Here is a 143,777-nt window from a genome sequence, read left to right on the forward strand (position 1 = left end):
GCGATTACTATATTTTTATTGTTAATATGTGATATGTTATATATTATATGACTTCATTCTCAAAAAGAAACAACTGAATTTTTTCAAGTAGATGTTCTTGAATTAAAAGCAGCAAAACCACTAGATGTACAAGTAGAAACAGAGACCATGGTTTCTTTGCCCAGTATATAACCTTTATTAAGAAACATCAGAAGACACAGTGCCACAGATATAATTGAAATAGCCAACAGGCAAGATCATTATGATCCAAAAAAACAAGGGAGAGGTCTCATGCTGAACTGTAGAAAGGTTCAGCTGACTTCTTAGAAGCTGGATGTTGGGTGAAGACCTTCCTTTCTCTCTGATGACATCTTAGGAATGTCTCTTGGCTATACTCTGGTGCCTTGGCATTGTAAAATAATTGCAGGCAAACAAGATAAATAGAGATCATAAAGCAAGGTGGGAAAATAAGCATTGTAGACAGTTCTCAAGGAAAAATTCCAGAATATGGTGGTCGTTTTCAGTCTTGCAAGAGGATCAGAAATATCATCGTGCAATTTGATGAACTGAAGATGGGTTCACAGCATTTTTCTGTCCACAGTGAAGATCGATGTATTCATTATAGAATGGAATCAGAATGGTGATTCTCAGACCCTTGATAGCCCACATAAGAGAAAATGAAATAGAGGTCTAAGAACATCTTAGTGGTTCAGAGATGGTCAAGAGGATGAATAGTTCAGAGATGCTGCATCCTGGGCAATCAAAAATCAGCAGGCTGGCTCTTAACAGGTGGGCTCACAGCAGGAGGGTGGTGGGCAGCTGTAGCAGCAGCAGGCTGGGCGGCAGCAGGACTGTCCACAGTAGGATGGGCGGCAGCAGGAGGCCTGGGCATGGTGCAGCTGGCAGCAGGTGGGGGGTGTGCAGCTCACCACGCAGCAGGGTGGCAGGAAGGTGCCCTCCACGCGGCAGTCTGGGCGGCACCACCTAATGCGGTAGCTCATGGCTCCGAAGCCACCCTCCTGGCCAAAGCCGCCTCCGATGCCGCCCCCAATGCCACAGCTGGACTCGAAGCAGCTGGGCTGGCAGCAGCTGGAGCCACAGTTCCCACTGGTGGAGCAGCTGGGGAATCCGCAGAAGCCGGTGGAGCAGCAGGCCATGGTGTCAGGAGTTGGGTTGAGAGCTGGGAGTTGGGTTGAGACCTGGGTTGGTTGGAGGAGTTTCTGAGTTTGAGAGGTGACTGCCACATGGGGCCTTTATATATCTGAACCAGCAGCTGTTTATAAAATTCTTAACATATTTTTCTTGTTTTTTGTTTAAATTTGTTCCTTAGTGGTCCTCTGATTGGCTTGCATTGAAATACTTAGGACATATTATGGGCAGCAGTTTGGAAATTACTCTGTTTTATAAGGTTTTGGGGACTCGTCATATCAGTCTTTTGCTCTTTAGAATATGTTTGTGGTTTCCTGTGTTCAAAGACTCCTCCCACTTTAGACCAGTCAGTCGACACCCTCATTTTGACAGTCGTCATTCCACGTGACTGTCTGTCCAGACTTCTAAAGCTTAGGGTAATTGTCTTATTTTTAAGTATTATTTTTTTTCACTCCAGGATATATAGAATGAATTCTATTGAGTTTAGAACCAGGATATTTGCTGAAATGAAGTAGTACTTTGGTCACGTATAGTTAAAACTTCCACCACAAATACTCCAACATCATATCAAATTACCATTACAGTTCCTTTGATTTCTACTAATTTGAAATGAGTAAATACTATTTGTGTTCCAGGCCAGAAAACTATTTATTTTATTTTACTTTTGTGAACCAAGCAGCTTACTGAAAAGAAGGTATCCAGCTTAGCTTCTGGTAGCATCTTAATAAATGTTTTTTTGAATTTATTATTGATTCAATAAATGTTTATTGAGTGGGTGGAGTAAAAGGCATGATTCATGAATGCCCTGCACAACTCATAAATTATTAAACAGAACTTTCAAGTTGTAACACCTGTGAAGGAGACTTGTTATTTCCTGTGAGAAGAGACCGGGAAATGTTGAATTATTTTTATCTGAATTCAATAGTTGAACTGACATTCAGGGGAAAAAAAATGTCTAGGAGTTATGATCTTTTGAAGAATGTACCATCATCTGCTTTATATTTCCTGCAATGCATCTTCTGTATGATACATCACTGCCATCTATTAAATGATAGAGGTAAGTGCTAGGAGCTTATAAAAATAACTTTGAAAAAATTTTTAATGTTTTTCCTGGATGTGTGTGTTATTGTATTTTTTACTATTACACTCAAAAGCTTAGAGAAGAATTCAAAAATTAAATGGTAAAAGCTATTTCTTTTTGTTCGAAGTTTGTGTTCGCTTCTTAAGAGAACAATATTTGCTTGGGTTACAAATTATGCATCATGACATAGCTGTTTCAGGTTTCTAATGCAGCTGTCTGACATGGTGATGGTAGAACTCACTAGGTATGCTGCTGAGCTACTTGTTCTGTCATTTAGACCACAGATACCTCTTATACGTACAGTAAATGAAGGTGAAAATTGGGAGTTGAAGTTTGGAGACCAATTTGAGAGTCTGAGGAATGAATGAGATAGGCTAAGGCATAGGAATTAAACCTAAATGCTCTTAGAAAATGGATAGTATCTGATAGATATTTTCAGACCTATTTAGTAGGTAATACCATTTCTTTATGTTGGGCATGAATGAAGGAAAACACATGGTTTGTTAAATGGGAGAGATTAGAGAAGGTTAGACATTAGAGAGATTAGATATACAGGTAGGAACTCAAAAGCTTTTATCAACCCGAAAATTTCAGTGGAAAATGGCTCTCTTGGTCTAGACCCAATCTTGGTAGAGTACAGCATGAAAAAAATTTGAATAACTTTGAAGAGTAATGAATGGAAAATTTTAGTAGTAGATGGATTTAAGCATAATTTAACTTGCATTTAATATTTCTAGCTTAGCCTATGTGTTTATCCCCAAGGATTATTATTGAAATGCAAAAGGAGAGTGGTCCCCTTGAATTCCAGTTGTAGGTGAACATGCTTAAAGGTAGAAGAAGGACATAAGTCTGTTTGCTTTGGACATTACAACATTTTATTAGAAGTCACAGTGGAAAGCAGGTCTGAAGATGTGTGGGGATAGAGAAACGGGGAGGAGTGCAGAGATGTCGTTGGATGAGGAGCTTCCCCATCCTGGAGACCTGTTCAAGCCAGGCAGGGTCTCCAGAGCATGATGATCCATATGTGGTTTCCTTAGGGGTCCTGACCAAGAGTTCCATTATTTAGGAGTAGCTGAGCAACATCATGATACTTAGCATCCAACAAATGGTATACTTCTGCAGAGAAGAACATAGTTTTCCCTTGTTTCCCCTTCCATTTTTAAGAAATCAGCAGGTTGGCTCTTAACAGGTGGGCTCACAGCAGTTGGGTGGTGGGCAGCTGTAGCAGCAGCAGGCTGGGCGGCAGCAGGACTGTCCACAGTAGGATGGGCGGCAGCAGGAGGCCTGGGCATGGTGCAGCTGGCAGCAGGTGGGGGGTGTGCAGCTCGCAGGGTGGCAGGAAAGTGCCCTCCACGCGGCAGTCTGGGCGGCACCACCTGATGCGGTAGCTCATGGCTCCACCCTGGCCACCTCCAATTCCACTCCCAGAGCCATAGCCGGAGCCACAGCAGCTGGTCTGGCAGCAGCTGGGTTGGCAGCGGCTGGTCTGGCAGCAGCTGGGCTGAGCAGCTATCCTGGCAGCGCTGGCTGGCAGCAGCCGGTCTGGCAGCAGTTGGGGCGGCAGCAGCTGGCGCCACAGTTCCCACTGGTGGAGCAGCTGGGGAATCCGCAGAAGCTGGTGGAGCAGCAGGCCATGGTGTCAGGAGTCTGTCTGAGAGCTAAACTGCTAAGTGATTTTTCTGAGTTTTGGTTGTACCTACCTTCTAAACCCAGCCTTTTATATAGTCCCCTGAGCTGCATGTTTACCTAACATTTAGCATCTTTCCTTGATGCCAATTGAATTGTCAGTGTTTGATTGGCTCATGCTTGAGTTGTTTAGAAAATTATAAATAGCATTTCAATTGTCCAATTGTCCGCTCTGGGCAATGTTCAATTAAGTCTCATTATGTGTCTTTTTTGCCCTCTGAACTAAGAGAAGGTGCTTCACAGAAGCCAATCCCAGCAGCACCTCTTTCTGTAATTCACATGGCAGACTAAACTTGGGGCACACACTGCCGTGGCTCACTTTGTCATACCTGTCCTTCTATAACCTTTAGACACAGTTTATCTGAACTGAAATTTTCTTCCTAAGTTGACACTCAATCCTGATTATGACTTCATCAACAAATTGTTCAGGTTCGAGAAGACTGATGATATTATTGCCATCAAAACATGAGCAATCTCTTAATTCATCAGCATCCAAACCAAGTTTGCCTTTCTGTGATCAGCTGCAAGTTACAGGGTCCTAGAACTGTATTTTTGTATTCTTGCCTTCAGTCACCAACACGCATATTACCAACTGAAGCCTTTAATGACTTTTACCTGAAAATTGTTTACTGGTTGTTCAATTAAAAATATATGCTACATGCTAATGATAGATACATATTGAAACAAGTCAAACTTTACAGATTAAAGACCAATTAATATTATTTCCCCCACCCCACACAACACCTTTTCCAAAACTAATACATTAAGATAATCAATATTGGCACTTGGTTGTATATTGTTCTTTAACACCTTTACCTCTGCTTCTGCAATACACGTATACATATACACACAAACATCTTCTATTTCAGTGAAGTTTGGGTCTAATACACACTTAAATTAGAAAATTTTAAAAACTATCCATAGTGAAAATCTTTTGACCATTTATCTGACAGTTTATTTCTGAGTACTATATTGCACTGGTCCATATGTATGTCTTTATATAGTTCTACAATGTTTTAATCACTGCAGCTTTATAATAAATTTTAAAATCAGGAAGCTTGAGACTAACCTTATTCTTCTTTTTCAAAACTGTTTTTAGTATTTTGGATCCCTCATGATTATATATGAATTTTTGAATGGAGTGTTCTATTTGTGCAAATCACCACTGAGATTTTTTAAAAATATATTTTTTAGTTATACATGGATATAATATCTTTATTTTGTTTATTTATTTTTATGTGGTGCTGAGACTGGAACTCAGTGCCTCACATATTCGAGATCAGTGCTCTGCCACTGAGACACAACTCCAGCCCACCACTGAGATTTTGATAGAGATTTCATTATGTCTGTAGATTTCGTTGATATTTTTATCTTAATAATAAAGGGAAATTGCATGGAAATGAAGGGAGACCCTCATTGCTTTACAAAATTACATATAAGAGGTTGTGAGGGGAATGGGAAAATAAACAAGGAGAGAAATGAATTACAGTAGATGGGGTAGAGAGAGAAGATGTGAGGGAAGGGGAGGGGGATAGTAGGGGATAGGAAAGGTAGCAGAATACAACAGTTACTAATAGGGCATTATGTAAAATTGTGGATGTGTAACCGACGAGATTCTGCAATCTGCATTTGGGGTAAAAATTGGGAGTTCATAACCCACTTCAATCTAATGTATGAAATATGATATGTCAAGAGCTTTGTAATGTTGTGAACAACCAATTAAAAAAAAACGAAAAAAAACAGAGATAACCATAAAAAAAAACCCAATATTATCTTCCAATCAATGAACACAGGAAATCTTTCATTTGCATCTTTTGAAATTTATTTCAGTTGATATTTTGAAGTTTCTGGTGTACAATTATTTCCCCTGGGTTAATTTATTCCTAAGTGTTTTATTTATTTTTTTTTGATGCTATTGTAAATGGAATTGCTTTCTTACTTTCCTTTTCAGATTGTTCATTGCTAATGTATAGAAATTAATGATATTTTGTGTGCTGATTTTGTATTTGTAACTTTGCTACATTCACTTATTGGTTGTAGTGTGCGTGTATAAAATCTTTAGGGGTTTCTACATCAAGGATTATATTGTCTCTGAACAGAGACAATTTGCTTTTTCCTTTTTAATTGCTTTGGCTGGAACACCCTGGACTCTGATAAATCAAATGGATGAAAGTTGGCATTCTTATCTTGTTCCTAATCTTAGGGGAAAGAAGGATTTTAGTCTTTCATTATTGAGTATAAGGGAAGTATATTATTTTCATATGTGGCACTTATTACATTGAGTAGTTTGCTTCCATTCTTAGTTTATTGATTGTTTTTTAAATTATGAAAGGGTTTTGAATTTTTTCAAATGCTTCCTTTGGATCAGTTGAGATGATTGTGTATTCTCTCTTCAATTCTGTTAAAGCAGTGTGTTACATTGATTGATTTGTGTATGTTGAACCATTTTTGCATTCTAGGATAAAGTCCTATTTGGTAGTGATTTTTCAATCCTTCTAATGTGCCATTGAACATTGTTTGTTACTACTAAGTTAATGCTTTTTCTATGATTATTCATAAGGGATATTTTTTCCTTAGAGTGTACTTACTTGACTTTGGTATAGTAAGGCTGATTTAACAGAATGACTTTGGAAGTGTTCTCTCCTCTTCAATTTTTTGGAGGATTTTGAGGATTGGTGTTAATTTTTCTTTGGTAGAATTCAACAGATCTGGTTCTTGGATTTTCTTTCTTGGGAAGTTTTGATTACTGATTCAATCTCCTTGTTAGTTATATGTCTGTCCAGATTTTCTCCTTTTTTCACGGTAGGTTGTGTTTTTCTAAGAATTCATATATAGATTTGTGGACCTATGGATAAGATTTATCTATGTTATTCAAATTCTTAATATATCCTATGTTTGTAACTCATTTTAATAGCTATACAATTTTCCAGAGGCTGATCATACCAGAATTTATTGAATCATTCCCCAACCAATAAGACATCAATCATTTTTAGTTGGTGAGTTTGAATTTTAAAATAATAATAGAATTTGAAGCTGAAAGAGACATTAAATGGGCCAAGCTTTAGGTGATTAGGGGACTGAGATCTTCACTGAGAAATCATTTAATTAAACCAAGTGAACTTTGCAAACTGGTTCTACAACTATGTGACTGTGTGAGCCCAGAAAAGTCACTTAATCTCTCTGAACAATGATTTACTCATCTATAAAATGAGATGATCTCTAAGACGCCTTCCAGGGCTAAAAATGTGTAATTGTTCTACTAAGTCATCCATTCCTTAAGGGCATGATCCCTAAGGCCATGTCAGATTCACCTTGGTTGTCTACATGGTGCCTCTATACTACCTTGCTTGTAGATGTTCAATAATTGCTTGTGGAATGCAGACTGAAGGAATGATTAGCAGTTCATGGTCATAATGAAAAGCTGAAAAAAGTTGGCTATGATCTACATACTGTGGGGTCGGGCTCCAAATTCCTCAATAGGACACCCATAGCACAAGAGTTAATAAGTAGAATCAACAAATGGGACTTACTCAAACTAAAAAGTTTTTTCTCAGCAAAAGAAACAATAAGAGAGGTAAATAGGGAGCCTACATCATGGGAACAAATCTTTACTCCTCACACTTCAGATAAAGCCCTAATATCCAGAGTATACAAAGAACTCAAAAAAATTAAACAATAAGAAAACAAATAACCCAATCAACAAATGGGTCAAGGACCTGAACAAACACTTCTCAGAGGAGGACATACAATCAATCAACAAGTACATGAAAAAATGCTCACCATTGCTAGCAGTCAGAGAAATGCAAATCAAAACCACCCTAAGATACCATCTCACTCCAGTAAGATTGGCAGCCATTATGAAGTCAAACAACAACAAGTGCTGGCGAGGATGTGGGGAAAAGGGTACACTTGTACATTGCTGGTAGGACTGCAAATTGGTGCGGCCAATTTGGAAAGCAGTATGGAGATTTCTTGGAAAGCTGGGAATGGAACCACCATTTGACCCAGCTATTCCCCTTCTCGGTCTATTCCCTAAAGACCTAAAAAGAGCATACTACAGGGACACTGCTACATCGATGTTCATAGCAGCACAATTCACAATAGCAAGACTGTGGAACCAACCTAGATGCCCTTCAATAGACGAATGGATAAAAAAAAATGTGGCATTTATACACAATGAAGTATTACTCTGCATTAAAGAATGACAAAATCATAGAATTTGCAGGGAAATGGATGGCATTAGAGCAGATGAAGTGAAGCTAGCCAACCCCTAAAAAACAAATGCCAAATGTCTTCTTTGATATAAGGAGAGTAACTAAGAACAGAGTAGGGAGGAAGAGCATGAGAAGAAGATTAAAATTAAACAGGGATGAGAGATGGGAGGGAAAGGGAGAGAGAAGGGAAATTGCATGGAAATGGAAGGAGACCCTCAGGGTTATACAAAATTACATGCAAGAGGAAGTGAGGGGAAAGGGAAAAAAAAACAAGGGGGAGAAATGAGTTACAGTAGATGGGGTAGAGAGAGAAGAGGGGAGGGGAGGGGAGGGGAGGGGGGATAGTAGAGTATAGGAAAGGCAGCAGAATACAACAGACACTAGTATAGCAATATGTAAATCAGTGGATGTGTAACTGATGTGATTCTGCAATCTGTATACGGGGTAAAAATGGGAGTTCATAACCCACTTGAATCAAAATGTGAAATATGATATATCAAGAACTATGTAATGTTTTGAACAACCAACAATAAAAATTAAAAAAAAGAAAAGCTGAATTTGCATTTTACCAAAGTCACTTGTAATTTTATTTTATTTATTTTTTCTCAGCAAGAACTATTTAGGTTGTAATATTGAAAAGTGGTCAGTAGTTAGAATCAAGGGGGAAAGAGGATAGAATGTGTCTCTGCTACTGTTTTGTCATTCAGAGGTTTTTCTTTGGATTGGTTGATTCTTTAACTATTTGTTACCTTTATTTATGCTTTCTAATTTTCCAGTTCTCATTCACATTGAAATGAATGAAGTGTTGTGAATTTAACCAAAGTGCTATTCTTTATATTAAAAAAAATACTTTCAGTACCCTCTAGTTTAAGTCCAGGGAACTGTGAATTAATCCTAAACCTTGTCTAAAAAACCATCTAAACACATGAAGCATTTCCTGACACTTAGGTTGAAAAGTGTATAAATATGTTGTGTATGTGTATGATATACAAATGTGTTTACATATAATAAATATGCATATATGTGTATATATGTGCATATATACATAATATATTTTCATATACATAATATATATTTTTTATATATATATATATTTTTTTGGAGTAAAAAACTCCATCTCATTGGGACTGTATTTTTTTCAGTTTTCTCCTCCTTATATTTCTCTTGCTCTAACTTGTGAGATTCCATACAAACAGAAAAATGTGCTTTATTAGCACATATTACCACTGTTTGAAGATGGTCTGAAATTTCATACCTCTTGTAGTGGCTCCACAGAAAATTAAGCTTCATTTTCTTGACTAAGCTTCTCCAGAAATCTTCACCATAATTGATCTTAGGACTATCAGCAGAAGAGTCTCTATAGAAGAGTTCGATAAGGTAAACTTTCTATTCCCTGTTGCTCTATCTTACTTGGCCTCTGGCCTGGAAGAGATCAGCACTCCAGGTTTTTCACAAACATTTATCCGGTATTGTAGTCTGTAGAAGTGTGTTTGCAAATGCAAAGTGTGATAAAAAAAAAAAAAAGACAGATCCTTTAACAATTACTAATTGGGTAACTCTATGGTAGCAACTGGCAGGAGGAGAGAAGAAAGGTTGACTTGCCCAGAACAGTGAAAGAAAAAGCTGCTTTGGGGTAAGTTCTGCAGACTGTGAACTTCTGAGCCCCTCCCCTTACACACTGGGTATAAAGTTCTAAACTGCCTCTCCTCAGGGTGCAGGAAGATTGATTGATTACAGTGAAAGCTTTGCCCTCTGAACCTGACTATAGCTAAGTAAGCCTACCTTCAGTTTTCTATTTGGTGTCCTGCCTCGCCTGTCCCCTGCAACACTGTGATTGAAGAATAAGTCACGTTTAGGCTCTAGATTCTATACCATTCTTATTTGTAAAAGCACTGTGAGAAGTCAATGTGTGGTGACAGAACCTAGGACATTTCCGAGACTCTAGGGTAATTGACTTTACTGCGTATTTTTATGGGGCTTAACATCCACCATACTTCATCACATTTCCTAACAAGAAGAATAGTGTGGGATAAAAAAACGGATTGAAATCTTCCATGTGACTTTGTGTGAAATATCTATCACAAACACAATAAAGAAAAGAGATTTTTTTGCTGCACCATTAGATATAATTTACTAGATATTGGCATATTCTTCTTCTTCCATAAGAGTTACAATTTGCAGGATGGTGAAGTGGCAGAGGGGAAAGTATCTGAAAAGAAGAGATAGTTCTTCCATGGGCTCCGCCTCAATGAGCTTTGGAGAGTGTGGTCAAATATCTGCAGAAGATCACAAATGCTTTTCTCATTTCTTCAGTCAAATCTGTGTTTTCCTCAGAGGAGAGATCCAAGTCTTTCCGGTGCTGAGTGGAAACATAGTTCTGTGAGCCCCAACTATTTGGTAACCCCCATAACAAAAGCCAAATAAAGGGTCAAGGATTTGTTAGTGTTCCAGGAGTGGTTGAAGAGATAATTAGTTCCTGGTCTGAGTGCAAACTTGAAACTTCAAGTTGAGATTCAGCAGGTTGGCTCTTAACAGGTGGGCTCACAGCAAGAGGGTGGTGGGCAGCTGTAGCAGCAGCAGGCTGGACGGCAGCAGGACTGTCCACAGTAGGATGGGCGGCAGCAGGAGGCCTGGGCATGGTGCAGCTGGCAGCAGGTGGGGGGTGTGCAGCTCGCCACGCAGCAGGGTGGCAGGAAGGTGCCCTCCACGCGGCAGTCTGGGCGGCACCACCTGATGCGGTAGCTCATGGCTCCACCCTGGCCACCTCCAATTCCACTCCCAGAGCCACAGCCAGAGCCACAGCCAGATCCACAGCAGCTAGTCTGGCAGCAGCTGGGCTGACAGCAGCTGGTCTGGCAGCAGCTGGGCTGGCTGCAGCTGGTCTGGCAGCAGCTGGGTTGGCAGCAGCTGGTCTGGCAGCAGCTGGGCTGACAGCAGCTGGTCTGGCAGCAGCTGGGTTGGCAGCAGCTGGTCTGGCAGCAGCTGGGCTGGGAGCAGCTGGGCTGGGAGCAGCTATCCTGGCAGCCGCTGGGCTGGCAGCAGCCGGTCTGGCAGCAGTTGGGGCGGCAGCAGCTGGCGCCACAGTTCCCACTGGTGGAGCAGCTGGGGAATCCGCAGAAGCTGGTGGAGCAGCAGGCCATGGTGTCAGGGGTTGGCTTGAGGATTGTGTGGCTTAGAGAAGTTCTTGAATTTTAGCAGTGACTGCCACATGGGGCCTTTTATAATCCTTGGTCAGCTTCTCTTTTCCTTATTCCCAAAGTCTTTTCCTTGTTTGTGTTTAGATAATTTGCCTCTGAATGCTAATTGTCCTGTTCCTGAGTTATTTGGTCAACCTTTTTAAAGCCTTTAAAAGTTGATTTTATTTGGCTTTCAATTAGGATTCTGTATCATGGTGCAGTAGTCACTAGCGTTCGTTGAGAGCATAACCCCTAATCCCGCATGTTTGTTAAAGTTTTTCCATTGCCCAAAGGATAATTGACTAATGCTGCTCACCTTTAAGGAGTGTCAATGTTACTCAAGTTTGACCCTTATAACTGGATACTAGGGTCTCCCACGGGAGTTCAATTCCTAGCCCATGGCCCCCAATATTAATGGCTGCTCCTTCTCTTTCTCATCTTCACTTTAGCTGTGAAGCAAGACTAGATTAAACTGGTCAGAAAAGGGATGCTTTCTTTCATACTGGTAAATGTGAATGGGTTGTCATTTGTAACATTTTGGGAGTGCTTGTTATATACCTCAATGTTCCAAATACCTTACATGTATCAATTCACTTAATTTTCTCAGCAATCTTATGGGGTGGGTATCACTGCTACTCTGATAATCCAGGTGAGGAAAATGAGCCACAGACAGATTTAATTAACTGGTCCAAGGTCACACCAAGGTCACAATGTGAAGCTGGAATCTGACCCTCCACTCTCTGACTCCAGACTAAATTGTGAACCACAATAGCTAGTTCCCGGTTCCCCCTCCCCCCTCAAGTAAGCAGTTGTTCTAAGGAAAATCGAAGATGTGAAAACTTGCCCTCTTTCTTCCAGACAGTTTTGAGAGTGAAGAGGTATAGCTTAGCATAAATAATAACAATGCTAATTAGAGACTTTGCTAGAGATTTTGTTTATTTTTTAATAGCTTCATGAACATGTGCCAAAAGTGTGAACTTAATTGTGACTTTGCCTAATCTTTTATCTCAAGATATTCTATAAATTTAAATGTTTTTAGTTGCATAAAGTTATATTCAATATATTTACAATGGAGTATGGGTCAGTAGTTTGTTAGAACTACAGTATGCGGATCGTTGTAGATGTTAAAGACTAGTCTACCTTCGTCTGTTGCCGCATTCAAATCATATAATTTTTCCAGCCCATTAAGGATGAAGGTTTCATTAGGGCATTAAAGGTGACCAGGCCTCCATGGAGCATGGGCTGTACTGCAGAGAAAGGGAAGTTCAAATGCCAGCCAGGGGCTTTGAACCAGAATACCGAGTGCTGTTCTGTTTGTCCAGAAATGAAGGTTTTGAGCAGAAGTCATAAACTATTCCCAAGTCAGAATTAAGACATATTTGAAAATCTCGCATCCTATTTGAAATAGAAGATCATGTTCCTTGTGAATTTCTGGCTGCTTCTTGAGTTCCTTTGACGTGCTAATCTTTCCTTGGATGCTTAAAATGGGCATTAGTCATTGTCACGCTTGTAGGAGCTATTGAATTTATATCTATACTTGGCAGAATCTTTGATATTCAAGAAGATTTTACCAGCTCCATGAAGATGATAGAAAAACCCAGAGGGAGGGGGTTGGAAGGGGAGTGGAGAGGGACAGGAAAAGGGAGGATCAGTGGAATGAGTTTGACCAAATTACACTGTGTGCCTGTACCACAGTGAATTCCACCTTTATAGACCCTATAAAGTACCAGTTTATAAAGATAATTATATAGGGGGAAGGCCAAAGAAGTAGAGAAGGGGAAATAGGGAGGGGAAGAACAGGAGGGAGGGAGAAGGTACTGGGGACTAAAATGGATCAAATTATATTCCGTGCATGTATGGTTATGTAGGAATGAACCCCACCATTATGTATAGCTATAATACACTAATTAAAAAATCTTTGCTTGCAAAAAGTTTAGATATTTGAGGAGTTGACATACTTTATTGATAATAGCACTGTAGATAGTAGTGTTGCACTTTGGATTTCAATTTCTGGGCTTTTCCACCACGGTAATGCTTTCAACATCTTCTTCAATTTAACTCAGTTTCCATGTTCTGATCTTGAATTGCCCTTAGGGAATTATTATGTTTTTCTTTTTTAGTACCAGGCATTGAACCCAGGGGCACTTAACCACCGAGCCACATTCCTAGCCATTTTTATTCATTTTTTTTTTTTATTTAGAGACATGGTCTTGCTAAATTACTTAGGGCCTTGCTGAGTTACCGAGCCTGGCTTGGAAGTCCCAATCCTCCTGCCTCAGCCTCCTGAGCCACTGGCATTACAGTGAGAATTCTATTCCTCAGCAACAGAATGAAAACTAATCTGAACATTCCCTTACTTCCCCTCAATCAATCAAGAAAATGAGAATTAAGCGGCATCTTTTCTTCTACCGTTTGAACCCAAGTCTTCTTGATTGGGTCCACGGAAATAGAGGAACAAGTCACAAGCATTCATGGTGTTACAACTCTATTGTTTTTTGGGGGTAACATGCCAGTACCTTGACATAAAAGATTTTAAAAAATTACTGTGCTTATTCTCTTTGGTTTTTCACTACTTCTTTCAGGTTGAGGGGGCTCAGGCCATTCCAGTGCCATAAGAAGAAAGGACATGTTTGGGGCTATTATTTTTGACCATTTGACCTCTATTTAGGAGAGACACTAATGTTTTGAGTTGTCTTTTCTTTGTGTCTTTCTTTATGTCAGCTTGGGAGCCTGAGGCAGAAGGACTGCGGGTTCCAAGCCAGCCTCAGCAACTTAGGGAAGCCCTTAGCAACTTACTGGGACCTTGTCTCAAAATAAAAAATAAAAAGGGCTGGGGATGTAGCTCAGTGTTTAAGTGCCCTGGTTCAGTCTGTGATACCAAACCAAAAAGGTAACGAAACAAATTAAAAAAAAGAAGTTAGGAATAATGTTTTCTAGTTACAAATTTTGGGGGTTCTTCCAAATCCTTCACTTCCATTTTACTAGTTTTCTAATCCAGTTGCATCTGCCTCACTTAGACTTCCAAGGAATAAGAACTGGTGAATGCATCAACCAAGGGAGCACACCAAGGGCATCCTTGCTCCTGTTCTGGTGACCTGGACTGGACAGCAAATACACTTCAAGGATCTCCTCTCACCTACAACTTTTTATTACAAGCCAAGTATTAGGATCTTTCTCAGTTTACCTGAATGCCAACCCAGCTCTTTTTGGTGCTTCTGAGCTAAAGCCCTTCTAAGTGAAAGGTACATCAATACTAAACCTTTTTATCCTAATGAGAGACAAGGAATCTGTGTATGAGGGGAATAGAATGTTGACCATGCCCTAGAGCCACTAAGTGCAGAAATGCAGGCTGTGCCCTGATGTGGGGTTCTGTCCATTCTGAGGAAGGAGCACATTGTTCTTCATACCAAGATGCTGTAGGCTCCATAAGCTGCATGCCCAGGTATGACGTGGCACCTTCATACCTTCATACTAGATAAAAATGGCACCTTTATCTAGTTCTGGTAAAATTGTATGAGTGGAGGTCACGTTCCTTCAGTTACTGTAAATTGAGGTGAAATTCACATAACATCAATTAATCATGTTGAAGTATATAATTGAGAGACATTCAGTGCCTTAATCTACAACCACCACCTCTCCAGTTTTAAAACTTTTTCATCATCCCAGAAGAATACCCCATGATCTTTAAAGTAATCACCTCCCATGTCCCTTGACTCCCATGGTGGCTTGCCATGTTGATTTTATGACCAAAGATTGTATCCTATGGAATGGAAATATTGTGTATCTTTCATTTTATCTTTGCTTTATTTCAGAACACTTTCTGGAAATTAGAAAAAGAGTGATATCGACAGTGCATGGTCCAACATCATATTTTCTGTTTCACAATACATGAGAGGATTGTATACATATTGTGAAAATATCAGTTGGTACTCCCTCTCATCATTTCCCAAAGCATGCTTGGAATAGCATTAGAGAGACAGGATATTAACAAGCAAAATATGAACAGAGGATTTTTTGGCTAAATCAATTTGAGAGTGATGGCTATAGAGGTTTCTTTATTGCAGGTCACCTCGTCCCTTTAATGACACTTGGTTTTCTAAAGTGCTACATATGTATATGTTAAACATATTATGTATATATTATTATATTTCATATATTATATATGTATTGTATGTGTTAAATGTATTAATACTTATAAATTTGTATTAAATATGTATTAATGTATTAAATATATATAAAACTTTATAATATGGTATATATTACATACAATACAGTCTAATATGCTTTGTGTATATTAAATATATATACTATATAGTTTAATGTGCTTTATAAAGCTCAAAGATGGTGATGAAGCATGGAATATTGTTTGATCATTGAACATTTTTTTCCCCTTGGGACATCTGAAGGGATTGACGATATGCCACCTGTTTAGGAAGTTATCTATTTGTGTATGAACATGCTAAGTTGAAATAAGTCAGACTCAGAAAAACAAGTGTCATGTGTTTCCTCTCATTTGGAATCTATAAGGAAAAAGAAAAGAAATGATGTGAAAGCGGAAGGTAGATCACGGGGGTAGAGAAAGGGGTGAGAGGGAGAGAATTCATGGAGGTCACAGGAAGTTCAACTAATTGAATTATTATATATATATATATATATATATATATATATATATATATACACACACATACACACACACACACATATATGTACAAATATGCCACAATGAGACTCATTATTCTGTATAATTAATATATACCCATAAGAGATAAAAAATAAAAAAGAAGTGGAAGAAGTGGTTGTCCTGGTAAGTGGAGTGATTTGCCCAAGAAGTCATGAATTGAACTGGGGGCAGGGACAGCACACCTGTAATCCCAGCTACTCAGGAGGCTGAGGCAGGATGATAAAAAGTTCAAGGCCAGCCTGGACACTTTTGCAAGACTCTTTCTCAAAATAAAGCTTAAAAAAGATATGGCTCAGCGGTATAGTGTCCCTGATTCTAATCCCCCGTACCAAAACGAATGAACAACAAAGAAAAAGAAAGTCAGGGATTTAGTTACAATGCTGGGACTAGAAATCAGGATGCCTCTACATCTTATGGTGATGTTTTACAACATTGTGTTTATGATCTTCCTCAGTTTGCATTTGCTTTTGTATACCTTTGATATTGAAAGAATTATACACCAACTCAAATAGATGCATGGATGGGTTTAGCAGCACCTCAAAAAGCTGAATCACAAGAACTTCCTTTTTTGAAAAACTGATATTTTCTAATACTGAGCCCACCACTTTGTACATGTAAGGGTGTTGGGAAACAGTTGCTGACTACTATTGTGTACTTATTTATTTATTTATTTATTCTACATAAATGCATTGGGTTCTATTAACTGTGTACTTTGGCTGAAGAATATTGGGCCATTTACTAGCAAAACAAAATAAAACAAAAACCACTTTCAAAGATCGTTATGAAAAGAATAAAAATAAAGAAAAACTATAGAGCTTTGTAGAGATTTTGAAAAAACCCATATTTAACAGATTCCAAAGAAAATAAAATTCTAACAACGACTCATCATTGAAAAGATGGCTTTTATTAAATTCTAGTCCCAAGAAGCTGTTGAAACAATTTAAATGACATTTATAGTAAAATATCACACATCCCTTTTCAGATTGTAGGACTTCTGTTGATGCTAAGGTCTATGAAAAGTTTTTGATCTTCCACCAAAAATGATTCTACCTCCTAGGGAAATCATGTACCTGTGTGACAAGGAGTTGTGAGCTGGGTTATGGGTATTGGAGTTCAGAAATTTGTTGGAACTCTACATTGGTTAGTTTGAAGTGCCGTCTTCTTGATATTCTTCTCAGAAGGAAGTTTTAACAGGTGGGCTCACAGCAGTTGGGTGGTGGGCAGCTGTAGCAGCAGCAGGCTGGGCGGCAGCAGGACTGTCCACAGTAGGATGGGCGGCAGCAGGAGGCCTGGGCATGGTGCAGCTGGCAGCAGGTGGGGGGTGTGCAGCTCGCCACGCAGCAGGGTGGCAGGCAGGTGCCCTCCACGCGGCAGTCTGGGCGGCACCACCTGGTGCGGCAGCTCAGGGCTCCACCCTGGCCACCTCCAATTCCACTCCCAGAGCCACAGCCGGAGCCACAGCAGCTGGTCTGGCAGCAGCTGGGTTGGCAGCGGCTGGTCTGGCAGCAGCTGGTCTGGGAGCAGCTGGTCTGGCAGCAGCTGGGCTGGGAGCAGCTATCCTGGCAGCCGCTGGGCTGGCAGCAGCCGGTCTGGCAGCAGTTGGGGCGGCAGCAGCTGGCGCCACAGTTCCCACTGGTGGAGCAGCTGGGGAATCCGCAGAAGCTGGTGGAGCAGCAGGCCATGGTGTCAGGAGTCAGGTTGAGAGTTGTGTTGCAAAAGATGTTTCTGAGTTATGGCTTCTTAATCCACCTCGGGCTTTTTATAAGCCTTAGCCAGTCCTCCGTTTGTGACGGCATTTTTATCTTATTAGTCTTTAAACCAGTTTTTTAAGGGCCCTCTGATTATTCAAATGCTGAGTTGCTTTAAACATAACTCCAAATAGGTTTTTCCTTGTTGCTCAGCTAATGCTCACTAAATGTGTTCGTCCTTGGTGGCAATGTTGATGTTTCATTTTCAAACAATGCCGTAATTTCCATTCAAACCTCAGAATTGGTTTTGTGCTTGTGGTTGTGGCATCTGACAAGGTGACTCTTACCTATACGATGTTGTGACTTTGAGATCATATTCACCAGAACTAAAATTTCCAGAAAAGAACTATTAATCAAGGAGTGCCTTCATGTCAGGCCACTTAGATGAAGGCTATATTTATATTTTTAGATTGGTAAGATTATAGTTTCTACAATAAGCTAGGCAGAAACTCTGATCAACTCCACATTCATAGAAATTCATAGATCACTTTAGATATTGCATCCTTTCAATTTCTGTGATCTCTCCTAAACTTCAGACAGTCATACTTGAGAAAACATCTATAACTCAAGAGGGTGGATGGAACAAAGCTATTCCATTCCAATTTAATAAGAAATAGGATAAAATTAATATTGAATAACTGTGAAAAATCACCAAATATTTGTAGAGAAGTTTATTAAAAGCTCCACAAAAGGTGAACATCATTGCTATATGGATTGTTTAGATGCATTTATTTCTCAAAGGCAGGATTTACTTTCAGTTTAGGTCACTTTATGTTACTACACATGTGTTTTATAAAATGATATTGGACCAAAGAGCATGACAGTTGGACTTATGAAAAGGAAACAAAGAAAGAAAAAAGTTTTTTCTTTTCTTTTTTTCTAGATCACAACAGAAGGCGGTTTAGGAAATGAATGATCAATCGTACTTAAATAGTTTATAAATTCAAAAGCTTTAGAACAAATTTCAGCTGCTTTATAGTTTCTTATGGTAGACTTTATTATTTGGTAACTGTTAAAAAACAAAAAGGCAAATTTTAGCAAAAGTTTAAGCAACTCCTGGTAGTTGCCAAAAAAAGAACATGGCTTTTCACTGTTTAGGGTTACATGAAAAAAAGTGTTGACCAAGAAAACATGTTGCTACCTGTGATACGTTTATTCTTTCCTTCCAATAATAAGTAGAAGAACACAAGTTTTTATGAGATATCAGTTTGTATATTAAATAGAATTTCAGTGGAATATGATTCATGCCAGTTCATATTATGGTAACCATGTCAGTAGGTATGATTACATGTAATCATTGAATAGTGGAGGTTAAAGATAAATAAATCATCATTTCTAACCTCTTAATATTGTAGGTATAGAAACTGACATCTGTTTTATTTGTTTGGGGGAAGACCAGGGATTGAACTCAGGGGCACTTGACCACTGAGTCACACCCCCAGCCCCAGCCCTATTTTGTATTTTATTTAGAGACAGGGTCTCACTGAGCTGCTCAGTGCCTCGCCATTGCTGAGGCTTTGAACTCATGATCTTCCTTCCTCAGCCTTCTGAGCCGATGGGATTATAGGCATGTATTACCATGCCCAGCCTGACATCATTCTTAATATAAATAGCATGTTTGTTTAATTTTACTATTCACAGAGCACTAAGGATTTGCAAAGAACACAAGATCTTATTTGTCTGTCTCATAACTTGCTCTAGTGCACAAATCAGTGTGGTATCAATAGGAAGCATTAATCAAGAAAATGTGTCAATCATATGGCATCAGAGTTCTAAATTGGAACACTGCTGTTGTGGTATGGACCACTTCTACTTTATTTTTTAGTTTATGCTAGAATACTGTTGAGTCTGGGAATAAATACATTTTGGAAAAGTTGAATGACTTTCTGCATTGCTACAGCCTGTAGCCAGAAGAGTTGGGTATAAAATTCCTACCCGCTCTTTCTTAGACCACTTCTTTTTTCTTTATGCCATGCTGATTTCCAGGATTAATGAGCATTAGTAAAACTCCGTGTCTCCTGCTTTTATTTTGAATATTTTAGAATAGCTCAAGAAGAGAAATATAGGATGGTGGGAAGAATATATTGTGGAGCAGTGATTTTAAATTCATAGTAAATAAATGCAAATATGTTAAAATTCTTTTGTTTGCAGACCAGAAGAGTTTCCCTCAGAAATGCAACATATCACATTTGGTTGCCTAATTGTTCCATGTTTCCTGTATCCAACTTAGTGAATTTGCTTTCTGGGCTTCCAATCTGTCATATTCATCATGTGTTCTTAATTCACAGCCATCATCTTAATTCAGCTTACGTCACTTGTGCCAAGGCAACAGCCTCCTGATTAGTTTCTGTATGTTTTTTTAAATCTGTGGACTTGACCTCTGTCATTTTAAGGAGCTTCCATAGACATCATACTATCATGTCAATTCCTGCCCCAAAGCTTTCAACAGCCCCTTAGTGTTTGCTTACCCACTCCTTTGACTAATATGTAAATCATACACATTTTTTCAAATTTTTCTTATACTATCACTCTACATATATCCAGTGCTCCTAGCCTGACTTTCCTCTGCACAACTCTATGGTACCTCCCTCTGTAATTTTGCCCATAATTTTGGTGCCCTTCCTGGATGCCAGAACCTTAACTCATAGAAAATTCTAGCTTCTTTCAATCTTTCTTTTTCTCTCCAATCAACAGTGACTTATCTGGTGATATTGTGTAGTATCTTTTACTTTTATTTTTTCATGCTATACTCTTTTGTCAAATTATGGTGGATTTCACTCATCCCCATAGAAATGTTTTAAAGAGAGGGGAACATTTTTAGGTCAGTTTTAATGTCTTTGGTATACCATGCAGATGGTAGGCAACCAGCACAGTTTTCACTGAGTTGAAATTTAATGTAACATTTAGCATTAGTAAATAAAACCAAAGCCAGCATTTGTGAGGCCAAAGAAGTCGAGTTTATTAGAAAATAAACATCCCCCAAGACCTTAGATCCAAGATGGAAATAAGGACATTACTTCTATTCAGAGACTTGAGACCATTCCAAGTCTTAAGAGATGAATTCAGGTCTCCTTTCGCAGGCAGGTTGGTTTAGGATCTTGGTGGCTCAGGTCAGGAGTTTGTTAGAAAGAAATGGAAATTCAAGTTTCAGAAGGTTGATGGCTTGCTTGGGAGTCAGCTCACTTCTTAGCAGCAGGGGTTGCAGTGGGAGGTCCTGCAGGTGGTGCGGCAGGGAGCAGGCTGGCAGCAGTGGGGGCGGCAGCAGGGCGCCTGCACACTGATGGGCTGGCAGCTGGTGGAGGTCCAGCAGCAGGGTCTGCAGACCACGGATGTGCAGGATGTTGGGCAGCAGGTGATGGGGCGGCAGCAGCCTTCCTGCAGGCCACAGGGGTCGCAGCAGATGGGGCGGCCAGAGGGCTCACAGATGGGGCGCGTGTGGCGGGGCACACAGGTCACGGGGCGGCACACGGTGGTCTGGCAGGACACGGGGCGGCAGCAGCAGGGGTCGCGGAAGCAGCAGGGCTGGCAGCAGCCTCCACAGCTCTGGGAGGAGAAGGAGCCACAGCAGGAGCCGGTCATGGTGGAGTGTGGGCTGGAGTGGTGTTGAGGACTTGAGAGGAGTTGGAGGTTCTCAGGTGTGATGGCTTCTTCCTTCTCTGGGCCCTTTATATACCCTGCCAGGTGCTGATGACCCTCTTGTTTGTCTTTTGACCAATTAAGTGGACATTTTTTTGACTAATGGTTCCTTGTGACATACTCATGATCTCATTGAAGAATTCTTGTTGCATCTCTAAATATGAATGCATTCACACTGTTCATCATGAAAACCTAAGCATTCATAGCCATTTGGGATGATGGCCACTCCCTTTTAATTGATAGATGATTGTGTATTCTTTATGGGGAGCATAGTATGATGCTTTGGTACATTTTTACATTGTGTATTGATCAATCCAGAAGACAGGCTATTCGTATCTCAGACATTCACCATTTCTTTGTGATGAGAAATTCAAAATCCTCTCTTCCAACTATTTTTAATCACATAATGCAATACTATTAACTATATCTATCTTCAGTCGAATGGAGTACCAGAACTTAATTTTCTTCTCAGGCTGTGACTTTATACATTTTAACCAACATCTTTCCTTATCTCCCTCTCTTGATTGTTGCTTATTGTGAGGAGGTAGGACCCAATGAAACCTGGATAAAATGGTCCCAAGGAACCACATTTTATTAAAATAAATGGAATAGAGGAATACACAGAACATTGACTAGATACCTGTTCTCCAGCAGGTTATCTGAAAACACTTGTCTGTGAATCAGACAGATGTTAGACACATCCTTCCAAGCAATTCCTTGGGGGATATATTTGTTTATCATTTTATATAGAAGAATATGTATAGGATGGGAGCTCCTATACAGAAAAGCAAATGTTTATTTATTGAAATAAGAGATCTGAAACTTATGTATTTTTTTTTCTTTTCTTCAGTGTAGGCTATGTGTAGTTCTGGTTTTTCTGTCACAGGTATTGATTTTTATCTCTACAACATGACATTGTTTATTGATTTTTATCTCCACCATATGACATTTTTAAAAAATATTTGCTTTGTACAACATAAGAGTTGTATCACGGGAAGGTTTTGCTTCTTACACCTTGACATGGGTGTTATGACTACCAAGTAACATTTTGGAGGTTTTCTCATCCTACTTTGCAAACATATTATACAATACACTATTGAGGGGAGGCAGGTGGGATGTTGCCACCCAGTCATTCCGCTGTGGCCCTGCTCGAAATGTGATGGCCATACTTCTTTAGGAAACATCATCAGGGGCAGTGTAAGGAGTGCATGACAGGGCAATCTCTACTTTCCAGCTTGAACCTTCCTATAATTTGCCAGATAGCATTTGGATCACTTTAGGAGTATTTCCACCATTCAAAAGAATGTAGCTTGGGCCCCAGGATCTAAAGTTTCCCAAATGGAATTTCATATTTTTTAAAGGAATGTAAGTTGACCGAACACATTCCACAATTGAGGAGAAGGAGGAGGGAGAAATCAGGCAGTCTCATTGCTAATGACCTTTGAAGCTCACACTTCACATTCTTGCCTTCATTCATGAACTTTTTAATATTTTTTGAAATAGTAACCTAAGTTAAAAGTTATATATTCTGTTCTTTTCAGGACATGATACCTCATAATCAGTTTTCATGTTGCTCTGGAGTTTTTATGAAGACCAACCCCCCACCCCCCACCCCATGGGAGCCTCTTCAGACAACACATCAAGTTAACAGGGCTAATTTCTCTATTGCAAATAATTCTCATCTAAAGTCGTTACAAAGAGATTTTTCTTTCCCAAATATGAAGATCCACAAGGATCGAGAATCTGAGAGTCACTCAGTAAACAGTCCCAGTGTTTACTCCCTTAACACATTTTTCCCACTGAGGACCAAGATTCATTTTCAGGCAGAGAACATGGGGCTCATGTTCCCAGTGTCCACACTGTAGGGTGGTGGGCATTGTGAGGGAGGTGGGCATTGTGCTTTGACACTGGCGGCAAGTCTTTCTGAGACCACTACAACCAGGCAACACTCATTTGAACCGTGCCACATGCTGGCTGTGTGTTCTTGGGTCATATAATAATGACCCAAGTACATGTCAGGATTGTCATGAGGATTAAATGAGCTAATACTTGCCAAGAACTAAGAAGTGACTGACAGTGTCTTATATTTATCAAATTAAAAAAGTAATTTAAAAGGTCACACCCTTTTTGTGCCTGATAAACTCTAAATTTTGCATTTAGAACAAAACCCAACGTGCTTAATATGGCAAATGACCAGTTGTCTTCTCAGTCACTATAGAAATACACATTCAATAAGATTATTCACTGACAAGTTTCATTACTAGCACCAAGTAAAACTAAAATACCTGAAAGGCAGATATCAATCTCTGCTAAGTGGAATCAGGTTGTTATTTTGATAACAGGAAACACAGATATCAGAACCATGGATAGAATAACGAACTCTAGATAGGGCAGAGGTGTGGGAGTGGAAGAGAGGGGGCAGGGGGGATTAGCAAGGATGGTGGAATATGATGGACATCATTATCCAAAGTACATGTATGAAGACACACCAGAAATATGAAAAATTGTGCTGTATATGTGTAATAAGAATTGTAATATATTCTGCTGTCATTTATTTTTTAAAAAAAATCAATTAAAAAAAAAAGAATATAAGCTTTACTGAAAACTCCACAGCCCAGCAATGGAGGGTGACATCTTAGGGACAAAAATCTTTTTTTTTTTTTTTTTTTTTTTTTTTTAAAAAGCAAAACAAATTTAGACAGATTGCTGGTGGTAGTAGAAGATATTTTTGTCATAACAAATCATAGGGCTTTGTTAATTAACTATAACATTATGAATACATTTTAATGTGCAAAATGTTATCTTGTGTTCTAGATTTGAAGAGATTTTTGTCATAACAAATCCTAGGGATTTTTAAATAATTATATCCAACAATAACATTAAAATAAATTTTAATTTGAAAAATATCATCTAGTGATCTAGATTCTTGGTTGCCTGTACAAATAGATAAAAACAATTGTATATTTAAGGTGAATAGTTAGCAACTTTTAAAAATACTTATTTTGGAGCACAACAAAAGAGCATTGTGATTTCTATAGTGGAGATGATCATAAAATGATAAAAGATATACTCAAGATTTAATAATTTGGTCACATTTTTAAGACATCAGAGAAGTCTACTACAAATAACATAGTGATATGCCTTTCTGTTAAACAAAGAAAATTTATTAGTAATGAATGCAAACAATAGCTGTCTAATTTATCTCCTTTAAGTCCATTTAGATTTTGATAGGTAAGTTTTTCAAAGTAAAGCAGAGTCAAGGGAAATGTTTAAAAATTTTTCCCCAAATAGTTATAGCTGTTAGGCAATATATTCCATTAAAAATAAAATATATGTGCATTTAAAAATTATATAATTAAGAAAAATCTAAAAAAGAAAATGAGTGCTATCATAAACTATGGTTAGATTTTGTTATATAATGCCACAATTTTTTTTTTCAGTACTGAGGATTAAATCTCAGCTGCTCTACTACTGAACTAAATTCCCAGCCCTTTTTATTTTTTGAAACAGGGTCTCAATAAGTTGCCCTGGCTGGCTTCAAACTTATGATTCTCCTGTCTCAGCCTCCTGAGTAGCTGGGACTATAGGCATGTGCCACCACACCTGGCTGTTACAGGTAATTTTTCCTGCATACACACATATAGACCTGCAACAAAAATTTCCTTCACAATGTGGTTTTATACTTTATAGCTTGTTTATTTTTTCACTTAAATATATATGTGAGAAGCAATTGCATGATATTTCCTAATATGTTTATAATCTTCAACTTTTTTTTACTATTTTTTATTTATAAAAATATTTTTATTTATAACTATTTTTATTTAATTGTTTATATTATACATTATTTGATGTTTTTCTTATTTATACCTCATCTCTCCAAATAGACTATAACATCTTTGAATCTGGGACACCATTTTATTCCTTTGTGTCCCCTCAGGGTGGTGAACTTAGTGCCACATTCATAAAAGATATTCAATAAACATGTGTAGATGGACATCCTTGATTAATTTTCTTGGAAAATACCACTTATGTGGAATTTCTGAACATAAAGTGAACATAAAGCCCCAGACAGCATGTGCAGACATAGTATTCACAAGAGTCTTGGTGTTGTCAATGACATTCTCAAATCTCAAACACACAAAAGGAGATTCTTTATCCAGGATACCGTTTACACTTGGGCACAAAGAAAAAAGAATATCAAGATTCCTTCCTTCTCTAAGCTGCTGGGCCTTTGTGGTGTACCAACAGGGATCAGTTCAGTAAACAAACCCTCAGGCCAGAAATTAAGTGTCAACCCAGATTTGGCCTCCTAATGTCCTCCAATGGAGGACAATTCTCAGGTGGCTGATCCTGGAATACTGGTCACTTCAAACTTCCTCATCAGCTACAATGCTCTGTACTTGCCATGTACCATAATTATGAAAAAACTACTCAGACTGTTTCAGAAAACAAATTAAGAGAATTATTCTGCATGGTGCCTTGAAAATCTCTGGATGATGACAATCTAGCAGAAGGAAGTATTACAAAGACCATGATTCTATGCTGAAAGTATTCAGTTTATTAGAAACAGACAACGTGATATAGGAGTTAGGTGAGGGTCCAAAGAGGACAGAGGAGTCTTCATCAGTAATTGGTCTGAAAAGTGTCTTCCGGGCATAGCGGAAAAGAGGAGGGATGGGCTTCTCAGGAAAATGCAGAGTGGTCTCTCACGATGCCCCAAAGGGCTACAGGATAGACCCACCCATCCCCGAGGCTCCCTTAGTTTTCATAGGCTCTCAGCAGCAGGGGTTGCAGTGGGAAGTCCTGCAGGTGGTGCGGCAGGGAGCAGGCTGGCAGCAGTGGGGGCGGCAGCAGGGCGCCTGCACACTGATGGGCTGGCAGCTGGTGGAGGTCCAGCAGCAGGGTCTGCAGACCACGGATGTGCAGGACGATGGGCAGCAGGTGATGGGGCGGCAGCAGCCTTCCTGCAGGCCACAGGGGTCGCAGCAGATGGGGCGGCCAGAGGGCTCACAGATGGGGCGCGTGTGGCGGGGCACACAGGTCACGGGGCGGCACACGGTGGTCTGGCAGGACACGGGGCGGCAGCAGCAGGGGTCGCGGAAGCAGCAGGGCTGGCAGCAGCCTCCACAGCTCTGGGAGGAGAAGGAGCCACAGCAGGAGCCGGTCATGGTGGAGTGTGGGCTGGAGTGGTGTTGAGGACTTGAGAGGAGTTGGAGGTTCTCAGGTGTGATGTCTCCTTCCTTCTCTGGGCCCTTTATATACCCGGCCAGGTGCTGATGACCCCAGGGCACATGATCATTTCTTTGTTTTTGTGTATTTCTTCTGAATAAGTTCTCTAGACATCTTTTAGGTGTTTGGGTAGTCATAAAATTCTATTTGTTTCCCTTCTTTAATGGAGATTCATTATATTTTGCTATTTATAGTTCATATAGGAACTTAATGACTGTAACTTCAAAGTCTCCAATTATCTTTAGAATTTGATGATGCTTTTGCCCGTTGATGTTTTGATAGTACGAAGTAGCTGTCATACCCTTAGGGTTACTAACAGTGGAAGTTAATGAATTAAGTTTTGAACATTCTTTTCTACTGCAAGCTTTCTGGGGAAACAAGTTGAGAATAATACTATAGAAATATTTTAAAAGCCAAGTTTTTTTTTTTTTTTTTTCCCAGTAAGAGAAGAATTTTTCTATCTACTTTTGGAGCATTAGTCCTGTGTCATCAGTGGTTTTTGTCTTAGAAACATGCTCACTGATTTCTGGGGCTTAAATCTTTCCAAAGCAAGGTGAATTTCTTTTTTTTTCACCCCACCCCAGGTTATCAAATGATAGATTCAATTTATTTATTGCATATTAGATATTCTGTCTTTGTTTCTTTTTTTCCTGTCAGTTTTGGAAAGTTGCATTTTTTTTCAAGGAATTTGTTCATTTCATCCAAATTATCAAAAATAATTTTTAAGGTCTCAATGTGAATTTTATTATTTACAATCTTCATTGAATATCATTGAGTTTTAACTATGTTTCAAGCACCATGCTTCATGAAACACATGTGTTAGTTTATTCTTCATAACATTCCTTTTAGGCTGGCATTATTTCCCATCTCAGGAATTACATAAGTGACTTGCATGTATCCTGTTAGTGTTTGAGCCAATGCTTATTCCAGAGATATCTACAGGATCATTGTAAGCCCACAGAGCTGAATAGTAAGAGGTGGGAACCACATTCCCAGATGTTAAGAAATGTCTGATTTATTTAAGAATTTTAATAGTGTATTTATTTTAATGCAGTTGTTATTTGTGATATATGACTAATTTTTAGAGTCATCTGAAAAGACTATGTGTTACTGATATCCTCAGGAATTGGAAGAATTATCTGCTGCTCAGCCTTCTGAAAATTCTAAAACACGCCCTAATGAGATAGTATAGTAGGACATAATTTAAATAGTCATGGGGCACTAATAGCAAAGCCACCAATATAAAGCCAAAATCAAAGAACCTGAGTTAATTCAGATGCAGGTTGCCATCTTCCAATGTGAGAAAACGCCTGGGTAGTGACCCCAGGTGAAAGTGATCTCAGCCCCCATCTTGTCTATACCCAGTGTCTCCAATACCTCCTTGGGTGTGAGGCTTGAGCTCATTTCTGCTTACAAAACCAGCTATGATTTTCTATTGTTTCAAACTGTCAGGACTTGTAGGAAAATATTCCATGAACCACTTTGTAGACTTTACATCTTGATTTGTTTGGATCTGACATTTTTTTTCTCTATAGCTAGATACGGGCTTGGAGGTTCATGTTTTTTCCTTCTTCAGGACCATGTTGCTTTCACAGTCCCTGACAGGCTTACTGGGACTTCCACCAGACACTGTGGTTGACCAGGGCATGGGGTTATCACGGAAAACAATTCAATAATAATGATGAGTTTGGGAGAAAACAAAGCATTGTCTGAGAAAGCACTCTAAGGTAAGGAAGTCTCTAAAAGCCCAAGAAGGAAAAATCTGAGAGGAGAAAAACAAGTATAGTTAGAGAATTTTAAAAACGCTGATCAAGAACATGTAGAAAGAAATTTGATTTGTAAGCCTATCCATTGGTGAACTATTAGACCCTTAATAAAGAGAAAACACCATACTAAAAATGTAAATATTTTGAGTATAGTAGGCTTCTCATTGATAAACTTTTACCACATTAAAAAAAAAACAACTTTCTACATGAGGTGACTTACTATATAATTGTAAGAATGCCTATGTCCAAAATGAGACAAGAGTTGGCATGGGGTGTCATGCCTTTTACCCCTCTGACACCCTTAATATGTATTTCTTCAACAAATAATCCCCAAATAACTTTTATGTGCCAAATATTGTGCAGGTCAGTGGAATCTGGTAGCAGACAAATTCAATCAAGATCCCTGGTCACAGAGCTTACTCACTCGAGTCTTCAACAGGCAGGATGTTTGCCTAAGCGTACGAACAGCACATTCTCCAAACTCTTTCAGATTAGATGTGGGGAGCTCAAAACATTGATCTCAGGGGAACAATCGTGATTAGTTGTCCTTGCCAAGCTAAACGTGTCTAACAACAAAACCGTATCCAATGTGGATTAATACCTTCACAGTGCTATTTTTTAAAGGGTAAAATGTATGTCAAGTTCATAATCAGGATGGTTCCATCCAAAGCTATATAGGTCCCTCTTTTCTCAGCAGCAGCAATTTACTGGAAGCAGAGTTGGCCGTGGAGGTGCTGTGAGAGCCATGGAGAGAATGGGAGAGTGGGTGCTTCAGCGTAGGGCATTCAGGGGTAGGGGTTTCCAAGTACTATTTGGCATCCATCACTACACAATTTTCTATACTGGGGAAGCAAATGGAACTGTACCTTAAGCTTCCTTCCCCTTATCATGTGTATAAATCATTTATGAGTCACATTCACCATCAGAGACCTGCTGTAGTCCCATGGTTTCCACAAAATTTGTTGTATTGGAAGATGGAGGTACAGCACATGAAATGATCTGAATTACTCGATTTACTATTATCATTACAGACTTTGCCCCTGAACTGTTCCTATGTTGTATATAGCACAAAATCCTTTCTTTTTCAAAAGGAGCTTTTGAAGATTAAGAACAATAAAAACAAACATATTTGCTTCCCCAGAAATAAAATTTTATTTATTTTGAACCATGCAAAATTCACAGCATAAAGATAATATCCTGGAAAAAAAAATACCCCGTCTGAGACCCTTGAGATAGTGGAAAAAAGATGATGAGTCAGTGGGTTAGAGCTTCATTCAAGAGAAACTTTGATCTTTGTTTATGCATTTTAAAAAAATATCCAGGAATTCAAATGTTGACAGCTGAGATTTTTCCAAAGCTTGTGAAGAGGGCCAGGATTTGCTGCATAATTATGTAGGAAACTAGGCAGTTACTGTTGAGCTAGGGGTTGAAGAACAGATGGTTGGGAAGGCTGCATCTCTCCTCTGATCCTGCAGGAGTGGCGAGAGTTGGTGCATTTTTCTTCACACCTGTTGACGTTATGTGTTGGGCAGCTCAGCAGCAGGAGTTGCAGCAGGGGTTGCAGCTGGAGGTCCTGCAGATGGTGCGGCAGGGAGCAGGCTGGCAGCAGGGGGGGCGGCAGCAGGGCGCCTGCACACTGATGATCTGGCAGCTGGTGGAGGCCCAGCAGCAGGGTCTGCAGACCACGGATGTGCAGGACGTTGGGCAGCAGGTGATGGGGCGGCAGCAGCCTTCCTGCAGGCCACAGGGGTCGCAGCAGATGGGGCGGCCAGAGGGCTCACAGATGGTGCGCGTGTAGCGGGGCACACAGGTCACGGGGCGGCACACGGTGGTCTGGCAGGACACAGGGCGGCAGCAGCAGGGGTCGCGGCAGCAGCAGGGCTGGCAGCAGCCTCCGCAGCTTTGGGAGGAGCAGGAGCCACAGCAGGAGTCACAGCAAGAGCCGGTCATGGTGGAGTGGGGATTGGAGTGGAGCTGAGTACTTGAGAGGAGTTGGGTGTTCTCAGGTGTGATGTCTTCCTCCCACTTTTGTGTCCTTTATATACCCTGGCCAGGTGCTGATGGCCCTCGGGATACAAGGACGTTTCCTGGAGTTGTGGTTGCACACTGAAACAAGAACTCTGGATTCAGTTCCTGAAGCAGCAGTTCCTGAAGCAGCAGTTCCAGCCTGGGGTAGGATGATTTTCTTTCCACCTGCCTGCCTTTTTCCTTGAAATGAATATTTAATGATTTGTATCATCAGAAAAATTGCTTAGCCATCAGCCAATCCTTCCAGACCAGGTCATGTGACTGGTTGAAAGTTTGAAGGACCTAGTGCTGTCACACCACACTTTCCTCTTGTTCACCATCTGTGATGAGGCTGTTCATGAATCACAGGCCTGTTTTCTGGTTGACTCTGAGACAAGGGGCAATTTTCTAAAAGGCAGAATGACTCATAAAAGGAGATGTGTATTTGTTCTCCTATGGGAAAAAATGATCCTGTGTTTTTGTCAAGGAACATATTACTTCTTGTTTATAAGGAAACAATCACCAAAAATACTAGTGTGATTTGAAAAACAAATAATGTGAGTAGGTCTCTAATTCATAATCAACTTATGTAAACGGTGCTAAACTCTTTCCGGGTAGAGAAAGAGAAATAGAGTGAATTCTGAAGAGTTTCCTATCATATACTAATCACAAATATTAAAAAGGCAATACAAAAGTAGATAAAGTAAATAGAGGAGAAGAACTTTTCATGGATCAATAAGGTCAAATGAAATGAAGATTTTATTTATACTGTCTTTTGAATGCCATTTCCTGATTGTAGTCTTAGATATACAATTAAAATTGGAGTTATTCTTGCTTTACAGATGGGACATAAGCCCTCTCCACTAACTTATTCATGAATTTATTATCTTTCTGTAGTAGACACTCGCTGTTGGCTGAGGTTTTGGTTGCATATGAGGTATGACGATATGGTTATAAAAAAAGACAAAAAAAAAAGACAAGGGGAATTAAGTGGGCTCTTGGCTGATAAACAGCGTTGTCTTTTAAAGGCATAGCTAAGAAGAATGAGGATCTAGAAAATAAAGGAGATAAAAGATAGCATTGTCCCAATTTGGCTGATAGTCTTCAGGCTAAATTTGCCTCTGAGGTGTGTTTTGTTTTATGTGCTTATTTTCAATACACTTTTTCATTCACCATATCCCTGATTCTTGAGGTCTCTGAGTTTATGATCCTTCACATTTTTTGGAAGACCAGGTTGGTTAAATGATTTCTCCAAAGATCTTTGCAACAAAGAGTGGTTCTTTGAAAATATAAGTAAGCTTGACAAACTCTTAGCCAAACTAACCAAAAGAAAAAGAAGATCCAAATTAACAAAATTAGAGATGAAAAGAAAGATATCATCACAGACATTTTTGAAATCCAGAGGTAATTAGGAACTATTTGAAAACATATTCCAATAAATTGGAAAGTCTAGAAGATATTGACAAATTTCTGGATACACGTGATCTATCTACATTGAACCAAGAAGATATGGAAAAGCTAAGCAGACAAATATCAAGCAATAAGATTGAAACAATAATTAAAAGCCTTCTAACAGAGAAAAATCTGGGACTAGATGAATTCTCAGCAGAGTTCTACCAGTTCTTTAAATAATAACTACTGCCAATCCTCCTCAAATTATTCCATGAAGTGAAAAGAGAGGGAACATTCTCAAATTCATTCTATGATGCCAGTGATATCACCCTATATCAAACAAGATAAAGATATATCCAGGAAAGAAAACATCAGACCAGTATCCATAATGAACATTGATGTGAAATTTCTTAAGAAAATATTAGCAATCAGCATTCAAAAAAACATTAAAAACAATTACTTAAGCAAATTGTTTTCATCCCATGAGTGCAAGGTTGGTTCAATATACACAAATCAATCAATGTCATCTACCACATAAATAGAATTAAGGAGAAAAATTACATGAACATTTCAATAGATTGCATATACAATCTTCAACCAAATTCAACACCCATTCATGTTAAAAAACAGTGGAGAAATTAGGGAAAGAAAACTTATCTCAACATAATAAGGACTATATATGATAAATCCAAAGCCAACATCATACTGAATGGAGAAAAACTGAAAGCATTTCCTCTAAACTGAGGAACAAGACCAGAATGTCCACTCTCACCACTACTATTCAATATACTTCTTGAAACTCTATCCAGAGCAATCAGGCAAAAGAAGGACATTATAGGGAATGCAAATAGGTAAAAAAGAAGGCGAATCATCTCTGCTGAAGAATGATCCTGCAGACAGAAGACCCCAGAATTCTAGAGCTATTAAATTAAGCAAAGTAACATGATACATGATCAACATATAAAAAATCAATAGCTTTTCTATACACTAATAATGAATCTGCTGAGAAAGAAAACAGGAAAACAATTCCATTCCCAATAGCCTCAAAAAAATACTTGGGAATAAATCTAATCCACGAGGCGAAAGACCTCTACACTGATAATGATAGAAAACTGAAGAAAGAAATTGAAGAATATCTTAGAAGATGGAAAGACCTACCAGGTTTTTTGGATAGGCATAATTAACATTGTCAAAGTGGCCATATTACCAAAAGTGATCTATCTATTCAGTGCCATCCCCTTCAAAATATTAATGATATTCTTCACAGAATTAGAAAATAAAAATTGTCCTAAAATTCATTTGGAAGAATACAAGACCCAGACTAATCAAAGAAATACTGAGCAGGAAAGCAAGTCTGGAGGCATCACAATACCTGACCTCAAACTATACTACAGAGCTATAGTAACAAAGCAGCATGTCATTGACACCAAAACAGGATATGAAGACCAGTGGAATAAAATGGAAGACACAGAGACAAATTCACATACAGTCTTCTAATCCTTGACAAAGATGCCCAAAATACACATTGAAGAGAAGATAGTCTGTTTAACAAATGGTGTTGGGAAAACTGGCTACCAACATGTAGAAAAAAATGAAACTAGATTTCTCTCTCTCGTTGTATACAAAAATCAACTCAAAGTGGATCAAAGACCTAGGGATTACAGTAGTGTCATAGTCTGGCTGGGCACAAATCACGAGCCACTGAAGCAGGAACAAACTTTATTTCTGAACTCCACCAGCACACTACACACACACTCCCCCAGAACCCTCCTGAACGCCACCCACGCCGGCTCCTCCAGGAACCACCAACCGGAAATCCCTCCTCCGGCACTTCCTCAACCAATGGGAACTCTCCGGGAATCCCCGCGAGAACTCCGAAGTAGCAGGCCAAAGCAGGGGTCTACTATACACAGCTTAACATAACCATTATCATCTCAATGGCTTGCTGGCGTCACCTCTCAACCACTCCGTTCTGGCAAAAATAGCATGCGTCATTTGGACTCGGCTATGGCTCTCAGCACAGTAGAAACACTGTAACTGCTAAAAGAAAGTATAGACTAATATTCCAACATATTGGCACAGGCATAGACTTCTTTAAGAAGACCCCTAAAACTCGAGAAATCAAACCAAGAGTCAATAAGTAGGATCAAATTTTAAAAAGCTCTATACAACAAAGGAAACTATTAAGAGCATGAAGAGAGATCCTATAGCATGTGAGAAAATATTTCCCAGTTACTCTTCCAACAGGGAATTAATATCTAGATTGTATAAAGAACTAAAAAAAAAAAAACCCTTCATAGCCATGAAACAAAATTTCCCAACAATAAAGGAGCAAATGATCGATGCAGACATTTCTCAAAAGAAACATAGATGGCCAACAAATGTATTAAAAAATGTTCAGAATCATTAGCAATCAGGTCAATGCAAATCAAAACTATCCTGAGAGATCATCTCACTCCAGTCACACTGGCAATCATCAAGAACACAAATAGCAGCCAGGTGTGGTGGTGCCTGCCTGTGATCCCAGTGGCTCTGGAGGCTGAGGCAGGAGGATTGAGGATTCAAATCCAGCCTCAACAATTTAGCAAGATCCTAAGCAACTTAGCAAGACCCTGTACCTAAATAAAGTATAAAAAGGGACTGGGGACATAGCTCAGTGTTAAGTGCCCCTTGGGTTCAATCCCCAGTACCAAAAAGGGGGGAAAAAAAGTACAAAACAAATACCAATAGTTGCTGGTGAGGATGTGGGTGTGTGTGGGGTGATGGGAAGGAATATTTACATATTGTTGATGAGACTGTGAATTAGTACAACCACTTTGGAAAGCCTTTGAAAATTCCTCAAAAGGTTAAAATGAAGCCACAATATGACCTTGCTATCCCACTCCTTGTATTTATCTCAAAGTACTAAAATCAGTGTACTACAGTGGTCCATGCATACCAATGTTTATAGCAGTGTACTGTACAAAAGCCGACTTTTGGAACCAGGCTAGGTGCCCATCAAGAGATGAATGGGTAAAGAAAATGGGACGGACACATACATGCACACGAGTCTTATTCAGCCATAGGGAAGAATGAAATTATATCATTTGCTGGCAAATGGAAAGAACTTGAGAATGTTGTGTCAAGTGAAATAAACCAGACCCAGAAAGTCCAAGGCTGAATGTCATCTCTCATATATGAACCTGGAAAGAAATAAGGGGAAAAATGTTGCGGGTAATATCATGAAAATTAAATGGGGAACAGTGGAGTGGAGGGAGGGTGTCAAGAGAAAGGGAGGAGGGGAAGGTAGAAGAGCCACTGTGGAATGAAATTTGACCAACACTTGCTTTATGCATGTAAAAGTATCACAATGAATTCCACTTTTTATGTATATCTCTAACGATCAATTAAAAAAGAGTAAATAAATAGAAGGAAGACCAGTGGAGTAGAGGAAGGGAAGCAGGATGAAGGTAGGGAAAGGGGAAGTTCTGGGGATTGAGGATGAGCCAACTGTACTATATGCATTTATGTTTATGTCAAAATGAACCCCACTATTTGTCTAATTATGATGCACTAATAAAAACATAAAGAATCCCATAATGACGTTTCTCTTCCCATGGTTCTCTGCTGTGTAGATTCCCTTGCTGTCACAATTAAGATCTACGTGTATTGGACAAGAGGTGTGTCCCTGGTCCTTATGGCATGGAATTTTTTTAGTCATATTACTCCAGCTCCACACATTTTGCAAGAGCATTATCACCAGTGGGAGTAATTAAACTTTAACAGCAGTAATAGTTATTGTGGAATTTTTGTGTTTGATTGAAAAAGAATGTAGTGATGGTGACTTTGACAGTGAGACATGCCAACTTAATAGTCTCAGGAGTTTTGTTGTGTCTGGAAGTTGCTGGAGGTTGCTGGATGTCAGGGAACTTCTAAATTGTTGAAATAGAACGAACGTGCAATCCCTGGGGAATTTGCTCTCAGAAATAATCATAGAAGTATTTCCTAATCATAAGAGTCAGAGATGGGGATGAGGAAGAGGGGAGGGAAAGAACAGAAAGACAAGAAAAGAAAAAGGTCTCAAATTCTTCTCACCATTTAGCAATTTTCTAACTTAGAACAAATGACATATATCCTCCTAGCCTCATCTGTAAAGTGGGCATAGTCTTCAGGGCCTGGTGTTCTTCATGAGCTGGTTTATTATAAAATCCACACAAACATGGAAGACAGAGAGATGGGTAGCTCTGACTGAAAGAGAGAAACTATTTTAGTTGGAAAATACAGAAAAACAATCCTTAGGGAAGTGGTGGAATTTGTGGATTTTTTTCCCCCTGGAATTAAAATATATTTATCTTTTTTCAGTGGTTTTGGTGTTCATCTGCCTAAAGTCAGGGAAGACTAAAACAGGTCATCTTTTGTGATCTCTTTCTCCTTTTTGTTGTTTCATTCCCTTGGATGGTTCAGTATGAAAGAAAAAAAAAATCTGTCTATTAGATTCACGTATTACATCCAGTTCTTGTTTTTTTTTTTTTCCCTGCTGCTAAGCTCTTGCTAAAAAACTTATAATGTAGGACTCATTCTTATGGATTTATGGAGTCAATACTTAAAGACCGCTTTCCTCCTGAGACAACCTTAACCTGATACCTAGTCAGATTTTTTTTTTTGCCTCTTTTGCTGTATTTATTGGAAAAATCTATTTCTAACAGTGGATGTGGACTATAATGAAAAAAAAAAAAAAGATTGTTGAAATGTGGTTGGTAAAATCTTTCCCCTAATTCTTTCTGACTCTCAGAAAGATTGAATGTATAATGGTTACATATTTTTTTTATCCAGTTTGATACAGTGATGTGCAGATGTACTTCGAGAACTAAACATGAATGGTACTGGGCACTTAGGATGCCCCAGGTGCTTTATGTGCATAAATTCAGTTAACTTTTTCCAGCAATATATACATTGATTAAGTATTAATTTTCCCATTTTTCAGATAGAAAACCTGAGGGTCAGAGAAGTTAATTTATATGACTGCTGAAGTTTTTGCTTAAAGAAATGTACCTTTTGGAATTCTTTTTGTGAAGACAATTCCCTTCCAATTTAGTTTGATTCAACGAATAGAAATCAAGTACCAGCTGTGTACTGAACTCTGAGCTCAGTACTAAACACCCAAATCAACAAACCACAGTCCTTTCCTTGAAGGCAGAGAAATAATTTAGATACAGTGCTTTGCTCAAGATCTACTGGAACGTGCGAGGAGCTCCTAACCTAGCCGATGTTTGTACAAGGGTGTGTGTGCACATGTGTGTGTGTGCACATGTGTGTGTGCGTGTTTGTGTGTGTGCACACATGTATTCATGTGTTTTTGCGGTAGGAGGTTTAAGACATGTCTGCTGGAGATAACTGATCTGAATCTTGGAAATGAATCGGAGTTAGGTAAGTAAAGAAGGTGGAGGGAACAGGTAGATGAAAGAATATTTGAGATAAATGAAAGAACATGAAAAAGAACATGAAAAAACCAAAATCAAAATCAAAATCAAAACCCCAGGGAATGTCAGATGCCCAGGAACTATGAGAAGTTTAGTGTTGCTTGAGGCAAAGCTTGGTGGGGAGTGAACGGTGAGACATGGATCTCAGAGGTGAGCAATGGACAGGCCACAGAGGCACAGAGGTCCTACCTATGTGAGCTGTCAGAGACTAGCTTGGGGTCCCTGTGTGCCCTTCAGATCCTGGCACTGGGATCTGCAGCACCTGCCTGTCCTCCTCACCATCTCTGTCTCCTCTGCTTCTTCCTCTTCTCTTGCTTCCTCGTCCTTGCTTTCCCTCCCCATCTCCCATCTGTTCTTAAGCCCCTCTCTTCTTTCTTCCTTCAAGTCTCCTTTTTATTCCATCCAGAGGAGGCTCTAGACGCCATCCTTTCGCACTTTTATTTAGAGGCATTTCTCCTCCAAACTGATCCTTGGGATTTCAGCCTAGTAGTGCTGCTTCAATCTCATGTCTGCATTTTTTTTTTTCTTAACTCAGAGTGTGTTCATTATTTCTTGTTCTGGCAGAAGTTTTTGGATGACTTCTAGGGCTATGCTTTATTAAACCCTCAAAGTAGCTCAAATCTAGATCTTCCTCTGAGTGAATCACGGTCCTGAAATTCTAATGTGTATGAGAATCACGTGGAAATAATAGTAAAAGAGGAACACTAGTGGGTTTCAGCCCCAGAGATTTTGATTCAGTGGTTTAGTTTGGAGCCTAAGAATATGCATTTTAATAAGTGACCCAGGAGATTCTGGTTTGGGTGATTTCAAAGAGCGTAGACTGTGCTTTGAAAACCACTGTTCCAGGAGCTGTGGTAAGGAGCTGAGAGGAGCCATGCTGGTCAGCTTGCTGCCAATGGCCACGGTGGGCTTGGCATAGTCTATTTCCACTCCTTCCACCCCTCTTTATTAACTCTGGGTTTACTTAATTGTCTATTGGAGTGTAGGGGATGTGGCTAACTAATCACTAATGGGGCAGTCCCTGGCCGTTGAAGAAGGTCCTCTGTAGCAGTGAATGACTGACTGACCAAGTGGATCTGTATGGATAAAGTTTCGATTAGGTTGAGCTTTGCCACAGTCCGGCTGCAGCAAAATAACCGTGGGGGGGGGGGGGACGAACAACTTGTGTACATTGATGCAGCAGGAGTGGGAGCCCTTTATTGTAGGACAGGAGGGGTATATATACATTCCACACAGCTTATCTTAATTAACATAAACTAGATACAGCAGTCAACCAATAAGAAATCTCCACACTTAATGGCTCGCTGGCGCCACCTCACCAACCACTCCCCCTGGCAAAATGCCAGGCACCATCCTGACTTGTTTACAGACTCTAACAGAGCTTTAGTTTCCTTATGCAGATTCTAAAGTCCTGTCCATCTGTGTGCACTCACTCATCAGCATGCATTAGTGAATGAATCAGGGAGCAGAGTGGTTTGCTATGCCAGGAAAAATTAAGTTTATTGACAACAGTGAGCAATGCATTACAGAGGATGATGGCGAGGGTTTAGGTAGCCCAAACCATCAGGTTCAGGATGGGTTTGCAGAGTCCATTTTGGGGACATTTAAAGGTTGACTGATCACCTATGGTGTCGTTGGCTGAGGTAGATGCCTGGGAATTGGGCAGAGGGTGTGATGAAAATCCGATTACATGAGACTGCCTCCAGATGGTAGGATGTAAAACTAACCGTTGTCACCTTTGAAAAAAGTTTTATTTTCTTGCAACTCAATAAAATGTCCAATAGGTGGTTAGGCTCTGGTGCTCTGTGGAGACAGCAGGGGCTCAGAAGCAGGAGTTGCAGCAGGGGTTGCAGTGGGAGGTCCTGCAGGTGGTGCGGCAGGGAGCAGGCTGGCAGCAGTGGGGGCGGCAGCAGGGCGCCTGCACACTGATGGGCTGGCAGCTGGTGGAGGTCCAGCAGCAGGGTCTGCAGACCACAGCCGTGCAGGATGTTGGGCAGCAGGTGATGGGGCGGCAGCAGCCTTCCTGCAGGCCACAGGGGTCGCAGCAGATGGGGCGGCCAGAGGGCTCACAGATGGGGCGCGTGTAGCGGGGCACACAGGTCACGGGGCGGCACACGGTGGTCTGGCAGGACACGGGGCGGCAGCAGCAGGGGTCGCGGAAGCAGCAGGGCTGGCAGCAGCCTCCACAGCTCTGGGAGGAGAAGGAGCCACAGCAGGAGCCGGTCATGGTGGAGTGTGGGCTGGAGTGGTGTTGAGGACTTGAGAGGAGGTGGAGGTTCTCAGTGTGATGTCTCCTTCCTTCTCTGGGCCCTTTATATACCCTGCCAGGTGCTGTGGGGCTTCTGGACACATGAACATTCCTTATTCATCTTCTGGCCAATGAAGTGAGGAGTTAGCATTGACTAATTTTTTTTTTTTTTTGGTCACCCCTACCTCATACATATTCATGCATATATACCACAAATATTCCTTTCTTTTGTTTGTTTTTAGCAAATTTAGATAATGAATTCAATCCTGATGAATTTGCCCTTGAAATATTTCTAACCCATTAAAGAGAAAAGAATGTGTTTTCTAAACTAGATAATACCTAATCACTCTGTCTCTTGGCCCTGAGGCCAGCAATTTATTTCTTCCCTTCAAAGACGCTCAGGATTATCACCCAAGCAGTGACTTGCTTATTATTACACAGAGACACGACAGTAACAGGTTAATAGCATCATTCCAGTGCAGACCAATAGGCATCTGCTTTCCAGATGTCTCCTTCCACAAGTCACCTAAAGGCAGGCCTGCGGTTTTCCATGTGAGGACGGACCACATGCAATCCTGCCACACTGGTTTTGTCACTCTCCCCTGAATGGGATCTGGGCTTCCCTACCCTCGTTGTTGATGTCTCCTCATTCACCTGGAATGCCCTCCTCCTCCTTTTAATCTGAACTCAATGTCTACCCTGTTTGTAAAACCTGCTGCAAAGATTCATTGCAATTTTTATCTTTGTCGTTTATTTGGGATTAATCCTGGGAAGGGGCTGTAGCGGGTGTATAGGTCTATCCCCCCCCCCCCCATTTTAGAGTGGAGGTTGTAAGGGTTGACTAAGGTCACACCTGAGCTTGCATTATGAAGACTGAGCTCCAAGACTCCTCATTCATCAGTAAGTGGCCTTGACATTGAATTTTTTTTTTTGCTTACCAGGCTCAGTGAACCAGGGTTTTTATTAAAGCAAGTAGTAAACATCTTCCTTTATTTAAGCAGCATCACTAGAAGTGGTACTGGCAGAGGATAAAAGGAGCATTTGTCTCCATTGACGGGGAACCAGAAAGCATCTCAGGACTTCTAGGTGGGGTCAGCCCTGGGCTCTGGCTCTCTGGAAGGTCAATAGAGAGTTGCTGGACTACTAGTTTCCCTAATGTCAGTCTCAAAGTGTGCGGCTGTGAAACATGCCCTTGTCTAATTCCTTTTAAGTTATTGATACCTTCACCATGTACATTATACTTTTTGATGGATTCCATCTATGAGTTTCTTGTTTCTGAAGTAGATCTATATTTTTCCTTTGGGGGATCTAAAAAAAAGAGAATACTTTCTAATCAACCCCACTTAAATTCTACAACCCCAAAGAGAAAAAAAATAACAGCAGAAATCTTGCAAAACCTCATTCAAATGCTTTTTAAATGTCATTAGTCCAAAATCACCCCTTCTCAAGATTCAAGGGTTTTTGTTTTATTTTGTCATCATGAGGGAATCTGTCCCATTTTGCACTTCAGATACCCTGGAAGACATCTAGATGTGAACTATATCAAATTCATTCTCCATCTTTCCTCAGGCCAAGATTTCCTCCTGACTCCTTCATGACATTAGTTGATTTTTACTATAGACAGATAATTATCCGAGATACCGTGTCTAGAATTAAAGACACTGTTCTTGGCAAAATGCTATGATAGAAGGATAATATTTTCCTGATTTATTTACACACAGCATTTTTATTAATGCCCAACTTTCTGTGGTCATTTTTGGTCCAGCAATCCTTTGAGCCTTATGTTTTATAACACAGTTTTATGAGAATTCTATTTTTCTTTTAAGCTAGTCTCTTCCTGTAAAAGCAGTTTATCTCATCTCCCCTGGATGGTGGTTTCATTTGTCAGTGATGGATTTCAGCTACCATTTTCCTGCCTACTATGCAAGAACTTCAAGTTATCTTTTATTGAGTACTTCGTATGTCCCAGGGATGGTCACAGATGATTCAAATATCTTATCTGATTAATGATCCTAATAATCAATAGAGATAGGTATTATTATCTCCATTCTATAGATGAGGAGTCTGGAGCTTAAAGAGATTAATTAATTTGCCCAAGGTCACACAGCTCTAAACACAGTCTAGATTCAAATCAAAGCATGTCTGACCCAGAACCCTGTGGTTTAACAAACGTGCTTACAAATAAATGGTATTATCCTTCAATTTAACATGAATAAGCCAGTTTATACTCTTCATATTAGCTTCATTTTATGTATTAATCTACAATTTATTAACCTGAACTCTCCAGAAAATTTGTCAAACATTAAAATATAACTAACCATGGCACATACTCTTGGACATTTACTCTATTTTTATTTTCTTTGTAGAAAACAATCTGCTTATTTTTGCATACTGACTGATGTATTAAGCTAGTTTCTCATTGCTAACAAGGTTTAATGAGCCAGCTCTTGCTTCATGACAAACAACCACAAACTCTCATCACACACAATAATAAGTCTTTATTTCTTGGTCATGTGTCTGCAGGTCAGCTGAGATTGGCTGATTAAGGCTGGCCTTCAGGCTGCAGGTCGGTTTGGAACTTTTTTTTTTTTAATTTGAGTTTCCTTACTTAGCAAATAAAAATACAGGTTCTCAGTTAAGTTTGGATTTCAGATAAACAGTAGATAATTTTTTATAACTATGTCCCAGTGTAGATGGAGCATACTTACATTTAAAAAGTATTTGTTGTTTATCTGAAATTCACATTTAATGAGGTGTCCTGTTTGAGGTATCCTCCTCTTCTTCTTTCTTCTGTGTTAGGTACTAATGGCAGAAAAACAGCACAGAAATACCAGTCACGTGGGCATGTTTCAAGTCTCTGCTTGAGCTGAAAAGGATATTTCTCTTGGCAAAAAGGAAGAGAGAGAGACAGAAAAAAAAATATTAAAGCCTTATCTAGTTTACTGAAGTGGAGAATCAATTATTTTAGTGATCTCTATTGTGAAGTTTGAAAATGTCAAATCAGATCATGTCCAGGGTCTCTATCCATGTGGGTCACTTTTATTCCTCTTCCCTCCTCTCTTTCTGGTCAGTAAGAAATGTCATTGACTTAACAAGAACCACCTGATTTCTCTATAAGAAGTTCATATTGTTTCTCTCCTACGAATTTATATTTGATTGGGCATTCAATAGAGGGGAAAAAAATATACCTATTAAGATTAACACTAATTTTATGAGAGAAAATATTGACTTATTCAAATATTTCATTAGCAATATTATTTCATTGCTTAAAATAAAAATAGATTATTTAATGATTGACAAGTGAAATTTTCCCTCAAGAGAAATATGATTTTGGGACTTGCATTAATATGGACCTCTCCTCTGACTACACAGATGTAAGGATTCTGATATACATATAAAATTTTATTTATTTATTTATTTTTGATACTGGGGACTGAACTCAGGGGCACTCAGCCACTGAACCACATCCCCAGCCCTATTTTATATTTGACTTAGAGACAGGATGTCACTGAATTGCTTAGCACCTCACTTTTGTTGAGGTTGGCTTCGAACTCTTGATCCTCCTGCTTCAGCCTCCTGAGATGCTGGAATTATAGGCATGTGCCACCGCGCCCCGCTAGGATTCTGATTTTAAAGTAATAAAATTTTTAGCTAAAAGAAAGAAATTCTCAGATTCCCGAATGAAGATGATATCAGCTGCCACTTTGTTCAGTCTGTAATGGACTCAAAACCAGATTCTTCACTCTGAGGGCTGGTAATGCAACTTTAGATTAAGAGTCAGTGATGCAGGGCTGGGATCTTAATGTCCTCTCACAGAGACTAATAATATTAAAAAGCTGAGACTTGGGAGGACCTTCTGGCTGAGATAGGAGAACTGGAAACAGAGTTCACTGATCCAGAGAAGTCTAATGAATCTTGAGAGAAATATGATTTCTCTCAAGTTGCTGGAAGAAGAAAATAATCTATATCAATACTAAAAATTATAGCTAACATGGTTTGGGAATCCAATTTTAGACTTGTCTATGTATGAAAATATCAACTTAAGATATCCATTTGTTTCAGGTTAGAGACATCTCTGGAGCTTCTTGCAATAGCCAATTTGAAACCATTGTGAGGGAGAGCTGGTAGTAATCCATTTGCTCACACGGTGTGTCATTATTTATCATGAGTTAATATTCTACAGGAATTTCTTTTTATTATGGGTTTTGAATGTTCCTTGTGTGTGGGAGTGTCCCTATAACATTTACCAATAAATCACTAAAAATTAATTATTGGCCTCAGTTATGTGTGAATAGTATGGCTTCCACTCTGGTTAGTTTGGTGTTACAGTGACAGACATGATTTTCCTCTATATTTTCATCCATATAATTGTCTACCACTAGAAACTACATGGTTTGTCTGAATGATAGTGAAAATGATGAGGCTGAAAGCCTCTGCCTGGATATTCCTTAGTGAAATCGCGTTTTTGAAAGGGAGAGGGACATTGGATGTACTTATTCCATTAGCCCATAGGAAAAGATGAAAAGTTTCATTCTATTTCATGTGCTTTCCCTGATTGCTGTTATTGCATTGTATGAATCAATGTGTCATACTTTAAATATCCACTCTCAACATTTTTGAAAATCTAAAAGTGGACATTTGATTGAACATGACTTTGAATATGTTGCCCTCCCTAATGTGGATGGGCCTTAGACAATCCATAGAAGACCTGAATAGAATAAGTAGCTGCCTAACAAGGAATTCCTTCTTCCCACTGCCTTGATATCAGTCTTTTCTGCCTTTTTTAGATGAACTCTGAAACCTTGGCTCTTCGTGGGCCTGGAGACTTACCCACATGTGGACTGGAACTACATTGATTCCCCTGGGTTTCCAGTTTGCTAACTGCAGATCTTGGGACTTTTCATACTCCACAATCATGTGAGCCATCTGGTGAGATCATCCTGTACTTTTCTGTTAATGTACTAACATAAAGTTCAATTAAATATTTTCTTTTTGCAGGGAGTGGGTACTGGAGATTGAGACTAGAGGCCCTCACCACTAAACCACATCCCCAAGCCCTTTCTTATTTCTTATTTTGAAACAATGTCTCCCTAAATTGCTGAATCTGTCCTTGAACCTTCAATCCTCCTACCTCAGCCTCCTGAACCACTGGGATTACAGACATGCTCCACTTTACCCAGCTAAATATTTTCTAATTTTGAAGCATTTCTAAATTTCTAGAACCAACTCTAGTTGGCTATGATGTATTACTCTTTTTGCATATTGATATTTCATTTATTAGTATTTATTTGGTTTCTGCATCTGTGATCTTCAATAATACAAGCCTATGATTTTTCTTTATCACACTATGCTTGTCTGGTTTTGAAATTATGTTTGTACTTACCTTATAAAAGTGAGTTGAGAAGATTTTTCTTTTTTTCTTTTTATTTTTTTTTCCAGTTTGAATGGAATTGAACTTCCTTTAAGATTTAGTAAACTTGGGGCTGGGGTTGTGGCTCAAGCAGTAGCGCGCTCGCCTGGCATGCGTGCGGCCCGGGTTCGATCCTCAGCACCACATACAAACAAAGATGTTGTGTCCGCTGAAAACTAAAACATAAATATTAAAATTCTCTCTCTCTCTCTCTCTCTCTCTCTCTCTCTCTCTCTCTCTCAAAAAAAAAAAAAAAAAAAAAAGATTTAGTAAACTTACTTCTAAATCAATACGAGACTGGTGCCTACCCGCCACACACACATATCAACATATGTAGAGGGTAAGTTTTGAATCATATATATAGTTTATTTAATGATTATTGTTTTTATGTTTTCTATAAAATTAATTAATTTTGTTAATCTATACTTTTATAGAAATAGTCAATCTAATCATAAAATTTGAACATATTAAAGTAAATTTATGTATAAATTTTTATTTTTTTTAATTTTTATTTATTTATTTTAAATAAAAATTTATTTTATATTTGGAGTTTAGGGTCTAGATGTGTAAGGAAAAATCAAGTAGTTAAAATTATCTCTAACAGTACTTTTTATTTTCTGTTACTTGAATTTCATCAGTAAGTCCAATAAAACCAGTTTTTCTTTTTTTTTTTATTGATTGTTCAAAACATTACAGAGCTCATGATATATCATCTTTCATATATTTGACTCAATTGGGTTTTGAACTCCCTTTTTTACCCCAAATACAGATTGCAGAATCACATCTGTTACATACTCACATTTTTACATAATGGCATATTAGTGACTGTTGTATTCTGCTACCTTTCCTATCCCCTACTATCCCCCCTCCCCTCCCCTCCCCTCCCATCTTCCCTCTCTACCTCCTCTGCTGTTGTTCAATTCTCTCCCTTTTTTTCCCCCTCCCCCTTGCCCCTCATAACCTCTTACAATTTTGTGTGTCATTGAAGGTCTCCTACCATTTCCATATGCTTTCCCTTCTCTCTCCCTTTCTCTCCCCCCATTTGTCTTTGTTTACTGTTAATCTTTTCCTCATGCTCTTCCTTCCTGTTCTGTTCTTAGTGGCTCTCTTTATATCAAAGAGGACATTTGGCATTTGTTTTTTAGGGCTTGGCTAGCTTCACTTAGCATAATCTGCTCTAATGCCATTCATTTCCCTGCAAATTCTATGATTTTGTCATTTCTTAGTGCTGCATAATACTCCATTGTGTATAGATGCCACATTTTTTTATCCATTCATCTATTGAAGGGCATCTAGGTTGGTTTCACAGTCTAACTATTGTGAATTGTGCCGCTATAATCATTGATGTGGCCGTATCCCTATAGTGCGCTCTTTTAAGGTCTTCAGGGAATAGTCCGAGAAGGGCTATAGCTGGGTCAAATGGTGGATCCATTCCCAGCTTTCCCAGGAATCTCCATACTGCTTTCCAAATTGGCCTCACCATTTTGCAGTCCCACCAGCAGTGTACAAGTGTACCCTTTTCCCCACATCCTCGCCAACACTTATTGTTGTTTGACTTCATAATGGCTGCCAATCTTACTGGAGTGAGATGGTATCTTAGGGTGGTTTTGATTTGCATTTCTCTGACTGCTAGAGATGGTGAGCATTTTTTCATGTACTTGTTGATTGCTTGTATGTCCTCCTCTGAGAAGTGTCTGTTCAGGTCCTTGGCCCATTTGTTGATTGGGTTATTTGTTATCTTATTGTTGAATTTTTTAAGTTCTTTGTACATTCTGGATATTAGGGCTCTATCTGAGGTGTGAGGGGTAAAAATTTGTTCCCAGGATGTAGGCTCTCTATTTACCTCTTTTATTGTTTCTCTTACTGAGAAAAAACTTTTTAGTTTAAGTAAGTCCCATTTGTTTATTCTTGATATTAACTCTTGGGCTATGGGCGTCCTATTAAGGAATTTGGAGCCCGACCCCACAATATGTAGATCGTAGCCAAATTTTTCTTCTATCAGACGCAGTGTCTCTGATTTGATATCTAGCTCCTTGATCCATTTTGAGTTAACTTTTGTGGCTGGCGAGAGAAAGGGATTCAATTTCATTTTGTTGCATATGGATTTCCAATTTTCCCAGCACCATTTGTTGAAGATGCTATCCTTTCTCCATTGCATGTTTTTAGCCCCTTTATCAAATATAAGATAGTTGTAACTTTGTGGATTAGTCTCTGTGTCCTCTATTCTGTACCATTGGTCCACCTGCCTGTTTTGGTACCAGTACCATGCTGTTTTTGTTACTATTGCTTTGTAGTACAGTTTGAACTCAGGTATTGCTATACCTCCAGAGTCACACTTCCTGCTTAGAATTGCTTTTGCTATTCTGGGTCTTTTGTTTTTCCATATGAATTTCATGGTTGCTTTATCTATTTCTACAAGAAATGCCATTGGAATTTTGATTGGCATCGCATTAAACCTGTAGAGAACTTTGGATAATATCGCCATTTTGATGATGTTAGTTCTGCCTATCCATGAACAGGGTACATTTTTCCATCTTCTGAGATCTTCTTCTATCTCTCTCTTTAGGGTTCTGTAGTTTTCATTGTATAAATCTTTCACCTCTTTTGTTAGGTTGATTCCCAGATTTTAGGGGGAATGCCTTCAGTTTTTCTCCGTTTAGGATGATGCTAGCCTGAGGTTTAGCATATATTGCTTTTACAAAGTTGAGGTAGGTTCCTGTTATCCCTAGTTTTTCTAGTGTTTTGAACATAAAGGGATGCTGTACCTTGTCAAATGCTTTTTCTGCATCTATCGAGATGATCATATGGTTCTTGTCTTTAAGTCTATTGATGGGGTGAATAGCATTTATTGATTTCCGTATATTGAACCAGCCTTGCATCCCAGGGATGAATCCTACTTGATCATGGTGCACAAGTTTTCTGGTATGTTTTTGTATTCAATTTGCCAGAATTTTATTGAGAATTTTTGCATCCAAGTTCATTAGAGATATTGGTCTGTAGTTTTCTTTCTTTGAAGTGTCTTTGTCTGGTTTTGGGATCAGAGTGATGTTGGCCTCATAGAATGAATTTGGAAGAGCTCCTTCTTTTTCTATTTCTTGAAATAGCTTGAAAAGTATTGGTATTAATTCTTCTTTGAAGGTTTTGTAGAACTCCGCTGTATACCCATCCGGTCCAGGGCTTTTCTTGGTTGATAGTCTTTTGATGGCTTCTTCTATTTCTTCCTTTGTTATTGGTCTGTTTAAATTGTGTGTGTCTTCCTGTCTCAATCTGGGCAAATCATATGCCTTAAGAAATTTATCGATATCTTCACTATCTTCTATTTTATTGGAATATAGGGTTTCAAAATACTTTCTAATTATTTTCTGTATTTCTGTAGTGTCTGTTGTGATATTGCCTTTTTCATCCCGTATGTTAGTAATTTGAGTTCTCTCTCTTCTTCTTTTCGTTAGCATGGCTAAGGGCTTGTCTATCTTATTTATTTTTTCAAAGAACCAACTTTTAGTTTTATCAATTTTTTCAATGGTTTCTTTTGTTTCAATTTTGTTGATTTCTGCTCTAATTTTAATTATTTCTTGTCTTCTACTACATTTACTGTTGTTTTGCTCTTCCTTTTCTAGGTTTTTGAGGTATAGTGTGAGTTCATTTATTTGTTGTTTTTTTCTTTTTTTGAGGAAAGAGCTCCAAGAAATGAATTTCCCTCTTAAAACTGCTTTCATTGTGTCCCATAAATTCTGGTATGTTGTGTCTGTGTTATCATTTGACTCTAAGAATTTTTTCATCTCCTCCTTTATGTCTTCTGTAACCCATTGATCATTCAATAACTTATTGTTCATTTTCCATGTGATGTAGGATTTTTCCTTCCTTCTTTTATCATTGATTTCCAATTTCATTCCATTATGATCAGATATGGTGCATGGTATTATCTCCACACCTTTATATTTGCTAAGAGTTGCCTTATGGCATAATATATGGTCTATCTTTGAGTAGGATCCATGTGCTGCTGAGAAGAACGTGTATCCACTTGATGATGGTTGATATATTCTATATATGTCGGTATGTAGAGAGTAAGTTTTGAATCATATATATAGTTTATTTAATGATTATTGTTTTTATTTTTTCTATAAAATTAATTAATTTTGTTAATCTATACTTTTATAGAAATAGTCAATCTAATCATAAAATTTGAACATATTAAAGTAAATTTATGTATAAATTTTTAGTTTGTTTTTAAAAACGCTCTCCTGGTGGCTGATTATACCTCCTATCAAACGTATTATTTACCCATTAGCCCTTTAGTTACTATTTACTTTCTCTCTGATCAGTTTTGCCAGACTTTTCTTATTTTACGGATTATTTAGTTGTTTATGAAATTGATTTTATTGAACTTTCCATTTAAACATTTCATTATTGCTTTTTACATGTTTTGTGATAACCTTCCTTTTTCATGGGGTTTACTGATGGACAAGAGTGTGGTGGAAATGCAAAGAGGAGGGAATTTCAAAGCATCATTTCAGGGTTAACTCCTAATGCCAGCCTGCTCCAATGTCACAGATAAAATAAAATAATTCAAGTTTTTTATTTTTACCTTTGATGTACTGAAAAGTTTTGGATATGTAAAACCCCAATATTATATTTTATAATTTCATCTGTGATTTCAGAACTTAGGGTTTCATAACAACACTCCTAACTCTTCTGTGTAAAATTTAAAATATATTTCATCCTATTTATTTCTTCTTTTTTGATTGGTTCTTTTTTTAGTTATACCTGACAATAGAATGTACTATGACATAATTATAAAAGCATGGAATATAATTTGTTTTAATTCAACCCCTGGTATTTGCCCTTCCTCTCCCTCCCACCTCCTGTTTCCTCCCCTCTACATTCCTTCTTTATTCCAAACAGCTAAGGCAGATTCCAAATGAGTTGTGAAATGGGGAAATTTTCTTCTTTCATGAGGGTGTCTTAATTCTATGATTAAAATCTTGGAAGCCTTTTTCTAATGGCATCTGAAGAGACACGAAGCTTACCAGTGATGTCTACACAAATCATCTTCAACCCTGTTGTTTCAATAGTCTAAATCCATTTCAGTGCATGGTCATGGGCTCATTTTGATATCAGTAGCAATCACTGAAGCAGTCCTCCTGGAGAGTCATGTCAAAACACTGTTGTCTTTCAAATTCAGGTGCAGCCACCATTCCTGGACATTTTATCTCCAATGTGCATCCCAGCTGAGAACTACTAGGAACTACTTATAATTTTTAAAATCCTTAGATAGAGAAGATGAGTTTTGAAATTCTAGACTTCTAGGGCCATGTATGGTAGAATGTGAAGTGTAGAGATGTTTGAATTGTAAGGAAAACCCTGAAATACCACAATCAGAAACATACCTCGTCATCCAGGTGAAATGTTGTTTCTTAAAAATGTAGAGAAATCTGCATTTCTTCTCATCAGAACTCAATGGGAAATACAACCCTCTTTGTGAACACACTTTGAAATGTTGTTTATTGAATGAATGAATAGGGTACATTATCTTCTTTGTAGGAGATTTTCCTGCTTTCATTGGCATGAACTGTTTTTCCCCAGAAATTTGGTTGTACATTTTTTCCAAAACAAAACCAATGGTATTAAGAGGTATAATGTACTAACAATGTAATGATTTTTAAGTCCTAATTCAGGATATGGAGACACACAGGCCACATGTATGTGCATGCATGGGCACACACCACACACCACTTTTTACACTTACAAATGCACCACTTTTGTGTTAATATCCTAAGTTGTCTATATTTGACTTAGCACTTATTTTCAAAATTATTTCAACATGAACTTTTCTGTGTCTTTGTATAAAATATAATTGCCTGGTTACTGAGTAAATGACTCTGAAAATAATAGAGAACAACATCAAAGAATTCTTTTGGGCAGAAAAATTTTATTTCAAAGCAGAAGAGCAACAAAACATAAGAAAATTACTCTAGGAGAGAATCTATGATATAACTAGACCCCCCCCCCCCAGGACTGAGGGAATAAAATTCGTGCCTACATTGGGGCTAAAGTTAATGTTTAACTTTTTGAGAAAAATAATGTAGCCCCTTCAAGTAGTAAGGAAAATGAGTAATCTGGAAGATCAAGGTAATTTCTTTGCTAGTAGATTACAAATTAATTTTTATTTGATGACAGCATTGGAAAGAAGAGAGTTTAAAATGAACTATAAAGTGCTTCTGTGGGACAGTGTTGGGCTCATTGGAATCATGAAACCCATTCTGTGGAATGACATTAACCAGATTCCATGTGTCCTAATGGTGGGCCCAAAAGAAGTTCTGCATCTGTGGGGAGAGAGGAGATAAGCATGTGGTGTTCAAAGACAAGATTCAGCAGTCAGGGATGGCACAGCACATGGGGCGGGGGCAGGTGGAGATGACACAGGTGGGGCGATAGCAGGTGGTGTGGCAGGAGACATTGCCACAGACTGGACGCAGGCGGCAGCAGGTCTGGCAGCAGCAGGAGTCACAGGAGGGGCGGCAGCAGCTGGAGATGCAGCAGCAGGGCCTGCAGCAGCTGGAGCCACAGCAGCTGGACCCACCAGAGCAAGAGGGGCGGCAGCAGCTGGACACACAGCAGGGCCTGCAGCAGCTGGAGCCACAGCAGCTGGACCCACCAGAGCAAGAGGGGCGGCAGCAGCTGGACACACAGCAGAGCCTGCAGCAGCTGGGGCGGCAGCAGGTGGTCCTGCAGCAGGTGGTCTGGCAGCACCTGGGCTGGCAGCAGCCATAGCCCTGGTTAGAGCAGCAGGAGCCACAAGAGGAGTTGCACATGGTGTCAGAGACTGGAGGTTCTGGGTGGGTTTCCAGGAGAGTGAATTCTTGGGTTTGAAAGTCTTCTTGGACCACACCCCCTTTTATATCCCACCGAACTTCTCTTTCACCATGTCATTATTTCCTTGTTGTTATTTACCTTCCTGGAAAACTTAATTATTTAATTACATAATAGAATATTTCTAATTAAGTACTCCAAAGAAAGAAAATAGCATATCTCCTTTTCCTGTTGTGCTCCTGTGTTTCCCACTGAAACATTTTTGACATTTTTTCCTTAGTGGGTGTCACATTTGACCTTGACCTATGCAGTGGTCTTTTATGAAGTACTCAAGAATGGACATTCTGACATTTTTTTTCAGATGTAATATTTCCTCCTATCTGTATGCAAATCATAGAGGATGTTTTTCATAATTCAAATGTATCTTTTGTTGTTGAAGAATTTTCCGGTCAGGTGAAATGTTGGAAAGGAACTAGAAGAAAAGGCCCATTTGGGAGGAGGATGTCCCATCTGTCATGAGGATGATGGTGATTTTTTGTGTGGCCACCTTAGAAGGTCAGGGTCAGACCTGAGGAAGTTCCAAGCTCTGTGTCAGGTCTCATTCCAGGGTCTTCAGCTGAAGCATTTGGCAATGACTCATGGTTTTGACATAATCAAAACACATTTTTGCTGTATGTCTTCCAGAATAGCGGTTGGAGCAGGGAGGTTTTTTTTATTGCTAAAATTGCACAATGGATTTTTCTTTCACAGGAGCATTTGTTGATTTCTAGAATCAGTAAGTTTTCAATAAATATGTATTCAAGATATCCTATTGGCTCCTCTGAAAACAGAACAGATAACCCCTCATGTCTTTTCTGGGGGTACTTGTATAAGATCCACACCAGAAAACAGTGTGGCAAAAATTAAAGAATTACACTTACTTTAATTTCACAGCTTAAATAAAAATATACAGTTTGTGGATGCGTTCCATGCATCCTGGGTGTGTGCGCATCATAGTGACATGTTCACTGTTTCAGGCTTTGTGCTGAACATTTTTTAATCCATATTGTTTTTAATCTTTATTGCAGCCCTATGAAATAGTGTCCTTACTCTTTTAGTGGAAGAGTCAAAAGACACACAGAAAGGTTAAAACAAACTTAAAAGTTGTTCAAGATTAAACAAAAACTTGTATGTCTCCAAGTGGTCAGTGAAGGGGTGAAGAATAAAACTTGCAAGCCTTTGCTGAAGCTGTTGAATTTCCGGGAATTTTTTTTTGTTTCTTGTCAGCTCTGCAAACCTACTCATCTGTCATGACCCAGCTGAAATGCTTCCTTCTCAATATCTTTCCTGATAAGCTACTCTCCTAATAAGACCTCTATCATTATTCTTTGTCTTGTGTTTCTAATTCATTACTGACTTCTGCCATTCTCCCAGGTGCAATCCTAATAGCCTGAAGTCCTGGGCTATGGCATTTATTTCTGATACCATAAGGTGGAGAGAGAACACTGGCCATAAGTGTTTTGGAGCGAATGAAGTATCTTTTGACTGCTGGAGCAAAGAAAAGGAATATTCCAGACAAACAGATTGCAGTTCCATCTAAGGAAAACTGCATTTTTGTGGTAACATGTCACCTGATAAATGACATGTGAAAAGTTGTGGAAGTTAAGACTCTGTTTGCATTGAGACTTGTTTATAGACATCCATGAATACTGTGCTTCACTGAAATGCCCATATCCACACAGAAGAAGCCAAGAAGGCGGGAAACACCAAATGATAGCACCAGTCCTTCACCTCCTGACTTCCCTGTTTTACTCTTATTGCTAGGAAAAAAAAAAGTCATCATTACCAGTTTGATATCAGTCAACCAAATTTATTTGTGGAACATCTATTGTCTTCATTTTTATTTTATACAAAAGTGCAGAACTTGGGACAGAGACTTGAGTGCAAATAGAATACTTGAGGGGTGATTTTAGGAGACGCAAGTGAGGAATTATGGAAAGTTAGAGGAGGAATAAAAATCCCCCAAATGTTTGTGTTAATGATGGGGTCACCACCTGGGCAACTTGGGTACAAGCCGAGGGTACATGCCTGAGGCTGGAAGCATTTCGCTGCCATGATTTTATGCTCAGAATGTTCTAGAAAATCAACTAAGAAGTGGCATTAATCATGAGTTCATTAAAATATGAACTTTTAAAAATCAACAGATTTCTTATGCACTAGCAATAATCCTCCACAAAAAAATGTAATGGGCCAAAAACTCACCATTCTTATGATAAATAAAAATATTAAAATCTGCTGAGCAATCCAATTGGCCTCGATGGGGGAAAGTAGTCATATTTCCTGAAGGACATCAAATGGTATTTTAATAAACACTAGAACAAGAAAATGTATAACTAAAGCCAGATTTGTGACTAAGTGCATACATGTCGTACACATACATTTAATAAGGATTTATCTCATACCAATGGCTCTTGAATGATATTGGCAAAGACTAATGAAAGAAAACTTACTTTGGGTCAAATTCTTCTGTGTCATTTAGATTTTTAAAGACTATATACTTATTATAGGATCTTCTTCAGCCTCATATATACGAAACATTTGACCTGGTGTCTAGAATGTCTCAATTTTATCATGGCAAAGATTATAGGTGTAGGGGGATTATATAATTTCATTTTGGATACTTGATTTAATGTACAGGTTTGCTCATTTCCTCTATTTAACTCAATGTATAAGATGTCCACAGTATAGATGTAAATCAAACCTTGACATCATAGACATCTGGTGTGGGATCAATCACTCTTTGATATTGGGGCTGTCCTGTGCCTTATACGATGGTTGGCATCATCCTTTGGGTCTTCCCGCTGGACAACAGCAACAGGACCTTCCTTCCACCCCTTGTGCCAACCATATCTCTAGACACTGCTGAGATCTTCTGAGGGCAAATTTGTCCCTTGTTGAGAAACACTGATGTATGGATACCTCATTTTCCCCAGTGGTTATATTGTCTTCCTAGGAAGCTACCAAGGTGTATTTAACTACTCACTGATCAATAGATATATGGAAATTTTCTTATAAAAAAGATGGATTAAGATCTCATTTCAAAACTTGTAGTGAAGCTGGGCATGGTGGTTCACACCTGTAATCCCACTAGCTTCAGAGGCTGAGGCAGAGGGATCACAAGTTCCATGCTGCTCTCCATAACTTAGCAATGACATCTCAAAAAAAAAAAAATGAAATGGATGGGGGATGTAGCTCAGTGGTGGAGTGCCCCTGGATTCCATCCCCACTGCTGCAAAAATAGATAAATAAAATAAAAATTTATAGGAAAAAAAAAGAGTAACAACCACATTCAATTTTCAATGACAATAGAATGGAAGTTTATTTTTTTCATATAGGAATAACAAGGTACAAGAAAATCCTTGCAAAGGAACATAAAGTGATACTTGATTGGATTTCAATGTCAGAGGTGTTAAACATCTACGGCCCTACAGGTGACAGAAGCAATCTCAAATTCTTTAAGCATGATGAATGGATGTCCTGAAGATAAAGGGAAAAATGTTGGAGGTAATGTGTTAAATTATTAGGATATCCTCAGGGAATTCATTTGCAAGGCGAGGAGTTTGGAAAAAACTCAGGATGTGGAATATTGAGAATAACTTAAGAATGAGATTGGCTTATGGGACTCAGGAAATCAACTCTCTTGGGCATGACATTTTTTTAGAAGGAAGGTCTTCATCTGTGGGGAGAGAGGAGGTATGGAGGTGGGGTGTTCAGAAACAAGATTCAGCAGTCAGGGATGGCACAGCACATGGGGCGGGGGCAGGTGGAGATGACACAGGTGGGGCGATAGCAGGTGGTGTGGCAGGAGACATTGCCACAGACTGGACGCAGGCGGCAGCAGGTCTGGCAGCAGCAGGAGTCACAGGAGGGGCGGCAGCAGCTGGAGATGCAGCAGCAGGGCCTGCAGCAGCTGGAGCCACAGCAGCTGGACCCACCAGAGCAAGAGGGGCGGCAGCAGCTGGACACACAGCAGGGCCTGCAGCAGCTGGGGCGGCAGCAGGTGGTCCTGCAGCAGGTGGTCTGGCAGCACCTGGGCTGGCAGCAGCCATAGCCCTGGCCAGAGCAGCAGGAGCCACAAGAGGAGTTGCACATGGTGTCAGAGACTGGAAGTTCTGGGTGGGTTTCCAAGTGGGTGAGTGTTCAGGTTTGATCTTTCTTTGCTCTCTCTTGCTTTTATACCCTGCTGAGGGCTACTATGATCATGTGAAGGATCTTGTTTATACTAAGAAAAGATCATTTAGTTTAGTTAATTGGATAATTGTGTTTATCTGGTAAACATCGCTATTTATAGAAAAGGGACCATTTCTTTTTCCTGTTGTATTATGAGCTCTCCAATTTGGTGAAGTCATGTGAGTCAGCTCCATTTTTCATCTGTCTGATATGTCTCCTAAGGTAGACCCCTTACATGACTTTCATTGGATTTAATGTTTGTTTTTCATTTATGTATTCACCTCCAGAAAATATACGGGGAATCAATTTTATGGTGATTAAATCCCCTCTGTTTTGAAAAAAGTTAGAAGCAAGTAACCTTTAATTCTGACATGAAAATAGCTGAAAGATCCAGATTTTGGAGGTGTGTGGGAGGTAGCTTGTGTGCAATGAGGAATGCTGTGATTCCTTTGGATTTTCTGGATGGTCAATGAGATGTAAAGGATTCCAGTGATGTTCCTGTCTATGTTGCTTACTGAGTCTATTCAGTTTGAAGAGTTATAATGCAATGGATTCATTACTTTTAAATAATAAAAAATCACATTGGCATGATTTTTAAAAAATATTAAAATTTTAATGATATGTTGCTTTTCAAAGGTAGAGCATTATAAGGGACCATTTTGGACCTACATTTTGGAAAGTCAATATATCCAAAGAGCATGTTATAACTGAAATGTAAATAAAATTATATTGTTTCATAGTCTGAACTGTTTTCTCTCAACAATGTATGTTGGAGATATTTTATTCAATATTGAGATAAATAAAGGAGAAACTTTAATCTCTGTCCTATAAACTCAAGGCAAATGATATACATAGGAAAGAGTTTGGCAACTATTTTAGAGGACTGTTTTATTAGTAAACAAAATAGCAATGTGTATTAAAATTTATACATTCCCAATGAAAGGTGAGCTCATACTAATAAGACTTTGCTGATCACCTAGTGTGTGTCAGAAATATTTCTGAGTCCTCTATAATTGTTTTCTTGTTTACACTTCACAAGGGCTCAACCTGGTGGACACAATTTTTCTTAATTCTTTACACATGAAGTCACTGAGGTCCAGATAGACTGAAGCACACAGACAATAGGGATGGTGAGTCCCTCCTAAGATGTTCAAGGAAGGTGTTAAGAATGATAGCCCATGCCATTTCTCATGCCTGGAATATTCCATTTGCCTAGAATGTTGCTTTCTCCTTTGTCACCTTAGCATATTCATTCATTTCCAATATTTTCTTGACATTTACTAAACTTAAAATGAATTTTTCTTCTCTTCATTTTCCAAATGTGTCTCTGCTCTAGACTATCATGCTTTATCATAATTGTTTTAGATCTCCTTTTTCCAGTCTTTTTGTAAAGCCTCCAAGGTCATAGTCTCATAAAAATGCTTACTCACAGATATTATCATGGTGCCTAGTAAAGGCCTTGGGTGAAGGTTGGTTAAGTGAAAGTAAGATTTATTGGAAATACAGGGCATTTACTCAGTCTTTAACATATTAAAATAAAATCTACTTGGATGGAAAAGAATGAAAAAGCATTCAACAAGTGCGTGGTTGAATGGGGGTATGTTTTTGGTATTTGCCTGGGTCAATAACCTGTACAGATAGGGTGTCTGGGAAAATAGGGAAAAGTAATGCTCAACAGGTAAGATGGGGAGATTTTAACAATGTTTTTGAATTTATACAGAGACTGGCTATCATATCATCACTCAAGGGAAGAAAGCTCTGTGCAAACATGTTGGCCTTGCAAATATTATTTGACATGGGCTGGGGGAGTAACAGGAAGCACAGTAGAACATTAAGGTCTTAGTTGTGTTATAAGGGTGAATGATGTCTAGTGTGGTGTAGCATGGAAAGTATTGGAACAATAGGTGTTTCAAGGAAATCCATCAGTCAGTTACAAAGGGACAGTAGAGGTAACAAGAGGCCTCATTATTAAAGAAGATCCTCAATTTAACATGTTTCTATTTTATACATATGTACACATAGACTTTTTGCAATTAGGTCTTTCCTGATAGTTACAAGACATCATTTGTAATTTAAAAATGCAAGATAAGAAACCATCCTAAACAAAGTGAGAACACAAGTGACTAAATGAAAAAAAATACTTGTATATTATAGGTAAAGGATTAATCATATGTAAAAGACTTCTAAAACTAGATTAGAGGGCTGGGACTATAGCTCAGTGGCAGAGCGCCCGCCTTGCACATGTGAGGCACTGGGTTTGATTTTCAGCACCACATAAAAATAATAATGATTAAAAAATACTAGATTAGAAAAAGATAAACATTCTAATGAGAAAATGAAATACAGACTTTTTTCACCACATATATATACATAATAAGAGAAGTGAAGTAATGTGGAATACCACTTCTGACTTGTTAAATGGTCAAAAATTCAAAATTTGACAATTTGACAGTGGATAATGTGGAAATTAGCACACTCACACTTTTCTTGTGAGGATTTGACTATGACTAGCAGCATTATTCTTTGATGTAGTTATCTCAATTCTATAAAGTATCCGGAAGATATACTATAAAGAGATGTTGCACAAAATTATAAATAACAGTTCTATCTGTAAGAATAAAACAAAATAGCAACAAAAAACTGGATATAACCTGGGTCCTTCATTGGGGTACTGATGAATAAACCATGGCACATTTCTAAAATGTGTAAAAATGGAATTAAGTGTATCTCTATATGCTACTTTGAAGTCATCTCCAGCAATATATTGTTAAGAGATGATTAAGCACATGGAAAACATGTATATCATATGGTACAATATGTCTAAAAAACTCAGGTTACAAATATAAAATAACATAGAAATAAGAACACCAGAAAAAAGGATTTCTGCTTCTGGTTAAGATGGAGCAGCATATGTCTAAATAAATATTTGTTCACAAGTATTTATGGCAACTGTATTTGTAACAGAAAAAAAAATCTGGAAACAATCAACAGGGTGAATGGATAAACAAACCAATATTTCCTTGTAAAGAAAAAATTCTAAAAAATCAAAAGTAATCAAATATTGATATATATGACACCTTGAATCTCAATATGCTGAGAGTAAAGTTAGGTAAGAAATGTACATAATATGTAATTCCATTTATGTACAATTATAGAAAATGCAAGCAAATTGATAGTGACAGCAGATCATTTGTTTCCTGTAGTTGTGGAATAGGGAGGAATTTCAAAGGAGATGATGAATGTTCATTACCTTGATGCTAGAATTGGTTCTTAAGTACAGGTGACTATCGAAACCTCCGATTGTGCACTTTAAATAAGTAGTTTATTGAAGATCGGTCGTACCTAATGAAGCTGAAATAAGAGAAAAGAAAATTTAAAAATGGGAGTATCAAACATAATTTGATTTCTTCCTTTCACAGAGAGGGTGAAAGGAAGAGGGTGGAGAAAATACAGGTAGGTGCTAGATTTCTTGAACAGACCATGCTCTGAAGCTTTCACTTTGGATCCATGTAAGTACTGGGCACAATTATAAAACAAAATCAAACTTCAAAAGTCTCCCAAGGTCACAAAAACAATGATAACAGCCATGATGATGCAAACTCACCTTACATCCAGGTTTACTTCAGGGAAAGTAATTATCTCAAGAACAAAAAGTTTTTTTGAAAACCTTAATAAGAAACTCTAGTTTGTTTTCAGCAATCAGATTGGTGCTCTTCGTATTGGCAATGTCATTCCAAGGTTGTTGTACAGGCATTGTGCAGGAAGGAATTATGGGTCACTATGACAGAGAAGTATTGTTTTGGGCACGGGAGAAAGGAAATGTGTAGGCTGAGAGGTTGGGTGTTAAATAAAACCCTGGAGTTCTTTGCAGCAACCTGTGATATAGCTTATCCTTTAAACAATATTTTCTAACTCTGAACACTGAAAAAACTGAGATGAGAAAAAAATCAACTTACACGCACTTTCACATTTCAATTTATGGTTTTACAGGTCACTTTCCACTAAAAGGAATCAGGACTCTGAGGAAAGGTGGCTGATTATGTCTGGGGAAGGAAATGTACAAATAAGTCTGGAATATTTTGTTATATAAAAACCAGGAAAACCTTCAGAGTCTACTAGATTCTGGTCAAAAGGACTTGGGAGCCAACTTGAAGTTACTTGCTTGAGCATCACAAGAGACATGAGCTGCAATAAACTGATACCCCATCAATCTACTGAAATCTATGAGTTCTTATTGGCAGGAATTTGTTTTTTTTTTTTTTTTAAGGAGGAAAAGCACTCACTTAGTCACACTTGGATGCTACGCACCAGTAAATAAATGGAAAATAATTAGAATCATTTTCTTCAGTGTAACCACACATCCATGAGAGCATAATGAGAGGATTCATTAGAGGATGTTTCCCTGTGGAATTATCCCAGGTAATCAATGAAAATAACACATTTGCAATATCACAGTTTTTCCATGCTTCATGAAATGATGGTTCTAGGTGATGATCAGCATCAGCTGCTAATATCACAGAGACAACTGGATACTATGTGGCCCCCCTGCCCCCATCTGCCCCAGTGCAGAAGCACCACACTCCCCATGATATAGTTGTAGAGTCCTAAGGGTCTTTGGGGGTTTGTCTCCTATTAGCAGGCTCAGCTGATCTCTGGGTAAAGTTTATGTAACTTAATTCTCATCATTGGTGTGTGGCCAAGAGGAGAGGAGGGAGATGACAGTGAGGGAAGTCTGAGTTATTTTTCAAGACTGATGCTTCTACATCATCTTTATGAAAAAGGGTGGTCCTCGACACCAACAAGGAAAAGCAACCACTTCAGCAAGCCCAGAGAGTTCAGAGAAGTTGGGGAATCCAAGATCTTCAATTGCATCAACTCGGACATTCCCATCCCGTGTCTCCAAGTCTTGTACTTTCCCATTTGCAGCCTTGACCTTGGCATGGCAAATGGTCTGAGAAAGAAAACACTCTGGAGTTCAGCTCCTCTCATATTAAATCCTAGGCTTGGTCCTCAGCTTCATCCAGCCTCTGGCTACAGGAGATGAGGCTTTATATTCGGTCATGAAAACTCTGTCTTTCACATTTGTCCTGGTATTTCTCACTTTAGCTGCACCTTCAGCTTGTATTGCTTTTCTAGATCACCAATCGCTCCCAGCAACAGTCATCCAGGTCTGTTATTCATATAGTTATTATAAACTGCTTTCACAGATGTGTAACAGATCAGAAGATGTTGTTCCCTACAACATTGTTTACAGTCTTTCCAAAAAGCTTTTTATTCTCATTTTTTAGCCACTAAAGAGACTGTAGTGACAACGAGGCTGGGATAAATGTGTCTTGACATCTCACGTAAAAGTGACAGCCCTGCTCTCTGTCCTACAGTGTGGGTAAAATACAGTTGTCCAGATCAAACAGAAACTTAGAGAAGAACACGATCACACTGAATTTCCCATCCAGGAAGATGGTGGTTTATTTTGGCATAGAAATATAACAAAGGAAAAAGTGGGGATTAATAATTATAAAAGAAAAACTTAATGGAACAATGAAGAGAAAGACTGTGAAAATCCGTAAGGTAGAAATATTAAAATCAACCCATGGATTCATGAGTTCGATGACCTGGTGCCCAAGAGTTAGGAAGGAAATTGTGGAGAGAACTAGTCAGGTCAACATGACAGTTGGTATATTACTAGCAAATTCACACATTGGTAGGAGTGAGAGAGCCATGCACAGGCAGAGCATGGAGGCCAGGATGTGCCTGTGGCATTACTGGGCCTGCTGTGGGCTTATTAAAATCACAAGATCCAGCTTAGTGGAATGACATCAATCCTCTCCATTTGACCTAATGGTCAGCAGTGAATGAAGGTCTTCATCTGTGGGGAGAGAGGAGGTAAGGAGGTGGGGTGTTCAGAGACAAGATTCAGCAGTCAGGGATGGCACAGCACATGGGGCGGGGGCAGGTGGAGATGACACAGGTGGGGCGATAGCAGGTGGTGTGGCAGGAGACATTGCCACAGACTGGACGCAGGCGGCAGCAGGTCTGGCAGCAGCAGGAGTCACAGGAGGGGCGGCAGCAGCTGGAGATGCAGCAGCAGGGCCTGCAGCAGCTGGAGCCACAGCAGCTGGACCCACCAGAGCAAGAGGGGCGGCAGCAGCTGGACACACAGCAGGGCCTGCAGCAGCTGGGGCGGCAGCAGCTGGACCCACCAGAGCAAGAGGGGCGGCAGCAGCTGGACACACAGCAGGGCCTGCAGCAGCTGGGGCGGCAGCAGGTGGTCTGGCAGCACCTGGGCTGGCAGCAGCCATAGCCCTGGCCAGAGCAGCAGGAGCCACAAGAGGAGTTGCACATGGTGTCAGAGACTGGAGGTTCTGGGTGGGTTTCCAAGTGGGTGAGTGTTCAGGTTTGATCTTTCCTTGCTCTCTCTTGCTTTTATACCCTGCTGAGGGCTACTATGATCATGTGAAGGATCTTGTTTATACTAAGAAAAGATCATTTAGTTTAATTAATTGGATAATTGTGTTTATCTGATAAACATCACTATTCATAGAAAAGATACCATTTCTTTTTCCTGTTGTATTATGAGCTCTCCAATTTGGTGAAGCCATGTGAGTCAGCTCCATTTTTCATCCTGTCTGATATGTCTCCTAAGATAGACCCCTTACATGACTTTTATTGGATTTAATGTTTGTTTTTCATTTATGTATTCACCTCCAGAAAATATATGGGGAATCGATTTTATGGTGATTAAATCCCCTCTGTTTTGAAAAAAGTTAAAAGCAAGTAACCTTTAATTCTGACATGAAAATAGCTGAAAGACCCGTATTTTGGAGGTGTGGGGGAGGTAGCTTGTGTGCAATGAGGAATGCTGTGATTCCTTTGGATTTTCTGGATGCTCAGTGAGGTGTAAAGGATTCCAGTGATGTTCCTGTCTATGTTGCTTACTGAGTCTATTCAGTTTGAAGAGTTATAATGCAATGGATTCATTACTTTTAAATAATAAAAAATCACATTGGCATGATTTTTAAAAAAATATTAAAATTTTAATGATATGTTGCTTTTCAAAGGTAGAGCATTATAAGGGACCATTTTGGACCTACATTTTGGAAAGTCAATATATCCAAAGAGCATGTTATAACTGAAATGTAAATAAAATTATATTGTTTCATAGTCTGAACTGTTTTCTCTCAACAATGTATGTTGGAGATATTTTATTCAATATTGAGATAAAAAAAAGGAGAAACTTTAATCTCTGTCCTATAAACTCAAGGCAAATGATATACATAGGAAAGAGTTTGGCAACTATTTTAGAGGACTGTTTTATTAGTAAACAAAATAGCAATGTGTATTAAAATTTATACATTCCCAATGAAAGGTGAGCTCATACTAATAAGACTTTGCTGATCACCTAGTGTGTGTCAGAAATATTTCTGAGTCCTCTATAATTGTTTTCTTGTTTACACTTCACAAGGGCTCAATATGGTGGACACAATTTTTCTTAATTCTTTACACATGAGGTCACTGAGGTCCAGATAGACTGAAGCACACAGACAATAGGGATGGTGAGTCCCTCCTAGGGTGTTCAAGGAAGGTGTGAAGAATGATAGCCCATGCCATTTCTCATGCCTGGAATATTCCATTTGCCTAGAATGTTGCTTTCTCCTTTGTCACCTTAGCATATTCACTCATTTCCAATATTTTCTTGACATCTACTAAACTTAAAATGAATACTTCTCTTCTGTTTCCAAATGTGTCTCTGCTCTAGACTATGACGCTTTATCATAATTGTTTTAGATCTCCTTTTTCCAGTCTTTTTGTAAAGCCTTCAAGGTCATTGTCTCATACAAATGTCTTACTCACAGTTATTATCATGGTGCCTAGTAAAGGCCTTGGGTGAGGGTTGGTCAGTCTTTAACATAATTATATAAAATATACTTGGATGGATAAGAAATGAAAAAGCATTCAATGAGTGCATGGTTGAATGGGGGTATGTTTTTGGCATTTTCCTGGGTCAATAACCTGTATAGATAAGGTGTCTAGGAAAGTAGAGAAAGGTAATGCTCAACAGGTAGGACAGGGAGATTTTTAAGAAAGTTTTTTAATTTATACAGAGACTGGCTATCGTATCAACACTCAGGGGAAGAAAGCTCTGTGCAAACATGTAGGCCTTGCAAATATTATTTGACACGGGCTGGGGGAGTAACAGGAAGCGCGGTAGAACATTAAGGTCTTAGTTGTGTTATAAGGGTGAATGATGTCTAGTGTGGTGTAGCGTGGAAAGTATTGGAACAATAGGTGTTTCAAGGAAATCCATCAGAGTCAGTTACAAAGGGATAGTAGAGGTAACAGGAGGCCTCATTATTAAAAGAAGATCCTCAATTTAACATGTTTCTATTTTATACTTATGTACACATAGACTTTTTGCAATTAGGTCTTTCCTGATAGTTAAAAGACAATCATTTGTAATTTAAAAATGCAAGATAAGAAACCATCCTAAACAAAGTGAGAACACAAGTGACTAAATGAAAAAAAAATACTTGTATATCATAGGTAAAGGATTAATCATATGTAAAGGACTTCTAAGACAGGATTAGAGAGCTGGGGCTGTAGCACAGTGGTAGAGTGCCCACCTCACACATGTGAGACACTGGGTTTGATTCTCAGCACCACATAAAAATAAAGATTTTTAAAAAACTATATTAGAAAAAAGATAAACTTTCTAATGAGAAAATGAAATACAGATTTTTTTCACCACATATGCATACCCAATTTTATACATAATAAAAGGAGTGAAGTAATGTGGAATACCCCCTCTGACCTGGTAAATGGTCAAAAATTCAAAATTTGACAATCTGACAGTGGGATAATGTGGAAATAAGCACACTCACACTTTGTGCAGATTTGACTATAACTAGCAGCATTATTCTTTGATGTAGTTATCTCAATTCTATAAAGTTTCCCAAAGATACTTAGGCAAAACTATAAAGAGTTGTTGCACAAAATTATCCATAACAGTTCTATCTGTAAGAACAAAATAAAATAGCATCAAAAAACTGGATATAACCTGTGTCCTTCAATGGGGTACTGATGAATAAACCATGGCACATTTCTAAAATGTATAAAAATGGAATCAGGTGTATCTTTATATGCTACTTTGAAGTCATCTCCAGGAATATATTGTTAAGAGATGATTAAGCACATGGAAAAAATGTGTATCATGTGGTACAATATGTCTAACTCAGGTTACAAATATAAAAAAAAAACAAACATAGAAATAAGAACACCAGAAAAAGGGATTTCTGCTTCTGGTTAAGATGGAGTAGCATATGTCTACATAAATATTTGTTCACAAGTATTTATGGTAACTGTATTTGTATCAGAAAAAAATCTGGAAACAATTCAACAGGGTGAATGGATAAGCAAAACAATATGTCCTTGCAAAGAAAAATTTCTCTAAAATCAAAAGGAATCAAATATTGATATATATGACACCTTGAATCTCAATATGCTGAGAGTAAAGTTAGGTAAGAAATGTACACAATATGTAATTCCATTTATGTACAATTATAGAAAATGCAAGCAAATTGATAGTGACACCAGATCATTTGTTTCCTGGAGTTGTGGAATGGGGAGGAATTTCAAAGGAAATGATGAATGTTCATTACCTTGATGCTAGGTTTGGTGTCTTAAGTACACGTGACTATCGAAACCTCTGATTGTGCACTTTAAATAAGTAGTCTATTGCAGATCGGTTGTACCTAATGAAGCTGAAATAAGAGAAAAGAAAATTTAAAAATGGGAGTATCAAACATAATTTGTTTTCTTCCTTTCACAGAGAGGGTGAAAGGAAGAGGGTGGAGAAAATATAGGTAGGTGCTAGATTTCTTGAACAGACCATGCTCTGAAGCTTTCTCTTTGGATCCATGTAAGTATTAGGCACAATTATAAAACAAAATCAAACTTCAAAAGTCTCCCAAGGTCACAAAAACAATGATAACAGCCATGATGATGCAAACTCACCATACATCCAGGTTAACTTCAGGGAAAGTAATTATCTCAAGAACAAAAAGTTTTTTTGAAAACCTTAATAAGAATCTCTAGTTTGTTTTCAGCAATCAGATTGGTGCTCTTCATATTGGCAATGTCATTCCAAGGTTGTTGTACAGGCATTGTGCAGGAAGGAATTATGGGTCACTATAAAGGAGAAGTATTGTTTTGGGCATGGGAGAAAGGAGATGTGTAGGCTGAGAGGTAGGGTGTTAAACAGAACCCTCAAGTTCTCTGGAGCAACCTTCGATGTAGCTTATTCTTTAAGAAATATTTTCTAACTCTGAACACTGAAAAAACTGAGATGAGAAAAAAATCAACTTACACGCACTTTCACATTTCAATTTATGGTTTTACAGGTCACTTTCCACTAAAAGGAATCAGGACTCTGAGGAAAGGTGGCTGATTATGTCTGGGGAAGGAAATGTACAAATAAGTCTGGAATATTTTGTTATATAAAAACCAGGAAAACCTTCAGAGTCTACTAGATTCTGGTCAAAAGGACTTGGGAGCCAACTTGAAATTACTTGTTTGAGCATCACAAGAGACGTGAGCTGGAATGAACTGATACCCCAACAATCTACTGAAATCTATGAGTTCTTATTGGCAGGAATTTTTTTTTTAAAGGAGGAAAAGCACTCACTTAGTCACACTTGGATGCTATGCACCAGTAAATAAATGGAAAATAATTAGAATCATTTTCTTCAGTGTAACCACATATCTATGAGAGCATAATGAGAGGATTCATCAGAGGATGTTTCCCTGTGGAATTGTCCCAGGTAATCAATGACAATAACACATTTGCAATATCACAGTTTTTCCATGCTTCATGAAATGATGGTTCTAGGTGATGATCAGCATCAGCTGCTAATATCACAGAGACAACTGGATACTATGTGGCCCCCCTGCCCCCATCTGCCCCAGTGCAGAAGCACCACACTCCCCATGATATAGTTGTAGAGTCCTAAGGGTCTTTGGGGGTTTGTCTCCTATTAGCAGGCTCAGCTGATCTCTGGGTAAAGTTTATGTAACTTAATTCTCATCATTGGTGTGTGGCCAAGAAGAGAGGAGGGAGATGACAGTGAGGGAAGTCTGAGTTATTTTTCAAGACTGATGCTTCTACATCATCTTTATGAAAAAGGGTGGTCCTCGACACCAACAAGGAAAAGCAACCACTTCAGCAAGCCCAGAGAGTTCAGAGAAGTTGGGGAATCCAAGATCTTCAATTGCATCAACTCGGACATTCCCATCCCGTGTCTCCAGGTCTTGTACTTTCCCATTTGCAGCCTTGACCTTGGCATGGCAAATGGTCTGAGAAAGAAAACACCCTGGAGCTCGGCTCCTCTTGTATTAAATCCTAGGCTTGGTCCTCAGCTTCATCCAGCCTCTGGCTACAGGAGATGAGGCTTTATATTCTGTCATGAAAACTCTGTCTTTCACATTTGTCCTGGTATTTCTCACTTTAGCTGCACCTTCAGCTTGTATTGCTTTTCTAGATCACCAATCGCTCCCAGCAACAGTCATCCAGGTCTGTTATTCATATAGTTATTATAAACTGCTTTCACAGATGTGTAACAGATCAGAAGATGTTGTTCCCTACAACATTGTTTACAGTCTTTCCAAAAAGCTTTTTATTCTCATTTTTTAGCCACTAAAGAGACTGTAGTGACAACGAGGCTGGGATAAATGTGTCTTGACATCTCACGTAAAATTGACAGCCCTGCTCTCTGTCCTACAGTGTGGGTAAAATACAGTTGTCCAGATCAAACAGAAACTCTGAGAAGAACACGATCACACTGAATTTCCCATCCAGGAAGATGGTGGTTTATTTTGGCATAGAAAAATAACAAAGGAAAAAGTGGGGATTAATAATTATAAAAGAAAAACTTAATGGAACAATGAAGAGAAAGACTGTGAAAATCCGTAAGGTAGAAATATTAAAATCAACCCATGGATTCATGAGTTCGATGACCTGGTGCCCAAGAGTTAGGAAGGAAATTGTGGAGAGAACTAGTCAGGTCAACATGACAGTTGGTATATTACTAGCAAATTCACACATTGGTAGGAGTGAGAGAGCCATGCACAGGCAGAGCATGGAGGCCAGGATGTGCCTGTGGCATTACTGGGCCTGCTGTGGGCTTATTAAAATCACAAGATCCAGCTTAGTGGAATGACATCAATCCTCTCCATTTGACCTAATGGTCAGCAGTGAATGAAGGTCTTCATCTGTGGGGAGAGAGGAGGTAAGGAGGTGGGGTGTTCAGAGACAAGATTCAGCAGTCAGGGATGGCACAGCACATGGGGCGGGGGCAGGTGGAGATGACACAGGTGGGGCGATAGCAGGTGGTGTGGCAGGAGACATTGCCACAGACTGGACGCAGGCGGCAGCAGGTCTGGCAGCAGCAGGAGTCACAGGAGGGGCGGCAGCAGCTGGAGATGCAGCAGCAGGGCCTGCAGCAGCTGGAGCCACAGCAGCTGGACCCACCAGAGCAAGAGGGGCGGCAGCAGCTGGACACACAGCAGGGTCTGCAGCAGCTGGGGCGGCAGCAGGTGGTCCTGCAGCAGGTGGTCTGGCAGCACCTGGGCTGGCAGCAGCCATAGCCCTGGCCAGAGCAGCAGGAGCCACAAGAGGAGTTGCACATGGTGTCAGAGACTGGAGGTTCTGATGTTAGCTAGAGAGTGAATTTTAGTGAACTTTAACGTCCCTTCACCATGCATCCTCTTTTATACTCTGCTGAGGCTGTTGTGACCATTTCCTGGGACCATTTCCTGGCTTTTTTTTTCCCTAAGGAAATATTAGTCATTTTGTGACATCATTGTTTTTTTCTTTCTAAATATGTTAAGGTTTCCTTTCCCCTGTGTATTACAATGGTCCAATCCAGTCTTTCTCACTGAATTGTCATTTCTATTTCCTTGTTTGTCAACTCTATTTTCTCAGGAGGGCCATCTCATAGATTCAGTCATTGGTATGTGTCTGTGGTCTGTGTATCACTCATGATGCTTTTGGGGCAGATTAGTCTCATGATGCCAAGATCTCTTTTGATGTTGAAAGAGAATCAGAATTATAGTAGGGAAATAGGAAAAAAAAGGTTCTCTTTGTAAGTAGTTCCCTGTGAGTCATGAGGACACAATCCTATCTGTGAGTCATAAATGCTCATTAGATAGAGGGCTGTCTAGGCTACTTCCAGGAATGCATCAGGAATTACTTCCTTCATTCAATTCAAAACTCTTACCAATGACTCATTGTTTTACATGAGAAAAGGCATTTGGAGACACCTTGAAGGGACTCTCACTGGCCCCATCTGGGACAACTTGAATACCAAAATGAATTATGGCAGTAACAGATTTTAGCCCATCAAATAAAACAATAATTCATAAGCCCATAGTGAGACTAATTAGAGAAATGATAAAGGAAGGTGAGAAAGTTATTCATGTCAGTAGAATGACAATTAATAAATGTAGAGAAATAACGAAGTTACAAAATTATATATATATATATATATATATATCATAATAAAACTAAGGAAAATTAAGTAAGTTTCATCAATGAATGTGATAGCTATTGGGTAAAATTTTGATCAGGAACAGGGTATTTGTACACTTCAAAATATTCCCCCATCAAAATGGAAGACATATTGGTAGGTGAATTAAGCCAGACTCAGAAAACCAAGGGTCAAATGTTTTTTCTCGTATGTGGAATCTAGAGCAAAATAAGGGGAAACGGTGAGGGAATTGGATGCCATAGGAAAAGATCAGTGTAATAGAAGAAGGAGAAGGAGAAGAAGGAAGGATGGAAAAGGAGAGGAAATGGGATTAATTTAAGAAAATCATACTATGTGCATGTATAAATATACCACAGTGAATCCCACCTTTATGTATATGTAGGATGCACCAATCAAAAACAAATAAATGAGCAAAATAAATGTTTCCCCATTAACCATTTATTAACTTCAAAGGGAAAAATGCTAACTTTACTGTGAAGAATCTTGAGAATACACATTTAAAAAGTTAGTATCAAAGATAGTATCTTTTATTTTTTTATTTTATTTCATTGCATTTCAATTCATGGTACACAGATGAAGCACAACTTTTCATTTCTCTGGTCGTACATGATGTAGAGTTGTGCCACATGTATAGTCATACTTGTACCTAGGGTAATGATGTCTATCTTATTTCACTATCTTTCCTGCCCCCATGCTCCCTCCCCACCTCTCCCTCCACTTTGTCCCATCAAAGTTTCTCCAAAAATTTTTATTCAGTGTTGGTATATTAAGAGTGGGTAGTTTAGCCAGGCTTGGTGGTGCATCCCTGTAATGCCAGCAGCTCGGGAGGTTGAGTCAGAAAGATTGTGAGTTCAAAGACATCATCAGTAACTTAGTGAGGCCCTAAGCAACTCAGTGAGACCCTGTCTCTAAATAAAATATAAAATAGGGCCTAGGGATGTGACTCAATGGTTAGGCACCCCCGGGTTCAATCCTAGTACCAACGAAAAGAAAAAAAAAAAAGAGTGAGTAGTTTGGGTCTTTGAGGAGGAAGCCAAAGTATTTGATAAATTTTACTTAAAGGGGCTTTTACTGTAAGTACCCATTTTTATTGATCTAACACACACACTAATTCTTTCACCTTCTTGGTTCCCCTAAAACTAAAGAGTTGCTAGTAACATGATTCACCCAGCATTTATGAACAGATCCACCTCCTGATACAAGCAAATAGAAGTGCTTCAAAAATTTTTTAAAAATATTTCAATTACATAGGTGAATTTGAAGAAGAAAGGGGAAAAAAAGAAGGAAATTTCTTATTTTTCAGAATCAAAGAGGGAACTCAAACCGCAAATTGTAGCAGATGTCTTGTGGCCTATGAAGTTTTGGCATCTGGTTGTAGGCTTTCAGAAATGGTGGCCGGTGGCCTCAGACAGGTACAAGAAATTGGACCTTGAACTATATCACAAGGCAGGGTCTAGGATATGAGGCCCCTGCATAAAGTTTGTATTCTTAAAGTGGTATCTTGTGAAGAAGATGGAGACAAGAAAGCCTAAGTCTGATTTCAGAAATTCTACATGCCAATCAAATCTCTCATGAACATTTAGACCATGCAATGCCTCCAAACTTTCTAATTTACACTGTGTGCACAGTGAAGGAATCAAGGTTAGAAACTAACTGCTACTAAATAGAGAATGTCTTTGGAGTCATCAGACACAAAAGTGAAAAACAAAATAACTCCCAGACAGAAATAACTCCCACAAAATAAAATTTCAAAAAAAAAAAAAAAACAGAACAAAACATTAAACATAGAGAGAAATAAATCTTAAGAAACCACACACAGACTATATGGGATGTTCCTGGGGGACACTTCCTACATAAGATAATGGCACAGGCCAGTGTTACAAAGTACGTAAGAAATAATCCATCACGAGTTCACAGTTAATATAGAGAAAGGGAATATAACTCCCAGGCACTGAGATAACGGAAGATTCCGAAAGATGCCATAAATTCATTGATTTAAAAGGCAAAGATAAATATAGAAATAATATTTAAGAAATTGAATATTATGGAAAACAACAAATTTAGAAAAGTATGTCATGGAATTACCTTTGTTGTGATCATCAGTCCTTCAATATCACCTTGCCTCTATATGACATTTTCCTTCTGCCTGAAGAAGGAAAATAACCCACCCCCCACCAGCATTTTGAAGCTGTCTCTTCATCAGTTGGAGTTCACATTTACTCTTATTTTTGGTAAAAATTATGTGTTGTTGTTTTTCCTCCTTGCTGGCTTGCTTTATTTGTTTGTCTCTAATATAGTACATATTTAAGGTATAGAACATGTGTTTTGTACAAGCTAATCAACAGCTTCACCCGTCTCCCAGGGATGTGTGTGTGGTGGGAACACTCCACAGCCGCGCTCTTAGTAAATTTCTAAGACATAGTATTGTTAACTATAGTCACCACGATGGATATTAGATACTAACATTATTCCTCCTACCTAACTGCAATTTTGTACACTTTGACCAATATCTCCCCATTTTTTTCCACCAACTTCCTGCGTCTAGTAACCAACATTCTATTTTCTGCTTCCATAAATTTCACTGTTTTAGGTTCATCCCAGGGATGCAAGTTTGGTTCTGAAAGAATCCTCCACGCAAGACAACTCGCCGGGGAGAATTCCAATTTTATTGCAAAAGGCTGTGTGCTTATATAGATCTAAGGAGAGATGGCAGGGCTTAGATAAATGGCAGGCCACTTGTTTATTGGCAAGTTCTTCCAGATATCAGTTCCGGAGCCCAGGAATTAGTTCTTATTGGGGCTAAGGTTCCCCGCCAGCGAGATTTGAAATGGCACCGGCAGGAGAGTTCACACCCACGGGAACTTTTCGCGCCAGTGAAGAAAAGGGGAAAGTAGGAAGAGAAGGTCATTATACTTTTCCCAACAGGTTCAACATATGGGAATCAATAAATGTAATTCACCACATCAATAGAAAAGGATCAGATGCAGAACAAGCCTTTGACAAAATATGCATCCATTCATGTTTAAAACACCTGAAACACTAAGGATAGAAGAAACATACTTCAACCTTGTAAAGGCTGTATCTGGCAAACCCAAAGCCAACATCATTCTCAGTGGAGAAAAAAAATGAAAGCATTCCCTCTAAAAAGAGAAACAAGACAGTGAATCCCACTTTCACTACTTGTATCTCAACAGAATCCTAGCCAGAGTAATTAGGCAAGAGAAGAAAATTAAAGGGATACAAATAGGAAAAGAGAATCTCAAAGTATCTCTATTTGCTGATGATATAGCCCCCAAAACTATATATTTAGAAGACCTAAAACTGTCACCAGAAGAATTCTTGAACTCATAAATGAATTAAGCAAAGTATCAGGACACAAAATCAACACCCATAAATCCTATACTCCAATGATGAATCTGCTGAAAAAGAGATTAGGAAAACTATCCCACTCAAAATAGTCTAAAAAAAAAATACTTGGGAATCAATCTAATGAAAGAGGTAAAGGACCTCTGCAATGAAAATTATTAGAACAGTAAAGAAAGAAATTGAAACAAACAAGGAAGGGCCGAATGGAGGGATAAAGCAAATAAGAGGAGTGGAATCTTAGGGAAGATATGCTTTCAAAAAATGAAGGAAGATTTGCTGCTTGACCTTGCTTCTCCTACCCCTAAGAAAATTAAATAAAATATTTGTTATTCTTCAATGCTTTTGGAACATCAATATATTATTATTATTATTTCTCTCAATTCATAACAGGTCATGGTGAGAGCAGGAATTGGAAAGCTTGATTTAATTGTGCTTTGTATATAAATCCCAGTAACTGAGGACAATGATTAACACACAGCAACAGACACCAGAAAATGTCATTTTTTATGCCAGGAAAGTGGAAATTTACTTAAAAGCAACAACAAGAAGATACAGAGATGTCACTATAAAGGAAATAGAAGATAACAAAATGAGACTTCCAGAACTGAAGGTTTAACACACACCTCTTTAAATTTTCTGTATTATATGCATTTGTGTCAATTTCAAACTGAAATAGCTAAAACAATAAAATATCATTGGTGGTATCTATGTCCTAAAGAAAAGGTCCTGAGTTAGAAACACTAAACTTTGGCCACTGAAAATTAAAACAATGATGATTATCTGTACTCTTTAAAAAAAAAAAAACTTTTTAAAAATATTTTTTTCTTTTAATTGTAGTTGGACACAATAACTTTATTCTATTTATTTATTTTTATGTGATGCTGAGGATGGAACCCAGTGCTTCACACGTGCTAGGTGAGTCCTGTACCACTGAGCCACAATCCCAGTGCCTATCTATACTCTTTATATCCCTCTAATATCAAAACAAACTGTTAAAGAGAAAGGTCTGTCATTCTCAAGCTAGTGTAAGTGTGCAACAAAGGTGTCCTACACCACTGACCTGCTCTATTCTTCAGGAAATTGTCCTCAGATATAGATGCTATTTCCTCTGGATCTTTCTGCCCCGTGTATGCCCTTTGTCCTGCCCTGGGTAGTCCATGGATAGTGACAGCTGAGAAAGAGTGCTGGGGACTAGCCATCTCACTTCTAGGAGAGGTAGCGCTGTGTTCTCACTTTCTAGAGCTTTAGAGGGGTCAGATGACGGTGAATTTACTCTAATCATTTTTGCTGAGAGTTTCTACTTGCTTAATTCAGGTGCTTAACTTGCTTCCCACAATATCTTCTCTATTTCGACTGAAACCCTTCCTTTATTAAATTTTCTTGAAAAAAAAAAATAGCTGTTTCAGGATGTGCTTTCAGTGAATCCCAGTTAATGTCCACATCACAGAATGGCACGTCCTTATACACAGCCTCAGGTAGTAGCCCCTTAAGGATGAGAGTTACTAGTGTGGTATTATTATTGCCTATACCTCAGATCCAGTGATATAGTGGGGGCAAAAGGCATCCAAAATGACCATTCTAAAAGAAACTACTAGAAAATTAGAAATAAACATTGAGTTGTTCAGAAGATTTGCCAGATTGGTGGACAGTTGACCAAGAGTTCACCTTGACAACCTGGCAAGCCTCCATCTGTGTGAAATGGGGTCAAGGGCACCCACACTGATAAGATGCACACGGGAGTCCTAGTCTGGGTGATCTTGCCACCAGACCCAGATAAAGGAGTTTGAAAGAAAATAGGTTGGTTGGGAAATGACCTCAGGAAGCACTGTAGGGGACTTGGGAAGTGATTGGGGAAGGGACAGAAGGCAGTAGAGAGTACTGAGTAGAACACCCTGGAGGCAGCTAAGGTCCAATCCCACAGAGGACCTCAAGGTGACTGGTAGGATGCACCCGAGGGGAAGTGAGCAGGAGCATTTGTGCTCCAACTCCCATTCACTGACTGACCTCTGTGTCTGGGTGCTTGAACCTTCCTGCCCAGAGCTTGCTCTTCATCCAGAGAAAGTCCTCAGGCAGGAAGAGTCAGGGGCTTGCTTTCCAAACCACCTTCCTCCGTGAGCAGGAGGAATGTTTAAAGAGCAGACATGGAGCATCTTCAGTTGTCTCCGGCTCTTTAGAAAGGAGCTACCATCAAAGTGTGAAAGGAGAACAAACATTCCAGAAGGAAAAAATAAAGAGACGCAATACCTTTATGTTTGGGTGCCAATAAAATTCAGGTTTATTTAAGATGTGGGATTATCACCACATGAGAAAACATGGCATAGAGAAATCATTTCCATGGGGGTAACATTAGAGTTGACAGAACAGAGAGAAAACTCAAACCTGTTTTCATTTGGGAGAGATGTTATCTCATGGAGAAAGGGGCAGTATATCTGAAGGGCAAACCAATCTTAAAAGCAGTTGGAACTAATGCTTACAATTGGCCTGAGGATAGGGTACACAGAGAGACTCCATCAAAAATATTGGTTGATGAAGAAGAGGAGGGACTGGGTCAGGGTGCACAGCAGCAAGATCCACTAGAGCAGGGTGGAAGCCACAGGTGGTCTAGTAGCAGGAGGGCTGGTCACAGCTGGAGATGCAGCAGGAGGGCCTAGACATACAGCATCCTGACTGCTGGCAGCACACAGACTAGCAGCAGCAGCTAGGGCGGCAGCAGGTGGTCCTGCAGCAGGTGGTCTGGAGGCAGGTGGGGCGACAGCAGCTGGAGCCACAGCCACTGGAAACTCCACAGCCACTGGAGCCACCACAGCAGGGGCTGCAGCAGCTGGAGCCACAGCAGCTAGGGCGGCAGCAGGTGGTCCTGCAGCAGGTGGTCTTACAGCAGATGGGCTGGCAGCAGCAGGAGCCACAGCCACTGGAACCTCCACAGCCACTGGAGCCACCACAGCAGGGGCTGCAGCAGCTGGAGCCACAGCAGCTGGGGCGGTAGCAGGTGGTCCTGCAGCAGGTGGTCTGGCAGCAGGTGGGGCAACAGCAGCAAGAACCACAGCCACTGGAACCTCCACAGCCACTGGAACCACCACAGCAGGGGCTGCAACAGCTGGAGCCACAGCAGCTGGGGCGGCAGCAGGTGGTCCGGCAGCAGGTGGGGCGACAGCAGCAGGAGCCACAGCCACTGGAACCACCACAGCAGGGGCTGCAGCAGCTGGAGCCACAGCAGCTGGGGCGGCAGCAGGTGGCCCTGCAGCAGGTGGTCTTACAGCAGATGGGCTGGCAGCAGCAGGAGCCACAGCCACTGGAGCCACCACAGCAGGGGCTGCAGCAGCTGGAGACACAGCAGCTGGGGCGGCAGCAGGTGGTCCTGCAGCAGGTGGTCTGGCAGCACCTGGGCTGGCAGCAGCCACAGCCCTGGCCAGAGCAGCAGGAGCCACAACAGGAGTTGCACATGGTGTCAGAGACTGGAGGTTCTGGGGGTGTTTCCAGGAAGGTGGGTTTGGAAGGTTTGGAGGTCTCTCTGACCCAAGTCTCCTTTTATACCCTGCTAAGGGGCTGCTGTCTTCATATGCAACACCCTTTCCTTGTTATTGTTTGTGTTAGTAAATGGGCTATTATCAAATTAAGCCTGTTTATTTTTGTTTACACCTTCAGATTGATTGGAAAACATCATTTCCTTTTCCTGATGTGTTAGGTTTCATTCTTTAGCTCTTTTGAAATCACCTTTGAAGTGTGTTTCTTGCTGGAGCTTCTTCAAAGACACGTTCTGGGTGTCACTCTCTCCCTGTCCTGGAGGCTTCAATATCAGTTTGTGTAGAACTTCATTTCAGCCTTTGGATAATAATGACCTTAGAGTCCCATAATTCTTTTTGGGGACACGGAAGGATAAAGGTGGATTATAGTCTGATGGCTTATTCATTAGGGGTCTGTTGGGAAACGAAGATTTAGAGATGCAAAATAGACCACTGTCATGAGAACAGAAGGTCTGTAAGGACGGGTTCCCATTCCCCACTGGCAATCATGACCTCTTTCCTAGATCTTTTCTTGGGATCCACAGAATGATCCCAAGATCCTTTGTAACAGAACGATTGTAAGGTGAAGGCCTTAGTGCTGAAACTGGATATTTTTTTTTCCCATGAAGTAAACCTTCAAAAATTATTTTTAGGGTCTCTTAGGGAAGTTGACTGTACACATCAGCTACTCCCTCAGCTCTCCTGGTGGTGGGGAAGTGTTCCCTTCTGTTTTTTACTTCCTGCCTTTGTGATTTTAACAGATCCTATTGACTAATTTCTGTTTCCAGAACACACTTGCCAACTTAATTTAGATGACTGAGAGTCCTGGACCCTTATGTAACTCACACCCTCCTGCCTTGCTCTCCCTGGATTCTGAAGCTGTATTGTCGCATGCTTTGTCAGTATTGAGGTTTTTGATTGGATTTTATTATTTGGTCTTTATTTTCCAAAAAGCAAACAAACCAAAAGAAAATCAGAGAGTTCAAGCAAACATGTAGATCAATGGATTTCAGCTGACACTTATTCATAATGAAGATGGAGTAAAATCTTAAAGGGCTCAAAATTGCAAATACAAATGGCTAAGGTGACTCATCTTCCTAGAAAGGGAAAATTAGGGAATGATATTGGTCAATTTTTTTTGTTATATGGTGTACACATGAAAAAAATATATAACAATGAATCCCATCATCATGTATAATTGAAATGTATCAATGAAAAATATGGAAAAACGAATTGCTGCCAGGACATCAGTTGGTGCCCTGTGGATCAAGAAACAGCTAGATAAAGATTAGTTGGTACCTCTATGATGGCATCCTTAAGTGTCTTTATTAAGTCTTAATTACACTCACTTATAAAATAAGCCCCTTGACATATTTCTATCATGTTAGCTTGCTTAGCAAACACCTAATTTACTAGTTCATATTTTTAAAGGATGTGTTGGGAAGATGGGAGAATGTGAAATATTTAAATATTTCAATATTCTGAGTGGAGAAATATTTTACTGAATTTGCTGTGCAAGAGGGACCCAGGAAAAAATTAAGACAACAAAGAAAGAGGTTTTGATTACCAAGGGAAAGGTCTCTATATAAATTTGAGGAATCTAACAAAATCTTTTCACCACAGCTGAAAAGGGGGTGCACATCACACTCATAGACCAATGTATAGGTATTTACAGTCCCTCAGTTGGTGGTTCTCACAGCTGGCTGCATACTGGAGTCACCCAGGGAGTGTCAAACACTGCCAATGCTCCTTCCCTTTCCATTTTCCTTTTCTATTTTGATTTAATTGTTCTTGGGCAGGGTCTGGACTTTGGAAGCTTTTCATGCTCTTCAGGTTTTCCTGATGAGCAGCAAAGCTGAGACCCAGCTCCTTAAATTGCCTGTATTTTATCCATTTGTTTCAGTTTCAATTGAGAACACTTGCAAAAAATAGTTTTAATGATGGCATCTAAATTATAGAGAAAATGATCCTGAATTGGAAACATTGAACTTGGAGCAAGGACAGCTGACCCTCTGATATTCCTCTTTACTGTTTCATTTCCCCTTAGCACTAAAACCAACAGACCCACATGGACCAGAATGGTCCAGCACAGCACAAAGCACAATGGAAATCCCTGTGCACAATGGGTTTCGACGGAGGAAACCCAGAACAGGAGACGCATCACTCTAAGTACTTCTTGCTAAATTTTGTCCAGGGTCTATTAAAATAGAATGAATAGTTAACATCCAGATCATACTTAAAAATTATCTAAGTTTTATCCAAACCGTACCTCTTATATGACAGTGCAGGAGATGGAGAGTAATTTTTTTTCCCTCTAACCAATTTTTCCTTGTTTTAGAGTGCAATGGGCAGAAGAACAAAAATTGAATTAGAGCAAATTATATTCCATGCTTTTATCACTATGTCTAAATGAATCCTACTGTTATGTATAACTAAAAACAACTAATAAAAAATAAATTAAATTAAAGAGACCACAAAGAAATTTGAATGAGGTGGACCTAACTGATATTTGCAAGCACCATCAAGGAATTGGGTTTTATGTCTGGGAGCAGAATGGACACATCTTGTTAGTATATTCTTTAAAGAATGGCATGCAATGCAGACTTCTTGTCAGATGTTACTTACATAATATTAGTGCACAACCTTTTTTAATTGATTCTTTTCATTATACATGACAGTATAATCCATTTTTATATAATTAGAGAAACAATAAATACATCATAGGTTTTGTGTTCATAGCTAAAAAGGAGGTGAACTATGCTGTTATTATAACATCATGATTTAAATAGAGATATAGTAGCAATGTTTAATGGATAGGAAAATTAACTTTTTTTTTTTTGATACTGGGGATTGAACCCAGGGGTTCTCAACCACTGAGCCACATCCCCAGTATTTTTTTATATTTTATTTAGACACAGGGTCTCGCTGTGTTGCTTAGGGCCTTCCTAAATTGCTGCGGCTGGCTTTGAACTCATGATCCTCCTGCCTCAGCCTCCTGAGCTGCTGGGATTTCAAGAGTGCGCCACCAGGTCTGGCAGGAAAATTAACCTATTTTCAATTCAACTATTTTACTTTACAACTGAAATCAAGTTCCATTTAAACATTTTATAATACACACACACACACATACACACACACACACAGTATTTCCAATCTTGATAAGAAGTGGTATAGGTAATCAGAACAATATTTAAAGTAATAGATATTGGCCAAGTTAGATTTTATAGCGTGTATTGTGTGCATGTATGAACAAATCTCATCAATATGTACAACTATAATGCACCAATAAAAAATGTGGAAAAATATAGTAATAAAAATATTTACTTTCCATTGATTGAATTTATGTCCTTCAAATATCTTCATTCATTGCTTATCTAAACTTATTTTTAATCTTTGAGAGAACGTTTCAGTTCTCCTGAATGATTAACACTCTTTATTATGAAAATCATAAATATAGTGAAAAGTATATAAGGCACATAATTATAATCATTAAGCAAGTATCTATGCCCTCAAAGTTCAAGTCCAAAAAGAAAGTGGCCATCACCAAAAAGGGCTCCTGTATGTCTTTTTTGACCCCATCCATCTCCCTCCCCCCACCATGAAGAATCATTATCCTGATTTTTAAATTTATTTATTTTTTGTTTTTCTTTACACTTTACCCACCTACATATGCATTCCCAAGTTTAATTTTACATGCCTTTTGATCTTCTATAAATAGAATCTTACTCTGTCTTTTCCAACGCATTCTTGGTTCCATATTATATACTAGCCAAGAATGGCAGCCCGTAAGGCATCCCTAGTGATCCTGGTGTTTATGGTGTTTGTGCTTTGAGTTACGCACGGTGTATCCCTAATGTTCCCTGTGGTCAAGCCTCCGTCCCCAGGGTGGTCAAATTGGGAGATGATGCCGACTTTGAGGGTCCATAGGAAGCTCTCAGGTCAGTGGGGGGGCGTGCCCTCCAAAGGGATTGAGTGACCTCAGCCCTTTCTGTTTTCTTCCTAGCTGGGTGTGGGAATAGTTTGCTCTGGGATGTGCTCCCTGGCATGACCATCCAGTGCCCTCGCCAGAGGCCCCAAAGAAAGGAACCTCCAGAGCCGTTGATCCTTCTGAATCAGCTCCTCACAGGAGACCCCAGTGTGAGCTAACTTCTTGATTGAGGCCTTGTAAACCCTATAAAGTGGAGAATGCAGCCAAGCTATTGTTGATGCACAAAAACTGTGAGATAATAAATGTATCTTTAAGGTCCTAAGTTTTAAGATGCTTGCATGAAAATGGACAGCTTATCCAGATTTATCTGTTTCTGCACAACCTACAGAAGAAGAAGAAAGGCCAAAGGTTGGATAAAGGAGGATAGACTAGAATATATCTAATCACAAGGCCTGAAAACCCAACAGGCTGTGTTCCCAGGTGAGACTCTGTTTACTAACACAACTAGGCAAGACCAAGCAAGAAGGTCGCTGAACATTATCAGTGACAAATTCAGTTGCCTTTTCTCTAAAATGAGAGCTTGTGGTAAGAATTACAGTTCTAGAACTGAGCACCTCAAGGACAATGGGAATTGTTAAGATTAAAGAATAGCAAAGATGAGAGGGAGATATTTAAGTGCAAGAATTAACATGGAGAAAGCCATGGGATGGGCCACAAATTAGAAGTGGCAACTGGGGCAGAAGAGTATTTAACTTATAGGGATCCATGAATAGGAATAACAGAATATGCATTGCCTCACAATAGGATATGGGAGGCCCAAAATAGTATAGTCATAATTGTAGGCTCTGAGGATCAGAATCTCTATTAGAGTATATGTATGTGTATATGTAAATTTAAAAGAGGTTAAGATAAAATGAACAAAGGGCTAAGGAGAGTTGTTCCAATGGAAAGCAAGACTGGCATCCTATAGAGTTGTCAGATCTATGACCCATCACCTGAACAGAGAGACCAATCCTTCAGGAGAAGGGACCACGGCAAACATACATTACCTCTAAAATCTACCTGTATTCCATTTGCTAAGATACCTTCAGCAATCTATTCAGGAACACCCATATATTTGGATATTTTCAGATAGCAAAGTATAATTGATACTGACAACTGGAATCCAAAATGCCAACATGGTGCCCATTAGAATACAGCTGTGATGGTCAGAAAATAATTGAAGTCTTGGCCCAGATGAGTGTCACATTTTGTCCACTGAGTCCACAGAAATATCTGGTGGTCGTTTAACCTGTTCACAAACATAAACCCCAGTACATTCTTTCCGTGAACTACAGAGTAAGAATATTATAGTATAAAAGGCCAGACAAAAACCCTTGGTACGGCCCAACCCTCGCTACCATCCCACAGGAAAGCTAGTCAATAAAAATTAGAGATTAGGGCCATCATCGAAAATTTAAATAACAAAGGGGCATTGAAACCCATATTATTTGCAGAGAATTCACTAGTTCAGGATCCACAAAGATCAGATGCCTCATCATTGCTGACAGTGCATGACCACAAGACTTGTCAAATAAAAGATCCACTTGAAGCTGATGTGCTGGATGTAGAGTCCTGGCTACAGTATGGTCTCTGGAATGGGCTATGTGGGAACTGAACTTGAAAATAAAACCTTCAGGATTCCTAAGGAAGGAGAGGCAGGAGTGGATCCAGGTCACATGGAACCAACATCAGGGTCAACTCCCTGCCTTGACCCAGGGCTAGGTAAATCTTCTTGGACCTAGTGCAGTTCAAAATGAAGTGGGCGTTCTAGACACTGCACAGAACACCATACTGATCTGTGATATTGAAGACATCAGGTTAGTCACGTCTGATGTGCAAGAAACATAAATACCAAAGCTACCTCATAAGATGCCCTTGAAGATGGGAGATAAATTCAACAAAGCATTCAAGGATTGCCACACTATTGCCACATTTAAGAGTTCCAGCTGGAGAGAATGCCGGGACATTCTCATCTGGATACCTAACCATCCATCAAGAGTCCAACACAGAGACCCTGGTAAGGTACCACCCCTGGGACACTAGTCGGTTATTTGTTTCTGAGTGAGGTTGACATCTAGTCTGGGTTAAGTGTCTGCCTTTTAGTTTGCAGGGCCATGGGATTGGCCCTCAAATCTCTCTGATCTATGGAATCTTAAATCACTGCATCTGGGATTAACAGACCCAAACCTATAGCAAAGGATGTAGGACAATTAATATATGATCATGGAAGCCCACTGTTCCCACATTATTCCTCACCTTCTGGAAGCAGTTGAATAGATCCTGTGATGACAGCCTCTCTTGATACCCATGGCAGAGGTGCCAGCTTGGTAATGACCTCCGAGGATGGAGCCCTGTTCTTTAGGATGACGTAGACGTGTAAACCAATGACCATCATGTCGGGCTATGTCCCTAATAGTTAGAATACACTAATACAGAAAAGCAAGGCCTGGAAAGTTGTGCTGAGTCCAGCCATCTGGCCTCCAGGAGAGGCAGAGCTGTGCTCCCACTTACACTCTAGAGCTGTCTTGGAGTGGGGGAGATGGGGTAGAATTCACTGATAGCACATTTTGGCCCAGATGCTTCTATTGCTTTAACTTGCTTCCCATGGCTTCTTCTGGATTTCTCTAGAGAGCATTTCTTTGTTCAACTTTTCTTCCAAAATACTTGTTTCTAATTCCTCCTTGAGTGAATTGCACTGAGCGCACAAATCAGAGATGACACCTCATTAAACACAGCTTTTTTTTTTTTTTTTTTTTTTTTTTTTTTTTTTTGGATGAGAGTAACTACTGTGGTGGTTGATTCCTAGCTCTCAGATACACTAATGTTCTGGGCCAGGGATGTAGCTCGGTGGTACAGGGCTTTCTGCCATGCATCAGTCCTGCATTCAATCCTAGCACCACACCCAGTTTATCATATAGTAACCCTAGAGTTGACCCTGATACTATGGCAACCATCCCTACAGTATGAAAAAAAAAGTGTTGAAATGCACCAACATGGAGATTAGGCATGTGGGTGTCTTAGTTGGGGTGCCTGGGAAAGGATCCTAGGAAGCACTGTAGGAAACTCGGGAAATGACCCAGGGCAGTGAGGGAAGCTAGTGGAGGGTTCCATAATGAGCAGAACACCACTGGAGGCAGCTGAGATCCCTCCCATGGAGCACCTGTGGAGGACTGGAAGGAGTTGCCCAGGGGAATTGAGCTAGAGAGCATTTGTTCACCAACACCTTTCCCTGGATTAGCTCTGCTCCTGTGGGCTTCGAATTGCCTTCTCAGAGAAAGTCCTCAGGCAGGGAGTATGCATCAGATGCCGACTAATACACCTTCCTGTGTTAGAAAGAGTGGTGCTCACAGAAGAGGTGGAGCACCTCAAGCCATCTGCTATGGCCTTTTTGTTCTTTAGAGACCAACTACCAAAAAATCTGTCAGGGGACAACAATTGAAGAAGGAAAAATAAGGAGACACGATGCCATTGAATTTGTATGACTGAAAAATTTGGATTTATTCAAGCTAGAAAATTTGACAGAGAGCAAATACTTCCATGGGAATGATCTGATAATTGACAGACTCTAGGGAAAATTCAAAGTTGTGTTCAGTTGCAGGGCATAGTAACCTGGCAGGACAGAAGGCAGCATATGTGGAAACCAAAATCCTCGTTGGAACACAGGTTTCACCATCGGCCTTTCATGACTGGCCTCAGACGTGGATCACATAGAGAATATTGGTTGGTGAAGAACAGGAGAGGACAGGTCAGAGCATTCAGCAGCAAGAACCACTGGAGCAGGTGGGGCGGCAGCAGGTGGTCTGGCAGCAAGTAGGGCGACAGCAGCTGGACACACAGCAGCTGGGGCGACAGCAGGTGGTCTGGCAGCAGGTGGGGCGACAGCAGCTAGAGCCACAGCCACTGGAACCACCACAGCAGGGGCGGCAGCAGCTGGACACGCAGCAGCTGGGGCGGCAGCAGCTGGACACGCAGCAGCTGGGGCGACAGCAGGTGGTCCTGCAGCAGGTAGTCTGGAGGCAGGTGGGGCGACAGCAGCCAGAGCCACAGCCACTGGAAACACCACAGCCACTGGAACTACCACAGCAAGGGCGGCAGCAGCTGGAGCCACAGCAGCTGGGGCGGCAGCAGGTGGTCCTACAGCAGGTGGTCTGGAGGCAGGTGGGGCGACAGCAGCTAGAGCCACAGCCACTGGAACCACCACAGCAGGGGCGGCAGCAGGTGGTTCTGCAGCAGGTGGTCTGGCAGCAGCTGGGCTGGCAGCAGGTCTCCTGGCAGAGGCCCTCTCCACAGCCCTGATCAGAGCAGACGGAGCCAGAACAGGAGTTGACCATGGTGTCAGAGGGTGGAGGTTCTGGGTGGGTTTGCAGGAGGATGAGTTATGAGTTTTGGAGTCTTCTTGGTACCTGTCCTCTTTTATACCAAGCTGAGGAATTTCTATAATTATGAAAAGACAATTTCCTTGTTTTTGTTTACATGACACAAATGCACTGAATAAATCATATTTTTGTAGTAAAGTCTCCCAAAGGATAATGATAATTATTTCCTATTTCTCAAGTTCCCTAATGTTCTCCCATGAATCACCTCTTCTCTTTCCTCCCCTGGGTGTAGCATCACATGGCTCAGACTCTGGGTATCATGTTACATAGGTGGGTCTCGGGTCTGGTTCTCATCTTGAGGTCATTTAGGGAGAGCTTCTGATAGGGCTGGGCTCTCTAGTGGATAAATGCAAGCTTCGGTCAGACGGAATGCTGGGATGAATAAAGGAAGTAGAAGCTCCCCTTGTTTGGTGTGAGACATGAGGAAGCTCACTATCCATGTGGTGTTTTAGGTAGTCAGTGAACTAATGAAATTCCAGGACATTTCTAAGCTGTATTCATTCTCATCACCCAGAGATGCATCTTGAAGCAGTTAACAGTGACTCAGTGTTTTAAGGACTAAGGAGTCATCTGGGAGTGATCCGGGTCTATCGTCAGAGTTGTCCTCCAGGCTGAGGAAGAGTAATTTAGATAATAATTTTTAATCTACCTTTTGGAATATAAAAATATGTCATCCTTATTCTTTATTGACATGTTATTAAGTATTTTCATATGTTCTGAGTTAAAAATTCTAGCAATTTTGTAGTATATATATAAAATATGAAAAGAACAAATTACCTTGAGGATATTCCCTTTGCCTGGAGAGCGGGTAGCTTGTGAACACAACATTCTCTTAGTTGTCTGTAATTGGAGAGTCTGAGTACTGTTTTCCTTCCATATCTTCTTTGGCTGTACATAAAACAAAGTTCTTTCTTCGTTGTGCTTTTTTGTGTTTTATATATTTCATGAGTTCTATGATTTGATTTTCTATCACAAATGCATTTGTCTATTGGCTCCCCATATAATACAAAGTCCATTAAGGCAGAGACTCTGCTTTAATCCTCTTTCATGACAAGACCTGGTGTAGTATGTGTTTTTCATAAAGGAGATATGTGCATAATGAATGACCTGATAAGTCCTTTAAGGGCCACATATTGACTTCTGAGAACACATCATGCAAGTAGATGGACAGAAAGTAGCTTTTAAAGAAGGAACCATACAATTGAGACTGGACTCAACTCTGGCTTTGTGATTGATGAAGGTGATATACTGCTGGGTCTGTTTTGAGAAATGAGAGGTAAGTTGAGATTAATAGAAGAGAGGTGGCTTTGAGTTATGGAAGTAATGTTGGGGAGCTCTGCAAAGCCTTTAGGTAGGAATGTAAGGTACTCTTTATGCCTGTGCCATTTTGAACAATTGTTTTGATCTACCTTTACAAATTCCAAAACATTCTTGGATTTCGGAGGAGAGATATTGTTTTTTTTTTTTTTTTTTTTTAAAGAAAGAGTGAGAGAGAGTGAGAAAGAGGGAGAGAGAGAGAGAGAACTTTAATATTTATTTTTCAGTATTTGGCGGACACAGCATCTTTGTATGTGGTGCTGAGGATCGAACCCGGGCCGCATACATGCCAGGCGAGCGTGCTACCGCTTGAGCCACATCCCCAGCCCCGAGAGATATTGTTTAAAAGGTTAAATCGAGACAGGGTTAGAGGTGGACACTCAGCCTCAAGTAATGGCAATTGACATAATGAAGATAAGTTGTTATCTTTGTTATGAAAGAATAAATTTATTTATTATAAAATAATAATAAAATAATGTCAAAGAAAGATTTGGCAGAGACTTGGAAAATGGAAGAGAGTGGCATAAGGAGGTGTGTGAGCTTTACATCATTATAACAGAATAACCTAAAATAATCAACTTATAAAGATAAAAATTTTTTTGGTTCATACTTTTGGGGGCTCTAATCTGTCATCAGTTGGTGGTTGCTTTTGTGCCTGTGGCGGGACAGTTCTTTGTGGCAGGAGCACACGGAGGAGCAAACACTACTCACCCCACGGCCAGAAAGCAAGAGAGAAAGAAGAAAGGGTTGGGGTCCCATAGTTCCCTTTAGGAACAGCCCCTGATTATGAAAGGACCTCCCAATAGGTCCCAAGTCTCAAAGATCCCACCACCTCCTAATAACAGCACCACAGGGACAAGCCTTTAACATCTAAGCCTTTGGAGGGCATTCAACATTCAACCTATGTAGCAAGAGGGCTCTTGGTAAGATATCCCAGTTTAGCTCTTTGTTTATATATTTTGTGATTTTCTATGTATATGATTTATAGCCCCTACCTCCTAAAAGCCAATAATATAAAAAATTTAAACGATGAATCAGAAAGGGGAAGTTGTACCTAAAAAGGAAGGATCTAAAAAAAAAAAAGTCTTCTTAGAGACAAAGAAGAAATATTTACATCAAAAGATGAGGGTGGGGTATTTGTTCTTCCAGGAGCCCGAGCCAAATGCAAATACAGTGAGTGATAGAAACCCTGTCCTTTCCCTTCCTTCTGCAGGTTCTGAGTGTGGTAGGCGGGGCACTTTTCTGGGTACTAGAACCACAATGTAACAAGCACACACTTGGCAAGCATCCCTCTTCCAGATGAGGATCTGAGGCCCAGGGAAGATAAAAACCAGTAAGTAGGGGAGCAGTGACTTGTTCCCTGCCACCCCAGCACTGGGTCCAATTTTCCAATCACTACAATTATACTGCAAAATCAGATGTGAAGGAAATTTTCTTTCCCCGCTTGTTGCATCTGATGCAGTTAGATTGGATGATTTCTGGGGTTTGTGTCATATTATGTAAGTTAAAAGACTTACATAAGCAATGTCTCATAATATCTTTCAATTTCAAGGTTTGATGCTTTGTATTTTTAAATATTTTCTCCATTAGGAACGTACACAGGTATAAGATATGAGGCTTAAATAGCTTGCAATTGGGTCTGACCATAACCCCAAACCATTTATTAAACAATACATCTTTTCTCTAATGATTACAAATGCCACCTTTCCACACACTAAGTTCCCGTATGTATTTTGGTGTGTTTCTGGAGTGATACCTACAGAGCTCCTTGCCGTGAAACTGTAACTTGCATCTGACTGGACTGGTATAGCAGTCTTGCTGGGCTTAGGCTCCCCTGTAAAGTTCCTATACATTAGGTCAACCTAAGCCATCCGGGACCTGCCTTGTTTGTTCTCTGAGATTCCATCAGTAACCTCCGGGAACTGTCTTTCTTATATCCTGGCCAGACAGGAACATTAGATGGGAGTTTAGGGAAATTAAGACTCCCACTTCAGCTGTTTCTTACACTAAATCACCTCTCATTGCCCTTCTGCAATTCTGCATTGCTCAGTATTTAGTACTAGACAGACTCGAGCCAATTCCAAAAGTACATGACCAAATAAAACCGAGTGAAGGGCTGACTTCATCAAAGTTTTATTCAGTTAAAAATCTACCCCCACTATACATTTAGATAGAGTTCATGTGGACATAAAATAATCACTCCAGTCACTTTTCCATTCATAACTTTATCTGTACCTTGATTTTTTTCTACCCTTACATCTCTACCATCACTTTAACTCTCTCTGAAAGCAATTACTGTACTTAAATGCCTGTGTGAACTGATATAAGGTATGTTGCATGCCACACTCTTCACCCAAATTATGGTATAGGGTTTCTGGTCTGCTCCTGGTTATTATAAACTCTCCTTGTTATTACTGAGCTTTCCCTTAACTGTATTGACACCTTTGCACATAGATTCAGTGTTCCTTCTCATTCCTGCTCTCGTAAAAAAAACAGGGAATTATAAGCCTCATATACTTTGATACTGAAAAGAACACATAAAACCTCTATTCTTTGATTTAGCTCAAGCTAATAATGCATCATGTTAACACCAGAGCTTGCATTCTGTAATTAGATGTTGTCAAAGAAGAACATAAGGAAGGATAAAAGATTTATTAATTCTGGTAAATGGGAAGACAGGTCTGTCCTCTGTAGAACAATTTAGAACAAGTGGAAAGGGTGGAGCTGAAAATGTCTTTCATATTCAAATAATGTAACACCCAACCTATGTTAATGTGAAACCTAGCTTCTATTTGTTTTGTCTTTTGACATCTTAAATTTTATTATTATTATTATTTTAATTTTAGAAATAATAATCCACTCTTGGTTGATTTTACTTGTTACTTGGAAATATAACTATGCTAATATATAATGTATGGAAAATTATAGTATTGTATTTAAAATGTTTTTATCATATTTTGGATTATGAAACCAAAACTTATAAACCCCTTTATTTGTATAAACATGATATTATTGTACATTTTGTGACACATTTTCCCAGCTAAGAAAGATCATGCTTACCTAAGGTTTTGATGATGAGAAAACTGAGTCTCAAAGAGAAATATCCTGTCTATGTTCTCTTTTTATTGTTGTTGTTGGTGGTGTGCAAACTTTATTTTTAAAGTGCTATTAAATAATGAATTGCTGGGCTGGGGATGTGGCTCAAGCGGTAGCGTGCTCGCCTGGCATGCGTGCGGCCCGGGTTTGATCCTCAGCACCACATACCAACAAAGATGTTGTGTCCGCCGAGAACTAAACAATAAATATTAAAAATTCTCTCTCTCTCACTCTCTCTTAAAAAAAAAAGATTATAAATAATGAATTGCTGAGTTCATTTAAGGACTTTTTTCTTTTTAATGGGATTAAACTGGCTTCAAAAAGTTCTTTAAGAACCAGTGCATCCTGGGTGAGTGATCAAATGCACTCTCAGAACTGGGATGTTTTGATGCTTCAATTTCATCCCATTTGGCAGCTTCAGATTTTGAAGTATCAAATTCCCGTATCATAGCAAACTCAAACAGTGGCTGACTGCACTTCTGACTTTCTTTCATTTGTTCTTTAGTTAAGCAAAGATCAAATATGATTCCTTTAATTTGCAAATCTTGTCATATCCAGTGTTTGGACCAGGACTTACAGGCCTCATTTTTACTTTTAGCTCATTAACAGACCCTCTTGATGAGGCTCTGATAGCACCGGTTTCATCTTCAAATCTAAAGTGCGGTTTTCAAGAAGGGCATGTTGTCAGTATCCTAGGCTACCAACTGGCATTTCTCTAAGTTGACCACTTGGATCTTATAGATTTGAGGATTATACAGGTCAAAAAATTTTTTCAACAGCATGTCCTTCAATATTATCCCTCAGGATAAAAGCAACACCAAGTCCTTTTCCTGATGTCTGAATGCAAATCCCCAGAAACTGGCTGGTGATTCCATGGGCACTTGGGCTGGCTGTGGTAAAACGTAGACTATGCTTCCAACATAGAACTGGAACGTGGAGCAAGCTCTTCTTCATTGTAACATATTTTTCCTCTCTATTGGAAATTTCAGGATTTGTTTTTTCCCATGGAGGAATGAATTCCAACTCAAGAATGCCAGGAGACAGGGGCAAGCACAGGGAGCAGGACCCTGGCGGCTCCGACGCTCTGACCCAGGTTCATTGCAGCCCCATAACCCCCTGCAATGCAGGCTGCCATGTTGGCTTCCCATGTTCTCTGAGCAAAGACCAAGAAGGTGAGGGGAGCCCAAAACGAGAGAGTGAAATGATCACAACGATATAGAAACCTCAATTACTAAAGAAGCTGAAATGAGGAAGGAATTTCAGTCAGGAACTTCTAAAATTTTGAGCATCTATTAAAAAAATTTTAAATGTTTATGGGGAAGTTGCCATGAAATCCATAAATTTCCAGAAGTTTTGATTTAGGAGGTACATTTTGTGTTCTGAAGAGACTTTTATATTTAGAAAGGAAGGAATGGAGGGCGGGAGGGAAGGCACTGGAAATTTATTTATACTAGTCATGGAGCATACTGGAAGAAATAATTCAGTCAGGTTAAACACAGGTGCCTTCACAATGTTCAACAAATCGAATTTTAAGGGACATTATTATGGTTTAGGTTAGGTATCCCTTAAAAGCTCATGTGTGAGACAAGTCAAGAAAGTTTAGCAGTGGGATGATTGGGTTATGAGAGTTTTCACCTAATCAGGGCCTTAATCTCCAGGTAGGGATTAGCTGGGTTGTCACTCCAGGCAGGTAGGGTGTGACTTGGGGTTTATATTTTGTTTTGGTGAGGGGAGTTCGATAGCTCTTTCTCTCTCCTCCCTGGGGCCATGACCTGAGCTGTTTCCCCTTCTGCCAGGATGTTCTGCCTCTCTCATGCACAGAGCAATGGAGTTGGCTGTCTAAGGACTGAGACCTCTGAGACTGTGACACATAAACTTCTCCTCCTCTAAATTGTTCTGGTCAAATCTTTTATTCACAGCAACAGAAAAGCTGTCTAAAACAGACCTTTGAAAGATATAACAAAATTTAATTTTAAAATTAAAGGACAATAAAACTGTTTTATACATTTTTCTACCATTCTGTCAAAGAGAACACTATGCTAAGATATTGTTCTGGCCCAGAGTAATATCTCAGTAACAATAAAAATCATTTTGAGAACCTATATTATGTGACAAGCCTGTGTTAACTGTGTTACGTGAATTAGGTCCTTCAAACAATGTAATGTGTTATTCCTAATTCCCAGAGAGATAAATAAATTTTGAGGCCTAAAAAGGTTGATAAGTTCTCCTATGCCAGATTCCTCAAAAAACCAGGAATGGAACCACAATTTGACCCAGCTATCCCACTCCTTGGTACATATTCAAAGGATTTAAAATCATCATACTACAGTGATGCAGCCACATCAATGTTTACAGCAGCTCAATTCACAATAGCCAAAATGTGGAACAAACCTAGGTGACCTTCAACAGATGAACGGATAAAGAAAATCTTTGTGACATTTGCCAGTAAATGAATGGATCTGGAGATGATTACACTAAGTGAAATCAGCCAATTCCCAAAAGGTAAAGGTCAAATGTTTTCTCTGACATGTGGAAGCTAACCCACAATAAGAGGGTGGGCAACAGAAGTTCGATAGATCAGGTAAAGGGGAGTGAAAGGAAAAGGAAAGACAGTGGAATGAATATGGCATAACTTTCCTACGTAGCTACATGAATACACTACAGTGAATCCCACCATCATGTACATCCACAAGAATGAGGTCCTATTCAGAATAAAGTGTATTCCATGCTTGTATAATTATATCAAAATGGATTTTATGTCATGTATAACTAAAAATAAACTGATAAAAATAATCTGATAAAAATAATTTCTCCCATGTTGTAACAAGAAGCATCTAGTGCAGTCCTGATTCCAACATAGGTGGTGAATCAAGAGCCCCTGCTTTTAAGTATGCTCTCCTGCACTTGGAGAAAGATGGGCCTTGGGGTGAAGTGACACATAAACACACATGCACAATCAAATCATTAACAAACCAGGAGATTTCAATATCAGGAACTGGCTGTTTATTGAGAATACACAGAAACAACACTAAGTGAGATCATCACAATTAGTGTACACTTAAGTGGAAGGCATTGCTTGTCTAAAAATAGATGCATTTGGGGCTTGGGTTAAAATCTTTTACCCAAGGTGTTTACATCTGTTATTTCCTGAAGGATCTGAATGCAACTCTGAATGCCTGTCAGAGGAAGGGTTGGCAGGCAAGAGTCTTATTTTCCCCGTCAGTGGCTGGCCATGTATTTTATGTGTCTAATAAAGGCATCCACCCTGTGACAGGCTTTCCAGAAAGAGATCAGCAGTCAGGGATGGCACAGCACATGGGGCGGGGGCAGGTGGAGATGACACAGGTGGGGCGATAGCAGGTGGTGTGGCAGGAGACATTGCCACAGACTGGATGCAGGCGGCAGCAGGTCTGGCAGCAGCAGGAGTCACAGGAGGGGCGGCAGCAGCTGGAGATGCAGCAGGAGGGCCTGCAGCAGCTGGAGCCACAGCAGCTGGACCCACCAGAGCAAGAGGGGCGGCAGCAGCTGGACACACAGCAGGGTCTGCAGCAGCTGGGGCGGCAGCAGGTGGTCCTGCAGCAGGTGGTCTGGCAGCACCTGGGCTGGCAACAGCCATAGCCCTGGCCAGAGCAACAGGAGCCACAAGAGGAGTTGCACATGGTGTCAGAGACTGGAGGTTCTGGGTGGGTTTCCAGGAGGGTGAAGTTCTGGAGTTTAGAAGTTCTCTCGTGCCACTGCCTCTTATATACGGCCCGCTTTCCTGTTGTTGATGTAGTTTCCTTGTTTTTTATTTCCTGAATAGCCAAGTAATTATCCGATTACATAACGATGTTTGTCTATTTAATGGCTTAATTTGTTAGGAACACAATTTTCTGTCGGGTAGTAACAAACTCTACTCATCTGTTTTTCCTTTGGACCCCACTTGTTGACATCTTCCTGATCACAGTCTCTTCAGCTCCCCCACCGAGGGCTGGCACCTGCCGCTGTGCGTCTGGAATGACACTCTTCACTCTCTCCTCCAGAATCCCTTGTCACCATGGGAGTCGGTCAGTCACACTTTCAGTTGTGCATTTCTTCCACGGATGGAGAGGAAGCCCATCGGCTTCATAGGTCATCTGCTGGGACCAGAGGTAAAGGCCCTCGAGGTGGGTCACTGTTCAGCAATGAGGAAGGGGACTGCTCCAGGTAGGTGTGATGCTGGTGACCTCTGCACCCCTGGAATGGGTTTCTCCAGATGTTTCAGACTTCAGATCATGCGCTACAGCCTTCAGTGCTGACAGGCAATTTCTCTGTGCGGTTAGTGTCACAGTTTCTTAAATTTCTCCTTTGAGGTCTTATCTGTCTACATGTCTCTCCAGCTGCTCTCTTAAATTCTGGAACACACAGCCTCATTTTTATTTCTCCGTTAATTTTCATTTCATCAGTGGAGGAAAGTATTTTGAATATTCATCTCTTCGGAACTTACTTCCAGAGCAACTTCTTACTTCTGAGAAACCCATGACACAAGTTTTTTTGAGTCCATCTAAAATGTCAGTGAATTTTAGCAAATTTCACCTTATTGTATTATAATTTCACGTATCCTCTATTGAGTGATAGTTTAACTTGCACGTGTATCAAAATCATCCAGAGGGCATATGAAATACAGAGTGCAGGGCTGACTCCCAGAATTTCTGATTGTTGGGAGGAGGCTCAGGCCCTGCTTTTTAGCAAGTGCCCAAATGCTGTTAATACTAAAGACCCGCTGGGCACTGTGGTGCACACCTAAAATCCCAGTGACTCTGGAGGTGGAGGCAAGAGGATTGAGAGTTCAAAGCCAGCCTTATGAACTTAGCGAGGCACTCTTAACAACTCAGGGAGACCCTGTCTCTAAATAAAATGCAAGAAAGGGCTGGAGATGTGGTTCAGTGGTTAAGCACCCTTGGGGCCAATCCCCGGTACCAAAACAAACAACAAAAAACCTGAAGATTCAAGGTCCAGGCTTAGACTATAGCTCACACTGTCCATCAAAGCTTTGCAATAAACCACCTAGATCAAGTTCCTGCCTTGTTTCTAAAATAAATTGGTTGAATAGATCATCTGTGAGGCACATATTGGTGTTAGAAATATGATTTAGAGTCTCCTCCCATGGGAATTCACAGTGTACGGGGAGGACCACACACACATAATTGTAATAGTGTATGGTGAAGTAACATCAAAGAGCTCATGACAGTGTTATTTCACGAAAATAGTTTTGCTTAGAGCAAATTAGCTAACATGCAATTTGGTAGACATATTCCAAAATTAATATTTCTTTTCATTTTTAATGTTGTATGATTAAATAAAATTTACATACGGTGAAGTGTACAACTTCTGAGTGTACTGCTGTTCTTGCTGTTTGTTTTTTTGTGGTATGGGGATGGAATACAGGACCAGGTATCTGCGAGGCAAGTGCTCTGCCACTGAGCTACATTTCCAACTCCTAATGTGAACTATTTGGTTTTGATAAATGAATGCATCAGTGTAACTTTCACACTGATCAAGATGGAGAACATTTTACATGACTCTAGAAGTCTTCCAAATGTCACTTCAGTAAGCTCTAATACTTTTTCTTCATAATTTAGTTTTGTTCTAGAATTGAAGTAAATTATACGGAGGATCATTTCTTTTCTGTCTTTAGATTGGCATATGTCTGGGAGAGTTTCTGTATTGGTGGAGAACTCACCAGTTCATTCAAGCAATACTAATGAACACCAAGATTTCATTTTAATGATTCCTAACAAATTCGATCATATGGTGATCAACTGAACTGATTATCTAGGACTTACGGAGTTCCCGGAAATCAGGACTCTCTCAATACAAAAAAGTAGGAAAGTCCAAGGAATTTGTCCAGAGACAAATTTTTCATCCTACAATGACATCTTTAAATTAATTAGAACAATTTAAAGAGAAAACCCCCTTGTGACATTTTTATCACATGAACATTCCTAGCAAACACTTGGTTTACTTGTTCTTATTTTATGATTTATGTTTGCAAACCTAGAAAACAGGAAATAAAACAATTGGGTAGTGAGGCCAGATTGCATGAAAAATGTTTTGAAGACCACCAGTGCTGAGATTAGGAACATGAGTGTCTTAGACTGGGTGCCCCCTGGAAAAGCCCATCATACAGAGAATTGAGGGCAATTAGTAGATACTTGGTAGATAAGGCCAGGAGACACTGGAGGGAATTTGGGAATTGATCCTGGCCAGTGAGAGAAGGCCGTAGAGAGTAACATAATGAGCAGAACACTCCTGGGGGCAGCTAAGGTCCAGTCCCACGGAGGACCTTTGGAGGCCTGGAAGGACTCACTCAAGGGAAATTTCACTAGAGTATCTGTGTACCACTCACTGGTTGAATTCTGTTCCTAGAAGTTCTTCACCCTTCTGCCCAGAGCTTGCTCTGCATCCAGAGAAAGTCCTTAGGCAGGAGATCCAGGTTTTGGTCTTGAAAGCATCTCTCTGCATCAGGAATGCTCACAGAACAGAGACTGAGCACCTCAAATTATTTTCTAGGATCCCATTCCTTAGAAATGAATTACAGAAAAATAGACAGTAAGAATGATAATTGAAGAGGAAAAATAAGGAGACACGATGCCCTTATTTTTGTATGGCTGCAAAATTCAGATTTATTTAAGATGCAAGAATATCTTCATATGAGAAAACATGGCAGAGGACAAACATTTCCAGAGGGATGACATGATAGTTGACAGGTTTTAGAGAAAATTCAAACTTGTGTTCAGTTGAGAGAGACAGTAACCTGTAGGGAAGAGGGGAGTAGTTTGCAGATCCAAATCGGTCTCAGCTGGGCCTTGACCTCTCATGACTGGGCTCTCGCAGATAGACCACGTCAAGAACATTGGCTGAATGAAGTAGGCAGGAAAGTGCAGGTTAGAGCACTCAGCAGCAAGATCCACTAGAGCAGGCTGGACAGCGGCAGGAGGGTTAGCAACAGCTTGGGCGGCAGCAGCTGGACACACAGCAGCTGGGGCGGCAGCAGGTGGTCTGGCAGCAAGTGGGGCGACAGCAGCAAGAGCCACAGCCACTGGAGCCACAGCAGCTGGAGCCACCACAGCAGGGGCTACAGCAACTTGAGCCACAGCAGCTGGGGCGGCAGCAGGTGGTCCTGCAGCAGCTGGTCTGGAGACAGGTGGGGTGGCAGCAGCTGGAGCCACAGCCACTGGAGCCACAGCCACTGCACCCACCACAGCAGCTGGGGCGGCAGCAGGTGGTCCTGCAGCAGGTGGTCTGGAGGCAGGTGGGGCGGCAGCAGCTGGAGCCACTGGAACCACCACAGCAGGGGCTGCAGCAGGTGGAGCCACAGCAGCTGGGGCGGCAGCAGGTGGTCCTGCAGCAGATGGGCTGGCAGCAGCAGGAGCCACAGCCACTAGAGCCACAACCACTAGAGCCACAGCTACTGGAACCACCACAGCAGGGGCTGCAGCAGCTAGAGCCACAGCAGCTGGGGCGGCAGCAGGTGGTCCTGCAGCAGGTGGTCTGGCAGCACCTGGGCTGGCAGCAGCCACAGCCCTGGCCAGAGCAGCAGGAGCCACAAGAGGAGTTGCACATGGTGTCAGAGACTGGAGGTTCTGGGGGTGTTTCCAGGAAGATGGGTTTGGAAGGTTTGGAAGTTTGTTGGTCCTATATCCCCTTTTATACCCTGCTAAGGGGCCGCTGTCTTCACCTGCAACATCCCTTTCCTTGTTATTGTTTTTTTTTAAGTGATTATCAAATTAGACAAGATTGATTTCCTCATTAAATTTTCAAGATGCATTGAAAACATGATTTCCTTTTTCTGATTCATCTATCCGCTCTTCCAGAACTTTCTTTCTATAGCTTCTTCAACCACAGGTGTCATATGACATTCTGCCCCCTGGTCCTGTATGCTTCATTCTCATTTTGTCTAGTATATCATGACTACTCTTGGGTGATAATGATTCATATAGGCCCATAGTTCTTTCTGGTGATCCAAGAGGGTAACTTATGCTTGAGTTGGATGGTTCATTCATAAAAGGTCTGATGATCCAAGACTTGAATGTGAAATGCAGATCATTTGCTCAAATTCAAGTCCATTTGGACACATCCCCTTCTCTACTGTAATCATAATCCATTTTCTAGACAATTTATGGGAATCCTGAACTGTTTCAAGGTGTAAAAGCAAAGGATCAAATTTTATTTTATTTTATTTTTTTACCAGAAATAAACCTTGAAATCATTTTTAGGGCCTCTTTGGGGATGCTGGCTGCAGAGCTTAGTTATGCCATAATGTACTGGGGGTATATTTTCCTTCTGTCTTGACCACCTCTCTTTTTTTGATACCTATCCACAATTTCTAATATTTACCTGCCAAACCAAGCGGGATGACCCAGTGTTACTGCCTTGCTATGGTTTAGATATAAGGTGTCCCCCCGACCCCTGCAAAGCTCATGTGTGAGACAATGCAAGAAAGTTCAGAGGTAAAATGACTGAATTATGAAAGTCTTAACGTGATCTGTGCATCAGTCCACTTGAATGGGTGAATTAAATGGGTGGTAACTAAAGGCAGGTAGGTTTTGGTTGGAGGAGACAGGTCACTAAGGTTGTGCCTTGGGGCTTATATCTTGTCCTTGTTTTGTGGATCTCTCTCTCTCTCTCTCTCTCTCTCTCTCTCTCTCTCTCTCTCTCTCTCTCTCTCTCTCTCCTTCCTGGTGCCATGTCCTGAGCTGCTTTCCTCTGCCACACCCTTCTGCTCTGATGTTCTGCCTCACCTGGGCCCCAAGGAATGGAGTCACTGAGACTTCTGAAACTGTGAACCCCAAGTAAACTTTTCCTTCTCTAAAACTGTTCTTTTTGGGTCTTTTGGTCACAGCATCAAGAGAGTTCAAATAAAACATGCCTTTTACTCTCATTTACATCCCACCTGACTACTCCAGGCTCAGTCAATGAAGTGTATAGACTGAGCCCCTGCTTCATTTTTCACGTGTGATTAGACGTCACTCTTTATTTTACTGGGGGTGGGGGGGTGGTACTAGGGATTGAATCCAGACATGCTTTACCACTGAGTCACATCCCCAGCCCTTTTTATTTTTTATTTTGAGATAAGATATCACCCAGTTGCTGAGGCAGGTCTCAAACCTGTGATCCTCCTGCCTTGGCATCCAGATCTGCTGGAATTTAGGTCTTTATTTAAAGCAAAACAAAACAAAAACAAGGATAGAGAACAGTTACCTAGATCAAAAGACATGAGCTCATTGGTTGGAGCAGAGACAGAGTGAAGGGTTCAAGGCAGCATGTGGACAGTAGTGCTAAGCCTGCAGCAGCTGGACACAGCTGGGCAGCTACAGCAAACATGCCTGTGTCATTGGCTAGGTGACTAATATTTCAAAAATGAACAGTGTTTTTCACCTGTCAGCTGGTCCCCTGTGGGATCAGACAGAGACTCATCCGTAACCCTGTGAATCCTGAAATGTCTTAATTAAGAGCATTTAAAAGCAGAAAACCTTGTAACATTTAAATCACATTAACTTATTAGCAAAAACTTGATTTACTTGTTCCTATTTTATAGACTTGTATCTGTAAAGCTAAAGAACATGAAAGATTTAAACAATTTTATGTCTAGACTGGGGAGATTTTCACTGGATTTGTTGAAGTGGGGGGAGAGAGTGAGAAAGATAGAGGGAGAGAGAGAGAAAGACTTTTTTATTGTTAGGGGAGAGGTTTCTATATAAACTTGGAGGGGCTAAGAAAAGCTTCACTACAGCTAAAAAAGACAGAGTCCATTCTCATTACAGACCACTCTCTTTCTATAGATAATCTGCTGCCCCGTGCAGAACAACTCTGATTTAATTGCTCTGGGGCAGGGCAGGGTCTGGGCATTGGAAGTTTTCATGCTCCTTGGGTTCTCCTGATGGGTGGCAAAGCTTGAGGTCCAGCTCCTTAAATTGTATCAGATGCATTTGTACCAAATTCAATTGAGAAGTTGCAAGGATAATTACATAAATAATAGAGCAAATGATCCTGAATTGGAAACACTGAACTTTGAGCAATTCAGATTGAAATGCTGATTATTTTCTTCACTATTTTAGATTACTCTAATACCAAAACCAACAGACTCACATGGATGGGAATGAACCAATTAACATGGATGAAGCATGAAGCACATGGGAAGTTACTATAGTTAGCACATTGGATTTTTCTTAGGAGGAAGTTTAAAGCAAATGAGACATCATTCTGTGTACTCCTTGCTAAATTTTGGATCGAGTCAAAGCTCAAAGGGGACAAGACTGTGATTGCTAATGGCCAGGTGATTGCTGTTCTTAAACTGAGGAATACTCTTACCAATCAGGTGGTCCTCTGTGTGTCAAGAAACAGAGACTAGTGGGTATCTCTGTGACGGCATTTCGATGTATCTTCATTATGTCTTAATTCAACCCTTTAAGGAATAAGCCCCTTGACATATTTTCGTCATGTTAGCTTGCATGGCAAACACCTGTTTTACTGGGTTTTATTTTCAAGGCACATGTTGGTAACAGGGAGAATATGACATAGATAAATAAATATATTTTTCTGAATGTGGAGATATTTCACATGCAAGAAAGATAGTGTGCAAAAAAAAAAGAAATAGAAGTTTGGCTTTTTGATTCCTAGAAGAAATAATTTAGTATAAATTTAAGAGCTATGACAGTACTCTTTTGCACAGCTATAAAAGCCAGAGTGTATTACCATCATGGGCCAGTGAATATGAGAGCCCTGGCACCAGTGGATTTCCAGTAGGCTACTACTGCAGTGACCTGGGGAGTGTTCCAAACTGCCAATGGCTCACATGGATGAGCGTGGACCACTAGGGCACCAAGCACAAAGGAAATCACTGTAGAGAGCGCCCTGCACTGTGAAGAAGGAAACTCAACACAGGAGAGACATCACTCTGTGCACTTCTTGCAGAACTATACCTGCGGTCTGGTCAAATTTAATGGTTAGTTACTATTTGGATCATGTTCAGAGATTACTGATGGTCTACAAAAAATTCACTTCTTTTATGAGAAGGAGTCATAAATAGAGTGTACTGTTTTCCCTGTAAACAGGTTTTTTTTTTTTTTTACTTTTTATAATGGCACAAGATAAATAATCCAGATATCTAAGCACCAAATAAATTTGAATGAAGAAACACAATTGATATTCATTGTGAAAATTATATTATCTATCTATCTATCTATCATCTATCTTTCTATCTATCATGCTATGATAAGTAGTAGGCTAGTATCCACATGCCCAAAACTCAAGTTCAGAAAGAGAAACTGAGCATCACCAAGAGCTCTTGTATTTTTTCTTTTAAATTTTTCTTGTCCCCCTCCCTCTACCATGGAGAATCATTCTCCTGATTTTTAATGTAGACTTATCATTGTGGTTTTTTTTTTTCTTCATTCACCTACATGTTTTAGATTTCTAAACTCTAACAGTCCCGTTATACATGCCCTTGAATTTTATTTAAATAGAATTACAATAAAATTCTGCCAAATTGCATTAAAAAGATAGTGCACCAGGATTAAGTAGGGTTCATCCCAGGGATGCAAGTTTGGCTCAACATAAAAAAATCAATGAACATAGTTCATGACATCAATAGACTAAAAAATAAGAATTATGTGATCATTTCAATAGATGCTGAAAAAGCTTTTGACAAAATACAGCACCTCTGTAGGTTTAAAACACTAGAAAAACTAGGGATAGTAAGAACATACCTCAACATTGTAAAAACGATCTATACTAAGCCCAAGGCCAATATCATTCTAAAAGGAGACAAATTGAATGTATTCCTCTAAAAACTGGAAGAAGACAGTGATGCCCTCTTTCACCACTTCTATTCAGCACAATCCTGGAAGTTCTAGCCAGAACAATTAGACAAAAGAAATTAAGAAATTAAAGTGATATAAATTGAAAAAGAAGAATTCAGACTATCCTTATTTGCTGATGACACGATTCTATATGTAGAGGATCCATAAATTCCACCAGAAAACTTCTAGAGCTAACAAATGAATTCAGCAAAGTAGCAGGCTATAAAATCAACACCCACAAATCAAATGCATTTCTATACATCAGTGATGAATACTCTGAATAGAAGTTAGGAAAACTACTCCATTCTCAATAGCCTCAAAAATAGTAAAATACTTAGGAATCAATGTAACAAAGGAGATGAAAGATCTCTACAATGAAAACTACAGAGCACTAAAGAAAGAAATGGAAGAACTTAGAAAATGGAAAGATCTGCCATATTCTTGAATAGGCAGAATTAATATTGTCAAATTGCCATACTACCAAAAGTGTTATACAGATTTAATGAAATTCCTATTAAAAAAAACCCCATTGCCATTTTTCATAGAACTAGAAAAAGCATCATAAAATTACTTTGGAAAATTAAGAGACCCAGAATATCCATAGTAATCCTTAGCAAGAAGAGTGAAGCAAGAGGCATCAACATATCAGACCTTATACTATACTACAGAGCTATAGTAACACAACCAGCATGATATTAGCACCAAAATGCACATATTGAACATTGGTACAGAATAGAAGATACAGAGACAAACCCACATAAATACAGTTATCTCATACTAGACGATGGTGCAGAAAACATACATGGGAGAAAAGATAGCCTCTTCAACAAAGGGTGCTGGAAAAACTGGAAATGCCTATGTAGCAAAATGAAATTAAACCCCTATCTCTCACCTTGCACGAAATTCAACAGTGGATCAAAGACCTAGGCACTAGACTGGAGACCCTGTGCCTAATAGAAGTAAAAGTAGGCTCAAATCTTTAAAATGTCAGTTTAGGACCTGGCTTCTTCATAAGACTCCTAAATTGCAAGAAATAAAATCAAGAATCAATAAATGGGATGGATTCAAACTAAAAAGGTCTCCTCAGCAAAAGAAACAATCAATAATGTGAAGAGAGAGACTATAGAATGGGAGAAAATCTTGACCACATGCACATCAGATAGAGCAGTAATCTATAGGATATATTAAAGAACTAAAAAAACGTAACACCCCTGAACAGATCCTTCATGGAAGAAGAAATACAATGGATCAACAAATATATGAAAAAAAAGTGTTCAACATTTCCAGCAATTAGAGAAATGCATGCTAAACCTACTCCAATATTTCATCTCACTCCAGTCAAAATGGCAATTTACAGGAATAAAACAGCAAAAATAAGTATACACTTTTATATTTCCATTTTTTTTTTTTTTTGACTCAACACTCTGGAAAAGCTGAGAATAGCAGTGTGTAGGTGGGCTCAACTTTCTCTAATTCCTGGTGTCCATTGTTACTGTGCCTTGAATATGGACAGTACTCTCGTGCTTGTGGTCAAGGATAGCCTCACAGACTGACCGAATGGGGAGATGTCACGCACATGGAAAAGGTGAGGTTTCTTGGGATAATACTAGGCCATGGAAGCACACCCTTCAAAGGGAATGGGGACCTCAGCACATTCTGTCTTTTTCTTTCTAGTCGGTGAGGGGTGCAGTTTGATCTACACCAAATGAATGCCTTTGCCTCTCAGCAAGCTCAGCAAACACCCACAGAAAGGGGGCCACTTGGTCATGACCGGAACCTCCAGAGGGTGAAAAACATAAACATGCTTTCCGTCAGTGCATTTGTCTCAGCTATTCCAACTGATCAGGATGAAAGGAATAACGAAGTAATTTACGTCATTGTTTCACCTTTGAGAACTTCCTTTCATCCAATAGCATATGGCAACCTTCAGCACATAAAGAGACTCAGACTTTCCTGTAGGTAACCACCCTTACTTTACAGGCTCCTTCACTGGCTAAGACAAATCCAGCTACAGTGTCAGAGGAACGCATTAGGGAAAGAGCTGGGGACAACCTGCATTCAACAGCGAACAAGCCCTGAGGCCCGTCACTCAGGGCCAAGGGTGGAAGACATCAGGGGTGAGAGGTACCAATCAGGTATTGTCCCCTGTCCCTCAGCTCCAGTGATAGAGTGATATACCCAGTCATATCTGGAGGAAACTATGAGGAGATTGGTAGGAAATAACAATATGTTAAGAAGATTTGCCAGTTTGATAGAGGGTCAAATAAGGTTGACCCTGACAACACAGAGACCTTCCATTGTGATGGCAAAGCTGTTGAAGGACCCCAACACTGAGAAAGGGACTATAGGGATCTAAGTCTCAGTTGCCTTGAGAAGTTTCTAATAGCAATGATTTAGGATTTAGAAACTTGGAAATGATCACAGGGAGCCCTGCAGGGAATGTGCAAAGTGACTCACAGAACAGAAGGCAGAGACACTGAGCAGCACAACACTGGGTCATAGAAGGTCCAGTCCCACAGAGGACCTATGAGGACTGGAAGGACCACCCAGGCAACATTGAGCTGGAGCTTCTGTGCATCCACTCCCAGAAACTGGGTGAGCTCTGCTCCTGGACCCTTAAATCCTCCTACCCAGAGGTTGCTCTTCATCCAGCGAAAGTCCTCAGGCGGGGAGGTCCAGGGGCTTGCTTTTAAATCTTGATAGATGTCCTACCCTCACCGCCCCCCCAAATCAGAGTAGCACAGGAACTTAAAAGGGAGAAAGAAAAAGACACGAGGCCATTATGTATATAGCATTTTTACTGAAGATGCAGGTCCATGTCCACATGAGACAGCAAGTCAGAGAGCAATAATGTCCAAAGGGGGAATGTGAGAGTAGAGGGAGGCTAGAGAATATTCAAACTTGCTGACATTGGTCAGAAACTGAGCAGGTAGTGGGGGAGGGGAGTGTCCCATTGCTCCATCCTGTGGGGCTGAGAGATGGAGGCCCTGGAGGACACTGGTTGAAGAACAGAGATGAGGTCAGATCTCAGCAGCAAGAACCACTAGAGCAGACTGGGAGCATCAGGTGGTGTGGAGACAAACAGGGGGGCAGCAGCTGGAAGCCCAGCACGTGAGGGGCAGCTCTGGGATGTGCAGCAGGGCCTCTGGCAGCTTCTGGTTCCCCAGCAGGAGGGCCTGCAGGAGCTGACATGTAGCTCCTGGGGTGGCTGGGACAAGGGGGGCAGCAGCCCAGACTGTCAGCACATAGGGTGCATCAACAGGAGCCACAGTAGTTGGGTGGGCAGCAGGTGGTCCTACAGCAGATGGGGCGGCAGCAGCAGGGGTGGCAGCAAGGGTGGCAGCAGGAGCCACAGCCACTGGAACCTCCACAGCCACTGGAGCCACCACAGCAGGGGCTGCAGCAGCTGGAGCCACAGCAGCTGGGGCGGCAGCAGGTGGTCCTAATGCAGATGGGGCGGCAGCAACAGGAGCCACAGCCACTGGAGCCACAGCCACTGGAACCACCACAGCAGGACCCACAGCAGCTGGGGCGGCAGCAGGTGGTCCTAATGCAGATGGGGCGGCAGCAGCAGGAGCCACAGCCACTGGAGCCCCCACCACAGCAGGGGCTGCAGCAGCTGGAGCCACAGCAGCTGGGGCGGCAGCAGGTGGTCCTGCAGCAGGTGGTCTGGCAGCACCTGGGCTGGCAGCAGCCACAGCCCTGGCCAGAGCAGCAGGAGCCACAACAGGAGTTGCACATGGTGTCAGAGACTGGAGGTTCTGGGGGTGTTTCCAGGAAGGTGGGTTTCAAAGGTTTGGAGGTCTCTCTGACCCATGACCCCTTTTATACCCTGCCCAGAGGTTGGTGTTGTCACATGCAAGTCTTTTCCTGTCATTGTTTGTATTTGTAAATGGCAATTATCAAATTAGGCCTGTTTAGTTTTGTTTAAATATTCAGGTTGATTGGGAAACATGATTTCCCTTCCCTGCTGTGTTAGGTGTCATTGGTCAGGTCTTCCTGAGTCATCTCTCAGGGGTCTTTTTAGCTATCCTTCCTCACAGAGAAGGTGTCATGTGACATTGTCCCTCTGTCTGGTGGGCTTCAGAGGCAGTGTGGGCAGTAAGTCATGTCTGCCCTTGGTAAAGATCAACTTCTGTGTTCCTTATTTCTTTCTGGGAACACAAAGGTCAACACTGTATTTTCATCTCATGGCTCTTTCATCATGCATCTGGTGGGCAAAGAAGGTTTGAAAGTGCAACAGAGACCTTTAGCTTTGAAAAACCAGCCTCTACCTCAGAGCAAAGCCTGTCCAAGGAAGGGACATCACCTTTGTCCTTGGAAAGACCCACAGAGCACTCCTAGGCACATTCCCACCCTGCTAAGTTGTTTATCTACAAATGACAGGAGAGATCTGCTGCACCAGGTGTCCCTGACTCAGTCAGGCTAGGTGGTGATCCTTAGCAGCCCCCTAGCAGCCACCAATCAGCATGAGACAGGGAAATACCTGGGATGCCAGATGACCCTCCCAGTAGTTAATGGTGTTGGGAAACCATGTAGTTCAGCATGAACACCCCTCTTGGCTGAAACCAATCAGTTCAAATGAATCCCCCTCTTGTACTAACCAAACACCCTTACCCAACTTGTTCCCGCCAGTGAATGTGCTAATCATGTTTTAGAGTTGTTATTTGATTTTCCCGCGGTGTGTGATGATTTGCTAGGAGATGCTATGATGTATGTGGGGGTCCCTGCCTTCTCCAAAGAATGTATAAAACTGCTGCAAACCCTGGGCTCAGGGCCTCTCAGTGTCACAAGTTGCTGTGTGTGCGAGCGGAGGACCGAGCTAGCTCGCAATAAACTCCTCTTTGCTGCTTACATCGATCTTGGGTCTCTGGTGGTCTTTTGGGGGTCCCGAATTGGAGCATAACAGCTTGAGAGCAGGAAGGCCATTAGCACACTTCCCCATTCCCCACTGTAGCATTCCCTCTGCTGTGGAGCTCTTCATGGGAGACACAGACCTTTAGTGAGTGCAAACACACATAGTGAACCTTGGAGGTCAGAGAGACCTCCAACCCTTTGAAACCCACCTCAATTTATCCTTGTAGGATTTATCCTTGTAGGATTTCCCTAGCAAATTTTGCCAGCATGGATGTTAGGGGTCCTATGAGGTGATGTGGCTGCAGAGATCAGCATCACCAGGACGTTCAGATTCCTCCACACTCCACCTGCTTGAGAATTGTTTCCTTCTTCTCTGGCTTCCTGTCTTTGTGGTTGGGTCAGGCCATATTGACTCATGTCTTGGGTTTCCTGAACACCCTTGTCCATCCACATATGATGCTTGAGGGAAACTGCCCCTTATACCACTCATAACCTGCCACCTTGGTGTACCCTGGTGTCACTGAACTCTCTAGATAAACTGCACTCTCTTTTGTTTTTATTGAGGTCATTGGTCAGATTTTAATGATTAGGTCTTATTGTTGAACAAACACACACAGAAAGAATTCAGAAAAGGAAACAGGTGTCTCCAGGATACCAGATGACATATATTCCTAGGGAAATGAAGTCAAAGCTGAAAGAAGATAGAACTGTCATTGCTAATGGCCAGGTGACTGTTGTTCTTAGCAATGAGGAATACTATTACCTATCAGTTGTTTCTGTGTGTGTCAGAAAGTTGTTCACAGAGACTAGGCGTATCTCTGTGATGGCATTCTGATGTGTCTTCAATATATCTCAATTCAATCCTTTAAAGAATAAGCCCCTGGACCTATTTTCGTCATGTTAGCTTGAGTGACAAACACCTATGTTTACTGGGTCTTATTTTTAAGGCATATGTTGGTAAAACTGGAGAATATGACATAGGTAAATAAACATAATTTCTGATCATGGAGATATTTCACTGGATTTCTTGCACAAGAAAGACAAAAGTGCACAAAAAAAAGAAATGAAAGTTTGGCTTTTTGATTCCTAGAAGAAATAATTTAGTAGAAATTTAGGAGCTATGACAGTACTCTTTTGCACAGCTATAAAAGTGTTCCAAACTGCCAATGGCTGGCTCCTGCCCAGAACAATTTTGATTAAATTGCTCTGTGGAAGGGTCTGGACATCACAAGTTTTTCATGTTCCTCAGTTTATCCTTGTAGGAAGCAAAGTTGAGACCCTCCTCATTAAATTTTCCCCATGACAAGCATTGGTGTCAATTTTAGTTAAGCACAGAAGTCACTGAAATCAATAAGTTTTAATTGATGGCTTCTAAGAAACAGAGTTACTGATGCTGATATTGGAACACTAAAGTTTGAGCAATGGGGACTTAAAAATTGCATATTCCTCTTTAGTGTTTTAGATCATTTTTATGCCAAAGCAAGAGACTCACATGGATGAGCGTGGACCACTAGGGCACCAAGCACAAAGGAAAGTCACTATAGACAGCACCCTGCACTGTGAAGAAGGAAACTCAACACAGGAGCGACATCACTCTGTGCACTCCTTGCTGAACTCTACCTGGGGTCTGGTGAAACTTAATGGTTAAATACTGTCTGGATCATATTCAGAGATTACTGATGGTCTACAAGAAGTTCACTTCTTTTCTGAGAAGGAGTCAAAAGCAGAGTGTAATGTTTTCCCTCTAAACAGTTTCGTTTTTATTTCAAATGCCACAGTATAAAATAATCCAGATAATTTAACACTGAAGAAATTTGAATGAGGTAGACACAATTGACATTTGCAAGCTCCATCCAGGAATTAGGTTATGTCTGTGAGCAGTCTGGACACCTCATGCTAGTATATCCATTAGAGAATGGCATACAAAACCAAATTTGTTTTCAGGCATCACTTACATGGTATTAATGCAAAAGAGGTTTCAAATTTATACATCCTAGGTATTGTTTCCAGAGTTACTATGTACTGTGATCACTTGAATCACAGTGTGTTAGTAAGAACATCACAATGTGTCACATATGTAGTGATTGTGTTAAAAGCCTTTCACCAGTGTGACCAAAATACATGACAAGAATAACTTAATGGGGGCTGGGGATGTGGCTCAAGCGGTGGCGCGCTCGCCTGGCATGCGTGCGGCCCGGGTTCGATCCTCAGCACCACATACCAACAAAGATGTTGTGTCCGCCGAGAACTAAAAAATAAATATTAAAAATTCTCTCTCTCTCTCTCTCTCTCTCTCTCTCTCTCTCTCTCTCTCTTCTCTCACTCTCTCTTTATAAAAAAAAAAAAAGAATAACTTAATGAGGAAAGATTTATGTTGGTTTTATGATACCAGATGTTCAGTACATGTTGAGCAGACGCCGTAGCTTGGACTTTGTGGGCCCAAGATATGCAGAACACATGGCAGAAGTGCATGGTGAACGTGCCTTACTTTGCTGTGTTACTTGCAGCCAGGAAGGAAGAGATGTAAGGAGCTACAGGGAAGAGGCACCTTCTGTGCCACCCCCTCTGAACCATCTCCCCCAGCCATGCTCTAGCTGCCTACAGTTATCACTCAGTCATTTGAAACTAGGATGGACTCCTTTGGTTTCAGTCCTCACGATCTGATTATTTCACCTGTGAACAATTCTACCTCAACACAGGAGCTTTAGGGAGACACCTTGTCAGTTGATATTCAATCATAACCATGCTCTAAATGGAAACCCCTACAATAATCATGTAGATTAATGGGAAAATTAATGTACTTTTCATTCAATTTTGATGCTTAATAATGAATATCCAGTTGCTTTCGAATATCTAAGAATGTGTATTAATCAGTATTACCATGTTTTACATGAAGTGGTACATGTAATCAGAGCAATATTTTAAGTAATAAAAATGTCCACCTAGCATTGATTGATTATTTGTCCTGACATATCTTAATTCATTTCTTATCTAAAATTGTTCTTTTAATTTTTGTAGGAATATTTCAGTTCCACCGACTTCTTAAGAACACTTTTTTCTTGGTCCCAAAGGCAATGCCTGCTATGTCATACGCTGAGTAGGCTGAGGAAATAGGATCAAAGTGTGAGGTCAGCCTGAACACGATACTGAGACTCTATATCAAAATAAAAATATATGCATACAAACTATATAAATATACATATCTTGTACACAAATATATATATATATATATATATATATATATCTTGTACACTTTTTATGTATATATGCATATATAGATAGATAGAGATAGAGATATATAGATATGTATATGGTCATAAATAATTACCAGGCTAATATTTACATGCCCACAACTCCACTCTAAGAAGAGGAATTTGGCATCATCATGACTCTTGCTTGTCTTTTCTTGATGTCATCTCCCTCGCTAACCCAAGGAGAATCATTGTACTGATTTTGAAAATATCTCATCATTGTTTTTCTGTGTACTTTGTCCACCTATGTATATATTTCTAAACTATACACTTTAGTATACAGGCTTTTGCATTTTATATAAATAGAATCACAGTATACGTCTTTTATATTTCTATTGCATGGCTCAATACTCTGCAGTAGCTGGGATGAGCAGCCGACAGGTGGCCCCACCTTTTTCTACATCTTGGATGTTCATAGTTACTGTGCCTCACATAGGAATAGTGCCTCTCATACTTATGGTCAAGGATGGCCTCCAAGAGTGACTAAATTTGTCGATGCTATTGACTTTGAAAGGCTGATGTCTCCTGGAAGCAATTAAGCCATGGAAGCATGCCTTCCAATGGAATTGGGAGAAACCAGCCCTTTCTGTGTTTTTCTAGGTGGTGATGGGGGCAGTTTGCGCTATGACAAGCTTCTTGCCTTTGCCACACAGCAACCGCAGCAAAGACCCATACAAGCTATATAAATGTGAATATAAAGCTGCCTTTTGTAAGTGCATTGCCTCAGTTATTTCATTTCATTAATGTAAAGGGAGTAATAAAGTAGTTTATGTAATTGCCTCGCATTTGAGAATTTCCTTCTAACCAATAGTGTCGCGTCCCATGATTAAACACTCAGGGACACTCCAGGTGCACTGGGCTGCATGAAATAATCACACAGAGACAGAGGAATACCTTTCTCTTTGGGTTCTGTAATGGCTCCTCTGACCTTACGGGTCCCTGGAAAGAGAGAGAGGAGCACATCCTGAACCCTCTTATTGGGGAGAAGCCATTCAAATGAGGTCAGGTTTCAGGGGGTTGAGTCTAGCTTCTGCTGCCAGCAGATTGACTGACATTTAGGGAGGCCATGCCCATCTCATGAGCTGTGTGGGGATCATGGCAGAGCAAGCAAAAGACCAGAGCGAGGCCGACCCAAAATGGGGGACAATGTGGGTTCAGTCCACCCTGTGTGCTCAATGTTCATCGTCCACACACACAGCCCATGTGCCTTGCCACATCTCCAAATTCTCATCGCTCAAGGCTCGGTTCCTATGTGGCAGCTCTCAACACAAAGACTGAGATTTTCCTGTAGGTGACAAACCTTATTTTATAAGCTGTACTTCTGTCACTAGCTGAGATGAATTTAGCTGCAGTGTGACAGGGATGCATTAGGGGAAGAGCTAGGAAAACCCCCAGCCAAAGCCAACAAGCACTGAGGCCCATCACTCAGAGCCAGGGCTGGAGGACATCAAAGATGAGGGCTGTCCACCTGGTATTGTCCCCTGTCCCTAAGGTCCAGTAATAGAGTGATATATCCAGTGTTATCTTCAGGACCCTGTGAAGAGATTGGTAGGAAATAACCATTTGTTAAAAAGATTTTTTAGTATAATACAGGGTCAAGCTAAGATTGACCGGACAAGATAGAGGCCTTCCATGTTTGAAAGGTTGTGTTAGGACAGGAAGACTGAGAATGGGAGGAGAGGGGTCCTAGTTTTGGTTGCCTTGAAAATATCCAGATAGAAATGATTTAGGACTTAGAATTTTGGAAAATGATCACACGGAGCACTGCAGGGAATTTGGAAAGTGATTCTGGGCAGAAAGAAGGCTGGAGACAGTGAGCAGCACAGCACTGGGGTCATAGGAGGTCCACTCCCACAGAGGACCTAGGGAGGACTGGAAGGACCACCCAGGCGACATTGAGCTGGAGGTTCTCTGCACCAACTCCTGGACCCTTAAACCTTCTTGCCCAGAGGTCGCTCTCCATTCACACAAAGCCCTCAGGCAGGGAGGTCCAGGGGCTTGCTTTCCAAACCATCTTCAGATATTAGATGACAAATGCTCACAGAGTGGAATAGGGTCATCTGACATGGTCTGTTACAGTTTTTAAATCTTGATAGATGTCTTGCCCCCTCCCCCCCAAAACCATATATATATAAAGTCAGAGTAGAACAGCAATTCAAAAGGGAAAAAGAAAGAGACATGAGGCCATTATGTGTTTTGCCAGTAAAATAAATTTTTATTGAAGATGCAGGTCTATGTCCACATGAGACAGCAAGTCAGAGAGCAATAATGTCCAAAGGGGGAATGTGAGAGTAGAGGGAGGCTAGAGAATATTCAAACTTGCTGACATTGGTCAGAGACTGAGCAGGTAGTGGGGGAGGGGAGTGTCCCATTGCTCCATCCTGTGGGGCTGACAGATGGAGGCCCTGGAGGACACTGGTTGAAGAACAGAGATGAGGTCAGATCTCAGCAGCAGGAACCACTAGAGCAGACTGGGAGCATCAGGTGGTGTGGAGACAAACAGGGGGGCAGCAGCTGGAAGCCCAGCAGGTGAGGGCAGCTCTGGGATGTGCAGCAAGGGTTCTGGCAGCTTCTGGTTCCCCAGCAGGAGGGTCTGCAGGAGCTGACATGTAGCTCCTGGGGTGGCTGGGAGCAAGGGGGCCGGCAGCCCAGACTGTCAGCACATAGGGCGCATCAACAGGAGCCACAGTAGTTGGGGGGGCAGCAGGTGGTCCTACAGCAGATGGGGCGGCAGCAGCAAGGGTGGCAGCAGGAGCCACAGCCACTGGAACCTCCACAGCCACTGGAGCCACCACAGCAGGGGCTGCAGCAGCTGGAGCCACAGCAGCTAGGGCGGCAACAGGTGGTCCTAATGCAGATGGGGCGGCAGCAACAGGAGCCACAGCCACTGGAGCCACAGCCACTGGAACCACCACAGCAGGACCCACAGCAGCTGGGGCAGCAGCAGGTGGTCCTAATGCAGATGGGGCGGCAGCAACAGGAGCCACAGCCACTGGAGCCCCCACCACAGCAGGGCCTGCAGCAGCTGGAGCCACAGCAGCTATGGCGGCAGCAGGTGGTCCTGCAGCAGGTGGTCTGGCAGCACCTGGGCTGGCAGCAGCCACAGCCCTGGCCAGAGCAGCAGGAGCCACAACAGGAGTTGCACATGGTGTCAGAGACTGGAGGTTCTGGGGGTGTTTCCAGGAAGGTGGGTTTCAAAGGTTTGGAGGTCTCTCTGACCCATGTCCCCTTTTATACCCTGCCCAGAGGCTGGTGTTGTCACATGCAAGTCTTTTCCTGTCATTGTTTGTATTTGTAAATAGGCAATTATCAAATTAGGCCTGTTTAATTTAGTTTAAATATTCAGGTTGATTGGAAAACATGATTTCCCTTCCCTGCTGTGTTAGGTGTCATTGGTTAGGTCTTCCTGAGTCATCTCTCAGGGGTCTTTTTAGCTCTCCTTCCTCACAGAGAGGGTGTCATGTGACATTGTCCCTCTGTCTGGTGGGCTTCAGAGGCAGTGTGGGCAGTAAGTCATGTCTGCCCTTGGTAAAGATCCACTTCTGTGTCCCTTATTTCTTTCTGGGGACACAAAGGTAAACACTGTATTTTCATCTCCTGGCTCCTTCATTATGCATGTGTTGGGCAAAGAAGGTTTGAGTGTGCAACAGAGACCCTTGTCTTGGAAGCAGGAAGGGCATTAGCACACTTCCCTGTTCCCCACTGAAGCATTCCCTCTGCTGTGGAGCTCCTCACGGGAGACACAGACCTTTAGTGAATGCAAACACACAGTGAAACTTGGATGATTTGATTTCCCTAGCAACATATTGCCAGCATGGGTTTTAGTGAGTCCTATGAGGAGATGTGGCTGCAGAGATCAGCATCACAAGAGGTTCAGATCCCTCCACACTCCACCTGCTTGAGAATTGTTTCCTTCTGCTTCTGGCTTCCTGTCTTTGTGGTTGGGTCAGGCCATATTGACTCATGTCTTGTGTTTCCTGAACACCCTTGTCCATCCACATATGATGCTTGAGGAAACCTGTCCCTTATACCACTCATAACCTGCCACCTTGGTGTACACTGGTGTCACTGAATTCAGGAGATTAACTGTTCTCTCACTTCTAATAATTGAGGTCCTGTATTGGATTTTGGTGATTTGGTGTAATCTTCAATCCAACAACAACATAAAAGATATCATAAAAGGAAAACAGATATATCTTCATTAATGGGTATCAGCTGACACATCCTAGTGAGGATGAGGTCAAAGCTTAAAGGGGGCAAAAGTGTCATTGCTAATGACCCCGTGACTGCTGTTCTTAACAATGAGGAATGCCGTTACCCATCAGTTGGTCCTCTGAGTTTCAAGAAGTTTCAAGTGCACAGTATAGAGGGTATCTCTGTGATGGCAATGTGGAGTATCTTCATTAGATCTTAATTCAATTCTTTACAGAATAAGGTCTTTACATATTTTCGTTATGTTAAGTTGGGTGGCTAACACCTTTTTTACTTCGTTTTATTATGAAGGCATGTATTGGTAAAACTGGAGAATATGACGTAGGTAAATAAATATACTTTCTGAGCATGGACATAGTTCATTGGATTTCTTGCACAAGAAAGACAAAGTGCACAAAGAAGAAATGGTAGTTTGGCTTTTTGATTTCTAGAAGAAATAATTTAGTAGAAATTCAGGAGCACAGCTATAAAAGCCAGAGTGTGTTACCATCATGGACCAGTGAATATGAGAGCCCCGGCACCAGTGGATCTCCAGTAGGCTACTACTGCAGTGACCTGGGAGTGTTCCAAACTGCCAATGGCTGGCTCCTGCCCAGAACGATTTTGATTAAATTGCTCTTGGGAAGGGTCTTGGCATCACAAGTTTTTCATGCTCCTCAGTTTATCAGGAGCTGAGACCCTCCTCATTAAATTGTCCACATTCCATGCATTGTTGTCAATTTCTGTTAAGCACAGAAGTCACCAAAATTAAAAACAAAACTCCATCAATGGCATCTAAATAACAAGCAAATGGATCCTGTAGTGGGAAAACTGAAGTGTGAGCAATGGGGACTTGAAAATTGAAAATTCCTTCTTTGTGTTTTAGATCATTCTCATTCCAAACCAACAGACTCACATGGATGAGTGTGGGCCATTAGGGCACAAAGCACAAAGGGAGATCACTGTAGGCAGCGCCCTGCACTGTGAAGAAGGAAACTCAACACAGGACAGATTTCATTCTATGCACTTTTTATAAATTCATCCTGTTGCTGGTGTAATTCAATGGATAATTCCTATCTGGATCATATTCAGAGATTACTGGTGGTCTAGAAAAAAATTCACTTCTCTATGACATGGAGTCATAAACATTATGAGTGTAATATTTCCATTCTATACACTTTTTTTTTTTACAAGGGCCACAAGAAAAAATCATCCAGATAACTAAACACCAACTAAATTTGAATGAGGCGGAAACAATCTATGTATTCTGGACACATCATGCCAGTATATCCTTTAGAGAATGGCATGCAAACCAGAATTTTCTCTTCAGCTATCACTATATGGGGTTAATGCCCAACAGTTTTCAAAACATACCTCCTATGTATTGTGTCCATATTTACCATGTACTCATTATTTGAATGGCAGTGTGTTAGTAATAACATCCTAATTGCTTTACTAAGCCTTTCACCAGTGTGACCAAAATACATAACAAGAATAGCTTTAATGGAGGAAAGATTTATTTTGGCTCATGACACCAGAGGGTCAGTCCATGTTGAGCAGATGGCATAGGTTGAAATTTTGGGACCCATGATAAGGCAGAGCACCATGGCAGAAGGGCATTATAAAGATTATGAAGATGCCTTACTCTGCTTCATTAATTGCAGCCAGGAATCATGAGATAGAAGGGGCCTCAGGGAGAGGCACCTTCCAGGCCAACCCCCAATTACCCACCTCCTCCAGCCATGCTCCAGCTGCCTGCAGTTACCACTCAGTCATTTCAAACTAGGATGGAATCCTAAAAATCAATTATTTCACCTCTAAACCGTTCTCCCTAGACACAAGTGCTTTAGGGAGACCCCTTACCTTTTTATATTCAATCCGTAACCATGCTGTAAATGGAGACACAATAACCATGTAGGTTGATAGGAGAGTTAAGGCCCTTTTCATTCAACTCTGTTACATTTCAGTGACAATCAAATTGCTTTCAAATATTTAAGCATATATATGAATCAGAATTACCAGATTTGATATGAAGCGGTGCATGTAATCAGAACAGTCTTTAAAGTAATGACAATGTCCACCTAGCATTGATTGGCTATTTGTCCTTGAACTATCTCCAATCATTTCTTATCTACAATTGTATTATAATTTTTGAATGAATATTTCCGTTCACCTAACTTCTTAAGAACTCTGTTTTATTGGGCCCAAGGACATATGCCTGCAATGCCACACACTGAGAAGGCCAAGGTAAGGTGATCACAAATGTGAGGTCAGCCTGGGCAGGTAGGTGAGACCCTATATCAAAATTAAAGTAAGGAAAGGTTAAGGTTTAGCTCAGTGGTAAAGCACTCCTGGATAACACACTTAGCACCAGAGAAAACAATAACCAAATGATAAAATTTTCAACAGTTTTTATTATGGAAAACACATTTATTGTTAAAAGTTTACTACATATGTGTGTATGAGTATATATATTTTAATATATTATAAAATTTTGTATTATAAAATTTTGTACATATATATATATATATATATATATATATATATATATAATAAAAAATTACCAGGCAAGTATCTACATGCCCAAATCTCAAGTTCAGGAAGAGAAAGTTGGCATCTCCATGACTCTTGTATGTCTTTTCTTGATCTCATCTCCCTTCCTCCAAGATGAAGAATCATCATCCTGATTTTTAAAGTAGTCTCATCAATGTTTTTCATTGTACTTTATCCATCTACATATACATTTCTAAACTTCTAACTTGAGTTATACATGCCTTTGCATTTTATACAAATATAATCCCAGTGTACATCTGTTATATTTCTATTCTTTGGCTCCATGCTCCAGACTAGCTGGGGATAGTTAGTCTATAGCTATCCCCAGATACCCCACTTCCTATTACCTGGTGTTCATAGTTACTGTGCCTTGAACATGCATAGTGACTCTCATGCTTATAATTAATGATGGCCTTCCAGACTGACCGAATTGGGAGATGCTGTTGACCTTGAAAAGGTGAGGTTTCCTGGGAATCCATTAGGCCATTAGAAGCCATCCATCCAAGGAAATTAGGGACCTCAGCCCTTTCTGGCTATTTCTTTCTATGTGGTGATGAGGACAGTTTGCTCTATGACAAGCTTCTTACCTTTGCCACTAAGCATCCTCAGCAAACACCTTGGTCGTGACTAGAACCTCCAGGATGGTGAAAAATATAAACATGTTTTCTGTAAGCGCATTGTCTCAGCTGTTCAAATCGATCAATATGAATGGAATATTAAAGTAGGTCATGTAATAGCTTGGCCTTTGACAACTTCCTTTTACCTGATAGCACATGGCAACCTTCAGCACTTAAATTACAAAGACTCAAACTTTCTGTAGGTGACCAATATTCTTTTACAGGCTCTCTTTCTGTCACTAGCTTAGATGAGTCCGTCTGCAGTGGGACGATGGTGCATTAGGGAAAGAGCTGAGAACAACCTCCATTCAACTGCCAAAGAGCCCCAAGGTCCATGACTCAGAGCCAAGGATGAAGGCCATTAACGATGAGAGTTGCCAACGGGGTATTCTTCCCTGTGCTTCGGGTCCACTGATATAGTGATATAGTCAGTTACATATTAAGGGAAACTACAAAAAAAATTGGTAAGAAATAACAATACATTGAGAAGATTTCTCAGTTCCATAGTAAGATTCAGATTGACCCTGACAATATGGAGACCATCCATAGAGTTTGAAAAGCTGTTGAAGGATGCCAACGCTGAGAATGGGGAGTAGAGGCATCCTAGATTCTGTTCCCTTAAAAATATCCTAAATAGAAAGTGCTTAGGACTTAGGGAAATGATCACAGGGAGCACTGTAGGGAATTTGGAAAGTGGTTCAGGGCAGAACAGAAGGCAGGAGACAGTGAGCAGCACAGCACTGGGTCATAGGAGGTCCAGTCCCACAGAGGACCTAGGGAGGACTGGAAGGACTCACCAGGTGACACTGAGCTGGAGCATCTGTGCACCAACTCCCAGTTACTGGGTGAGCTCTGCTCCTGGACCCTTAAACACTCCTACCCAGAGGTTGCTCTTCATCCAGAGAAAGTCCTCAGACAGGGAGGTCCAGGGGCTTGCTTTCCAAACCCATTATCTGGCACTACCATGACAAATGCTTACAGAGCAGAGGAAGAGCATCTCAGGTGGAATGTTATGGTTTTTAAATCTTGATAGATGTTCTACCAAAAAAAAAAAAAATGCAGAGTGAAACAGCAACTCAAAAGGGAAAAAGAAAGAGACAAGAGGCCATTATGGGTGTTGCCAGTAAAATTCATTTTTATTGAAGATGCAGGTCTATGTCCACATGAGACAGCAAGTCAGAGAACAATTGTATCCAAAGGGGGAATGTGAGAGTAGAGGGAGGCTACAGAAAATTCAAACTTGTTGACATTGGTCAGAGACAGAGCAAGCCTGTAGGGAGGGGAGTGTCCTGTTGTTGCATCCTGTGGGGGCTGAGAGATGGAGGCCCTGGAGGACACTGGTTAAAGAAGAGAGATGAGGTCAGATCTCAGCAGAGGAACCACTAGAGCAGACTGGGAGCATCAGGTGGTCTGGAGACAAACAGGGGGGCAGCAGCTGGAAACCCAGCAGGTGAGGGGCAGCTCTGGGATGTGCAACAGGGGTTCTGGCAGCTTCTGGGGCTGCAGCAGGGGGCCTGCAGGAGCTGGACATTGGCTCCAGGATGGCTAAGAGCAAGGGGGGCAGCAGCTCAGACTGTCAGCACATAGGGCCCATCAACAGGAGCCACAGTAGTTGGGGGGGCAGCAGGTGGTCCTACAGCAGATGGGGCGGCAGCAGCAGGGGTGGCAGCAAGTGGAGCCACAGCAGCTGGGGCGGCAGCAGGTGGTCCTAATGCAGATGGGGCGGCAGCAGCAGGAGCCACAGCCACTGGAACCTCCACAGCCACTAGAACCACCACAGCAGGACCCACAGCAGCTAGGGTGGCAGCAGGTGGTCCTAATGCAGATGGGGCGGCAGCAGCAGGAGCCACAGCCACTGGAGCTCCCACCACAGCAGGGGCTGCAGCAGCTGGAGCCACAGCAGCTGGGGCGGCAGCAGGTGGTCCTACAGCAGGTGGTCCTACAGCAGATGGGCTGGCAGCAGCAAGAGCCACAGCCACTGGAGCCACCACAGCCACTGGAACCACCACAGCAGGGGCTGCAGCAGCTGGGGCGGCAGCAGGTGGATCTGCAGCAGGTGGTCTGGCAGCACCTGGGCTGGCAGCAGCCATAGCCCTGGCCAGAGCAGCAGGAGCCACAACAGGAGTTGCACATGGTGTCAGAGACTGGAGGTTCTGGGAGTGTTTCCAGGAAGGTGGGTTTGGAAGGTTTGGAGGTCTCTCTGACCCATGTCCCCTTTTATACCCTGCCCAGAGTCTGGTGTTGTCACATGCAACAGTCTTTTCCTGTCATTGTTTGCATTTGTAAATGGCAATTATCAAATTATGCCTGTTTAATTTAGTTTAAATATTCAGGTTGATTGGAAAACATGATTTCCCTTCCCTACTGTGTTAGGTGTCATTGGTTAGGTCTTCCTGAGTCATCTCTCAAGGGTCTTTTTAGCTCTCCTTCCTCACAGAGAGGGTGTCATGTGACATTGTCCCTCTGTCTGGTGGGCTTCAGAGGCAGTGTGGGCAGTAAGTCATGTCTGCCCTTGGTAAAGATCCACTTCTGTGTCCCTTATTTCTTTCTGGGGACCCACAAGTAAAAAGCTGTATTTTCATCTCCTGGCTCCTTCATTATGCATATGGTGAGCAAAGAAAGTTTGAAAATGCAACAGAGACCCTTGGCTGAGAACAGAAAGGGCATTAGCACACTTCTTCATTCCCCACTGAAGCATTCCCTCTGCTGTGGAGCTCCTAACGGGAGACACAGACCTTTAGTGAGTGCAAACACACATATTGAACCTTGGATGATTTGATTCAGCTACATATTGCCAGCATGGTTTTTAGAGAGTCCTATGAGGAGATGTGGCAGCAGAGATAAAAGCATCACCAAGAGGTTCAGATCCTCAACACTCCACCTGCTTGGAATTGTTTCCTTCTGTTTCTGGCTTCCTGTCTTTGTGGTTGGGTCAGGCCATATTGACTCATGTCTTGGGTTTCCTGAACACCCTTGTCCATCCACATATGATGCTTGAGGGAACCTGCCCCTTATACCACTCATAACCTGCCACTTTGGTGTACCCTGGTATCACTGAACTCTCTAGATAAACTGCATTCTCTTTTGTTTTTATTGAGGTCATTGATCCGATTTTAATGATTAGGTCTTATTGTTGAACAAACACACAGAAAGAATTCAGAAAAGGAAACAGGTGTCTCCAGGATATCAGATGACATATATTCTTAGGGAAATGAAGTCAAAGCTGAAAGAGGATATATATGATATTGCTAATGGCCAGGTGACTCTTGTTCTTAACAATGAGGAATACTGTTACCCTTAGTTGGTTCTCTGTGTGTCAAGAAAGTGAATCACAGATACTAGGGGTATCTCTGTGATGGCATTCTGATGTGTCTTTAATGTCTCAGTTCAGTCCTTTAAAGAATAAGCCCCTGGACCTATTTTTGTCATGTTAGCTTGTGTGGCAAACACCTATTTTACTGGGTCTTATTTTTAAGGCATGTGTTGGTAAAACTGGAGAATATGACGTAGGTTAATAAATGTGCTTTCTGAGCATGGAGATATTTCACTGGGTTTCTTGCACAAGAAAGACAAATTACACAAAAAAGAAATGAAAATTTGGCTTTTTGATTTCTAGAAGAAATAATTTAGTATTAGTTTAGGAGCTATCAGTACTCTTTTGCATAGCTATAAAAGCCAGAGTGTATTACCATCATGGGCCAGTGAATATGAGAGCCCCGGCACCAGTGGATCTCCAGTGGATCTCCAGTAGGCTACTATAGAAGTTTCCTGGGGAGTGTTCCAAACTGCCAATGGCTGGCTCCTGCCCAGAACAATTTTGATTAAATTGCTCTGTGGAAGGGTCTGGACATCACAAGTTTTTCATGTTCCTCACTTTATCCTTGTAGGATGCAAACATGAGACCCTCCTCATTAAATTGTCCCCATTACATGCATTTGTGTCAATTTTAGTTAAGCACAGAAGTCACCAAAATCAATAAGTTTTAATTGATGGCTTCTAAGTAACAGAGTTATTGATGCTGATATTGGAACACTAAGTTTGAGCAATGGGGAATTAAAAATTGCATCCTCTTTAGGGTTTTAGATCATTCTTATGCCAAACCAACATGCTCACATGGATGAGCATGGACCACTAGGGCACCAAGCACAAAGGGAAGTCACTGTAGACAGTGCCCTGCACTGTGAAGAAGGAAACTCAACACAGGAGTGACATCACTCTGTGCACTCCTTGCTGAACTCTACCTGAGGTCTGGTGAAACTTAATGGTTAAATACTGTCTGGATCATATTCAGAGATTACTGATGGTCTACAAGAAGTTCACTTCTTTTCTGAGAAGGAGTCATAAACAGAGTGTAATGTTTTCCCTCTAAACAGTTTTCTTTTTATTTCAAATAATCCAGATAATTTAACACTGAAGAAATTTGAATGAGGTAGACACAACTGACATTTGCAAGCTCCACCTAGGAATTAGGTTATGTCTGTGAGCAGTCTGGACACCTCATGCTAGTATATCCATTAGAGAATGGCATACAAAACCATATTTGTTTTCAGATGTCCCTATATGGTGTAAATGAAAAACAGGTTTCAAATTTATACAACCTAGGTATTGTTTCCAAAGTTACTATGTACTGTGATCACTTGAATCACAGTTTGTTAGTAATAGCCTCATAATGTGTTACATATGTGTTAAAAGCCTTTCACCAGTGTGACCAAAATACATGACAATTATACCTTAACGAGGAAAGATTCATGTTGGTTTATGATACCAGATGTTCAGTACATGTTGAGCAGAAGCCGTAGCTTGGACTTTGTGGGCCCAAGATGTGCAGAACACATGGCAGAAGTGCATGGTGAACGTGCCTTACTTTGCTGTGTTACTTGCAGCCAGGAAGGAAGAGATGTAAGGAGCTACAGGGAAGAGGCACTTTCTCTGCCACCCCTCTGAACCATCTCCCCCAGCCATGCTCTAGCTGCCTGCAGTTATCACTCATTCATTTGAAACTAGGATGGACTCCTTTGGTTTCACCCCTGACCATCTGATTATTTCACTTGTGAACAATTCTATCTCAACACAGGAGCTTTAGGGAGACACCTTATCAGTTGATATTCCATCATAACCATGCTCTAAATGGAAACTCCTACAATAACCATGTTGGTCAATAGGAAAATTAATGTACTTTTCATTCAACTTAGGTGCTTAACAATGAATATCCAGTTGCTTTCGAATATCTAAGAATGTGTATTAATCAGTATTACCATGTTTTACATGAAGTGGTACATGTAATCAGAGCAATATTTTAAGTAATAAAAATGTCCACCTAGCATTGATTGATTATTTGTCCTGACATATCTTAATTCATTTCTTATCTAAAATTGTTGTTTTAATTTTTGAAGGAATATTTCAGTTCAGCTGACTTCTTAAGAACACTTTCTTATTGGTCCCAAAGGCAATGCCTGCAATGCCATACGCTGAGAAGGCTGAGGAAATAGGATCAAAGTGTGAGGTCAGCCTGAACACGATACTGAGACTCTATATCAAAATAAAAATATATGCATTCAAACTATATAAATATAAATACCTTGTACACAAATATATATATATCTCTTGTACACTCTTTATGTATATATGCATATATATAGATAGATAGAGATATAGATATGTATATGGTCATAAATAATTACCATCCGAATATTTACATGCCCCCAGCTCAACTCTAAGAAGAGGAAATTGGCATCACCATGACTCTTGCTTGTCTTTTCTTGATGTCATCTCCCTCGCTAACCCAAGGAGAATCATCGTACTGACTTTGAAAATATCTCATCATTGTTTTTCTGTGTACTTTGTCCACCCACATATATATTTCTAAACTGTACACTTTAGTATACATGCTTTTGCATTTTATATGAGTAGAATCACAGTACACGTCTTTTATATTTCTATTGCATGGCTCAATACTCTGCAGTAGCTGGGATGAGCAGCCGACAGGTGGCCCCACCTTTTTCTACATCTTGGATGTTCATAGTTACTGTGCCTCGCATAGGAATAGTGCCTCTCATACTGATGGTCAAGAGTGGCCTCCAAGAGTGACTGAATTGGGCAATGTTATGGACCTTCCAATGGAATTGGGGGAAACCAGCCCTTTCTGTGTTTTTCTAGGTGGTGACGGGGGCAGTTTGCTCTATGCCAAGCTTCTTGCCTTTGCCACACAGCAACCGCAGCAGACCCACAGATATAGTGCCACTTGATAGTGACTGGATATAAAGCTGCCTTTTGTAAGTGCATTGCCTCAGTTATTTCATTTTTTTTAATATAAAGGGAGTAGTAATAAAGAAGTTTATGTAATTGCCTCGCCTTTGAGAATTTCCTTCTAACCAACAGTGACACATCCCATGACTAAACACTCAAGGTCACTCCAGGTGAACTAGACTGCATGAAATAATCACACAGAGACAGAGAAATACCTTTTTCTTTGGGAACTGTGATGGCTCCTCTGACCTTAGGGGTCTGTGGAAAGAGAGGAGCACATCCTGAACCCTTTTATTGGGGAGAAGCCATCTAAATGGGGCAAGGGGTCAGGTTTCGGGGGGTTGAGTCTAGATTCCTGTTGTCTGCTGTCAGCTGATTGACTGACATCTAGGGAGGCCATGCCCATCTCATGAGCTGTGTGGGGATCATGGCAGAGCAATCAAAAGACTAGAGCGAGGCCGACCAAAATGGGGGACAACGTGGGTTCAGTCCACCCTGTGTGCTCAATGCTCATCGTCCACACACACAGCCCACGTGCCTTGCCACATCTCCACATTCTCATCGCTCAAGGCTAAGGGGCGCTCGGTTCCTATGTGGCAGCAACATTCAGCACTTAAGTTACAAAGACTGAGATTTTCCTTTAGGTGACAAGCCTTATTTTACAAGCTGTACTTCTGTCATTAGCTGAGATGAATTTAGCTGCAGTGTGACAGGGATCCATTAGGGGAAGAGCTAGGACAACCCCCAGGCAAAGCCAACAAGCACTGAGGCCCATCACTCAGAGCCAGGGCTGGAGGACATCAAAGATGAGGGCTGTCCACCTGGTATTGTCCCCTGTCCCTAAGGTCCAGTAATAGAGTGATATATCCAGTGTTCTCTTCAGGACCCTGTGAAGAGATTGGTAGGAAATAACCATTTGTTAAAAAGATTTTTCAGTATAATACAGGATCAAGCTAAGATTGACCTGACAAGATAGAGGCCTTCCATGTTTGAAAGGTTGTGTTAGGACACCACACTGAGAATGGGAGGAGTCCTAGTTTTGTTTGCTTTAAAAATATCCAGATAGAAATGATGTAGGACGTAGAACAATGGGAAATGATCACAGGGAGCACTGTAGGGAATCTGGTAATTGATTCAAGGCAGAAAGAAGGCAGAGACAATGAGCAGCACTTCACTGGGGTCATAGGAGGTCCAGTCCCACAGAGGACCTAGGACTGGAAGGACCACCCGGGCAACACTGAGCTGGAGCTTCTGTGCACCAACTCCCAGTCACTGGTTGAGCTCTGCTCCTGGACCCTTAAATCCTCCTGCCCAGAGGTCGCTCTCCATTCACACAAAGCCCTCAGGCAGGGAGGTCCAGGGGCTTGCTTTCCAACCATCTTCAGATATTAGGATGGCAAATGCTCATGGAGTGGAGTAGGGTCATCTGAGATGGTCTGTTATAGTTTTTAAATCTTGATAGATGTGCTCCCTCCCCCCCCCAAAAAAAATATACATATAAAGTCAGAGTACCACAGCAACTCAAAAGGGAAAAAGAGACAGGAGGCCATTATGGGTGTTGCATATTTATTGAAGATGCAGGTCTATGTCCACATGAGACAGCATGTCAGAGAGCAATAATATCCAAAGGGATGTAATGTGAGAGTAGAGGGAGGCTGACATTGGTCAGAGACTGAGCAGGCAGTGGGGGATGGGAGTGTCCTGTTATTGCATCCTGTGGGGCTGAGAGATGGAGGCCCTGGAGGACACTGGTTGAAGAACAGAGATGAGGTCAGATCTCAGCAGCAGGAACCACTAGAGCAGACGGGAAGCATCAGGTGGTCTGGAGACAAACAGGGGGCAGCAGCTGGAAGCCCAGCAGGTGAGGGCAGCACTGGGATGTGCAGCAGGGGGTCTGGCAGCTTCTGGGGCTGCAACAGCAGGGCCTGCAGGAGCTGACATGTAGCTCCTGGGGTGGCTGAGAGCAAGGGGGCCGGCAGCCCAGACTGTCAGCACATAGGGCACATCAACAGGAGCCACAGTAGTTGGGTGGGCAGCAGGTGGTCCTACAGCAGATGGGGCGGCAGCAGCAAGGGTGGCAACAGGAGCCACAGCCACTGGAACCTCCACAGCCACTGGAGCCACCATAGCAGGGGCTGCAGCAGCTGGAGCCACAGCAGCTGGGGCGGCAGCAGGTGGTCCTGCAGCAGGTGGTCCTACAGCAGGTGGGGCGGCAGCAGCTGGAGCCACAGCCACTGGAGCCACAGCCACTGGAACCACCACAGCAGGACCCACAACAGCTGGGGCGGCAGCAGGTGGTCCTGCAGCAGGTGGTCCTGCAGCAGGTGGGGTGGCAGCAGCTGGAGCCACAGCAGCTAGGGCGGCAGCAGGTGGTCCTGCAGCAGGTGGTCTGGAGGCAAGTGGGGCGGCAGCAGCTGGAGCCACAACCTCCACAGCCACTGGAGCCACTACAGCAGGGCCTGCAGCAGCTGGAGTCACAGCAGCTGGGGCGGCAGCAGGTGGTCCTGCAGCAGGTGGTCTGGCAGCACCTGGGCTGGCAGCAGCCACAGCCCTGGCCAGAGCAGCAGGAGCCACAACAGGAGTTGCACATGGTGTCAGAGACTGGAGGTTCTGGGAGTGTTTCCAGGAAGGTGGGTTTGGAAGGTTTGGAGGTCTCTCTGACCCATGTCCCCTTTTATACCATGCCCAGAGTTTGGTGTTGTCACATGCAACAGTCTTTTCCTGTCATTGTTTGTATTTGTAAATAGGCAATTATCAAATTAGGCCTGTTTAATTTTGTTTAAATGTTTAGGTTGATTGGGAAATATGACTTCCCTTCCCTGCTGTGTTAGGTGTCATTGGTTAGGTCTTCCTGAATCATCTCTCAAGGGCCTTTTTAGCTCTCCTTCCTCACAGAGAGGGTGTCATGTGACATTGTCCCTCTGTCTGGTGGGCTTCAGAGGCAGTGTGGGCAGTAAGTCATGTCTGCCTTTGGTAAAGATCCACTTCTGTGTCCCTTATTTCTTTCTGGGGACACAAAGGTAAACACTGTATTTTCATCTCCTGGCTCCTTCATCATGTATCTGGTGAGCAAAGAAGGTTTGAAAGTACAACAGAGACCCTTGGCTTGGGAGCAGGAAGGCCATCGCTTACTTCCCCGTTCCCCACTGAAGCATTCCCTCTGCTGTGGAGCTCTTCATGGGAGACACAGACCTTTAGTGAGTGCAAACACACATAGTGAACCTTGGATGATTTGATTTCCCCAGCAACATATTGCCACTGTGTTTTTTTTAGGGTGTCCTATGAGGAGATGTGGCTGCAGAGATCTGTACCACCAGGAGGTTCAGATCCCTCCACACTCCACCTGCTTGAGAATTGTTTCCTTCTGCTTCTGGCTTCCTGTCTTTGTGGTTGGGTCAGGCCATATTGACTCATGTCTTGGGTTTCCTGAATACCTTTGTCCATCCAGATATGAACCTTGAGGGAATCTGCTCCTCATATAACTCATAACCTGGCACTTTGTTGTAACCTGGTGTCACTGAACTCAGGAGATGAACTGTACTCTCACTTCTCATAATTGATGTCCTGTATTGGATTTTAGTGATTTGGTGTAATTTTCAAACCAACAATGTGAAATCATAAAAAGAAAACAGATATCTCCATGGGTATCAGCTGGCACATATTCCTAGTAAGGATGAAGTCAAAGCTTAAAGGGTGAAAAACTGTCATTGTAATGGCCAGGTGACTGTTTTTTTGAAAAGTGAGCAATGCTATTACCTATCAGTTGGTCCTCTGCCAAGAAATAGGTGTGCAGAGATTAGGGTATCTCTGTGATTTTATTCTGATGTATCTTCACTTTGTCTTTATCTTTCCTTGACAGAATAAGTCCCTGAGTAATTTCCATCATTTTTAACCTCGATGGCAAGCACCTGTTTCACTGGTTCTTATTTTTAAGGCATTTGTTGGTAAAACTGGAGAATATGACATAGGTAAATAAATATACTTTCTGAGCATGGTGATATTTCACTAGAGGGCAAAAAGAAGAAATAGAATTTTGGCTTATTGATTCCTATAAGAAATATTTTTGTATAAATTTAGGAAGTTTGCAATACTGTTTCCACATCTCAAAAGCCAGAATATATTACCATCATGGCCCCTGAATATGATAGCCCTGACACCAGTGGTTCTCACGTTGGCCGCAAATGGAATGATCTGGGGAGTGTTAAAAACTGCCAATGCCCAGCTCCTCTCCAGAACAAGTGTGATTGAAGGGTCTGGGCAACACAAGTTTTTCATGTTCCTCAGTTTATCCTGGTAGGATGCAAAGCTGAGACCCTCCTCATTAAATTTTCCCCCATTTGTGTCAATTTCAGTTAAGTACTGAAGTCTCCCAAATCAATAAATTTTAACTGATGGCATCTAAATAACAGAATTACTGATCCTGACATTGAAACCCTAAAGTTTGAGCAATGGAGACTTAAAAATCGCATATTCCTCTTTAGTGTTTTAGATCATTCTTATGCCAAACCAACAGATTTCACCTGAATGAGCTTGGACCACAAGGGCACAGAGCACAAAGGGGAATCACTGTAGACAGCTCCCTGCACTGAACTCCACCTGTGGTCAGGGGAAATTTATTGCACAATTAATATCTGGATCATATTCACAGATTACCTAGGGTCTATACAAACTCCATGTCTTTTATGACATGGAGTCATAAACAGAGTGTATTATCTTCCCTCTAAACAGTTTTCTTTGTCTTTTTTCAAATGCCACAATATAAAATAATCCAGATAACTCAACATCATAGAAATTTGATGAGGTGTACACAATTGACATTTGCAAGCTCCACCCAGTAATTAGGTTATGTCTGTGAGCAGTCTGGACACATTACTCGAGTATATCCTTTAGAGAATGGCATGTAAAACAGATTTTCTTTTCTCGTGTCAGTATATGGTTAATGCACAACAGTTTAAAATAAATACTTACTATGTATTGTGTCCATATTTGCAATGTACCATGATTCTTGAATCACAATGTGTTAAAGTAATAACATCCTAATTTCGTTACTAAGCCTTTCACCAGTGTGACCAAAATACATGACAAGAATAATTTAATGGAGGAATGATTTATTTTGGCTCATGATATCAGAGGTCCAGTTCATGCTGGATGGATGCCATAGCTTGGACTTTTGGGGCCCTAGATAAGGCAGAACACCATGGCAGAAGGGCATTGTGAAGATGCCTTATTCTGCTCCATTAATCGCAGTCAGAAATCAAAGAGAGGGAAGGGGCCACAGGGAAGAGGCAACTTCCAGGACCCCCTCCCAGTGACCCACCTCCTCCAGCCATGCTCCAGCTGCCTATGGTTATCACTCTGTCCTTTCAAACTTGGATGGCCTCTGTAGGATAGAGTCCTCACTCTCCAATGATTTCAGCTCTACCCAAACATTGGAGCTATAGGGAGACAGCTCTTCCATTTATTTTCAACCCATAACCATGCTCTAAATGGAAACACTGACAATTCCCATGAAGATTGATAGGAATGTCAAGGTACTTTTAACTTAATTATGTTACTTTACAATGAACATTCATTTGCTTTCGAATAATTAAGAATATGTATTAAGCCACATTACCAGATTTGATATCAAATGGCACATGTAATCAGAGCAGTATAAAAATGTTCACCTCGCATTGACTGGCTTTCTATTTGTCCTTGAAAAATATCTTTATTCATTTTTTTATTAAAAATTGTTTTATTAATTTTTGAAGGAATATTTCAGTTCAGCTTTTTTATTGGGCCCAAGGGCACATGCCTGCAATTCTAGACACTGAGAAGCCTAAGGAAAGAGCATCCAAAGTGGGAGTTCAGCCTGGACAGCTTAGTGAGACCCTCTATCAAAACAAAAGTAATAAAAGCTTGAGGTTTAGTGCAGTGGTAAAGTATCCCTGGATAATATGCCTAGTACCAGAGAAAACTGTAACAAAATGATAAAAAAAAACCTTTTTATTTTAAAATGGATATATATATATATATGGTTATAGATAATTAGCAGGCAAGTATCTACATATCCAGAGCTCAAGTCCTTGGAAGAGAATGTTGGCATTATCAAGGACTCTTGTATGTCTTTTCTGGACCCCATCTCCCTACTTCACTATTGAGAATCACTATCCTGATTTTTAAAGTAGTCTTATCGTTGCTTTTCTTCATACTTTACCCACCAACACAGACATTTCTAAACTGTACGGTTTAGTTATGCACACCTTTGAATTTTATATGAAGAGAATCACAGTATATCTCTTTTCTGTTTCTATTCTTTGGCTCAATACCCTGGTCCAGCTGGGAATACCAGCCTGTGAGTGGCCCCGAATTTTTATACTTCCTGGTGTTCATGGTTGCTGTGCCTTGAATATGGACAGTACTTCCCATGTTTGGACAAGAGGGTCTTCCAGACTCACTGAATTGGGAGACGCTGTGCACCTTGAAAAACGGAGGTTTCCTGGGAAGCCATCAGCCGTTGGAAGCACACCCTCCAAAGGGAATGTGGGGCTTCAGGGCTGGGGATATAGCTCAGTTGGTAGAGTGTGGGGAGCCGTTCTGAATGACCACACCTTCCAGTCCTGAAGTAGGAGGCTCTGACCAATCACTACATTCTTGGTGACTTGGGTGTTGATCCAGCTCAGACAGTAAGGCAGGTCTTCAGGTGTAGGCATACCCCTGGGGTTGAGTTACACTCACCTGCTCCCTTATAATTCTATGCCTTCTGCTCTTTTATGGATAGAACCTTTTAAGAACAGTGTTCCCCTGAAAAAAGCTCACTTCTAAACACGCTCCCTCTCTCTCTCATCAGTCTCTCATGACATTCTCTTGCTCTCCCTCTTAGGGAGCTTGAGGCAGGGAGCTGGGGGAAGTTCTCCTGAAGCTTGTGTAAAGGTAAATTGTGACTGTGTTTTATTTTGCATCAGCACAAATTCACATGAGTGACATTAGTTCAACTGCCTGCGCTGGTCAGGGATTAGAGTGCCTTTCTTTCTTTTTATTTCTACGTGGTGATGGGTGCAGTTTGCTCTAAGACAAACTTTTGCTTTTCCCACTCAGCGTATTCAGCAAATACCTCTGGAAAGGTGTAAGGGTCCAGTGGAGCTCGGAGAAAGAGACCACACAAGAGACTGGCTCCATGCAATTGGCAAAAGGGGATTTATTGGGGATCCATTCCAGCGCGCTGGGGCTCCGTGCTCACTCAAGAAGGGAGAGCAGCCCAGAGCCCAGAGCAGAGGTCAAGCAGAGCTTAAGTACACTTTCTGGAGAGGGCGGTGGGCTTTGCATACATCAGAACAAATCATCATGAGGCTCGGGAAAATTGAACAACAACTCTGAGACATGATTAGCACATTCATTGGCGGGAACAGGTCGGGCGGGGGTGATTGGTCATTATACATTCAAACTGATTGGTTCGGGCCCTGTGACAAACTGCACAGGGCCCTAGGCTAAATGGCCAGTAGGGCGTTGTCTTAACTATCTCAGAAATTTCAGGTTCTGGGTGTAACAGAGGAACTTAATAATACCTAATCTTTTACATTCAAGCTTTCTAGCTTAGAAACTTTACCCTTTCAAAGGGTACCCCTTGGTCATGACTGGAACCCCCCAGAATGGGGAGAAACATAAACCTGCTTTTTTGTAAATGCTTTGCCTCACTTATTTCATTCCATTAATATAAGGGGAATGATGAAGTATTTTATGCAATTGCCTCTCCTTCTGTCACTAGCTTAGACAAATTCAGCTGCAGGGTGACAGGGATGCATCAGGGAAAGAGCTGAGGACGACCTCCATTCAATAGCCAGCAAGCCCCAGGGCCCATCACTCAGAGCCAAGGGTGGAAGCCATTAAGGATAAGAGTTGCCAATCGGGTATTCTTGCCTCAGGTCCAGTGATGTAGTGATAGATCCAGTGTTATCTTAAAGGAAATTATGAAAAAAATTGGTAAGAAATAACAATTTGTCAGATGGTTCATCAGGTTGGTAAACAGTCCAACTAAGAGTTGACCCTGACAATAGAGAGAGCATCCTCATTGTTTGAGAAACTGTTGAAGATACTCACACTGAGAATGGGAGTATAGGGGTCCTAGTCTGGATGCCCTTCAAAATATACCCAGATAAAGGGGACTTAGAACTAGTCGTTTGCAGCCCCACCCAGCGCCCCAGCAGAGCAGCTCCACCCTCAGAGTAGCCCTGACCCTGGAAAGAGGAAGCACTGTTGGGAACGTGGAAATCGATTCAGGGCAGTACAGAGGCTGAGGCGTTCCTCATGACTAAAACCCTCAGGGTCACTCCAGGTGAACTGGGGTGGCACAACATAATCACACAAGAGGCAGAGATAGCTTTTTCTTTGGGTCCTGTGATGGCTCCTCCGACCTTAAGGGTCTGCAGAAAGAGAGAGCAAGAGAAGCCAATGCTGAACCTTTTTATTGGGGAGAAGCCATTCAAATGAGGCAAGGGGTCAGGTTTCAGGGGGTTGAGTCTAGCTTCATGATGTCTGCTGTCAGCAGGTTCATGGACATGGAGGAAGGCCACACCCAAAGGCAGAGCAAGAGAAGGGGACACACAAAGGGCATTTCCATGGAACATTCTATTCCAAACAGGGCAAAGGGGTAGTATTACAAAGGAATAGTGAGTGTAGCTCCACCCCAGGGTTGACACACCGACATCTGAAGACATGCCCTCAGCTTCCTGAACGGGGACAACACCTAAGTCACTAAGAAATGTAGTGATGGGTCAGAGCCAGGAGGGAAGGCGTGGGCCATTCAGAGTGGCACCCCACAGAAGGCAATAGACTATAAGCAGAACAGCACTGGGGTCCTGTGAGTTGTGGTCCCACAGAAGACCCAGGGAGGACTGGAAGGAATCGCCCAGGAGAAATTGAGCTGTGCCCCGTCTCCCGCTCTCTGGCTGAGCTCTGCTCCTGGACCCTTTAACCCTCCTGCCCAGAGCTAGCTTTCCATCCAGAGAACGTCCTCTGGCAGGTAGGTCCAGGTGCTTCCTTTCCAAACCATCATCAGTTATTCGATTGACAAATGCTCACAGAACAGAGGTGGAGCATCCCAGATGGTCTGTTATGGTTTGTAAATCTTTACGGATGACAAAAAATGACAACAACAAAATGGCAGAGTAGCACAGCAACTCTAAAGGGAAAGACAAAGAGACACGATGCCATTATGTGTGTATGCAGTAAAATGTATATTTATTGAAGATGCAGGTCTAGCTCCACATGAGACAACATGTCAGAGAGCAATACTATCCAAAGGGGTAATGTGAGAGTAGAGAGAGGATAGAGAAAATTCCAACTGTTCACATTGTTGAGAGAGTGGGAGGGTGCACAAGCCAGTGGAGAAGAGGCAGGACATTTGGAGGCCAGACTCTCTCATATAATCAGTTGGAATTGAGATGTCCTTTGTTCCATCATATATTGGCTCATAGATGGAATCCATAGAGAATGTGGGTTGAACAAGAAGAGGAGAGCTGAGGTCAGAGTGCTTAGCAGCAGGAACAGCTAGTTTGGGGAGCAGCAGGCGTTCTGGAAATAGTGGGATGGAAGCAGCTGAAGACCCAGCACGTGAGCACTGGGTTCTGTAGCAGGTGTTCTGGCAGCTTTTGGTGATGAGGTGGGAGGTCCTTCAGAAGCTGGACAAGCAGCACCTGGGGTAGCCAGCAGCACAGAGCCTATCAGCATGTTGGGCGGTATTAGCAAGACCCACAGCAGTTGGGACAGCAGCAGGTGGTCCTGCAGCAGATGGGGCGGCAGCAGCAAGGGCGGCAGCAAGTGGAGACACAGCAGCAGGGGCGACAGCAGCAGGAGCCACAGCCACTGGAACCTCCACAGCCACTGGAACCACCACAGCAGGGGCTGCAGCAGCTGGAACCACAGCAGCTGGGGCGGCAGCAGGTGGTCCTGCAGCAGGTGGTCTGGAGGCAGGTGGGGCGGCAGCAGCAGGAACCACAGCCACTGGAGCCACAGCCACTGCATCCGCCACAGCAGGAGCCACAGCAGCTGGGGCGGCAGCAGGTGGTCCTGCAGCAGGTGGTCTGGCAGCAGCCACAGCCCTGGCCAGAGCAGCAGGAGCCACAAGAGGAGTTGCACATGGTGTCAGAGACTGGAGGTTCTCGGGGTGTTTCCAAGAAGGTGGGTTTTGAAGGTTAGGAATCTCTCTGACCCCCATCTCCTTTTATACCCTGCCAAGAGATTGGTGTTGTCACCTGCAACACCCTTTCTTGCTATTGTTTGTGTCAGTAAATAGGCAATTATCAAATTAAGCCCATTTATTTTTGGTTTAAATTTCAGGTAGGGTAGAAAACATGATTTCCTTTCTCTGATGTGATTTATTCATTTTTGAGTTCTTCCTCAATTATCTCTAGAGTGTCTTTCTAGTTGTCCTTTCTCAAAGAGAAGTGTCACATGACTTTCTGCCTCTGTGTGGTAGGCTTCAATGTCAGTGTGCATAGTTTAGCATGTCTGTCTTGGGAAAGATGCACTTTAGCATCCCATATTTCTTCCTGTGGACAGTAAAGAAAAAAGCTTGATTGTTTTCTGACACCTCATTCTTTATGGGTCTGGTGGGCAAAAAAATTTTTTTAGACCATGCATGAGAGCAGGAAGACCATTAGGACCCATTTCCCATTCTATACTCTAAATAGATATTTAATGGGATACACATAATTTTTACCTGGTGGAAACCTATGTAGTGAAAATGCACATTTTTCTTTCCTCAGGAACATATTTCCTAAAAGCAAATATATGGTCTGTTGGGGGAATTTGGCTGTAGAGATCAGTCACACCATGAGATTCAGGGTCTGCAATTCTCCCCTTGGTGGGGAAGTGCTTCTTTGTGCTTTTGCTGTCCTATCTTTGTGGGTTTTACAGGCCATATTGACTCACGTCTTCTGTGTCCAGGGCTCACTTGACCACCACTGAGTTTCCTCATTCCCCATATAACTCCAACCGGCTACTTCCTGTCTCCACCGAGTTGCTCTGAAGATGCTGTGTCTTCTTTTCTTTCTTCTTGACAATATTGATCAGATTTTGCCATTTAGGTTCTATTCAAAATAAATAAAATAAATAAATAAATAAATAAATAAATAAATAAATAAAATAAAATAAATAAAATAAATCAGAGTGAAGAAAGATGACAGATATCTTTGATAATGGATATCAGCTGACACATATTCACAGTGAGGGTGAATTCAAAGTTCAAAGGTTACCAAATTCCAAATGCAAAAAGCCATTGACTACTGTTCCTAAAAATGAAGAATGAGGTGAATCCATTAATTGGTCTTCTATCAGTCAAGAAACAGGAAGGAAGAGACTATCTGAGCTCTCTATGACGACATCCTTGAGTATCTTCATTATGTTTTAAGTATGATCTTTTAAAGAATATGATCCTTGCAGTATTTCCATCATGTTTGCTTGCTTAGAAGACTTCTGATTTAGGTGGTTTTTCTTATTTTTAAGGCATCATTTGGTAAGATGGGAGAATAGGACATATTTAAATAATTCTATGACCCGAGTATGGAGCTATTTCACTGGATTTGCTGTGCAAGAAAGAAGAAATAATAAGACAGATGAAAATCTTCTTGATTACTAGGGAGGCGATTCGATTCTACATACATTTAGGGAGTTGGATTACTAGGGAGATGTTTCTACATAATTTAGCAGGTTTGACAGAACCGACATCACCATAACTAAAAAGCCAGAGTACACTACCCTCATGGAACAAAGTCTGGACAATCACTGCCCCCAAACCAGTGGTTCTCAATATTGGCTGCAACGGGAATCCTTGTGGGAAGTGTTAAAAACTGCCAGTCCCTGGCTTCTGCACAGAAGAATTTTAATTTAATTGCTCTGGGGTGGGACCTGGGCATTGCAAGCATTTCATTTCCCACAGGTTATCCTGATATGAAGCAAAGCTGAGACCCTCCTTGTTGAATATCCCTATAACATGCATTGGCATCAATTCCAATTAAGCACAGAAGTCACCAAAATTATTAAATTTCAATTGATGCTATCTAAATAATAGAGAAAAAAATCCTGAATGGGGAACACTGAAGTTTGAACAATGTGAACTGAAGAACTGATCCTCCTCTTTAGTGTTTTGGATCATTCTTGTATTCACATGGATGAGATGGACCACAAGAGCATGAAGAACCAGGAGAAATCACTGTTTAGCACCTGCACGATGAAGGAGGAAACTCAAAGCAGGAGAGACACCACTGAATGTACTCCTTGGTCAATTTTACCTGGGAAATACAGTGGCTAATTAATACCTGAACCATACTCACAAATTACCTAAGGTCTATACAAACTTCACCTCTGCTATGACTTGAAGTAGTACAGGAAGTGTGATGGTTTCCCTGTACACTGTTTTTTTCTTTGTTTTTTTTTTTTCAAATGCCACAAAATAAAATAATCCAATTAATTAAGCACCAAGGAAATTTGAATGAGTTGGACTCAAATGACATTTGCAAGATCCATCTAGGAACTGGATTATGTGAGCAGCCTGGACACATCGTGGTAGTATATCCTTTAGAGAATCAGCTAACAGACCTTTGTTTTCAGATGTCACTTGCATGGTGTTAGTACATGCTCTTTTAAAAATGAAAACGCCCTACCTATTGTGTCCATAGTTACAATGTACTATGATTAGTTGAATTACAGTGGGTTGGTAATAATATCATAATTATGTAATTCAGCCTTTCACTGCTGTGACCAGAATACCTGACAAAAATAACTTAAAGCAGGAAATATTTATTTTACCTCACAGTATCAGAGGTTCATTCCATGCTGGATGGACTACACTGCTTTGGGTCCAAGATAAGGCAGAGCACTGTGGCAGAAGGGCATGGTGAAGATGCCTGGCTCTGCTCCACTCCACTTCCCAGTAAGGAAGCAGAAAGATGGAAGGGGCCACAGAGAAGGGGCACTTTCCAGGATCACCCCCCTCCAGGGACCCACCTCCTTCAGACATGCTTCTGCTAGCTTTCTGCAATTTTCACTCAGTCCTTTCAAACCACGATGGATTTTTTAGGTTATAGCTCTTCACAATCCAATTATTTCACCTCTGAGCAGTTCTACCTAAACACAGGAGGTTTGAGGAGACATCTTATCAGTTCATATTGAATCCCTAACCATGCTCTAAAGAAGGACCCCTGCAGTAACGGAAAGGGAAGTGAGAAAGAAAGCAAGAGACGGGAGAGCGAGAAATGAAGGAGGGAGGCCAGGCAGAGATCCACAAGAAAGTTTATTTGTCAAAGCTGACAACTAATGTCCATCTCTCTATAGAGAGGAGAGAGGGGTCCCGAGATGTTCGTGGGTTCCGCTTGTGTGGGGTGGGGCCTTGGAGTTGTAGCTGTGGCGCTATGGGATAGGCTTGTGGGGAATAGCATCGGATTGGCTTAGATCCATGGCACCATGGGGCTTTCCAGAGCAAAGGGGTCATGTCCTTCTGGGATTGGCTTAGGGTTATGGTTCCGTGCAATAGGTCAGTATGAGGGTGCGGGAAGTTGGGGTTAGAGGAAGTACAGGAAAGAGAAACTTATCTCGTAAGATGGCGGTTAACATTTAAGATGGCTGCTCCAATGTTAAATCAATACCGGATACCTGTAGACCCCACAATTCCTGGTCTTTAATTTAGTCTCTAAACTATCTCTCTTTCACCCATTCCCTTTCTTCTTCCCCATAAGGAAACTCTCTCTCCAGAGGTCCTATGGGCTAGCACTGGGGCCTGCGCACCTATTGTGGAGAGCTGCTCTGTATTGGGCAGATCAGAACCAGGCTTGGAGAGCTACAGGCCAGCCACATAGCTGCGAGCACTCTGCCGGGTTGGTGGCTGTGGGAGGGGATGTTGGGGGACTATAGATACCTTGATATTGTTTCTAGGTCCCAGTCCATGTCCCGGGATGGGAGTTGCCTCAACTAAAGATGGTGATGGTGGCAGCGGAGGTCACCCAAGATGGCCACAAAGGTAGCCCAAGATGGAGGTGATTGCTTCCAGAGATGGGGCAACGAGGGCGGGCTGTGTGGTGGCATTGTGTGATAGGTTTGGAGAGGTAGCACTATGGCATGCGGTGTTACAGTGGGCCACTGTCTCCAGACCCTGTGCAATGTCCCCAGGTGGAGGTTACCACGTGGAGGGGACAATGGCAGACTGGGGGAGCCCAGTGTTGGTTGATGGGGAGCCAGCACATGGCGGGGTCTGCAGGGGCAGAATGGGGCCCAGGCGGGTGCAGGTGGGAGTTCAGTGAGCATCCGTGTGGGCAGGGGTCTCACCTGACTTCTTAAGAACAGTTTTTTATTAGGCCCAAGGGCGCCTGCCTGCAATGCCCTACACTGAGAAGACCGAGGAAAGAGGATCACAAGTGTGACGTCAGCCTGGACAGGATACTGAGACTCTAAGTCAAAATAAAAACAACCAAAGCTTGAGGTTTAGCTCAGAGGTAAAGCATCCCCAGATAATATCCCCAGTACCAGAGAAAACAATAACCAAATGATCAAAAATTCAACAGTGTTTTTTATGGAAAATACATTTCTTGTGAAATGTGGACAAGATGTATCTGTATAGTGTGGTAAATGATTATCAGGCAAATGTCTGCATGCCCCAAACTCAAGTCCAGGAAGATAGAGTTGTTTGAAAGGTTGTTGAAGGACACCAACACTGAGAATGGGAATACAGGGGTCCTAGTCTCTGTACCCTTGAAAATATACCAGATAGAAAGGACTTAGGACTTAGAACACTGGGAAATGATCACAGGAAGTACTGTAGGGCATTTGGAAATTGATTCAGGGCAGAGCAGAAGGCAGGAGACAGTGAGTAAATGAACACTGGGGTCATAGGAGGTCCAGTCCCACAGAGGACCTAGGGAGGACTGCAAGGACCACCCGGGCGACATTGAGCTGGAGCTTCTGTGCACCCACTCCCAGTCACTGGGTGAGCTCTGCTCCTGGACCCTTAAACCCTCCTGCCCAGAGGTTGCTCTTCATCCACAGAAAGCCCTCAGGCAGGGAGGTCCAGGGGCTTGCTTTCCAACCATCTTCAGATATTAGACAACAAATGCTCACAGAAGAGAGGTGGAGCATCTCAGATGGTCTGTTATGGTTTGTAAATCTTAACAGATGTCCAAACAAAAAATGACGGAGAAAGCACATCAAAAGGGAAAATAAAGAGACATGATGCCCTCATGTGTGTCTAACAGTAAAATTCATCTTTATTGAAGATGTAGGTCTATCTCCACATGAGACAGTGAGTCAGAAAGCAGTAATGTCCAAAGGGGTAAGGTGAGAACAGAGGGAGGCGAGAGAAAATTCCAACTTGTTTAAATTGGTAAGAGACAAAGAATCCAATGGGGCAGGGGCGGTGCATTTGAAAGCCAAACATTCTCAAATAATCGGTTGGAATTGAGGTGTCCCATTGTTCCATCATGTAGGGGCTCAGAGATGAGGTCCATGGAGAATATTGATTGAAGAAGAGGAGCGATGAGGTCAGAGTGCTCAGCAGCAGGGGCCACTAGAACAGCCTGGGGAGCAGCAGGTGTTTTGGAAACAAGTTGGGTGGCAGCAGCTGGAAACCCTGCAGGTGAGAGGACAGCACTAGGTTCTGCAAAAGGCATTCTGCCAGCTATTGGTGATGCTGCAGGAGGGCCTGCAGGAGCTAGCACCTGGGGCGGCTGAGAGCAAACAGACTAGCAGCAGCAGGGGCGGCAGCAGGTGGTCCTGCAGCAGGTGGTCTGGAGGCAGGTGGGGTGGCAGCAGCTGGAGCCACAGCCACTGGAGCTTCCACATCCACTGGAGCCACCACAGCAGGGGCTGCAGCAGCTGGAGCCACAGCAGCTGGGGCGGCAGCAGGTGGAGACACAGCCACTGGAGCTTCCACATCCACTGGAGCCACCACAGCAGGGGCTGCAGCAGCTGGAGCCACAGCAGCTGGGGCGGCAGCAGGTGGTCCTGCAGCAGGTGGTCTGGCAGCAGGTGGGGCGACAGCAGCAGGAGCCACAGCCACTGGAACCTCCACAGCCACTGGAACCACCACAGCAGGGGCTGCAACAGCTGGAGCCACAGCAGCTGGGGTGGCAGCAGGTGGTCCTGCAGCAGGTGGTCTGGCAGCAGGTGGGGCGACAGCAGCAGGAGCCACAGCCACTGGAACCTCCACAGCCACTGGAGCCACCACAGCAGGGGCTGCAGCAGCTGGGGCGGCAGCAGGTTGTCCTACAGCAGGTGGTCCTACAGCAGATGGGCTGGCAGCAGCAGGAGCCACAGCCACTGGAACCACCACAGCCACTGGAACCACCACAGCAGGGGCTGCAGCAGCTGGGGCGGCAGCAGGTGGTCTGGCAGCACCTGGGCTGGCAGCAGCCACAGCCCTGGCCAGAGCAGCAGGAGCCACAACAGGAGTTGCACATGGTGTCAGAGACTGGAGGTTCTGGGTAGGTTTCCAGGAAGGTGGGTTTCAAAGGTTTGGAGGTCTCTCTGACCCATGTCCCCTTTTATACCCTGCAAAGGGGCTGCTGTCTTCATATGCAACACCCTTTCCTTGTCATTGTTTGTATTAGTAAATAGGCAATTATCAAATCAGGCCCATTTATTTTTGGTTTTAATTTCCAGTTGCATGGACAATGTGTGATCCTTTCCCATTGTGATTGGATTCATTTGTCAGCTCTTCTTCCTTAATCATCTCTGAAGTGTTTTTCTAGCTCTCCTTCCTCAAATGGAGGTGTCCACATGACATTCTGCCTCTTCCTGGTGGTCTTCAGTGTCAGTGTGCAGAGTATATCATATATATCATGTCTGTCTTGGGAAGGATTGACTTTGGGATCTCATAATTCTTCCTGGGCCCAGAAAAAGATATGGCTTCATTGTTTTCTGATGCATCATTCTTGTGGGCCTTCTGGGGAAAGAAGTTTTGAATGTGCAACATAGATCCTGTGTGAGAGCAGGCAGGCCATTAGGACATGTTTCCTGTTCCATACTCTAAATCTTGATGTCCACCTTGAAATTTAATTGAACACAAAGAGATTTGTCAGGCAGAAATGATGTGGTGAAACTGGGTGTTTTTCTTTTTTTGTGAGAACAAATCTAAAGGTAAACTTGGGCTATGCTTTTTTATGTATTCATTTATTTATTTTAAAAAATTTTAAATGAACACTAAGTTTTCATTTTTTTCTTTTTAGATACACATGACAGTAGAGCGTTTTGACATATTATACATCCATGGAGTACAACTTCCCATTTTTGTGGTTGTACATGATGTGAACTTACACTCTGGCTGTGTAGTTATATGAGCATAGGAATGTTATATCAGATTCATTCTACTGTCTTTCCTATACTCATCTGCCTTCCCTTCCCTTCATTCTCCTTTGTCTGATACAATGAACTTCTATTCTCTCTCCCGCTACCCGCTTTTTGTGTGTTAGTATCCACATATCATAGAGAACATTGGGCCTTTTCTTTTCTGGGATTGGTTTATTTCACTTAGCACGATAACCTCCAGTTGCATTCATTTATCAGCAAATGCCATAATTTCATTCATTTTTATGGCTGAGTAATATTGAATTGTGTTTGTATACCACTTTTTTTTTCCATTCATCTAAACCACTGAGGTTCCTCATTCCCCATATAACTCCAACCTGCCATTTACTATCTCCGCTGATTACTGGACTCTGAAGAGGCCGTGTATTCCCTTTTTCATTGTTGTGGTTATGAATCTGATTTCACCATATACGTTTTATGTTCTAAGAATTGCAAAAACCAAACAACCAACCAAAAACCAAAAGGAAATCAGAATGAAAAAAGTAAACAGAAATCTTGATAATTGGAATCAGCTGACCTATATTCAGATTGAGGATGAAGTCAACATGCAAAGGTCACCAAATTCCAAGGTGAAAAGCCATTGACTACTGTTCCTAAAAATGAGGAATGCTGCCAGTCCATTAGTTGGTCTCCTGTGTGTCAAGAAACAGGAAGGAAGAAACTATTTGGCCTCTTTATGATGGCATCTTTCAGTGTCTTCATCATTTTTTTTTAATTACAGTCCTAAAGAATATGATCCTTATGATATTCCCATCAGTTTAGCTCGCTTAGCATACACCTGATTTCAGTGTTCTTATTTTTAAGGCATGTGTTGTTAAGATGGGAGAATATGATTATTTAAATAATTCTGTGTTCAGAGATATTTCACTGGATTTGCTGTGCAAGAAAGACAGAGGGGAAAATAAGAGATGAAAATCTTTTTGATTATTAGGGAGATGTTTCTACATGTATTTAGGGGAGTTTGACAGAACTATTTCAGCCTAGTGTACAAGCTAGAGTATGCTATCCTCATAGAACAAAGTCTGAACAATCACTGCCCCCAAACCAGTGGTTCTCAATATTGTCTGTGACTGGAATTCCTGTGGGGAGTATTAAAAACTGCCGGTGCCTGGCTCCTGCCCAGAACAGTATTGATGTCATTACCCTGGGGTGGGACTTGGTCATGCTTCTCAGGTTATCCTGATATGAAGCAAATCTGAGATCCTTTTCATTACATTGTCCCTATGATGTATATTAGTGTCAATTCCAATTAAGAATAGAAGTCACCCAAATCATTAAATTTCAACTGATGCTTTCTAAATAATAGAGAAAATATCCTGAATGGGGAACACTGAAGTTTGAACAATGTAAACTGAAAAACTGATTCTCCTCTTCAGTGTTTTGGATCATTCTTGTACTCACATGGATGAGATAGACCACAAGAGCATGAAGAAAAATGAGAAATCACTGTTTAGCACCTGCACTATGAAGGACAAAACTCAAAGAAGGAGAGATCCCACTGAATGTACTCCTTGGAAAATTTCACCTAGGAAATACAGTGGCTAGTTAATACCTGAACCATACTCACAAATTACCTAAGTTCTGCATAGTGTTCACTTTTGCTATGATCTGAAGTCGTGCATGAATGTGATATTTTCCCACTAAACACTTTTCTTTGTCTTTTTTTTTCCAAATGGCACAAGATAAAATAATCCAGTTAATTAAACACCAAGGAGATTTGAATGAGATGGACTCAATTGACATTTGTCAGATCCATCCAGGAATTTGGTTATGCCTATGAGCAGCCTGGACACATCATGTCCTTTATGGCATAAGGGAACATACTTTTCTTTTCAGGTGTCACTTACGTGATGTTAGTGCACAACCTTTTATAAACAAATACATCCTATGCACTGTGTTCCCAGCTACATGGTAGGACAATTATTTGAATTACAGTGTATTAGTAACAACATTGTAATTGTGCAAGTCTGCCTTTCACCACTGTGACCAAAATGTGTGACAAGAATTACTTAATAGAGGAAAGATTTATTTTTGGCTCATAATAGCAGAGTTTTAGTTCATACTGGACAGAAACACTGCATTGGACCCAAAACATGGCAGGAGGGCATGGTGATGATGCCTTGGTCCATTAATCACAGCCAGGATGCAAAGAGGGGGAAGGGGGCCACATGGAAAAGGCATCATTCCAGGGAACCCCCTGTGACCCACCTCCTCCAGTCATGCTCCGTCTGCCTGCAGTTATCACTCAGTTCTTTAAAAGTAGGATGGATTCTTTAAGTTATAGCCCCCTCTACACAATTATTTCATCTGTGAACAATTTTACCTAAACACAGGAGCTTTGGGGAGTTTATATCCAACCCATAACCATGCTCTAAATGGAGACACCCACAAGAACCATGTAGGTTGATAGGGAAATTAATGTAGTTTTAATTCAGCTCAGTTATTATTAATTATAATGAAAATCATGTTGCTTTCAAAAAGCTCAAGTCCAGGAAGAGACTGTTGGCATCACCAAGGACTCTTGTATGTCTTTTTCTGACCCCGCCTCCCTCCCTCCACCATGGAGAATTGCTATCCTGATTTTTCTTTGTACTTTATCCAGCGATATATACATTTCTAAACTATGCAGTTTAGCTATACATGCCTTTAAATTTTATATAAATAGAATCTCACTATATGTCTTCTTTTTCTTCTAAGATTAAACATTTCCACATTTTTTATAGTCATAACAATGATGGTATTTGTCATTACATATTCATACAGGCACACATGGTAACAGTATAATTTCACTTTGACTTTTTGTGATTTGTTTATTTCACTTAGCATGGTAGTCTGTAGCTTCATCCATTAACCAGCGAATGACATAATGTCATTTTTCTTTATGGCTGAGTAATACTCCATTGTGTATATTTACCACTTTATGTTTATCCTTTCATCTATTAAAGGGCACCTAGGTTGACTCCATTGCTTGACTGTTGTGAATTGTGGTGCTATAAATATTGATGTGGCTGCATTACTGTAGTGTGCTGATTTGAAAACTTTTGGGTATATCCTGTGCAGTGGGATAGCTTGGGCATATGGTAGGTCCATTCCCATTTTTTTCAGGAATCTCCATACTGCTTTCCAGAGTGGTTGCACTAATTTGCAGTCCCACCAGCTATGTGTGAGTGTATCATTTCTACCACATCCTTGCAACATTTATTACTATTTGTATTCTTGACAATTATCATTCTGACTGGAGTGAGATGAAATCTCAATGTAGTTTTAATTTGCATTTTCTTAATTGTTAGAGATGATGAACAATATTTCATGTGTTTATTAACTATTTATATTTCTTTTTGAGAACTGCAAGATACTTATCCAGAAAAGGCAGATACTTACCCAGACTAAATGCCAACTCCAGTCAGAAAACAAATAACTGGCTGATGTCCTCAGGCATGGTACCTTATAGGACCTTTGTGTTAGACTCTGGAGGGATAGTGTTTTAGTCAACTTTTTCATTGTTCTAAGAAAAAGACCTGACAGAACCATTGTAGAGGAGAGAAGGTTTATTGGGCACTCAGGGACTCAGAAGTCTCAGTCCACAGATGGCTGATGCTGTTGCTCTGGGCCTAAGATGAAACACAACAGAATTCCAAAGGGTGTGGAGGAGCCAAGCAGATCAGGACACGGCAATGAAGAAGAAGAGAGATGGTTCCACTCACCAGGGACAGAATATCAACCCCAAAGGCATGGCTTCAGTGACCTACCTCCTCCAGCCACACCCTGCCTGCCTACAGTTACTGTCCATTTAATTCCTATACGTGGATTAAGGAACTTACTGGGCTTATGCTGTTATAATCCTATCATTTTGCCTCTGAACT

At 41.1% G+C, this 143,777-nt stretch overlaps 11 protein-coding genes and 2 pseudogenes across 16 annotated transcripts; all 13 read right to left on the reverse strand.

Annotated features, from left to right (window-relative positions):
- Window positions 1-761: 761 nt before the first annotated feature.
- On the reverse strand, window positions 762-1,136 carry LOC113181530 (keratin, high-sulfur matrix protein, B2C-like). The gene has a single exon (XM_026387123.2). The coding sequence runs from the start codon at window positions 1,134-1,136 to the stop codon at window positions 762-764; it is 375 nt and encodes a 124-aa protein (XP_026242908.2).
- A 2,255-nt stretch (window positions 1,137-3,391) lies between these two features.
- Window positions 3,392-3,844, reverse strand: LOC113181484 (keratin, high-sulfur matrix protein, B2C-like; annotated as a pseudogene).
- Window positions 3,845-10,637: 6,793 nt separating this feature from the next.
- On the reverse strand, window positions 10,638-11,249 carry LOC113181483 (keratin, high-sulfur matrix protein, B2C-like). Of its 3 annotated transcripts, none has more exons than XM_077800924.1 (2): window positions 11,187-11,249; window positions 10,638-11,021 (listed from the first exon to the last, which is right to left on the reverse strand). In XM_077800924.1, exons 1-2 carry the CDS (start codon window positions 11,247-11,249, stop codon window positions 10,638-10,640), a joined length of 447 nt encoding a protein of 148 aa, XP_077657050.1. The 3 variants fall into 3 exon arrangements, with proteins under 3 accessions (XP_077657050.1, XP_077657049.1, XP_026242854.2); XM_077800923.1 differs by having other exon boundaries at window positions 10,638-11,111; XM_026387069.2 differs by having other exon boundaries at window positions 10,638-11,249.
- A 9,651-nt stretch (window positions 11,250-20,900) lies between these two features.
- LOC113181547 (keratin-associated protein 2-1-like) lies at window positions 20,901-21,293 on the reverse strand. The gene has a single exon (XM_026387142.2). It carries the CDS (start codon window positions 21,291-21,293, stop codon window positions 20,901-20,903), a length of 393 nt encoding a protein of 130 aa, XP_026242927.2.
- A 4,832-nt stretch (window positions 21,294-26,125) lies between these two features.
- Window positions 26,126-26,518, reverse strand: LOC113181545 (keratin-associated protein 2-1-like). The gene has a single exon (XM_026387141.2). It carries the CDS (start codon window positions 26,516-26,518, stop codon window positions 26,126-26,128), a length of 393 nt encoding a protein of 130 aa, XP_026242926.2.
- A 3,360-nt stretch (window positions 26,519-29,878) lies between these two features.
- On the reverse strand, window positions 29,879-30,295 carry LOC113181331 (keratin-associated protein 2-3-like). Its single transcript, XM_026386817.2, has one exon. It carries the CDS (start codon window positions 30,293-30,295, stop codon window positions 29,879-29,881), a length of 417 nt encoding a protein of 138 aa, XP_026242602.1.
- An 8,730-nt stretch (window positions 30,296-39,025) lies between these two features.
- LOC113181332 (keratin-associated protein 2-1-like) lies at window positions 39,026-39,430 on the reverse strand. The gene has a single exon (XM_026386818.2). It carries the CDS (start codon window positions 39,428-39,430, stop codon window positions 39,026-39,028), a length of 405 nt encoding a protein of 134 aa, XP_026242603.1.
- Window positions 39,431-51,229: 11,799 nt separating this feature from the next.
- On the reverse strand, window positions 51,230-68,560 carry LOC113181475 (uncharacterized). 3 transcript variants are annotated; one of them, XM_077801358.1, is made up of 2 exons: window positions 55,459-55,802; window positions 51,230-51,611 (listed from the first exon to the last, which is right to left on the reverse strand). In XM_077801358.1, the coding sequence occupies exons 1-2, from the start codon at window positions 55,800-55,802 to the stop codon at window positions 51,230-51,232; spliced, it is 726 nt and encodes a 241-aa protein (XP_077657484.1). The 3 variants fall into 3 exon arrangements, with proteins under 3 accessions (XP_077657484.1, XP_077657485.1, XP_077657486.1); XM_077801359.1 differs by lacking the exon at window positions 51,230-51,611 and adding an exon at window positions 61,819-62,222 and having other exon boundaries at window positions 55,434-55,740; XM_077801360.1 differs by lacking the exons at window positions 51,230-51,611; window positions 55,459-55,802 and adding exons at window positions 61,794-62,160; window positions 68,217-68,560.
- A 6,912-nt stretch (window positions 68,561-75,472) lies between these two features.
- Window positions 75,473-76,231, reverse strand: LOC144256204 (uncharacterized). The gene has a single exon (XM_077801277.1). It carries the CDS (start codon window positions 76,229-76,231, stop codon window positions 75,473-75,475), a length of 759 nt encoding a protein of 252 aa, XP_077657403.1.
- A 13,123-nt stretch (window positions 76,232-89,354) lies between these two features.
- LOC113181311 (large ribosomal subunit protein bL19m pseudogene) lies at window positions 89,355-90,184 on the reverse strand (annotated as a pseudogene).
- Window positions 90,185-95,964: 5,780 nt separating this feature from the next.
- Window positions 95,965-96,633, reverse strand: LOC144248990 (uncharacterized). 2 transcript variants are annotated; one of them, XM_077801362.1, is made up of 4 exons: window positions 96,512-96,633; window positions 96,156-96,406; window positions 96,021-96,083; window positions 95,965-95,990 (listed from the first exon to the last, which is right to left on the reverse strand). In XM_077801362.1, the coding sequence occupies exons 1-4, from the start codon at window positions 96,631-96,633 to the stop codon at window positions 95,965-95,967; spliced, it is 462 nt and encodes a 153-aa protein (XP_077657488.1). The 2 variants fall into 2 exon arrangements, with proteins under 2 accessions (XP_077657488.1, XP_077657487.1); XM_077801361.1 differs by lacking the exon at window positions 95,965-95,990 and having other exon boundaries at window positions 96,010-96,633.
- A 7,300-nt stretch (window positions 96,634-103,933) lies between these two features.
- LOC144256205 (uncharacterized) lies at window positions 103,934-118,473 on the reverse strand. Its single transcript, XM_077801278.1, has 6 exons — window positions 118,218-118,473; window positions 117,954-118,046; window positions 111,903-112,080; window positions 111,783-111,827; window positions 104,471-104,556; window positions 103,934-104,418 (listed from the first exon to the last, which is right to left on the reverse strand). Exons 1-6 carry the CDS (start codon window positions 118,471-118,473, stop codon window positions 103,934-103,936), a joined length of 1,143 nt encoding a protein of 380 aa, XP_077657404.1.
- Window positions 118,474-138,290: 19,817 nt separating this feature from the next.
- On the reverse strand, window positions 138,291-139,007 carry LOC113181423 (uncharacterized). Its single transcript, XM_026386984.2, has one exon. It carries the CDS (start codon window positions 139,005-139,007, stop codon window positions 138,291-138,293), a length of 717 nt encoding a protein of 238 aa, XP_026242769.2.
- Window positions 139,008-143,777: the final 4,770 nt, after the last annotated feature.

The sequence above is a fragment of the Urocitellus parryii genome, chromosome 7 (genome assembly GCF_045843805.1).
Source record: "Urocitellus parryii isolate mUroPar1 chromosome 7, mUroPar1.hap1, whole genome shotgun sequence".
NCBI lineage: Eukaryota > Metazoa > Chordata > Mammalia > Rodentia > Sciuridae > Urocitellus > Urocitellus parryii.

Excerpts from the sequence above, each read along its gene's own strand:
- LOC113181530 (XM_026387123.2), bottom strand. The coding sequence starts at position 1,136 with ATGGCCTGCTGCTCCACCGGCTTCTGCGGATTCCCCAGCTGCTCCACC.
- LOC144248990 (XM_077801361.1), bottom strand. The coding sequence starts at position 96,633 with ATGTGCAACTCCTCTTGTGGCTCCTGCTGCTCTGGCCAGGGCTGTGGC.
- LOC113181483 (XM_026387069.2), bottom strand. The coding sequence starts at position 11,249 with ATGGCCTGCTGCTCCACCAGCTTCTGCGGATTCCCCAGCTGCTCCACC.
- LOC113181332 (XM_026386818.2), bottom strand. The coding sequence starts at position 39,430 with ATGACCGGCTCCTGCTGTGGCTCCTTCTCCTCCCAGAGCTGTGGAGGC.
- LOC113181547 (XM_026387142.2), bottom strand. The coding sequence starts at position 21,293 with ATGACCGGCTCCTGCTGTGGCTCCTTCTCCTCCCAGAGCTGTGGAGGC.
- LOC113181475 (XM_077801358.1), bottom strand. The coding sequence starts at position 55,802 with ATGTGCAACTCCTCTTGTGGCTCCTGCTGCTCTGGCCAGGGCTATGGC. Across the intron at positions 51,612-55,458 it reads TCCACCTGCCCCCGCCCCAT|GTGCTGCCAGACCACCTGCT; the intron begins GTGCTGTGCCAT and ends CTGCCAGCCCAG.
- LOC113181545 (XM_026387141.2), bottom strand. The coding sequence starts at position 26,518 with ATGACCGGCTCCTGCTGTGGCTCCTTCTCCTCCCAGAGCTGTGGAGGC.
- LOC144256204 (XM_077801277.1), bottom strand. The coding sequence starts at position 76,231 with ATGTGCAACTCCTGTTGTGGCTCCTGCTGCTCTGGCCAGGGCTGTGGC.
- LOC113181423 (XM_026386984.2), bottom strand. The coding sequence starts at position 139,007 with ATGTGCAACTCCTGTTGTGGCTCCTGCTGCTCTGGCCAGGGCTGTGGC.
- LOC113181331 (XM_026386817.2), bottom strand. The coding sequence starts at position 30,295 with ATGACCGGCTCTTGCTGTGACTCCTGCTGTGGCTCCTGCTCCTCCCAA.
- LOC144256205 (XM_077801278.1), bottom strand. The coding sequence starts at position 118,473 with ATGTGCAACTCCTGTTGTGGCTCCTGCTGCTCTGGCCAGGGCTATGGC. Across the intron at positions 118,047-118,217 it reads TGGCTCCAGCTGCTGCAGCC|CCACCTGCTGCCGCCCCAGC; the intron begins CCTGCTGTGGTG and ends TCTGCATTAGGA. Across the intron at positions 104,557-111,782 it reads TGTGGCTCCAGCTGCTGCAG|GCCCAGGTGCTGCCAGACCA; the intron begins CCCCTGCTGTGG and ends TGGCTGCTGCCA.